Source organism: Euleptes europaea, chromosome 2 (assembly GCF_029931775.1).
Source record: "Euleptes europaea isolate rEulEur1 chromosome 2, rEulEur1.hap1, whole genome shotgun sequence".
NCBI classification, from domain to species: domain Eukaryota; kingdom Metazoa; phylum Chordata; class Lepidosauria; order Squamata; family Sphaerodactylidae; genus Euleptes; species Euleptes europaea.
In genome coordinates this window covers 45424717-45568895 of record NC_079313.1, presented here as the reverse complement: position 1 = coordinate 45568895, position 144179 = coordinate 45424717, and positions in this window count along the sequence as shown.

Genomic DNA, 144179 nt, shown 5'->3' with positions numbered 1-144179 from the left:
GTTTTAATAATGTTGTTAGTTTCTCTGAGCCTGGCTTGGCCAGGAAAGGATAGCCTATAAATCCAATAAATCAAATCAATCAATTCTTGACAATTTTACAGGCTAGGTTCCTGAGGCACTAATGGGATATAGCAATGTGCCAGAAACACCCAATAAGTGTAGGGTTGAGCAGTAATTATAACTTAAGTCCAAGTCCAACATTATGGAGATTACAGCATGCTATCTTTGTGGCCCATGCATTCATAACCCCCCTCCCCACCTCTCCCCCTCTCTCTGTTTTTTCTCTTTCTCCCACTGGCTCTGCTTCTCTACTGATTTACCCGTGTCTACAGGTTGACCTTTGGCTTCACTAGAATCGTTTAATTCACTCAGGAATTTGGGTCCATTTAGCTGGTCTGAGCCCATGCCCTCTCTGCAATAGAGAAAGATGAGATTCAAACGGAAAGAAAAGATTTTGGCTCCTATTCGTATTTAAATGTCATAAATACTTATGTCTTATTATCAAACACCTCACTGCCCAAATACCAACATTTCCCAGACTGCATGTAGGCAAGGTTCAGAGATTCAGCTCCCAAGACAGGCACATGGTACACAGTCAAGAAGGTAATCTTGACAAATAACCTTTAAGGTGAAATCGAAGAACACACCATCTGCCTACATATATAGCGAGAAAAATCATATTGTGACCCTAGACACCTGGAGGGTTTGTGAGCCATACTACTGTCAAGCACCAGTGCATTCTGGGCACCTAGATTTTAATGGCTATGTAGCTGAAATCTTGACTCTGCGAAGATACCTGAAAGCTCATGTCTTGACTCTTTTGTCTCGCCTGCAAAGCAGTGCCGAGTACCGTGAGACTGTTTTGAAATGTGAATTGTGGTACGGTGTCCATTGGGGTATGAAAATGCTGCCTATGAATATCAAGCACAGCAAAGGCTTAGCAGCACTAGGGCCAGATTATGCTGAGTGTGTGGCACACGAAGAAGGTGATACCAGATTGGATTAATCCTTTCCAAACAAAAGAGGAACCTACATATGTTATGTTATAAAGTATGACAAAGTTAACCCTATCAAGTCAATGAAAGGATGCAGTAATGGAAGCCAAGCTGCTCCTCCCTTAAATAGCACTAAAGATGTCAATGTTGTAATTGCTTATAACCATGCAGCAATTTTGTAATAGAGAATTCATGTTACCAGCACTGGAAACCTACTTTGATCAAACCTTTGTGTTTTCTTTGTCTTCATCTTAATTAAAAAAACTATTATTCTTATTCTCATTTGTTTAATTGGCATGCTGTCTTTCAAATCCATAGATCCCTTGAGGTGACTTACCATTGAAACGACTCCTCATATTTTAAAATTTAAAAGACAGCATCAACCATAAAACCAGAAGACAGCAGCAAAAAAGTGAAACAGTAAAACAGCATCCAGGCCACTTACCAATGGCTTTCCAAAACAAACAAACAAAATGTTTTTACCATTATCTTTAAGTCCATGGTAGAGGAAGCTTGGCCAGTAGTTCCACAGTGAGGGCACAACTACTGAAAAGGCCCTGCTTCCTGAAATATTTGAAGATGGGCCTTCTTCAAATACAAAAATGTTTGGGCACATTCAGAATTATCTGCACAGAGAGCAAAAGCCTTAGTGAGCTCATTAGACAGATTCATGGAAGATATACTAATCAATAGATAGTAGCCATGACAAGCCAAATGGAACTTCAAGTGATGAGACACACTAGATCTGTAATTGCTCAGTGTTAGGGGCAAATGACAGGACATGACTGTTAAATCATATCTTGCTTCTTCCTATGCATAACAATATTGGATGAGACGAACTATTGATCTGAACCAACAGTAGGCAGTTCTTGTATTTTATAACATGGGATTTATGAACACATGAAGCTGCTTTATTCGGAGTCAGACAGATCATAGGTCCACTGGGTTAGCATTGTTCATTCTGACTGGCAGATGCTCTCCAGAGACTCAGAAAAAGAAAGGTCTATTCCAACATTTTCTGAGATACCTTAACTGTAAGGGCTGAACCTAGGACCTTCTACATAAAAAACGTGCTCAACCACTGTGCCACAGCTCTCCTAGGAAGGGAATTCCTAGCTCTCCATTCACAATCCTAGCCATTCTGTTACACCACTACTTTTATAATGCAATCCAATGCAGAGTTACTCTAGTTTGAGTACACTGAAATCAGTGGGTGGGGCTGTACTGTTAAAGAATATAGCCCCAAATGTTGCTCAACAACAGGTAGTATACCCTGGAATGCCAGGTATTGGGAACAAACATTAGTGGGTTGGATCCTGCGATCCATCAGCAGAAGGTGCTGATGGTTGTAGATATTCTCTGCTTCTCCCTCCTCCCAGTAGCCATTTCTGACCTGGGAAAAATTATTCCTTGGTAGCAGTACTGACATGAGGCAATAGCACTGTGGGTCAGGAGGCTGCAGTGAGGAAAGGGGAAGAGGATAAAACTGCCTCACCACAGCTCTGGAAAGGGAAGGGAAGAGGGAGCTATTCCGCCCCCTTCTCCCTTCCCACTGTAGCCTCCTGACCTGTGCGGCTATTGCTCCACGTAGGCCCTGCAATCCTGGGAATAAACTGTTCCAGGGTCAGAAAGGATGGCTTCAGGGAGAGGGATAAGGGAAAGATCTGTGGTCCTTACATCTGCAGATCCCTGGATGCAACCCATTGATTGCAAACAGAATGATGGATTAGAAAGAATTTGGTCTGACCTAGCAAGAAAATTCATGAGTTCTTAAAGACAAAAACTTTGCCACTGTAATGCTGACCATCATTAAAATGCTATTTGGCAGCTGAATACCATAAGCTATTGCTAGAGAAAGAGGGAGAGAAAAACAACCCTCCAATCATTTCTCTGTTTTCATTGCCAGATACATTAATACAGGTAGCTAACAGTCACTCACTGTAGACATTAGTGAGAGCAAGAGTGATTTGCACCTGTATGAAGTGCTATGAGCCAAAATAAGATTGAAATGCTTTTTTTCTTCATTCACTGCAGCTGCATCATCTGAAGAAAATAACAAGTTTCCAAAGCCAAATGAGGAACTTTCCTAAAGTATTTGCTATACTATGAACCAGGCTGATGTGCTTCTAGTTGCTTGCCAGGCTTACCTAGCAGGATATTATTCATTGTAAAGTAGTCTGGTTCATATATAAAATAGAGAAACCAGATCTGTGATGAGACTCCAAAGACTCTGTTGTTTTCTCTGAAATACTTCCCCCTTGTTATTGAAGCACAACTAACAAACAGGAATTGCTATTTGATCCCATTTTTTTAAAAAAACAACAACACATCAGTATCTATTAATTGTTCTGACTTGAATGGCCCAGGCTAGCCTGATCGCATCAGACCTTGGAAGCTAAGCACGGCCAGCCCTGGTTAGTACTTGGATGGGAGACCACCAAGGAAATCCAGGGATGCTACATAGAGGCAGGCAATGGCAAACCACCTCTCTTTGTTTCTTACCTTGAATTTTCTTTCCAACTTCAAATAATGTATGAGAATAGTGAGGGGGGGGTACAAATAAAAGTTGGGTAGTTCATGCTGTTCCCAACTGTTCCACACAAAAAACTTAAACTCCAAAATAGTATGATCAATAAATTTTTGTGAATTAATAAGACAAGGCCATCTGGGTGCTGATATATCACACAGTATATGTAATATAGTTCAAATAGAAGACATAAAAGAAATGTGTAACAATTTCCTTATGTTTCAAATAAGCATACTGTAATTCTCTCCTCTTTCTCATTGACCTTTGTTACAGGTTTTAGGGAATGTAACAGGGACATTTTTACCTTAAGAAGCTATTTGCATTGCAGGGCCATCATATGTTATGTGAGCTACATGGGACCTATTTTTGTCCTATGGAAATCCCACATAGATGGAACAAAGTTTAAATGATCCAACCTTATTGGTAAGGACCAATTGTCTGGATCCTTACTGCATCTAGATATAAAGCTACTGACAAAATACACCATATTAAATATTCAAAGATAACAACTAAGACCAGGGATCCTGAAGACTACAATCCAAGCCAGTTAATAATTCCAGACAGTAATGTTACCTTTGTGAAGAAGGTGAGCATCACAAGCCAACTGGATTTTCCTCTGTGGACAAGACAGTCCAAGAGATGACTGACTGCCATAGTGCAACAGTAACATAATATTCAAAATGGGGTGCACCAAATTTATATTCTGAGCTCAGGGAAGATATGTTTTGACAGTATCTATAACTGAAATTACATTCAATACGGAATATTTTTTTGCCATGACAAATGGCGTCTGCAGAAACTACATGGGAGGGAAAGGTCTCTCAGATCACTCTAGATCAGTGATGGCGAACCTTTTAGAGACAGAGTGCCCAAACTGCAACCCAAAACCCACTTATTTATTGCAAAGTGCCAACACAGCAATTTAACCTGAATACTGAGGTTTTAGTTTAGAAAAAACAACACATACATTAACATCTTTTGCCTTAAAAGAAAAACACAATAACAGAGCTTTCAATGATACAAACAACTTTTTATTGAAAGGTAAAAGTTTGCCTTTGGCATGCTTTTGAACAATTAATGTTTGTTCAAAGCTCCTAAACTGGGCAGTGGGGAGTCCAGGGAAGGGGGGGGCTTTGAACTGCTCCGCGCTGCGCTGTGCGGAGCTGGGCGGCGGGGAGTCCAGGGAAGGGGGGGCTTTGAACTGCGTGCTGCCAGCTGGGTTGCGGGGAGTCCAGGGAGGGGGGGCTTTGAACTGCTCTGCGCTGCCTGCAGGCAGCGTGGAGCAGTTCAAAGCCCCCGCCGCCCAGCAGGGAAGCGGGGAGTCCAGGGAAGGCAGACGCGACGGCTGCTCAACTTACCCACGCGTGCCCACAGAGAGGGCTCGGCGTGCCAAGTCCGGCACACGTGCCATAGGTTCGCCAACACGGCTCTAGATCTCTTGCTGAGTCTTTGAAAGTGTGTCCACATCAGGGCACATTTTAAAAAATCAAATGAAGTAGAGAGGATTTGACAATGTGGATGTGCAGCTAAAAAAATGGTATTTTTCAGTTCCAAATATCAAGGAGCCAAAAAATATTAGTATTCCAAGTTTCCTGGGTTCCAAATACTGGTTTGATATTTGGATCTGAGTTTTTTTTTTGGGGGGGGGTGATTCTAACATTTTTCAGCTCCATTAGTGGGGAATCCAGGGGGCTGGAGGAGCTGTTTTTAAAGCTACTGGCCCCAAAATTCCAGCAGAGCTGCTGGTGCCAGTCCTTTAAATAACCCCTAAATTTCAAGTGAATTGGACCAAGAGGTTCAATTCCTATAGCAAAAAATATTTTAAAAAGTAAAACCCGAGAATTCATGTCAATATATAACCCGATAATTGCCCAAGCCAAACTGAATAGAATGCTGTTGCAAGCCCAGCAAATGTAAAATCAGAGATTCCAGCCAATGTACAAACCAAGAATTTACATCAATGTCAAGCCCAAGAATCTACCACAAAAAGTAAACCTTACATGAAACAACTTGCACAAAAAACCCACAACTTTGCAAAGTTAACAAAACAATTTAAAAGGGCATAATCTAAGACAAATCAACCTGCAAGCCAATACCAAGCCCAGGAAGACACAGACACTCCAAAAAGCAAAGCAAGCAAGAAAGCAAGCAAGAAAGAAAGAAAAACAGTCCTGGGAGCCTTCAAATGCTGGGACCCGATACTCATGGTTAATCCTGGAAAATCCTGGATACCATCCAGAAACCCAAATATATCAGAAAAATACCAATAAGATAATGTTTGGATATATATTTGGCTCAGATCTATCTGAACACACATCCCTACTTGACATAGCTGTGGTAGACATACAAAGGTTTCCTGTTCCATGTAATGACCTGGAATGCTACCTATGTGCATACATTCACATCATGGGAGAATGGAGTTCTGTTATGCTCTTTGGAGATACCTCAGGTCAAGGATATTGCATCTGCTGTGATCTGGTATCTGACGAAGGGACCTTTGAGTCTTGAAAGCTTATACCTCCAAAATCTTGTTGCTCTCTAAGGTGCTACTGGACTCATATCTAGCTTTTCTATTGTGGCCCAGCACAGGTACCCTGTGAAACTAAAATAAATAAATAAATCAGTAACTTTTGGATTCCTCTGCAGACATCCATGGCCATTCCTTCTGTCATTCTATTAACTCAGGGGTCTCAAAACTGCGGCTCCAGAGCCGCATGCGGCTCTTTGGCCCGTTGAGTGCGGCTCTCCGAACTTGGTTCGGAGCCCCTACTCTTGCGCCCGCTCGGTCTGGCAGCTGGACTGCGGAGCCGGCGTGCCTGAGAGAGAGAGAGCGGGTGAGCGGGCGCGCAGTCTCTTCCCCCCCCCCCCCGCCGTGGAGAATGGCCAGGTCCCCCTTGCCCTTGCCCTCAATGGTTGGGAGGCAAAAGCCTCCCCTCCCCTCCCCTCTAGCTGCGTGATTGCTGGGCGGCAAGCTCAGCGGTTCCTGCCCCCCCGCCTATCAGCTGTTGGGCAAGGCGGGCTTCCTTTGGTAGACCTGGCCTCCGGCTGAGTCCCATTGGGAGGCCATGTCTACCCACTGGCTTTCTTGGCGGTAGACCTGGACTCCGAGGAGGGGAAAAAGTCCCCCTTCAGAGGCCAGGTCTACCAATTGGCTTCTAAGGGCCTCCGGAGAGGCAATAGGTAGACCTGGCCTCCCAATGGGACTCAGCCGGGTGCCAGGTCTACCAATAGGCTTTTATGGCGGTAGACCAGGCCTCCAGACGAGGACTCCGGACGGGGAGGGGGAAATGGCAGGGACTTACAATTAATTTTTTATCAATAAATAAGATCACTATTAAGTATGATATCAAGTTTTATTCAGTGTACCTATAGTTTAATTAAGACTTAAAACTTTAATTAAAGTTTATTAAGTTAATAAACAGTGTACCTACCTATATAGTTTAAGTTTAAGAAATTTGGCTCTCAAAAGAAATCTCAATCGCTGTACTGTTGATATTTGGCTCTTGTGACTAATGAGTTTGCCGACCCCTGTATTAACTGATGAAATTTTACTTGTTTGTCTTCAACCTTTGTTATCCACTTTGTGCATTATGGTGTGTCGTGCCTCAGATGGTTTTTCTTTTTGTTTATGTTTTTGTTTGTTTATTGTTTTCCACATCTGTAATCCTAGTCCTATAACATTGTTTATTGGGATTTTTATGCTGTATGATAGATTTTTTTGTCTATTTTGTAAGCTGCCTTGAGTCTAAGCAAGAAAAACAGGCAATATATGAAGTAAATAAAATAAATAAAAATAAAATGAAACACCACTGGCTTAATCCAGAGCACAACAGATGGAATACCTTTGACCCAAAGGATCTCCAAAAGGCATAACAGAACTTAATTTTTGTTCCTTTTCCATGACATAAGTGTGCATACATAGGCAACATGCCAGGTCATTGCATGGAACAGGAAACCATTGTATGTCTAGATCAAGTCCCCTCTACTTCACTTGATCTTGAAAACAATAACAACAATAACCATTAAGCAAACCATAGTAATATTCCTATAAAGTTTGTTCAGAAAGAAATACCTTACCCTTGCATAAGGCACATATAGAGAGACATTCAGGCTCACAAATGAGGCAAAATAATTTAAAGTTATATATGCTCCTCTTTAAAGAGTATCTACATTTCTAAATCTCTTCATTCCTGTCTTTTCTCTTTCATTTTTATCAGCTTTCTGAGATTAATACCACTAACAATTGTGCAAACTCCTTTCTTCCATAAAGAGATTGCTGGGACATTTGAAGTAATATTGTTAACACCAGATAAATTACTTAGAATTCCAAGGCCTCCTGAATTCTCCTGAGTCTCCACAAGGTCATGTCTTGTCTGTCTTGAGGAACAACTTGTCTGACTGAATCTGTCGCAATAAGAAAAAGGTGGGGCATTAGGTCAGATATGATCACCAGGTTGATCCTTTTTTTATTATCACAGAGGGCATCCTTAATCTGAAGGAAATGTGGGTTTTGTCAATGCATTCTGCTTTTCATTGCATGCATGATAAGCAGTTAAGCAGACGTGCTGCCAAGAAACAAGGATTCTCTTAAAGAATACATGCACATAAAATTGTCTTTAGCAACTCAAAATAAGGATAAAGTAATATTTGGAACAGCCAGGCTGAAAAAAAGTGAAACTCTTATAGAACAATAAAGTATTTGGAATAACTATGTACAACGCAGCTGCAAACTCTATGAAGTCATCAAAAATTGGGAAACAATAGCATCGAACATTTTATTATGGTTACTAATTAGCCACTGGTCTCTCTGTTTCAAATTCAGTGCTCACATTATTGGGTGGAAAGTCAAATCAATTATACACATATATGGATATTTTAAAATTAGCCTTTCCTGTGGGTTTAATTCCAATTTGAATGGGTGTATACTATAAACAGAAGTCAGTGGGGTGGAAAAAATGGAGCACTACCACCACTAGTCCAGTGGTAGTTGTGGGCAACCACATGATAACAACTGGTAGGCCAGCAAACTATGTATATCAGCCAGTACAGGAGAGCTTCGATGACTACTACCTGTGGATGGCAGATGTATATCCATATATGTTCTTATGTCATTACATTTTTCTTTTTAATACTGTAATATAAAAATAAGATGTATAAAATTAGGTGGCCTATAGACGTAACACCAGGCCACATCTTATAATCAGAAAGTCCCCATATGGACAGCCATTTGTGCGAAGCTGCCCTCTTTATGTTTGGGCTTTTCCTGATTTTATTTTGCTCTTTGCAAGAATATCACACAGTCCACAGAGTGCTCCTCCAGCCTTCAATGTGATGACATCTTCCACATGCAGCAATGTCAAGGGACGTCCTTGTAATTGTCATGAGGAAGGCCTTCCTTCCTTCCTCAGTGCGTGTGCCCACAGTCAAGCCAGCCCCAAAGAACCATGCCCAAGGTAGTTCTTGAGCTAGCAGATGGTACTGCAGAACTCCCCTTCTTTGGGTTAGCTTAGAAACTACTCAGTTCTGGGATATTTCATATTTATGGTGATCCCCACATAAGTCCCTCAAGAATGCATGAGAGCTGGACATGGATTGGTGCCTCTTTGTGCGATCCTATTTGTCAGGCCTGTATCTCAGTTACTTTGTTTTCCTTTCGTTTCTATCGCTGACCTGACTACTGACTAAGCTCAAGGACAAGCCTGCATACCGAAGCCTGTTTGAAGTCCTGGGAACAGCAGCTATGTTTGTGTTCTGTAATCTCTTGCAAATATCATAGCCTTTATACTGCTGAGTGTTAGACAGTGAGCTCATTGCTGTCAGCTTTTCTTCATGCTCTGTACTCCTATTTAGACCAAGTAAAAACCAGCTTCTTTTGGACCTGGCTGTCTCGATGTGGTTTGTTTTGGTTCTGATTTAGGCCAAGGGCTCACATTCTGACAGCAATCATTCATCACCCTTTTTATCAGTCAGGCTGGAGCCCAGGAGGGTTCGCCTGCCATTCGGATGGGAGCTAAGACAGAGCTCTCCGAGTGAGTTTACCGTGGCTGGAGCCCCGTGTGGTTCACCCCCGGTCCCGGTGGATCTGTTCCCCGGGTAACGGGTTCCTCGCCGGAGCCCTGGAAGGGTCTCATCCCTGATACCTTCCTTTTAGGACGCCCTAGACAACGTTCAACGGGCAGAAGTGGAACGTAGCCACCTGACTGGACTTGTATGGGCGCAGCACGGAGGCCAGCACCCGCCACGACCTCCTGGCGTCAAATTGTCCAGTGGAGGATGCTCGACTGGCCCGGGTGTGCGGAGCCGGACCAAAAACACTGGCGTAACGGATGGTTGCACTCTTCCACGGAATGACCTCGACCACCACTTCAATGGCCGGGATTGATAAGCTGTCAACCCCCGCATCTGGTGTCAGTGCAGCAACCTTAGCGGTTCGGATCCAGCCGCGGCTGGATCTTCCGGATCAAACCGGACCTATTCCGGCATGGGAGCAGGAGGCTCTGCCACTAGTTACCATGGCCCTGACCACCAAACTCGAAGCAGACCAAGTTTTGGCGGATCGTAAGGGGGTCAAAGAGGACTTGCACTATGAGGACACTCTCTGGGCTGCAAACCTCCGAATCAGCCAGCCCCGTCGCTTAGGTGATGCGGGCGAGGATATGTTTTTGCTCCAAAAGCACAAGCGGGTACACGTAGACCGAGTGGCCCGCTTGCAAGATCAGATGAACTTTTGGCTTCACGACAACGACTGCTTGCAGCAGATACAAGCCGAACCGGATGACTCGGCCCCAGCTCCACAACCAGGGTCTCCTGATCAGGCTCAACCGCAGCAACCTGCGGCACCTCTGGGCGGAGCACCCATGTTGCCAGTAACTCCAGCAGTGCCTGTGGCGCCAGGAGACTCTGGAGCTCCCGTCCTGCCACCGCCAGGAAGGCCAGGGGCCCCGTTCCTTGGATCTACACCAGCACCCGTAATACTTCAACGCAGAGGCACCGCGGCCACCCGCAGTACAGCACCGGGACGGCCCACACCCTCTGCACTTCCTACTTCTGCAGACCTCTCCGGGTCCTGGATTACAAGTGCCCCAGTGAGGGACAATTCCCAGTGGGGGAACACATCGCCCCGAGCTCGGGGACGACTTCAACGCAGAGGCACCGCGGCCACCCGCAGTACAGCACCGGGACGGCCCACACCCTCTGCACTTCCTACTTCTGCAGACCCCTCCGGGTCCTGGATTACAAGTGCCCCAGTGGGGGACAATTCTTCACCTTCGAACAGGGATCTTCCCGGGGATACCCCAGCGTTAACCCTGGACTCACCTCTTGACCTGTCACAAAACCGAGGAATGCCTCAACGCGAAGGCACTGCGGCCGCCCGCAGTACAACGCCGAGTCGGTTCACACCCCCTGCATTTTATTTCAGAGACTCTCCCGGTCTTCCTACTTCTACAGACCCCTCTGGGTCTTGGATTACAAGTGCCCCAGTGGGGGACAATTCTCCATCTTCGGACGGAGATCACCTCCGGGATACCCCAGCGCTAAACCTGGACTCGCCTCTTGACCTGTCAAATAACCGGTCACAGCCTGCGGTGAATGGAACGTCCCCGCAGACCCCCGCAGTTTCTCCTGTAAAACCTACGAAACCGACGAAGGTGAAAGAAGTAGAAAATACGATGTATGTGGACGCAGTGTTACAACGCTATAAAGGGGGTCCCCAACTGCCTGTCAGGGCACTTATTGACTCCGGCTGCGGTCGCACTTTAATTAGTGAAACCACATTCGCAGCTCTCAAAGTCAAGTCCGAGGCGCTACCAGCTCCCGTCCAATTTGCCCAGATGGATGGAAGCCATTTCAAGGGGGGCCCAGTTGATCATCGCACTAAAGGGGTGGCGATGGGTATTGGCTCTCATTGGGAGCAAATAGACTTTACCATAGCCCCTATCCGATTCGAGGTGGTCCTAGGAATTAATTGGATTAAGGGTCATAATCCCTATATAGATTGGGAGACGGACACTATCTCCTTTACCAGTTCCAAATGTGAACAGCACCGGCAGCACGTCGCGCTGCTGGCTCCACCTGCTCCGGCATTGGCCTCTGATATCCCATCGCCACCGTCCCTGCCCGATGTATACCAAGACCTTGCCGATGTCTTTGACATTAAAGAATGCGATGCTTTACCACCCCACCGTGCCACAGACTGTGCAATTGAAGTAGTAAAGGACTGCACACTGACCAAAAGCAAGATTTACCCTATGAGCGCTGCCGAGCGCACTGTGCTTCGGGACTTTTTGGATAAAAATCTTGCTCGAGGGTTCATCCGACCATCGAACGCTCCTAACTCTGCTCCTGCGTTCTTTGTCCGAAAAAAGGAGGGCGACCTGCGTCTATGCATTGACTTTCGAAAGCTCAATGCAGTCACCCAAGCCAACGCCTACCCCATACCATTGATTTCGGATATTTTGGGACAGTTACAAGAGGGATGTATATTCTCCAAATTGGACCTAGTAGAAGCTTACTACCACGTCCGTATCCGCTAGGGGGACGAACCCCTCACTGCCTTCTCCAGCGGTTTTGGAATGTTTGAATTCCTCGTGATGCCCTTCGGGCTAAAAGGGGCCCCGGTGGTCTTCATGCAGCTCATCAACGAAATACTACATGATTTGCTGTACCGCGGGGTGGTGGTTTATTTGGATGACATCCTTATTTATTAGAAAACCATGGAGGAACATGTTGCTCTGGTCAGAGAAGTTTTACAACGACTCCGTAACCACCAGCTCTATGCAAAACTGTCCAAGTGCGAATTTCACCGAAAGCAGATAACTTTCTTGGGATACATAATCTCTCATCGTGGCCTTAGCATGGACCCCGCTAAAGTCCAATCGGTACTTGACTGGACTCCGCCCTCCACCCGCAAGCAAGTGCAGCAATTTCTGGGCTTTGCTAATTTCTACCGCGGTTTCATTCCCAACTTCGCTCAAGTGGCGTTGCCAATCACTGACCTCCTGAAAACAAAGGGTAAAGGGGTTTCTGCAACGTTGCCCTCTGCCAAAATACTATGGACTGATCAATGCCAATCCGCCTTTGTAGCCCTCAAACGGCTTTTCACTTCTGAACCGGTCCTACAGCACCCAAATCCGAACCAAATGTTTAGTGTACAAGTCGATGCGTCTGACGTAGCCATGGGGGGGGCCCTACTCCAGAGAGGACCGGACGGTCTCCTTCACCCCTGTGCCTACTTCTCGAAGAAGTTTACACCTTCCCAATTAAACTGGCCCATTTGGGAAAAGGAAGCTTCAGCCGTCCACCATGCCCTTATGCTGTGGAGGCAATTCCTGGAGGGGTCCGGGATCCCCTTTGAAGTTTGGACCGATCACAAAAATCTAGCTGCCCTCACGGGGACCCATAAATTGTCCGCAAAACAACAGCGTTGGGCGGACTTCTTTGCTCAATTCCGTTTTGTTCTCAAACATGTACCTGGGAAACAGAACGTGCTTGCAGATGCCCTATCCCGGTTGCCTCAATACCCAGTAAAACGGGATCGGCCGACAGACTCATTGTTTACTCCGGCACAAAGGGAAGCCCTACCCCTACTGGTCGTGCAAACCCGGGCCCAAACCCAGCTCCAGCAGGGGAACCATACCGTAGCTGACAAGGTATCCAGCCCTAACCAGCAGGCTCCCTCGCCTGTCCCCCTTGCGCCAACTGTATCCAGCGCTCCACAGCAACCAGCCTCTTCTCCCCCTCCACCACCATCAACTCCTGCTTCTCCCTCTCCCACAAACGGAGAGGGGGTGATCATCTCCAATACCTTCCTGGACTCCCTTCGGGCTCAGTGCCTAGCCGAACGCACTGCCCAAACCTTGCCCCAAGGTGTACTCGAGCAAGGTGGTTGTTGGTACAAAGACTCAAAATTATACGTGCCTAAAATACTTCGAAGAGAAGTTCTACAGTTAGCCCATGGAGCTAAGACAGCAGGGCACTTTGGGTTCCTGAAAACTCTTCACCTATTGCGTAGACAGTTTTGGTGGGGGGGGATGCGTTCTGATGTGGACTCCTTCGTTCGCAGCTGCCCTATCTGTGCCACAGTCAAACGTTCTCAAGGCAAACCCCCAGGGCTACTGCAGCCGCTGGAAATCCCCAGTAAACCCTGGGAAGTGATTGCCATGGATTTCATGACGGATCTCCCCCTTAGCGGGGGCAAAACTGTACTATGGGTTGTTACTGACTTATTTTCCAAACATTACATTTGGTTCCCTTAGCGGGTATTCCCTCCGCCCCCAAGTTGGCCCGTCTCTTCCTGTCACATGTCTTCCGGCTACATTCGTTTCCGCGCAAGATAATCTGCGACCGCGGAAGTAGTTTTATTGCTAAATTTTGGAAAGCTTTCCTCAAATTAGTGGGGGTGGAGCAAGGGTTGTCTAGTGCTTACCATCCTCAAACGGATGGGCAAACTGAACGTGTCAATGCTGTACTGGAATGCTATTTGCGTTGTTATGTCAATTATCACCAAGATGACTGGGTAGAACTGTTGCCTTTTGCAGAATATGCTTACAATAATGCTGTGCATCAATCTACGGGCTTCAGCCCTTTCTATGCTGTGTATGGTCAGGACTTCGGTCCTATTGCCCCTGTAGAAGGGTCTGAGGGGGAGGGGGATCCTGATGTCGCCTCATGGGCGCATGCCCTCCGTACTACTTGGCCGTGGCTGATTAGCAACCTGGACCGAGCCAAACGCAAGTACAAAGCGCAAGCTGATAAGCATCGCTCCCCCAGTAAGGACTTTCAAGTCGGGGACTTAGTATATCTTTCCACCAGAAATCTGCGCTCCACCCATCCTTGTCACAAACTCAGTGCCAAGTACATTGGCCCATTTCCTATCGCCCGAATCATTAACCCTGTCGCCATGGAATTGACTCTCCCCAAAACCTTAAGGCGTATCCACCCCGTCTTCCATGTCAGTCTCCTGAAACCCCATGTCGCCTCCTCGGACTGGCATCCAGAGCCGCCTCCCGAACAACCAGTGATGGTGGTAGGGGAGGAACATTTCGAGGTGTCCAAGATCCTGGATTCACGTATACACCATGGATCTCTGCAATACCTAATTCGCTGGAAACACTTCCCCCCTGCCTATGACGAATGGGTGCGTGCACAAAATGTCTCCGCCCCCCGCTTAGTAAACGCCTTTCACACCACCTACCCGGACAAGCCATCCCCCTTGCCAGGAGGAAGGGGGCCTTAAGGGGGGCAGGATGTCAGGCCTGTATCTCAGTTACTTTGTTTTCCTTTCGTTTCTATCGCTGACCTGACTACTGACTAAGCTCAAGGACAAGCCTGCATACCGAAGCCTGTTTGAAGTCCTGGGAACAGCAGCTATGTTTGTGTTCTGTAATCTCTTGCAAATATCATAGCCTTTATACTGCTGAGTGTTAGACAGCGAGCTCATTGCTGTCAGCTTTTCTTCATGCTCTGTACTCCTATTTAGACCAAGTAAAAACCAGCTTCTTTTGGACCTGGCTGTCTCGATGTGGTTTGTTTTGGTTCTGATTTAGGCCAAGGGCTCACACTATTGGCCTAACAGTGGGCTAGTGAGGTTGTACAAATAAAATGGTTCTCCTCTGGAGGTGTTGGTTGTCACAAAGAGCACCTCCACAAGAATGCTGCTGCTTTTGAACCCAACTGCAGTTCCTCCATGCCCTTGAAATATGTGTAAGTGTAAAGTGTAAGTGGAGAAGCTGTGGCTCAGTTGTGACGATACCCCTTCATATATGGACTATTGGCACACCTGGCCAAGCTATCTGACCTAATGGGATGCAGAGAGACACACCGCACCACACTCCACTACACAAGAGCGCCTCAGACTGCTGAGTTCTTGACCTTCCACTTATGGAAGGAGTCTTTAATCAGAGGTTTAGGATCGTTTGATTATGGCTTAGCAAAAGTCAATTAATTCACACGCACGCAAGAATAGACAAAGTCCTTTTGTCTTAGTAAAAACAATCTTTACTTGCTAAAATTAGGGAAAAGGTTAAAACAACAAATTCTCTCTACATAGCTAAGTTACCTAAACATGCCAGAAAGCTTCTGGCAGTTACTAAGCTTAAACATAGGGTATTTCTAAAAGATAGAAAAGTCCCATCTTCTCTGGATGAGATTCAAAAGGTAACTGGGGTACTGCTTTCTCTTCTACACAAAGGAAATAGGAAAGCAGTAAAATGCAGATTACTTGTGTACATGACAACAAGCATGTATTCAATGAATCCCAATAGCTAATTAACACATTAGAGATTACATCATCTTCTAGAACTGGTCAGCATTCTATACAATCAATATTAACCCTTGTCTGTCTGACATGTAACGAAGCTCGCTGTCTAATCCCCAACACAGACACCCCACTGGACCTCGCTGTATGGAGCCAGCAGGACCCTGCAGATGGCAAGCAGCACTTGGATTCAGAGAAAGGAAGTGGCTTGAACTCCATCTTGGATGTGGATGCACAGCACAACAATGACCTTTGGACTCTCCTCCTGCATCCAACTCGCCCCTGGAACAGCTGCCTTCCTGGACACTTTTGCATATCCAAGAAGGTGGCCAGCATATCAAGATCTGCCTAACGACTTCAGACTCAGAACAATGGCATTTCCCCTTCCACACCTTGCATTCCTTCTCTGGGATAGTCTGAGTGCAGGCTAATCCCATCTTTTCATTCATTCTCCTTCCCCTCTCTCCTCCCAGTTTCTGCCAGCTGTCAATATCGCAATCAATCGGTACTTGACAGCCATCAATAATCCTCTCATATTCTGATCACCCTAGCTCCCACCTTTTCACTCCCAATCTTTCCCCACTCATGAAGCAATCTTCCCTTTGTGCCCCACTGCGCACATGCCCAGTGAGTCAGCCTGCCCCAGGGCAGAATTCAGCTATAAAACATAGCACCCTGGCACATGCCAGTTGCTCTCGTTTTGGATACATCAGAACACCCCGTGTTCTCTTCACAGCTTCCTGGCTGTAACACGCTGGTTCACGGAGCAGCCCCCCCGCCTCAAAAGCAGCCTCTCTCGCTGAAGACCGCATTGGATAGGTAGCAATTGAGTTCTTTGTACTATCCCTATAGGAATTTCCTGAGTGTGTGTATGTGTGTGTGTGTGTTGCGCTTCATTGCATTTTGTGTGTTTTGTACCCAGTTAATTTCCCCCAAATAAATTCCATTTCGTTTACTTTGAATCTGCTTCTCCTAGTGTTTGTTCTTTGCTGGTTTGCTCATCCTTGTGTATACATGGCGGGGGGGGGGGAACGCCACTAAAGCCTCTCGTTAATGCTCTAAATTTATCTCCAATAAGCTAACTTCCCCATTTAATATTGGAGACCCCAGCATTCCCTGTAACACAGTGGGAAAGCATCTGCTTGGCATGTAGAAGGTCCGTGGTTCAGTCCCCAACATCTCCAGTGAAAGGATCCGGCAGTAGGTGATGTGAAAGACTCTGCCTGAAACACTGGAGAGCAGCTGCCAATATGAGTAGACCCTTCTGACTTTGATGGACCGACAATCTGATTCAGTATAAGACAGCTTCATGTGTGCTCAAGCCAGTTGAGGGATCACCCAAATCCATGATAGTCATGAGAAATATTGGCAAAAGAAAGAAACATGGGAAGTAAAATTATAAACACTATAAGTACAATAAACCTACTAATCTTCTTATAATATTTCAACTTATTAGAGATGTGGTGTTACTAGTAGCAAATTGTAATAGAGTATAATCAAAGATTTCCCATGTCATGCAGGAAAAAATCAGAAACTCCCCTAAGAGAGCTTGATTATTAAACACACAAGTGTGCACTGAACTTGTACACACTATTGCATTCTTAATTTCTGCACTCATTAACTGTGATTGTGTGTGGAAATTGAATAATTGAATAATTACCCATAAAACAGTTAATTACAATTATTTGCATGTGTAATTTCCTGATCTGCACATACAATCATGTTAATTATGCACACAAATTAGTTATCACATAATTGCAAACCTTACCTTATTAAAAAATAAACCCTAATTCATTTATTTCAAATTGCAATGGTTCAGTGCAGCATATGTATATATACAGAGCCCCCCCCCCCACACACACACACACACATGTTGGCATTGGTTTTGGATTTCTTATACAATAATGACAGTATAAACACTGGAATTTCCACCACCAAAAAAGTCAAACTAGAAAGAAATGTGTAATAAAACTGATTAAAAAAAACAATATTTCATGCAGTAACTGTTGTCTGTACTTTAGGATACGTTTTCATGCAAGGTGATGGTGGTGAACTGAGGGTACACCCTACATGCCCCAGAATTCTCTGCAATGTGCATGGCAGCTCCTTAACAGACAATTCTAACTGGAATGGGTTTCTTTGAGGTAGCATATGAAAACCACTGGCTTGTAGGGACCTATGAGTAAACATAGGGGGACTGCATTGCAGTGTACAACTCTTTTGACCTCAGAATCCAGGGTCCTCTTTTCATAGGAAACCCTACGGTTTCTGGTTTCACCATAGTCATTTCTTTTCTTTTTTTAAATAAAATTTATTACAGCATTAAAAAAGAACAATACAATCCAAACATCAACCAAAATATATAGGAATATAAAACACATAAAACATAATATTTCAAACAAGCAATCATTTTATGAACCACCTCCATCTGATTCTAGACTTTTAAATATATTTTCCATTCTGGAAATTGTAGGACTCCATACTTCCTCTATGTTTTTATCATTTTGGTATTAAGTCAATTTAATCAAGACATAGGTCTCTATCAAACCAACTAATTAAATCTGGTGAGTTTTTTTCCTTTCCAACATCTAGCAAAATTTACCCTTGTTATTGTTAACATGTGGATCACCATAGCCATTTCTATACACAGTGTTTCCACTTTCCACCAAAGATTGCAGTGTCTTAGTGGCATGGGGAAGACTTTCCTGTTTCTATATAATTAGCAGTGTATCCACTGTTGATTTGTGATTCACTGCTCTGTTCAAGTTTTACATCTGCTTTTCTGTCAGAGCAAAGGTAGGTGCTGCCAACTGGACAGGGAAGGAAGCAGAGGCTTCATTTTCCCACCCCACAACTGGAAGTGTAATTTACCGGGACAAACGTTTTGTTTGTACCCCTGAAAAGCAGGACTTTTTGATCTGTTTCCAATTTTGCATGAAGGATCTCTTGGGTACAGTTCTTGAGAATTGCATTGTAATGAATTGGGAAAGGATAAAAGGTTACAGCTGGAACCAATGGAAACTAAAACCAAATGTAAAATACCTACAGTTTGAATCATGAAAGATCTGTATTTTTTTAACAGAATGAGCTGAATAAAAAAATGGAAAAAACCCTGTGCACGTTTTATGCCTCATCACTCATTGTGCGTTTCCACAAGAAGTTACGTATGAAATAGGTTTTTTCCTCCTTGCAACTATGGCCCTCTTGATTGCAACCTGCATACACTACAATAGTGTGTACTTTACTAGGATTGTTTCAGGATAAAGGGTGGTTAGATTGCCTGAAAAAAAGAACGAAGAATAGATGAGCTTACTCTGTGTGTATGTATGTGATTGTGTAAAGGAGGTATTCAACAGTCAGCGGCAAACATACTGTTATAATATTGGTTAAGAAGTCAATATAATAGTTAGAGGCAAATCATTTGAAGAGCCAGGTGTCAAAATATGTCAGAAAGCATCACTTTAGTAGTTTATGAGAAGAACAAACCCTACGACATCATCAAAAGGTATTTTTCTATATTCTGATTGACTATAATGCACTTCAAATCATCCAGGAACGCTTACATGGATCTTTGCACCTGTGAAGTAGTTTACATTTCTAGGAGAGCTGTTATTTTTAATGACTATATAGTTAACCAATATTGTCAGAAATGCATGGAGGTAAACCAAAATCAAATTTACCATTTACCTAGATACCTTGCAAAGGAGGCAGTGAAGGATGCCTGGAAAAGCTGGCCTCTTCCCAACAGAAGAAACCAGAAGTCCAAGAACTGTGAGACAATACATCTTCTCCACACTAGTCCTTCCAGCAGGTGCACACCTACAGAGCATTCATTTTGTCCAATCAATGGAAATACTAAGCTAGACAGAGAGAGCATATATGACATTATAAATTATATACCAATCATCCCACTGAAAATGGCTTATCATGATGAATGGTCCTTCTGCTGAGAGCCACTGTGGAGTAGTGGTTAGTGTGTTGTACTAGATCTAGGGAGATCCAGGTTCATATCTCAGCTCACCACAAAGTTCCCCGGATGACCTTGAGCCAGGCATTCTCTCACAACCTATCCTAATTCACAGGGTTGCTGTAAGGATAGAATGGATGAGAGGAGAACCATATATGCCAACTCAAGCTCCTTAGGGGAAGGGTGGGATAAAAATAGATGTTGGCCATAATATATGGACCTTACCTTGTGAAGCTCTGCTGTCACACTATGAGTCTCCATACAGCCACTAGGAATATGGTCTGGGAGTATGGAGATGACACAGTTCTATCTAGTACAGGGGTGAGGAACCTTTTTCCTGCCAAGGGCCATTTGCTCATTTATAACATCATTCGGGTGTAGATCATGTAACATCATAACCAGGTGTAGATCTCCCAGCGTGGGGGCGGAGAGGCTAGGGTTGCCAGGTCTTCAGCCACCACCTGGAGGTTGGCAACCACAGGGGAGGCCACTCAGAGACGGCCTGGAGGGCACCCCCACTCCCGCTCCCTCCCAGGTGGGAGGGCAGCCAGCGGTGGGCCCCGAGCAAACGAGGCACCAGGGGGACGCAGCCCGCAGCCAATCCTCAGGGAAGGAAGGGAGGAAGGAAGGAAAAGAGAGAAATGGAGGGGGAGAAATGGTCGGAAGGAGACAGACAAAGAAAGAGACGAGGGAGAGAGGGGGAGAAAGGAGAAAGAGTGACAGAAACACACACACACCCGCACACGCCGGGCCCACACAACCGGGCCCCAGGCTCCCCGACTCCCCCAACACACACACACACGGCAGCACACGCAGCACTGAGCGACCGGGCCCCAGCCTCCACGCCCTCCCACCCCCCCCACCCCGAGTCCACAAAAGGCCCTCCAAGCCCGATCGGCTCCCTTGGTCATGTTCCGCTGCCGGGAGCCACTGGCCTCCCCCCCCCGACGCTTGTCAGGTGGCGAGAGGGGCTTACAGTGTGTCGTGGCATTCCTGCATGCCGCAACTGTAGGGGGCAGCCTTGGGGGAAGCGTCCCTCCTCCTCCCCCTCCTCTCGCTGACCAGCCGTTGACAAGAGGAGGTCCAAAGAGCACAGCGGCCCCAGGAACACCCTTGGAGAGGGCCGCGCTGTGCTGCGCCTACACGACTGGGCCCTGGAGCTCCCAAGTGCCACTGAAAATGTCCTCGGGGGCCGCATACGGCCCCTGGGCCGGATATTCCCCATCCCTGATCTAGTAGGTTGTTGTACATTGTTATGACCAGGTGTCACTTGTCACAGGGAAGCTATTGCAATAGCATCTTTGGGGCAAATATAATGCATACACCAGTTCACAGACTTCACAGAACTGGTGGCAAATGTGTTCATTGGGTAGTGCAGAATTACCTCTGTACCGCATGCTGTTGCTTCCAAAGCATGATGGGTACCCTGGTGTCAGGCTGTTGGTGCACTAAATACCTGACAAAGTACTAACAACTTGTCAATGAAAGTAATATTTATTTACAAGTTGATTTTAATTTAAGAAATCTTTAGTTGTGCACAGCTTTAGGGATAGTTCCTCCAACCGATTCTGGTATTCAGTATAATGATTTCTGATTATTAAAATGTAGACCACACATGGTAATCAGGACCCCTTTCAATGCAAGGGCTGATGCTGAGTATGCCCCATCAGCTTAATCACAGTGTGCAGTTCATGCACTAATGTAGCATAATTGCCACCTACAAAGTTGGCTGGAGGGTTCGGCTTCCATATAATACAACTGGACATTGTAAACTTTTCAAACCCCACATGCACTCTTAGGGTACAAAACCCTTTGCTGAATTCCACAAATATGATAAGTCAAATAGGGCTGCCTTAAGAAAAGGCCCTCTTCTCTCTCTCCTTTTCTTTAAATTTCTTTGTCTACAAGAGAAGAATAACGTGTGTGTGTGTGTGTGTGTTGTTAATTCCATATCACCAGCCACTTTTCTTTTGCCTTGAGATCAAGTCTGATTGCCATTTCTTCATATAATTAAATCTATTCTTTTGGCAAGGGTAGATTACTGAAAACTGCTGTGGGAAGCCTTCCATTTCTGTGGGTTTCACCCAACAGGGGGTTTATTTTCATTTTGATGCATGGGGAGCTGCACATATATCAGACAATGAGTCTTCTTAAAAAATCACAAAGAAACAAAAACAAAATAAAAACCCACACTCAGAAATATACAAAATGCAGGCAATGGCCCTGCACATTATTTCAGCAGAGTGTGCAGCCTGTGAAGCTATTTAACAGCCACTTGGAGCACAAAATTTACTTGCCATTATGATATATAAAGTTTTCAGCCTCTAACATCATTTCACTAAAAATCATTATAGAATTTACCTCGGCTAGTTGAATTATTCATTCTGAATACATCCTCGGATATGAAGGTACACTGGGGTTTTGGAGAGGGGGGCGGTAGAACTAGGCTAGATAGTTCAGCTTTGTGGCTTTGTTTATCCAAGTACTACCCTCAGAGATTCCTTCCTTCTGGCTAACTCCTTGTCTTCTTCCTTCTCTTTCTAACCACCATGGGGGCAACATGTGATGTCTCTCCATCCTAGTTTAGATAGCCAGCTAGAAGCTTTTATTCTCCCTTTCCTATTCAATACAGAAATTCTTCACAATAAAAGGTTTTTGTTTCTCTTCTAAAGCAACAAACCTCATGTGAATATCACTCTGTAAGCAGAATCCCCTTTCCGCAGTACAAATGAAGCTCTAACAAGGTGGTCTCAGGAAAACAAAATTGATAGAAAAGATTCTAACCTCCTTTTCTACATGTGAAACTAGGTTCATACCTCCCTCTGGAGATTTCCACTAAACCTTAGGTGTCCCACATGTCAACCAACCTCCAGACCCGAATTTCAGGAGATGCAGAATGCTGCAGTGGCAGTAGAGGGAAAGAGGTCAATAAGTTCCCTTCCACGCTGTGCCTGGGTCAAATGGGTATATGTGAAACGAGCTGGAAAGCATCAGTTTCATCCAATTTCCTGCAAATTTGCTATTTCCCATGTATTTGATTCTGTTGTCTCATGATATCTGTTTCACCTGTACGTTGGGTTGGATCCAACCAGCTTTTCCACTGGTGGGAAAAAAGGTAGGGGTCCCCTTTGATCACCAAAAAGGCTATGCTGTAGATTATGGGACCTTCATGGCAATGGCTATGGTGGGATGGGAGCTGTAATAAGGTTGGGGATTAGGTGATATTAGGGGTTACTGCACTTTGTATTCCCAGCGATGTATTAAGAGTTTGAAAATGTTATAAAAAATACTGTTCGCACTTTCTATGTATTCCCACCGATGTATTAAAGAGTTTGAAAACGTTATAAAAAATACTGTTTGCACTTTTTTTTGGCCCCTTTAAGGGATGTTTTTTATAACATTTTCAAACTCTTAATACATCGCTGGGAATACAAAGTGCGGTAACCCCTAAAGAGAGAAAAAGTTGGTTGGCACCAATTCCATGCTTGATAAAAATGAGGGGTATGAATCACACATTCTGGGGACTAGTTGGTCCATTGCAAATGAAACAGTTAAAGACATGGAGGTTGCGGCCAGGTCCAGTGGGCTTGAGCATGATTCCCCTCTCACATGAATGTTCGCGATGAAAACTGTCTTGAAATTCCACCTTTTAGAAAAGGGACCCAAACAACATGCTAACAATAAAGTCAACTCTATTTAAAATGGAAACTCAGTAACTGATTTTCTCAGAGCTCTTAGAACTTTTGTCACGAGGCATTTGTATTTCCCAGAATAATTAATGCTGGAGTTCTTGAGTGTATCTTGGCAAGGTCATCTGAAGATTATTCCCTGTGCTGCATTGTTTGAAACGGGGGGGGGGAGACCCTCTGTTGTGTGAATAGTAATTTCTCTACGCATGGTAGAATAAAAGCTACACTAAATTTGTTCACAGTTGAACTGAAGTGTTTAACACATGAACACTCTAATTGACAATTCCACACCAAAGTGTAAATTTGTCAAGGAAGGAAACACAACAAGTTTTTAACAACTCTTTGCCGAACTGTTGTGATTTGGATCTATTACTTCTGAATATTTCATGAAGCTGACAAGCACTTGTCATTTAAAGACCGCATGGAGACATTTAGTTTTCCATTTAGACATAATAATACATTATGCAAACCAGCTTGCCAAAGAAAGCTGGAGGCTTGCATTAAAGAAATGGTCAAACATCAGTTACTAATAAATGAATAGGGTGTTTTAAAAAACACACAAATAAATGGCCTTAACAGGGGAAGAGACATACAAGTACAGCTTTAGTGGTCTAAGCTCCAAATTGCTACAGACCACCCTGCAGAGAGGTGCAAAGCAAATTTTAACAGAAGATTAACACTTCTTGCTCTTATATAATCAGGGCTTTTTCTAGACTTGAACAGAGCTTTAAATAAATCGGTAATAACCCTTGACTGAAGAGCGGGCACATAGAATGAGGGAGGAACAATTTTGAATCCCAGGAAATTGGAAGAGAATATCAGAGCATTCGTAGGTTAAGTAGTGCATTTACTTACTTTGAACAAAAATAAATGGATGATGAACTAGAAGAAAGGAAGCTCTCCTTTATTAAATAAACATCACCCTCACTGGCATAATCTTGGGAAAGTTAGGAGAAAGTTTCCATTGAAGTGCATTCATCATCTCAACTTTTCACTTTTTGTGAAAAAGTTGGCCTGGCACATATGGTAGAGTGTCAGACTAGGACCTGGGTGAACTGGGTTTAAATCCCTACGCTGCCCTGGAAGCTCACCCAGTAACCTTGGGCCTATCAAAATCTCTCAGTCAGACCAATCTATCTCATGAGGTTGTTGATGTGAGGATAAGGTAGAAGCGGGGAGAATGATGTGACAAATTGCTTTGGGCCCCCATGAGGGAGAAAAGTGGGATAGAAATAAATGCTTAATGTGTGTCAATGGGCAGTGGAAGCTTTTCATGGCATGCAGGTAAATATCACCAACTGGTGTTTGCTGCAGATCAAACTGATATTAGAAGGGGCAGCTAGAGGGACCAGTTTAAAAGCTGGCCATCCTAAATAGTACATTGTAGGTGCACTAGGAAGGAAACAAAACAATGAGTTCAACAGAGAGCTGGGTGAATGAGGTCACAACTTCATTAACTATGTTTCCAGTTAGTTTGGTTTATGACAGCATCAATTTTGGCCTTACCTGTAGGGCTGTCATTCAAGAGCCATCCACCACAGCCCCCCAAAATCCCTTTGGGCCCTTCCAGCATCACCCAGGCTTACACATGATGGAAACAAATCACATGAATTGTCCAACTCTATGGAACCCCTGGGTGACCTGCCAGAATTTGTGTTCCCCCCCCCCCCAGTTCTGCTGTTCGGCAGCTAAGCTTAACAAGCCCAGACTGACTGCTAGAAGCAGGTTTCATACCTACCAGCCTGGCTAGTGAGTAAGCTAGGAAGGAAGAATGGTGCAAAACAGAGACAATTCCACATACACAGCATTATAAATATTTTTTTATATTTGAAACAAACTTGTAGGATAATCATGTACGTAATTGTATCAGAATTAGCTTCCCTTTTGATGAGGTTTATTCCAATGAAATCAACAGTTGTTACCTTTCTGCATTATATTTTGTATTTATTTAAGTTTCGAGCATGAGGGAAAGCAGTGGATGCATTCAGCCTCATTCTTTAATGACCATCAGCATTTCTTTCCATTTGTGAATGTTTGCCCTGCTGCCATGGCAATGTTACACATCTGCCTGTGCAGCCTCAATCTATTGTTAGGTACATTCAACAAATGTGCATTCTATCACTACTGATCTGTGCTAGATTCATGCCAGCTACCCTGCCCTCTCACAAATAAAAGAAGGCAACTTGCCTACTTTCCAGTTATGACTTCTCTTTTAAGCCTGTGATGCTATGGACATTGACTTGGAAATAAGCCCCATTTAATTCAGCGTGGCTGCTTAGGAGACATTGGGACACCAGTGACTATGACAGCAATCCTAAGCAGGTCTACTCAGATGTATTATTCACTGGGGCTTACTCCCAATGTCCTTAAGATTGCAACCTGAAGTATCAGAACATGGAGGAAATCATATTAAGTTTGAAGAAGGTATAGATTTAGATCTCTCTCAGAATAATCATTGGAATAAAATATAACTGTCTGATGCTGTCGTATGAAGTCTCAAGTAAATTTGGCTCAGATCCATCTCCCTTGAAGCAGAAAATCCATTTGATTAAAGCAATTAATATTGAATGTTTGATACAGTTTTAAGTTAGGCCACAGTTTCCTAGAGGATAAAAAAGACAGAAATTTGGAACCTGCTCCATTACATTCACATTACTAAATTTAGCCATAAGGAGAGAGAAACCTTTTGGACGTAGCACCAAATCCATGTTAGATAACATCTGTCTTCATTTCTTACAGGGCTAGGAAGCTATGGAGGGCAAGGAAGGCTAATTCTTCACATTTAAATGTCAGAAAAGCAAAGAATTCCTAAATGATTCCAGTGATGTCTGAGATTCTTCTTTTAAGAATGCTGTTGTTGTCCCTAATATTTTAATGAGAACATGATACATTTCATTTGTGGTGGGTTGTATTTTCCAAATAATCCCGCAAACCCACTCTTACTTGCACTAAGGGTTGCTAACTAGTCAGCTTTCCTTGGGCATGATTAAATTATTTTCCTTTTTGACTAGTTGTGAGATGAGGGTTTATTTCATAAACCAAAGGGAATAGAAAAGAGGCCAGATTTTAACTGTTTAGTGCCTTTGAATTTGCTGCATCTTTAAGCCCTTTGCAACACTGAATTTGCAGCCAATTTTAACTTTCATTTTCAGCCCGGCTTTTTTGTGCCTCACTGATTATCTCCCTATCCAGAGGGAAACACCTCTGCTTTGAATCCACTTAGGAGGCTTGAACCTCCAAGTGGGGGCTGGAAATTCCCCAGAATTACAACTGATATCTATGGTGAAACCATAGAGTTTCTAGCGATTTCTAAAGATGAATTCTGGATTTCTCCCAGCAGTGATATTATGCTGTTGGTGTGGTGGGCCATGTTTTTATAATTTTCTCCCACCACTGCTTGGAGAAGCGGCAGGAAATGGGAGCTGAGGGCGGGATGCCCTGCCCCCACCATGGGGCTGGTAACCCTGCAGATTTACCTAACTGTTATACTATTTGTTTAATAAACTGTTTCTCGTTTACTCTGTCTGGGTCTTCCAAACCTCATATTCAGTCACATATCAGGGCACTTGAAGGAATCAGTTATTCCAGTGTTTCAGTACTCTTAATTCCTTGGATGCAGTTTGTGGTCTTGCAGATATTAAAGCTGACATCAGTACTCTTGAACTTTTGAACACATATTTCCTTAGGGCTACTTAGATGGCTATCAGATAAAAAGGCCATTCATCCTACCTTATGGTTCTGAAAGGGGCAACCTTCAAACTGACTCCGTGGAAATGCATCCATTTGTACAATATACACTCCACTTTCAGTTCAAAGCAAACATAATCTCTTGGGTTTCCATTCAGCTGCTTTAGTGGCTCCTCATTTAGTTTCCACTAACCATCTACTTCAAAGTAATTAATGTTTTGATCAGTAAAAGCAAGAATTCTTTCTCCCTTTTCCAAACCAGTCTTGGCTTTGAAGCTACCTCTTGGGCCACTTTCAAGACAGCCTGGGGTCTTGCCAGTCACATTTGATGACCAGATAAATGAAAAAGACAATTGGTTCTTACTCTTGGTACATGGCATGCTTTTATCTGTGCCCAAACAAAATATGCCTATACAATTTCACAATACCAACATGCTTCTATTCATCATTATCTCAGTCTTGCCTGGTTTCACTTTAATTTGGCTTGGCTAATTCCAGTTTCCATGGGAGGGTCTCAGCCCATCTTGACAACCAAGTAAACTGCAATTGAAAATATTTTGCTGGTCACTGCACAAACCAACTCCTTTGTTTTCCCTATTGCTATCCATTTGTCTGCATGTCTCCTCTTTTGCCATTGTATTCTGCTTTCCTGAGAATGTTTAACTCCTGTCTGCACTCTCCTAAAAAGAACAGTCTTTTCTCCAGGGGAGTGTGGTGTCATTCTTGGTGTTGTGGATGCTTACCCTTTCACCCCCCCCTTTTTTGTGGTCACATGTGCGGCAGTGATGGTGCACTATGATTGGTCGTCACTCCTGGGTTCCTTTTTTGAGTGGTGGTAATGATTTGAAGACGGGGGTTGCCCTGAATGGGGCACCCCTCACTGCAAATGTTGAAAGAGGGGGGTTGTCCTGCTTTGGCCCATGGAAGTGGGGCTGAATGATGGCAGTTTGCCAAAAAAGTGGAACCCCCAGCCCAGCCCGAATTGTCCACAAGGGGATATCGCCAGCAGTTCAGAGATTCTTTGCTTGCAAAACCCTCTTCAGGCTGATGAAGAAAGGCAGCAAAAAGAAAAGCCAAATCAAGCCACTCCTTCCCTCCCCCAAGCATCTGCCAACACTAACACCCGCCACCATTTCCTCCCCCACTGTTCCCTCATCTACAGGTAAGCAAAGAGACAGCTTCCCATCTTCATGGCTCCTTTCCATTCCCCCCACACACACACACAGGAAATACAGTAATCATGACCCTGCACAAATCAATGGGGGAGGATTATTCAACCACTCAAACATTACTCCTTTACTTCATTAGTCCTAATGCATTACATTTTAAAAAAATAAACGCTGGGAAATGGATGGTGGGAGGAGAGGTGAGGGAAGGGGGAACAGGTGGGAGATGGGCTACACAGTTAGGCTTGCCAGGCCCTGTAGCTCCACCGGCGGGAGCTTTGCGGGGCTGCGGCCACAGTGCGCAATGCGTGCACAATGCACCTACATCACTTACGGGTTTACCCGGAAGCGACGCGGATGCTGTAGCAATCTCAGACGAAACTCTATGGTTTCCATAGAGTTTTAGCCGAGGTTGCCAGAGCATCCGCGTCGCTTCCGGGTAAACCTGAAAGTGATGCGTGTGCAGCATGCATGCTCGCATGCACGCATTGCCCACCAGCCTTCAGCTGGTCGGCGGGCAGCCCTGTGGATGGGTGGGATTTTACCCACCACCACCGGGCACTTGGCAACCCTATACACAGTGGATGTAGACAATAGAGGGGTGGAGAAATTAATGGCATCTCAGATATGCCTGCACCTCCGGGGAAGTCATCTTTGAAACAGAGAAAAGGGAAATCTAATTGTGAGGTTTCTGTGGAGCAGGGGAAAGCTAGCTTTCTGCTCCCCACTCTAATATTTAGCCTAATCAAGCCATTAATAAGAACCCCATTTTGCCAAGATATACTGAGGAAGGTCATAAGTCCTTTTGCATAAGTCATTTGGCTCATGTGACATCTGAGGTTTTTTAGACAGCAACCAGCAGTTTCCAGTACCATAATCCTCATCATTGTGTAAATACTGCACAATTGCTACAGGGTTATAAAAAGAGCATGCTGACATTAGCAAGTCTCTAATCAATGAAAAGAAAGAGAGTATGTTCTAATGGAAGGGCTAAAGCTTGCTTTTATGTCTTCTTGATGCAGTGAGACAAAAAAAATATTAAAAAGCTTTAGTTGATAAAATGTGGTAAAAATGGAGCCAAGATTTTCTCCATTTGTGATACGAAGAAGCATCTTTGGTAGCTTCGTATTAGGTTATTATTTTCCTGGCTCTCTTCTTGACATAGGCAATCCTCAAGGCAAAGTTTGCATTAATAAATAATTATCCCTGACACAGAGAGAAAGAGGGATGAAAAAGGGTATACCAACACTCTTTTGTTCTCCTCCTGCATTTTAATAAACAAAGATAAAATTGACAGTTTTGTTAATCCTACCAAAGTCATCTAGAATAACATTGAAATACACAGTTGAAAGGCACAACTGAACAGCACACAGAAAGACGCTGCTGCTTTCTAGATTATGCTGTCTGTAGTATAAGGGCGTATTTTGGCACAGTATGAAATGTGAAGAAGGGTTCTGTTTTCCTGAACGTCATGCTATACAAGATGAGTACAGTTCCACAATCTGGCTTTCTTTACAGTCTACAAATTTTTTATTGATATGCAACCTTCAACAATGTGCTTTTCAGCAATGCAATATTTATAAAAACACATAGGGTGAAATCTTTAAAATATAATTTCTTCTTGCAGTATATATGATAAAATGCCCCAGGATTTTGCAGTCTGAGAAATACCAGCAATACAGTGCAAAATGGGATTGGCAAGATGTCCCCCTGTCAGACAGGAAGGCTTCTCATAGAGGGAAAAGCCCAAATGGAAAGGAAAACATGAGAATTCTTCCACTGAAAACACATCATGGAAGCCTGATCATCCCAGTGGAACACCTTCAACCCAGACCACTTGGACAGTTTTAACAGATTGCCTTTGGACTTGTATTTATTTAATAGGTTGGATCCAACTAACTTTTCTGCTGATGAGAAGGGGAGCAGCAGGTCCCCTTTTGACCACTGAAAAAGCTCTGTTGGGTGTCCTGGACAAAAGTCATGTGAGGTAGGGACTGTAGTGAGGAAGGGAATTAGGTGAGAGTGAGACTAAGTGAAAAAGGTGGCTGGATCTAACCTGGTAGATTAGACTGGGCCTTCCCAAGCAAAATGCAACCCACAGCCATCACTCAGGGAATCAATACATCTCCTATTTTTACTGCTTTCTCAGCATTGCAAAAAAGAGGAGGAATGTCAAGCAACAGCAAATCAATGTATCTAGCTAGTTATCTTGACACTAAGATAGAACTAACTGTACAGGCCTGTTGTTGTTCCAGTTGTTCATATGGTCTTTTTAAAGGTGAAATTCTAGAAGCCAGTAGATAGCTGAACTAACAAAAGCAGAATAAATTATGCAAAGTTATGCTGACTTGCTTAATTGATATTCAGCGCTTCTTGGAATTTTAAGGCTAAAACCTGGCCTGTGGTTTCAAAACTTTTTGGAAATCACCATTAACCTTCAGATTAGGTTATATCATTTAAGCATGATCTGATCACCGATGAAGTTATTGACCTGGCACATGTGACCAAAACCTGGAGGATATGGACACCTCTAATATTGCTTTGTCTCAGTTAGCCCCAGCTGCGTGTTCTGACCTTCATTAACCATGAACTGGGGGAACAGGGTGGTGGTGGCTGTTTTCCTGTGTGTTTCTTCTTCAACAGGTTCATGGTGCATACAAGGACTAATTTTGGTTGTATGTACTTTGTGGTGGATTACAGGAACAGATTAGGAATACTGCTGATGTACCATTCTCCTAGCTTGCCAGTTATAGTCCTAATTGAATTAGCAGTTAGTCTCAGAGGGGGTGTTGCAGACCAAAAATTTTAACATGCCAGGGGGCTTCAGCATCCATACTGAGGGCTAGATGATGCTTGTGTTTAGCTGGGGTTGATCTACCAGCCTTAGATGGAACTAAGCTTTTTTTAGCAGGTCAGGTCCAGAGCCTGGAGGTGCTCCTTGCTGATGGATAAACAGTTGAATGCTGATGCTAGGAGTGCCTTCTTTGAATTATATCTTGCTTATAGGTTAGCCCCTGACTCTGCTGACCTAGCCGCACTGATCTATAGGGCTGTCGAATTAAAAAAAATTCGGTATAGTTCGGATTCGGCTGAATTCAGCCCGTTTAGATTCGGGATATGCCGAAGTCCGAACTCCCCCACTTCGGATCCGTTCAATTCGGCGGGAATTCAAAGTTCGGGAAAAAAATTCGGCCGAATAAAGCCATTAAAAACACAATCGCGCCTTTCCGCGGCTCTGGGGGGGCATTTTTGGGGTTAGAGGTCCCAAACTTTCAGCAGAGCTTCAAAGGACGTTTATTGAAAGACTCCCCAAGTTTTGTAAAGATTGCATCAGGGGGGGCTGAGATATGGGCCCTGAAAGGGGTCCCCCCACCCTTAATGTGCATCTCTCAGCAGAGCTTGCCGCCCACGCACAAAGCTCCCAGCCCCGACAACAGCTGAGACGTTTGCAAAGCAACTGCAAAACAACACAACATTGTAAAACAACACCTTTGCAACAGGGAAAACCAGAAGACACACAACTGAAACCTCCCCCCTCAAACCAGGGAGCGAGAGACTCGAGGGGGAACACACACCCCAGGCAGAACCGACGAAAGCCCCCTTTGGCTTCCCCCCCACCCACAGAAACTGCTCCCCACACACACACAGACTCTGCTTTCCCCCCCCACACACACACACATACACAGGAGAAAAATTATAGATTAAAGCCCACAAAGGGGTCTTACTATGGCTGTCTTCTGTTCCATCAGGACGGGCTGGGGAGGACTTGTAATCCAAGATGATTCCAATTAGGCACGGGACGTTTTGCTCTGGAGAAGATGCACACAGGATCGGCTGATCCATTCATCCCAATAGGGGAAAGGGGAAAGGGGAAAGCCCATATCTCGGGACCCCCTGACCCAATGTTCACAAAACTTGGGTGGTCTCTTAAGAACACTGGTCTGAAACTCCGCTCAAAGTTTGGGATCTGCACCCCCAAAAATGCGCCCCCTGCAGCCACGGAAAGAGAAAAGGGGGGGAGGCAATATTTCTGCCCCCACTGAACCCATCTTTACAAAACTTGGGTAGTATCTTAAGAATAATTGTCTGAAGCTATGCTGAAAGTTTGGGGGCTATATCCCCAAAAAAGCGCCCCCTGCAGCCACATAAATGGAAAAGGGGGGGGAGGGAAAAGGGGGAGAGCCCATATCTCGAGACCCCCTGACTCAATGTTTACAAAACTTGGGGGGTATCTTAAGAAGCTTCATCTGAAGCTCCACTGAAAGTTTGGGGTCTGTTCCCCCAAAAATGCACCCCCTGCAGCCATGGAAAGAAAAAGGGAGGAGCCCATATCTCGGGACCCCCTGACCCAATGTTTACAAAACTTGGGGGGTATCTTAAGAAGCTTCATCTGAAGCTCCACTGAAAGATTTGTGTCTGTACCCCAAAAAATACGCCCCCTGCAGCCACAGAAAGGAGCAAATGTGCACAAGCACACCCCCCACACACACACACACACGAGGATTTCGCTCTCTCTCTCTCTCTCTCCCTGGCCGGGCCGCACATCAGCTGATTCCTCCAGTACTCAATCCTGACTGATTGGCCAGAAGAAGACCCAGCTTGGCCACCGATTGGCCAGGGGAGGAGAATGCTGCTTACTGACGGTTATGCTGCTTACTGACGGCCCCGAATTTGCCAAATTTATTCGCGAACCCCCGAACTCGCTGAATTCGGCCCCCCCGGTTGCCCGCCAGTTTTGAGTTCGGTTCCTCCCAAACTAAAAACCACCGAATCAGGGGAAATTCGGCTGATTTTCAGTTCGGGCCGAACCGAATCAACAGCCCTACTGATCTATGCTACTACTGTAACATGCTTTATGTGAGGCTGCCTTTGAAGATGTCTAAAATGCTTCAGGTGGTGCAGAATGAGGCAATGAAATTCCTGGCTGGGGTCAACTGCTTTGAAAATATAATCCCAGTGTTGTGTTAACTCAATTGGTTGCCTCTTTGCTTCCAATTCATGCTGGTTATCACATTTAAAGCCCTTCATGGTCTGGAAGCTTCATACCTCTCAAAATGCATCACTCTGTATACTTCTGTGCATCAGCTGCATCCCTCAGACATCGTCACCTAGAGTGGTCTATTTGGCAACAGTCCAGTCATGAGCTTACTCTGTCGGTGCAAAAGACACCTTCACTTGCCATATGCAATAAGGTATGCAAGAATGTTCTTTTTCAGAGGGCATTTGGTGGAGGATACATTGTTTTAGCTGTCTTACCTCTGTGTACTGGCTTTTAACTCAGTGTTGTAGCTATGTATTGGTTTTAACTTCTGAAGTCTGTGTCCTGCAGCTTTTGTTGTTTTGTTAGCGGACTTGAATTTGCCCAGATAGGGCAGAGTATACCTGTTTTAAATAAAATAAATAAATCATTCAGTTCGTTTTTAGCATCCTAGTTATCTGTTACAATTCCATTTGTGCTTTAGCCTGCAGATTAGTTTGCCAAAAATGACCAGCCCTTCCATGTCTTCTGCAAGCCTTTTCAGGTTAGCATAAGCCTCCATTCTGTGAACGGGAATACCATGGTACAAAGCTTCTCATTCAAATCTCATGTTGTGGGAGACTGCACATAAAAATTCCATTTCTGCCAAGGCAGAAACTCAGTTGGTAGAGTCAATCGAACCACTTTTTCTCATCCTCTGCCCCCCCCTATAATATGGGGATAATGACCTGTATCCAACCATCTATGGGACTTTGCAGTATGGGACTTTCCTGCTTCTGCTTCCTCATGCAGCCCACTGAGTCCCCCCTGAAATGTTGTTCCTGGGAGTTAGTGGGCACTCAGGAGCAGCACAGGGAACACAGTGAGGGTCTGGAGTGGGAGCAGCATGAATGAAAATCACCACCCCCTGTTCCACACAGTGAAATGCCATCCCACTGGAAAATGACATGGTTAGATACATGCCAAGACTATAGCTGGCAGTTTAGGGCTGTTTTAGGGATAACTATGATAATTTATGTGAAGTACTTTAAACACTCTATGGGCTAAGTAGTGTTATTCTTTAATCTACTTTATGTAGTTGTATCTAGGCCTCTCACTCTTCTCCTTTTCAGTTTCCCTTCACTTATATCTTGGACTAACTCCTCATTTCTCAAAATACACCCTATCATATTTCATCACAATTTGCATATCCTCATCCCTCTCAAGTCCTATTCAATATTTATCAGCTTTCCTTTCCATCAAATTCACACACATTTTTCTCCAACATTTCAAAAGTTCCATTTACCTAGCTTTCATGCTTCACAGTGTTCATATGGTAAAGAAGTGCAGGGTCCACTGTGGGGTGCATGAATTTAAAGAAGCTTCATGCCTAACCCCCATTACTCTTTGACAGAACTGTCACCATTGGAAGTGTTAACATCCTTTGAATAGCAGAGGCTTTGTTGTGGTATGCTAACAGCCCTAGGCTACCCTGGTACACCACCAGCAAGGTGTTCAGGACTGGAGCTAGTGTGCAAGGATGGAACACCGCTGTATAGCCAGAGATAAACAGGGGTCTCCTGGCATCTGTCTTGTTTGCACCATGCTACAGAAGCTGACTGGGCAAAGTTCAGGCTTGTTTACCACGTTTCCCCTTGGGAGAACATCTGGTGTTCCTTGAAGACAAAGAGACAAAGGACAGGCTCCTTTAGCATTTCTTGAGCTCTCCTGCAGCAGATAAGACACACCTTGCTAAATCTCCTCAGGAACAGAACTCCATCCAGAGAATCAGGAGGGACACAAGTAATTTCATCAAGTTGCTAGCCAGACCCTCTGACTCACCCTGGCAGATAGTTTCCTAGACCTTGCCTTCCTCTCCAATTCTGTAGCCAATGCTCAAATACTTAGCTAAGAGTACCTAGGTATTGTTTCTGATCTGCCTCATATCCTGCTCCTTCTCGCTCCTAATCCAATCTAGAGCAATCAAGCCTTTGTCACTGGCAATGGCAAGCCATTGCCAGCCATTGCCAGGCACAGTGAGACCAAACCTCCAACTCTTCTCTTGGATATAAATATCTGCCCTCTCACAATGGCAACGTGTGTGTTCAACCCTGCACACACCCCCACTTGCTTGCTCATGGGTCCTCTTCTTTTTCCCTTCCTGCAGCTGCCATTTTGGACCTTGCTCCCCAGATCAGGTAAATATAATTTTTCCCCTGGGAACCTCTTATCCTTGTGTCCACCCCCTCATACCTTTTATTTCCTAGTTCTTGAGTGTATTGGGTTTTGTGTGTTTTGCTGTGTGCGTGTGCATTTAAAAGTTATTTTTACAATAAAAACCCATTAATCTTAAAACAAACCTCCTTTTTATTAAGCATTTTCCACTGGGATTTGACCTCTGTATACAAAGGGTAAAAGGTCCTCGTTATCCCTGCCTCTTGCAAAATATAGTCTTCCCAGATAACTCCCCCAACAAAAAGGGGAAACTATCTAATTTGGGTAACAGATTCAGTGTCCAGCTCCATCTGTGTGAGACGGTCAAAGTTGCTTCTTTGCCTATTCTGGATGTTAAGTAGTGTAAGCATAGTATCCGACAGGGGTGAAGGCTAGCCAGAAAAGGTCCCTCAGGGATAAAGATCAAGTTTTGAAAAGTTTATTCTAAGCACAGACAGATGGACAAATGAGAGGAATTGGGGAATGGAAACCCAGAAACAAAATAAATTAATGGGTGTGGATCTCATGCTTTCGGTTTGCACAAGGATTCTCTTGCTGTCAGGCCTCCCTTGCAAGGGGGGCGTAGCATTCCAAAGCTGTCAAAGCCTCCCTTCTTGCTAGTCCTTATTTCCAGGGTAAGGAGGAGACTCATGGACAGGGGAGGGGGGCTTATGGAAACATTCTCTCCAAACAGTTTCAGACCAATGTACTGTTTCCCAGGAGCATGTACCCACTTTGGGGGTTCCGGGCAGAGCTAGAAGCAGGATACAGAGGTGTCAGGAGGGAGGAGACTTCACTGCACTGAAATGAGTTTTCCACGGTTCTCCCAGGTGATACTTGATTGACTACTTTGACTGGCGTCTAGTATCAAAACCCTTGGAGCTTGGGAATTGGAGTTGTGGTCAGCTAAAATCCACGCAAAAAAACAGGTCAGCTCATTCATTACATGTAAGGCCGCAATTACAATTACGTAGGGTTGCCAACTCCAGGTTGGGAAATTCCTGGAGTGGAGCCTGAGGAGGGTGGGGTTTGGGGACAGCAGGAATGTCAAAAGGGTATACTGTCATAGAGTTCACCTATCAAAGCAGCCATTTTATCTAGAGGAACTTTTGTCTGGAGATGAATAGTAATTCTGAGAGATCTCCAGGCTTCACCTAGAGGCTGGCAACTGTACCTTTACAGTCGGTTTTATATCTCGTACAACTCCTGTTTCAGATTGGCCTAAAGTTAGATAAGTTCAACCCACCTGGCAAGGAAAAGAATTCAAGTGTAAGGCATGTCTAGGGAAAGCAAACAAGAAATTACCATTGAAACCAAGTGTTGCAGGTTTTAGTTGGACCTATTACAGCATAGATTTTCAAACCTTCTGCTTGCAGGAAGCCCTTTAGTCCCCATTTGCTGCGCCTAAGTACAAATGACTGAATTGAACACTGCCATTTTGTCTCCCATATGACAAATAATAGATTGTAAGCTCTTTGGAGCAGAGACCTGTCTTTTTGTACTCTGCAAAGCTCAACGTACATTGATGGTGCTACATTTGTAAACAGACTCCTTCTACACTGGCTAGTTTGCTGTGGAACTCCTGCAGGGCCTGCTTGAGAACCCCTGTGCATTCCAAAAGATTCTGGGTCATGTTCCTGAGTATACAGTCTCTTGGCCTGTAAGAACATCAGCATTGTTCCACAAGAAGTAAGAGTATGCCCTGGGACACATCCAATACTTACCAGCAGCTCAGCATTGCAAGAAATGATCAATAGCAGTTTCTTCCTGGGAAGCTGATTTTTGTACTGAGGAATGTCTGATCTGCCAAGAAAACACAGGATTTACCAGAACCAGGTTTGAAAATTGCAACATAATCAAAGGTAAATCTCACAGTTTAAACAGAAGCTATTTGCCAGATGACTCACTTGCCTAAATTATTCCTCCATATTGTAGACAAAGTTTATATAGTGTTTATGACAACTCTAGTTTTGATCCAGGCCTGTATTTAGGGTTGCCAGCTCCAGGTTGAGAAATACCGGGAGATTTTGGGGGTGGAAACTGAGGAGGGCAGGGGGTTGGGGAGAGAAGGGAGTTCAATGAGGTATAATGTCATAGAGTCCACCTTTCAAAGCAGTCATTTTCTCCAGGTGAATTAATCTCTGTTGCCTGGAGATAAGTTGTAATAGTGGGAGATCACCAGCCACCATTTGGAGACTGGCAACCATACCCGTATTTCACACTGCCCTGAGTAAACCACATGCTAATCCACTTGAAGACTTATAAGTAAACTAGAAGGATTAAAGGAAATTCTCAAAGCAACATAGTTGTTGCTACACCTGTATCCAGACAAGGAATTTCACTATTAAACCCTGCTTTTGTTTAAAACTGTGCTGCTTCTTGATTCTCATGCTTAAGAGTCAGTAGTCTTTAGGATACATTTATTTATGCAGAGATTTTGGATAAATTTGCTAATCTGCATTTGTCATGTCAGCAATTAAGATACAAATTTCAAAACCTAATCTTCTTAGTATACAAAACATCCTTTTCAAAGGTATTCTCAAATTCATTTGTTTCAAATCATTGTCTAACCATAAACATTTGTTTACATTTTCTAGAGCCCTGCTTTAATAAGAAAGCCAGGTGCATTTTTTATACTGTCCTGAAGCAGAGAAGGATTTCACAAATACACTTTTGTGTAGCAATGTCTCCGACAATGCAATGATGCGTGTCATCTTTCACCTCAACGAAAATGATGCTGTTTGCTTGCGATTATAGACTCCTATTGATTTCCAATTTTCACCAGACATGTTCAAGTCCCTTGGGCTGTAGGCGCTTGTAGATTCTTATCAGTCTTGCAGCCAAGAAACAATGTGGTAATATAATTGGCACAGTGTAGCAATAAGACTCTCAGATTCCACTTTCAATTTGGTCCTTTATTACAATATCTTGACAGCAGATTTCTTTTTTAGTGTTAATGGCGTCATACATGGTTCTCAGGGACGCTGTTAAATGTTGCAAAGAAGGATGCATTAAGAAGAAGAAGAAGTTTTTATACCCTGCTTTTCTCTACCTTTAAGGAGTCTCAAAGCAGCTTACAATCGCCTTCACTTCCACTCCCCATAACAGACACCTTGTGAGGTACGTGGGGCTGAGAGAGTTCTGAGAGAACTGTAACTAGCCCAGGGTCCCCCAGCAGGCTTCATGTTGAGTAGTGTCTTTTGACTGAAGCAGCTTCTCTAGAAATGCATTTAATGTCCAGAGCAGATCACACAATAAAAGAGAATATTTTTACATGGTATGATGGACTCGATGAAGCTGAAAGGGTATTACTTTTAAAGCCTTCTGTGACCTTGGATCTACATACCTAAAGAACCATCTTTGCCCTATGAGCCTACATATAAGCTTCAGGTAAAGGTAGTCCCCTATGCAAACACAGGGTCAATTATTGACCAATGGAATGATGTCACATCCCGATGTTTGCTAGGCAGACTATGTTTATGAAGTGGTTTGCCATTGCCTTCCCCAGTTGTCTACACCTTCCCCCCAGCAAGCTGAGTACTCATTTTATCAACGTGGAAGGATGGAAGGCTGAGTCAACCTTGAGCCAGCTACCTAAAATTGACTTCCGTCAATTTCGAACTCAGGTCATGAGCAGAGCTTTTGACTGCAGTATTGCAGCTTACCACTCTGTGCTACTGGGTTTAGGTCCTCACAAAAAGCCTAAGGGTGAAGCCCTCCATCTACCACCAGTCAGTGAGAGACTGTGTGCCTTTTCTCTGCCATGGCAGGATCCTCTGGAATGAATAGAGTACTGAAGGCAGTCCAAAGGGCATTCACAGAACCATTTTCCCTGAAGGCAGAAAAAATAATTGTTTTTCAGACAGCCTTATTAGGTTTATTGTAATTTGATTTGTATCTCTGGACAGTGGAATGTTTTAGATGTCGCTCTAACTTGTTGACTTTTGATTAATTTTATAAATGGTTTGTACCTATTCCTCACTGCTGATTATAGTAAGCTGCCAAGTGTAGGAAAAAGAAAAAGAGAGAAAAATATTAAAGTACATAAAGAGAATGATTCCTGGGTTTTTATTTCCGTACATCGGTCACAACTCCTCATGTCACAAACCAGCATCCAGACATAGAATAAATGTAAATTGATCATTTGTTTATTATTCAACTTTTATCTGGGAAGCAGGACCATGGGGTCTTGGCCACTATGGGGCCCATCAAGCTGGGCAAGTCATGTGCCTTGCTTTTACATGATGATTGCATTGGAACTGGATGCTATGAGGGGGAACTCAGAAGGGATCTTCATCTAGGGACCCATGGTAGCTCTTGGAAGTCCTGCTGAGATCCAAACTCAAAGTGGCATCCATCTAATCAGAATTAAAATAAAGAGAACCAGCCCCACAATATCTAGCAAAATTAATGGTCAGGCTAATAGATCAATGAAGACATTCATAATCAGACAATGTTAAGGGCCCGCTTATCCCATTCTGCTTTACACAGCGTTCTGAATTGGTAGAAATTAGAAATCTTTCACACTCACACTGGTAAACTATTCCAAAATGCTGGAGCAGCAACAGACAAGGTCCAAGCCCAAGCAGAACTCACTATCCTACAAGGTGGCACCATTAATACAGCTTGTGTTGCTGCATGGGTGTATATGGGAAGACCTGGTCCCTCTACAGAGAGAGACAATGAGTCTGATCCCTCAATCTCACCTAGTCTCTATCATAGGCCCCATCTCACATGGCTTTTGTCTGTGCAGGTCTTATCATTCCCAGCAGAGCCTTTTTGCAGATCAAAGAAGACCCCTTCTTAACCAGTAGAAAAACTGGTTGGATCCAACCCATGTTTCTAACCACAATATGGCATTACACTGGCCAAGCTGTGAAAACATGGTTACAAATAAAACCATGTAAATATGATATCTTTCAAAAGTGTAAAGCATGACAGCAGTGCTGAATTAAAGAGCTAGCATGATGCTGGACTAGGATTTGTGATAACTAGGTTCAAATCCCTGTTTTGCCATGGAAGGTCACTGGATGACCTTGAACCAGGGTGGAGCCTGGAGAGGGCGGGGTTTGGGAAGAGACTTTAGCCAGGTATAATGTCCTAGAATCCCCCTCCAAAGCAGCCATTTTCTCCAGGAGAACTGATCTCGATCATCTGGAGATCAATTGTAATAGCAGGAGATCTCCAGGTGCCACCTGGAGGTTGGCAACCCTAGACACAGGTCTCCCCAGCCCTAGCGTGATGAACTACAATGCCATGCTGAGATGACAATTCAGACCTTGACCTGCTTGCAGCTTGATCTTGTAGATGTGTTGAGTTGTGGCAATGCAGACACTGCCTAGCTATAGTCCTGCCACTACAGAAGCATCTTATGGGCAATATCAGGCCTTGCCATTACAAATGTTGCCTTTCTCCCAGAGCTTATTGGTGCAGAATTCAGTTACAGGATTGTATCAGTTGTCCACCATTCTTTATGAATCTTTTTATGCAGATGCGGGTGCATGATCACTCCTACTTGCCGGAGTACCTCTGCTAGCTGTTCACTGAGTAACTTCTTCATAACCATTTCTTGGTGTGGTCTATAGGATCAGGCTGCTGTTAAGAGTCAGGAATATTGTTGGTGCTATTTTTTCTTAATATGCCTGAGCAGGCTTATACTTTACGTTTGTGACAATCATGTTTGTTAGAGCAACATGTGTATTACATTGGTGTTTCCTGCAGCAAGTATATACAATCTCAAAGGATTGTATTGGTCTTGCATTGGAAGGGCCGATTACTGCATTGAACTTGCATGTATCTACATGGTGTTCAGGAACAGACATCACTTTATTTACATATTTCCTGCATGGAAGACAAACACAGACATAGTGAACACTATTGCAGTACTAGAGGCATAACTGGTTCCGCTTCAGAAATCAAAACACAACACAACAGAGATGGGAACAAAAATGGCCACAGCTTTATTGTTTACAGCAGATGGGAGTGTTGGTGAGGTACAGGGAATGGATCCAGCATCAGGCAACCACCTTGTTGGCTGATGAACATTCCCCAACCCAAATGTTGGGGGGTAAACCAGAGTGATAAAACCACTCGTTCCACTAGGACATAAATCTCTGAGTGGTTCCTTCACCACCTGGGAGCCACACGACAGCAGCTGAGCTGGGCATCTGCAGTAGGACTCCACCCCAAGACCCCTTATGGGGATCCCGAAAAGGGGGAAGGAGGGCATCTTTCCCAAATTGGATCTGGCCCACTGCCAATAAGCAGGGCTGCCGTCCTGCTCCTACCAAAGCCCCTACTGCTGCAACCAACAAAGGCGAGTATCTCGAATTCCTTGGAATTCCATAGGTCTTGTCCCCAACTGGACAAGTGAATGCCATCCTGGCCAATGCTGTTTGCCGGAAAGAAACATTCAGGTGATGGATGACCATATCACCAACCGATTCCACAAAATGACCAGCAGCCCTGCTTACCTTCTTCCTGGTGAAGTTGACCCATGCAAGGGAATCTGTATTCTGCCACACTCATCTTTCCAGTAGTTGGGACCAGAAAAGATGTGTGCCTGGAAGCCTGGAGCACAGCTCCCACAGGTCGCTAACACAGAAAGTGAGAGATCAATCTCCTTATGGCCCAGCAGGTCGTTGTCTCCCAGTTGAATTACGATGGCATCAGAGGGGCCAGAGTGCTTGATATGTGTCATCACTGTCATAGGGAAAGAGCACCATAGCATCCCCCATTGACCCATCCACTTGATGCACAGGTGGCGATCCAGGCCCAAAGATGTGTCCCAGCCAGAGGAAGAAGCATATTGGTGAGCTCAGTGCATTATGCTGTGCCCCAAAATCCACATCATCTTTAGTAACCCTGGAAAGAAAAAACAAAGAAACAGCACGACAGTAGAGAATCTGGGAGCAATCAGTTCTGAATGTAGGTCTTATAAGCAGAGGACTTCCAGTGCCCAGTGGAGCGAATATCACCGGGGACAACCTGCATGCCACTGCTGTGGTTGCAGCCTCAATACAAAAGGAATGAGCCCTGAATTTGCTAGGCTGAAAGCTGCCGGCTGTGAGGGTGGACCTCAAAATGCTCACAACTTGCTACCTACTGAGAAAAGATCCATCACTGTGTACCAGCAATGGACTTGCACCTGGGGGGTCGTATATGTAAGTAGGCTCTAATTGCAGTGATTGGACAAAGATGGCCTGGCGGGGCTGCATGCTGGACAATGGAAGTGCCCCAACCCAACTGATCCATCTTGGATTTCCTTATATTAATGTGGAGGGTGTTATCATGAAGCAACACATTGTGGAATTCCAGGACATGAGCCATTCCATCATGTGCAGAGGCCGAAACCAGCTCTCCATGCCAGAATGCTCCCAAAAGACAAATACAAAGGCCACTTTGAATAAAATGCTTTCATATTTGGAATGACAAATTACTGAGAGCTGCCGAAAGAAAACCTTGAGGATAGAATATGTTATGGGGAGCCAAGAATCAGGGGTGATGGGGGGGGGCCCTCCAGCTCTGGACTGCCGGCTGCATGAGAAACGACTGGCAAGAGTCAGGATTTCCGTATGTTTTGCTGAAGAATGAAATCACCGCCATGTGAAGTGCCATGGTTTTAGCTGAAAAGCCTTGACACATCATGGCCGCTATTGCACTGGAGGACCATGTCTTGTGAAACTGGCAGTGGACCGTTGATGCCTATACTCACAGCAAACACCAAAAGCTTATCCCACACCCAGGAATACGAGTGCAGCGTAGAAGGGGTGATAGAGTTGAGTACTCCCTATAAGATTAGATGTTGCCAATGGCCCACAGCTCAATTAGAAAGGGGTCCGGATGACAGTTTGTCTTGGGTGCCAACATCCCAAACTCCCATCCTGAAAGTGAGATAATGTGCCTGTGATTTCATTATCGATGCCTGGAATACACTTGGTTGAAAACAAGATGATATAGGTCAGGCAGAGCAAAACGAACCTTCGCACAAGAAGCATGACCTGCTCAGAGTGTCTGTTGATAACACATACCACAGCCTGGTTGTCCACACTAAAAATGACCTTTTAGTTAGCAAGAAGAATCCCCCATATGGTCATTGCGACCACAGTTGGGAACAGTTCAAGGAATGTTAGGTCCTTCAAAATCCTGGATTGAACCCAAGACACAGGCCATCGTTGGGAACACCAACGCCCAGAAAAGTATACCCCAAAGCCGATACTACAGGCTGCATCGGAGTGAACCTGTAAGGCAGAGCCCAAATCAAGCAGTGATTGCCACAGCAAGGTACCATTGAAAGCAGTTAAAAAGGTGCGCCAGACATGTAAATCCGTTTTCATCCCATTTGTGACCCATATGTGGTGATGAGGCGCTTTGGCACCAGCTGTAGACAGAGTAATCTGAGCACAAAAAGCCCGGCCCAGCCGCACCACATGGCATGCAAAGTTAAGGTGGCCCATGAGGATCTGTACCTCTTTCAGTGTGCATTTTTTTCTGGCCAAGACCGTAGAAATCAGAGCTCAAGCACAGCTAATTTGTTGTCAGGTAAACTGGAGGTGCCAGCCACGGAATCTAGTAAGATCCCCAAGTAAACCAATTGTGTAGCAGGGCCCTCCATTTTCTCAGAGACAAGAGGAAAGCCCAGCTCATCCGCTAAGGCCTAGATTGCCACCAGGTGGGATGCACAAACCTTCAAAAAGTGGGTCCTTCAAAAAGAATGTCATTTAGATACTGAGTGACTTTGTGGGCATGGGTGTGTGCCTTAAAGGCCCACTCGATAAAGGCGCTGAAGGACTCAAAGGCAGCACATGAAACTAAACAGCCCATAGGCATAGCCTTGTCCACATACCAAAAGCCGTTGAGCTTGAGGCCCAACAAGCAATGGTCAACTGGATTCACCGGCAGTAGCCAGAAATAGGGTTGTACAAAAAAAGAAATTTGGTAAATTTCGGGTTTATTGGGCCTGATTTTTTGGGGGGTAAACCCAGAATAAGCCAAATACCCATACCGGTAAATTTGTATTTCAGCTTTATTTCCTGGTTTACTGAAAAATTCGGGCCCATTATAGTCTATGGGGATTTTTTCGAAGCTCCTGTGTGGGCACTTTTGGGGGTATAGTCCCCATATTTGCAGCATAGCTGCAAAGGACACTGCTTAGATGGACACCCAAAGTTTGGTGAACGTTGGGATGGGAGGGCAATTTTATGGGTCACTCGCAAAGAGGTCACTCCCATCCTACTGACATTTGCAAGCCGAGCTATCCACTGGTTTTCAGGTTCAGACGTTCAGCATTGCTGCGGACTGGCAGAAAGAGCCAATTGGCAGGCTGGCACCTCAAAGTCTGGGGGCTCCCTTTGTATCTGCGGCGCATAGCCTGATGTTCATGCAAATTAGCTTCCAAACTGAGGAAAAAGGCTTAAATGCAAGAAAAATAAGGCACAGAAAACATTTCTTTTGGTGGCAAATGACATCCTGTGAACAGTCTTTTATTGTTATAATCAAAAATCTGATTTCAAGGTCACAGTACAGGGAAACGGAGCCTCTACTTGGGGCAACCTTCAGTTTCAGAGCAGGTTTTCGGGGGGGGGGTGATATCGGAACCAGCCAAAGTCATGACCAAGAGCAAAACAAAAACAAAGGCACCTCCGTGCCTATACCAAATAGGTTTGGAAATTAGCACGGGAAAGTGGCACACAAATGCACATAAACAGGTTGCAAAAAACACATCTATAATGAGTAATGAAGATGGAAAGAACAAAACAAGTGTACGACATGAAAGCTTAGCAACTAAGTGATTGGTTATATACAAATGTACAAGTAAGCATGAAACAGTCTATTGGTGTGTATCTGGAGGCAAAAAGTCCTCTTCTGAGTTTCAAAATTAATCAGTTCAGCAGGATATCCAATAGTAGGTATAAATCCAAAAGCTAGGGGACGGCCGTTTCACATTCGTTTCTTCAGCCCCACATTGCATCCTACATATAAATATATTATTTAAAATGGTATCACACTGATTTAGTCACTAATAAATACATAGAAAAGCATACTTACATTCATTTTGTAGTAAGTCAATTACATATACAAGTCCATTTCAATTCAACATTCTGCAGCAGCACTGTCAACAGGTTCCCAATGGGATACTAGTGTGGTAAAATTCTATAATTCTTACTTGAAGTTAAATACAAAACAGCTGCTGACACGCAGCTCCCAAGTGCATCTCCTTCCTGAGTTACCGTATATACTCTACAAAAAGGAAACCTACTGTTACTGACAACTACCGTATTCTACTCAAATTAAATGAAACAGGAAATTAAATGAAACATTTTCAAGGTTTACCTCTCGGTTTAACTGAATCAAAAAGGTGGATAAAAAAAGCCTCTTTCTGTCTCAAGATTCTTTCTGTGTTTCTTCTGTCATAACGCTTGCCTTTAAGATGCCAAATAACAAGGAAGCGAAGGTCATTTTCAGAATGGCAAGCTGTAATAAAATGATCTACGACCGGGGCGGTACGGAGTGTGGCGCGTATGCGCGCCTGATGCTCCAAGGCAGCTCTTGTGAAGGAGATTGCTCATCCATGTGGGCGAGGAGTCTTCTTCCAAAAGCCAATGAGTAGCTGTGGAAGTGGTGGTTTTTTAGTTGGAGGGTATATCCCTCCGGACAGGACTGGCGAGCTCCATCTTTTAAACAACCCTTATGCTTTATCCAAATTAACCCACTGAATGGTTGTGTGGTGGACAGATGGTTGTGTGGTTGGATGGTTGATCAGATGAAGTTGGCTCCGATTACATAATTCCTACTTCAAGAGGGCCCCAACTATGGGGCCCTGACACAACCAGTCCAAAAAAAGATAGACAAATGGGAGAAAGCACAGAGCTTTGTATCTGAGCAAAGGCAAATAGCCAAAAAAGCCAAATTCGGCTTTTTCGGGAATTGCCTATTTGGCTTTGGGCAGATCCCCAGGTTTTGGCATTTGGTAAACCCAAAAATTACCAAAACAGCTCATTTCAAGTTTATTTTTGGTTTGGGTATATCAATATGCAGAACCCTAGCCAGAAGGCTGACATAATATCACATTTTGCCATGAGCACATCCACCCTGCAGGACCTTATTATGTTTACGGCGTGGTTGAACAAAGCATAATGCATTGTGCAATATTCTGGTGGTATGGAGTCATTGACTGAGGAGCCCCTAGGGTAAGACAGATGGTGTATTAATCTGTATCCCCCTGGTGTCTTTTTTGGGACCACGGCTATCAAAGATACCCTCAAATTAGGGAATGGGGGGGCTGGAAAGGGCCAGCTACCCTACCGGCTTGGCATTCTTTGGCCCCTTTTGATTCAACTATACCTGGCAAGTCACGGGCAGATCATAAATTTGCTGTCTCAAATGGCAACCGAGGACCAGTGAAAGGGATCCTAAAACCCCTCCCACAGGAACTGCGCCCTAGCACGGTCAGGATAATGTTTTAGTAAAGCAAAAAGCAGTTCCATACAAATGGGGATTGGGGCCAGGGTTAGATTAACAGAGCTGAGAAGAGGCTTATTTACCAGTGCCAGTGGCACTGCCTGGGGCAGTGCTCAGTTTGCCTTTTTCCTGTTATTACCTGGAAGGGGGGGGCCGCCCTGAAAGGGCTGCTGACCAGCATGAGCACGGGGGCAGGATGGCCTGGAATGGGGACCAAAAAAGCTTTAACAATTATGCTCATATTTGCATCAAGCACGGTGACATTTTCCCTGATTATACTCTCAGCACACTTTACAATTTGAGTCACCCTTAAAAGCAGCAGCTCTGGTGGGTCTGCCAGCATCAGATTTATCCTTATCCAAGAACCAACATCCAAAAGCCACAGATTATTGTTAAGCAGGTCCCACCAGGTGTGCTCACGAAACGACTCATCATAGTCAATAGCAGCGGATTCACCAGCAAATTCCCTGGCTGCAATACATTGCCCAGGTGATTGGTCAAATGCCAACCCCTCTTGGGGTAGGCCGCCTGGACAACCCTCATAAATTCAGCATAACCCGCCATCCAATTGGCGAAGGTGCACTCCGCTGTGCCGGCCTTACCCCCTTTCTTACTGGGGTGAGGTCCATTCCTCCCATCATCAGAATCCGGTGTTAGGGGGACAAAAACATCCACATAATAACCGTCAAGAATATGCTCCCTGACTTTGCGCACCAGGTGGATGCCAGCTGGGTCCTCGGCATCAGTATATGCTGGGGGCTTAACTCCAGGTCAGGGGACTTACCACCCAGCCATACCCCTTGAGGGCCCATGGCTGCATTTTCCCTCCTCCTAGTAGCCCATGCTGGCAGCCCGGGCACCTGGGCTGCAGCAAGCCAGTTATTCCCCAAAGTGTAGATTCCTCATCTGAGGAGGACTCACTGGTTGATGTTCTGGAGGTAGAAGCATCCCTTGTCTGACACCTTCTGCGGTAGGTTTTCCTACTTTTCCAAGGAGCTTTCCTTCTCTCAGGTGCCTCTGACTTGGAATCTGAGGGGCTCCCAGATGGGCTAGGGGATGGCTCCAGTGCCTCACAGAAGACACTACCTTCCTGCTCCTAACGCCCGCTGAATGGCCCACCTAAAGTGGCAGGGGGCTGGGGCACTCCTGGAGAAGCTTCCAGGTTTTCAACCCTCTCAGTCAGCTATATAAGCACTTGGGAAAAACCTTCTAAGACCTCATCCATGAGAGACAAATGGAGTCCTTAAGGGTTCACAGTGTGAAGTGGCTGTCACACGCTGCCCACCAGAGGGCTTGCTTGCACCTGGCCTCTTTGGTCCACACCCAGCTGCAGGCCTGGTTTTCTTTGCTGGGGGGGGGTGTTTTACCCTTTTTCCCACTGTAGTGGGTGGGATTGCCTTTTTTGGGGGGGCCCTGTTGACTTGTTTTGGAGGCATTGCCGCCAAAGCATAAATACCAACCAATGGTCACAAGGTAAGAAAGGCAGAACAAATTCCTTGAATCCCAATCAGGTATCAACATGCTTCACAGCACCACTATACTTCACAACCTGCAATAAAGTAGCACTGCACTGAATGCTAGTCGATTTTTTAAATTATTTAATTATTTTTAAATATAACCACTAATGCCTAAACAAACAAACAGAATAATGCAATTAAATTTTACCCCTGCAATTTCCCAGCACAATTAATGCCACAATCAGTTTGCCCTGCTAAAGCAAGAAACTGAACCACAATCAATACCCAGTTAATTCTTCAAGCAACTAAGAAACCAGCAGTAAACAGATTCAGCTGCTACAAAAGTGAGGAACAAAGGGGAGGGGGTGAAAGCAAAGCAAGCCCTGGGAAAAAAAACAACGTCCAGCCTTTCTAAGGGGAGAGTTCAAGTTGCTAGAGGGGAAAAGTAAAGAGCCTGAATAAGACCCAGGTCTACATGCGTGCCAGCCGTGTGCTGCCAGTACACAGAATGAAGAGAGTCCAAAGATGCCACTGTCTACCCTGAGCTGAACACTGCCAGTGAAGAGAACGGTGCTAGTGAAGGGGCTCCAATGACCCATTGCCCACCCTAAGGCTGAACGCTACTACAAAGCAAGCCCTACCACTGAAAAAAACTGCTCCACCGTTGAAAGAGCTAGCTCCACTCTCAAGAAGGCAAGACTAAATGGCCGGGCGAGGGGGCTTATTATAGCTGACTACAGACAGGGAGATGCCAGCGCGCACACGTTATCACCCGGTTCCAATCCCCACTCCCGCAGCAGCTCGCCCCAGCCAACGACTGGCTGCTTAGCTGGAGGGGTGGGCAGGAATGTCTGGCCATGCAGCCACAGTCCAGTAGTATGCTGACCTGGCAGCGGCCTGCTCTCCATTTCCTGGGCAGAACCCCAGCCCCCCGGTTGGAACTGTGGCTCGAGGTAAGAGCCTCTGCTGCATGTTTGCCACATAAAGTCTGAGGCAGCTCTGTGCTTGACCATTATTATACTATGTAGCGAAGAGCATTTTTTATCTAACATTTCAGCAGTAAAAGGGGAGTCATTTTGCTTTTTCAATACCTGTTGCTAGGGGAAATCATCAGGTGCTCATGTGTTTTTGTGCTATATGAAAGGGTAAACGGGTGTTTCCTAAGCACATTTTCCAAACCAGTAATGATTTTATATACCTCTAGCATATCTTCCACTCAGCCATCACTTTTCCAAGCTGAATCTCTTCTATGGAAAACTTGGTATTCACAGCAGCTGTTCCAGCACAAAACAAAACCCTTGTCTCTTCTCATTTTGGTCTATAATACCTCTACCCAACCCCTAAATTTTAAACTGACAACACAGGCCATGAAACTCAGCTGAAGAGTAATTCACGATAAAGATCAAAGCAATTATGTAACGTTCTGGAGAAATCAAAGCCAATATGTTCCTATTTACAGCTAGAGAGTGCACAGCATTTACTGTTGATTTAGAGACTTTGTAAGAAGATGAGGCATCATAATTATATAATGCCTATTTTACATAACAGAAGCAAAGCTGGTGCTTTTTGCATCCCTGCCGAACAATGCTATTCGGTATGGTGATGAAGTGTCCCTAACAATAGGAACATGATTTGGCATCAACAAATACTCCATTTGTTTAAGGACAGTTTACTTGTCAATTTCCCCCCTCATCATTGCTATCTCTCCTGTTTTACTTTATCAGCAACTTAAATGCACTGGTTGTTTTTACTGAGAAAAAGAATTTGAATCTGAGTACAATATAAACAGATCAGTTCAAATAGGTTAAGTTTAGAGGTGGGCAAATTCCTCCTCCTACAAGAAGTTTACTAGACTTATGAAGGATTGTTGTGGGCTGCCCCAACAGAAGAAATAAGAAAATAAATATTCCAAATAATTAAATGTCCTTGGACATCCTTTCTCTGTGGTAGGTCCAGTTCTCTGGAACAGCCTTCCAGACTGGGTGTGGGTGCGGAAAGCATGTCTCGAAGTTTTCCTATATGCAGCCAAAACATGCAAAACAGTTCTATTTCAGATAACAATTGGAAGAGGGCAAACCGTTTCATCCTTTCTGAATTTCATTTTATCTGAGAGCCACCTTACATATTCAGTCTAATTGTGGATCTGCTTATTTTCATGTGGTAATAATGTTTGTGTAAATGCTTTTTTGTGTTTATGCTTTTTTTAAAACCATATTTTAAATACCCAGATTCATGTTTAGATTTGATTCGATGTTAATCTTACTTTGCCTATCTTTCAACAGTTGAGAGTGAATTCACTCTGTGTGGATTGATTTCTTTTGACTGGATCTTGTTTTACACTGGCTTCTCTTTGTTACATCCTCCTCCTCCTCCTGCCTTTCAGTTGTTGGTATCTTTAGGTCTAAAGGTACTATCTGCCTATGGGTGAACACTTAATTCATCCAATGAAGTGTGTTCTGGCTCACAAAAACTTATGCTGGCATAAATTGTGTTACTTTTTAAGGTGTTGTTGGACTCTTGTTTAATATCTGTCTCTCAGGATGCCCTGAGGACCAGATTTATTCTTTATATACCACACTTTCTGCTGGTTGTAGGAAATTGGTACCCTAGCAAATAACATTCTAAAGGTAGGATTCCCTCTGTATCTGCCTATACAAGCCCCCCCCCAAAAAAAAAATAAACAAGAGAAAGGAAGAATTACCAGTAGGGTTGTGCATATCGAGAAACCCAAACCGAAAATAAACCCGAAATTAGCCATTTCAGCAATATTCGTTTTGCCGAATACCAAAACCTGGGAATAAAGCCAAAGCTAGATAGCTGATCACCAAATCTGCTGAATGCGTATTTGGCTTTTTTTGGCTTCAGCTTTTCCCTATGGGAATTTTTAAATGAGCTCTGGAAGAGGCATTTTTAGAGGTAGAGTTCCCAAATTTCAGGCTAGCTTCAAGGGACTCTCCTTGCATGAACCCCAAAGTTTGGTGAACATTGTGTAGGACTCCAATTTTATGGGGTCTGGAAGAGGTCCCCCCTCCATAGAGAAGCACTGTAAACTTTACCATACTTCTCTATGGAGGAGGGGGTGACCCCTTCCAGACACCATAAAATCAGATCCCATGTACCAAACTTTGGGGTTCATGCAAGGAGAGTCCCTTGAAGCTAAGCTGCAAATTTGGTGACTCTATCTCCAAAAATGCCCCCCCCTGGAGAATTTTAAAAAGACTTACTTTTCACAGTCTGTAATGGCCACATCTTCAGCCAAGAGTCGTGGGAAAACTCAAGTTTCCCTTGAATGGGCCTGTGCAATTGTGCAAAAAAACACCAAAAAAACTCTCTCTAAAGGCAACAATAAGAGCAATGATGACAACAAGCAGTGCTTCCCAAACAATAAAAAACAACCTCCAGGTACGAGCTGGAGATCTCCTGCTATTACAACTGATCTCCAGCTGATAGAGATCAGTTCACCTGGAGAAAATGGCCACTTTGGCAATTGGAGTCCCTTCCCAAACCCCACCTTCCTCAGGCTCTGCCCTAAAAGCCTCCTGCTCGTGGCAACGAGAGACTTGGCAAGCCTAAATCACCCCCTGCTTTCACATGAAAGCCAGCAAGATCTCAGGCAGAGAAACTTTCCCAAATTCAAACAGTGGAACTGTGAAACAGCAAGCAGTGGAGAAATGGAAGCAGGTCCTCCCACCTAAAACAATCAAATCATCCCCTCAAACTAGCAACACCCCCCACCCCACCAACCAACAGGCCAAGACCTGCTGGCTTCTATCAAAACTTGGAAAATAAGCTCCAAATAGAACAACTTGTTTGAAAGGAAATCGATGATATCTCAAACCCTTCGATGTCTTCTCCTCCAGGCAGCAGGCAGGAAGGAATCCAATCCAAGCAGCAGGTTGTAATCCAGCAGGTCAGGATGAGGCACCAGGATCCAGGAACACAGAAGGAGAATCAGGCAGCAGTTGCTAAAGTCAAGCTTTGCCACCAAAATCTCTCAAACCTCCATGAGGAATGGTCTGGTCTGGGAATCAGACCTGCTTTTGGCCAAGTGTAGAAAAGTTTGAAAATAATTCCAGCCAAAAAACACCTGTGATTGGTGAAAGAACACTGTACTTCCTTACCTGGGTTCCTATTGGCCACTGAGAATTCCTGGCCCTCCTCCCTCCCTTTCTATATGTTGTCCTCTGTTGCAATCCAGGTAGAATGCACCAGCTGGCTTTACATTTCTGCCACTGGCCACATGGGAAGCTCAAGTGAGCCTTCCTATTGGCTACTCCAAGATGGCTGCTACTTCCCTCCTGCTGCCCTAGAAACCGGCCAGGGGGCAGGATTATGAAGAAAGGATATAGCTCTCCTTTAAATGCAACAAAGGCCACAAGAAGGTGAATAGCTGAAACCCGAAAAGCCGAATATCTATTCAACTTTTTCAGGAATTGCCTATTCGACTTGGGGTATTTGTCAACCTAAAACTCGAATATTGCCGAAACAGCTAATTTCAGGTTTATTTTCTATTTGGGTATATTGATATGCACAACCCTAATCCTAATATAACAATGAGAATACAGTTGCCTTCCCTGCTATGTAAACACTTTATATAGTTATGACCTTTCAAGAGACTGCAAATATTCAGTATTTAACAATCTAAAAATAATTAGAAGATTTTAAGGAACTGGAGACCTAGAGTGTGACTCAGAGGCAGAGCCCATGCCTTGCAACTAGAAGCTTCTGGGTTGTAGATCCAGTTAAAGGAGTTTTGGGAAAGACTTTTCTTGGCCTGAAGAGCCATAAAGGCACTAAAAGTCAACATGAGATAGATCAAAGGTCCCCAGAATGGTAGGCCCATGGGTGCTACTGCACCCACTAACACCTTTCCTGGTGCCCACCAAGTGTATTTTTAGAAACTGGGTGGGGCGAGAGTGGGCTTTTGCCCACAAGGTTTCTGATTGGCTGTGCAGATCTTAAAAACATTGCTTTGGCAGCAGCTGCCATCACAGAACAAGGATCTTTACTGTATGATTGAAGGTATGTTGTGTACATGCAAGAAAATATTTTAAAACAATATGTTCATTTAAAAGGATATCCTGATAAACACAGCTTCTGCCTGAAATGTTGAGGAGTTACTATTAGAGTTAGGTATAACCTCACTTCCTGACATTTTTTGGTTGCCTCCACCTCCTGTGTCAGCCATTCAGTGCTTGTGCCCACCTCACTATGTCAGAATTCCAAAGGTGCCAACAGACACAAAAAGGTTGGTCCAATGTGCTTTGTGTAGCAGATAACTACACAGGTGTAAGCCCAGCTTAGTATGCTCAAAGGCAACTGAAAACCCTTTTGTTTAAGAGCTAGGTGTCTAAAGTAATTGCTTGAGCATACTGTTCATATTAAGCAAGGCTGTGGTACAAAAAGGTATATCTAGACCGTGTAATTCAAGAATGATTGTATGATGATAATGTACTGATTAGACACTGCCTTTAATTTAATTATACTTTAATTAAAGCACAGTTTCTAAGCTACAGATTCCCACACTGAGGGCTTTGATGAGTGGATTGGACCCTTGATATTTTGTCATACTGAGATCCAGGAATGTTAATGCATATTTGAAAGCACCTGGGATTCACAAACACATTGACTAGAGTTGTGCATATCAACATATCCGAACCAAAAATAAACCCGAAATTAGTTGTTTTGGCAGTATTAAGGCTTTGGTTTTATGGAATGCCAAAACCTGGGGATTTTTTCAAAGCCAAGTAGGCGATTCCTGAAGAAGCCAAATAATTATTTATTTATTTGGCCAAATAATTATTTGGCTTTTTGTGGGGGGGATTCACCTTTGGTCAGATGCATGGCTGTGTGCTTTCTCCCATTTTTCTTTCTTTTTTGACTGGTTTTGTCAGGGCTCCATAGTAGGGGCCCTCTTGAGGTTGGGGTCGTGTAATTGGAGCCAACTTGGTCTGACCAACTGACAACAAGCTGATCTGCACTTTAAAAGCCGGGGCTCAACTCACCCAGTCCTGTCGGGAGGGATATACCCTCCAACTAAAAAACAGCAGCTTCTTCAGCTGCTCATTGGGCTTTTGAAGAAGACTGCTAACCTGCGTGGATAAGCAATCTCCTTCACAAGAGCTGCCTTGGTCATGACTTCAGCTGGCTCCGATATCACCTCCCCCCCCGAAAACCTGCTGTCAAACTGAAGGTCGCCCCCAGTGGAGGCTTCGTTTCCTTGCACCGTGACCATCGCTTGAAATCAGATTTTTTTTAATAAATTTTATTGATTTTTTTAAAAACTATAAATTCTCCATAATTTTGACAACAATGTAAAAATAATATCACAATCACAATTATATTGATTGTTGTCTTAATTACCATTAAACACAAAAGTATAACAACTTCCCCATCACCTCCATCTACCTCTTAATAAAGTATTATTATCCTTCGTTAGCATGTACTGATCCTAGCATTAATTTCATTCTAAAGTTGCATATTTTATAAAGTTTTACATTCTGGATCAGAATAAAAAATAACCTTCTATTATTCCCAGATCTTGTACATTATCACAATGATTCCTTCAATTCTCCCCTTTTCCCTAGTTTCTCCAACTCCACCAGTTCTAACATAAAAATAATTTAATCCCTTTATTCTGAAACCTTTGTCCCTTTCCATTTGGCTGCATCAAATTGCAGCCATTATAACATAAATTTAATCATACTAAACAACATTCTTTCCAGTATTTTGGGGATATTTCCTGTATAATAAATCTTATTTCAGTGTAAATCATATCCCAGATCCATATCAAAAGTCTACCCATTCCAGTATACCTTTATATCAATTGATAATCTATATTAGGAGGATTTATTTATATAATCCAAAAGTGATGTCTTAATCTTAATTCCACTACTTCATTAATAGCCATGCCACCCATCCACACTGTCAAAACCTTCCAATCCAGCAATCATATTTAAGTCAATCCTTTAACCATGGTCTAATACTTCCTTCTGTAACTGAAATAAGCCAGTCAGGTATGGGAACAGGATTTTTTTGTTCTCTCTCATTTCCTCAGACAAGGTGCGTATCCAAAAATAATTCTTTCTGGGCTTCATCTTCATCGTGGCTTCAATCTGTATTCCTTGACCTGCTCTCTTCTTCCTTATATCCACACGTCCTTCCATGACTTTTTTAGATGAAAAGTCCATTTCATGTATGTCTGATCTCTTTGTCGCCGGCTGGTTACTTTCTTGAACTTCTGTCTTCTTTATATCCTTGTGTTCTTCCGTAACTTTTTGGGCAGAAGGATCCATTGCTTGTATGTCTGTATTTGTAGTCATCATTTGAATTTTCAAGGCTTTTATGTCTTCTGTAACCAGATTCAGCTTCTGATTACATACCTGTGATGATTGGTCAAGAATCATCATCATTGAAATCAATTGAGCCATCTGTGTTGAAATCTGTTGTAATTGTTTAATTGTCGCCTCAGAATGTTTAGCAAGCATATCCTGTACTTTTTTTTCCATGGTTGAATTCTGTAAAATTCCCTTTGATTTCATAAGAGCAGGGCTATATATTTAGCCAGATCAGGGAGAGGTTCCAGAATATATAGCTTAATTAAATTTGATGTTCATCTGGCAGGAGACCACTCCAGGTGATAAGTAATAGTGGGTAGTTCAATGATCAGCTTAATAATTTTTTCGGATTGAAAAGAGCCAAATTTGGCTTTAAAAAAGCTTAATAAAGTTTTGAAATACCAGCGAGTTTTACTGGACGCTCTAGGTCGGATCTACCAGGAAGTATTCCGGAAGTTGAGTTTGCTGTGGACCTTCTACCGCCTCATCTCGATGGTTGTTTCCTTCAGGGATTGTTTCTGTGTTACTCAAGTGCGACGTGTATTCGGTCCTACGACTTGCTTCCTGTTGTTGTGACTCAGATGATAGAGAGGGTGGTATAGAGGGACTTCCGGTCTGATGAATCTCTTGCTGCTAATGTGGCAGGAAATTCTTTTTCACCAGAGAATCAGGAAGAAATTCACCCTCCCCTTCCCTCAAAATTGCTTCTCATTGGTGGAAATTTTAGTCCATCATCTAAGCGTCCTTCCAACTCTTTGTTTTGGTTTAAGCTGATCTATTTGATAAGGCTCCTGCTGCTAATCCTGATGGAATTTACAAATCAAACTTTCCCGATTGAGATAAGGGAGGAGCAGAGGTACTGGGAATATCTTCATCTACCCCCCGGTTATTCGGTAATGCCAGTAAAAGACGAAGGGTTCTTTGTACTCACTTGGGCATCGAGAGGTGAGGTTCTTTTCTTAAAATAGTCCTTATGCTGGTGTTAAGATGGTGGAGGGTAGAGCCTTATGCCAAAGTTGCGTTTTGGCGATTCCTTTCCCTAATTGCCCTCGCAGGACCGGCGTCCAAAGCTCTGGGGGACTTATAAAGCTCCCTCAGAGTCTTTGGGAGGTCAAACTGCGTTTGCGGGCTGCAGGGAATACCTGCTGTCCGACCCACTTGCAAGGGTCGGATTGGGGTGCATATATCACCCCTAAATTAACGCAAACTTGGATTTCCCCCAGGACAGCCTGAGGGAACGTCGTACTCGTCCCAGCACACCACCGGAAGTCCGCTTGAAATCAGATTTTTGATGACCATAATAAAGGACTGTTCACAGGATGTCATTTGCCACCAAAAGAAATGTTTTCTGTGCCTCAATGTGGACAAATCCGTCCAAGCTTAAATCGAGAGACTAATGAACAGAGAAGAGAGTAGGGCTGTTGGAAAAAAAAATTCGGTAAAATTCGGATTCGGCAACATTCGGCCCGTTTTTATTCAGGAAATGCCAAAGTCCGAACTCCCCCGCTTCAGGTCCGTGCAATTCAGCATGAGATCCGGAGTTCGGGGGAAAATTCGGACGAATAAAGCCATTAAAAACACAATCGTGCCTTTCTGCGGCTCCGGGGGGGGGGCATTTTTGGGGGTAGTGGTCCCAAACTTTCAGCGTAGCTTGAGGGGACCCTTCTTGCAAGGGTTGTGGGGGACAAGGAAACACCATGTGGGGGGGAGGTGTGCAGCCTGCATGGGTGAGCCAATGGCAGGGGGTGGAGATGACAACCACGGGAGTCCGGGAGGCTGCACCTGGCTGGAGGAGTAGAGAAACAGCCAGGAACAGTGAAGCAGTCTTCGGCTGAGCGCTGTGGGACTTGAGGCTGCAGGTGCAGAGGAAGCCTTGGGAAGGGCAAAAGGAAGTTGCAATAGCCAGCAGGGGTGGTGGAGCTCACCAAGAGGAGGTGAGGCAGACACTTGCAACAGTTCTGGGAACTGAGGTCTGAGAGGCAGCATGGGTGAGAAGGCCCAGGTAGGAGAGCACCGCCCCATGGGGAAGCCAAGGAGGACTCCCTGGGAAGTGAAGCCCAGGTTTCAAGGAAGAGTAGAAAATGAGATATCAAGTTCTGGTAGGACCCCCACTTGTATTCTATATTTCCAGATGAAAACAATATCCAATATGTTTCTCAACATTATGCAATGGAAAAGCACTTATTAGGGTTTAAGGGCCACTTCTTATAATGTGGTTGCCACATGCAAAAGCTGTTTCCTGTATGAACATTTCCACATTGACTACCTTCTCTTTTATGTAGTTTTGATGTATACCGTCTTCTGGCAGGGTAAGGAAAAATGTGTTGGAAAGCAGGATGTCTGGCAGGGTCCCCGATCCCTGACTTACCCCCATATCAGGTGGCATGGCAGACACTGTCTGGCTCTCTGGGGAGAGTCTAGCTGAGGCCATGGACTCACCAAATGGTTGTAGCATGGGCACACCTGCCATCTGGGCCAATCCAGAGATGTGGAGGCCCTTTACAACTGTGGTAGGGCTGGGCCGCAGCAGGAAGAAAACAAAGGCTGCAGAGACAGTCAACATTGGCCCCGCGCTCTCGTAGAGCTTGGGCCTCTTGCAAGAGGGCAGGGCATGCATTGATCATGCATGGCTCAGGGTGACCATTAAGGGGACAAGTTCTCTCTAGGCTGCGAGGGAGGTGAGCACTAAGAAGGGAAGGAACATAGTGATTGTAATCCTTTCTCATCTCTGTTCTGAGGTCTTGCTAGTACCAGAACCCAACAATAGAACTGGCAGCAGAAGCAGTAAATGGGTGTGGCAATGCCCTGACCCCAGTGGTCAGTGGAGCTACATTTGTGCCTCACACAGTGATGAGCCAGTGTACACAATGTTGACCTATTATACACAAACAACTTTCCACTTGAAGCATCTAGTAAGGATAATTCCACAATTCTCTTTATCCCAGTTTCTCCCCAAGATCTTGGAATTCCTAATTACCTGATCTTGTTTCCAAAATGGAGTCAATGCTCTAGGCTTTGAGAGTTCTGCTGTTCTTGTATTTCTGAATTTTGTACACAGCACAGTTCATTCTGTGTTCCCAAAATAGAAAGTGTGTGTACATGACTAAAACACCACAGGAAAAAAAATTATTCATCAGCTTGAGCCGATGCTTTACAGATGTGGCTAGAAGCTAACTAAAAAATTCAGTGAAAAATGAAATAATAGAGATAAATATTAGATATACTGCAGCATGTTAGGAGAAAGAATGAAATCCCTGTGTAAAGTTCCCAAATAAGAAGCAAGCGATGAACATGATTTTAATTCTCTCAAGTTATTTTTTGCTTTTGAACAATGAGAGCATACCAACAGAAGCCTGTGTCATAGAGTAGAGATCCACAACCTTTTTGAGTCTATGGGCACCTTTGAATTTTTTTTGTGAGTGTGGTGAGTGCCACCCCAAAATGGCTGGCACAGGAGGCAGAACCAAACCTAAAATGGTTGCTGCAGGAGGCAGAGGCAAATGAGTTGCAAACTAATTGCAAAAGGGGAATAAAAAAATGAAGGAAACCCCAAGGTGAGTGGGAGGGAGGGAGAAAGAGGAGGGGGAATGAAAATCCCTGCCTCTCAATCCCAGCTTTCTGGGCCCCTACCTTCAAAAGTGAGGCCAGTGGCAACAAAAGACAGGGTATTTTGTGCGGTGGCCAAAAAGGAAGGGGGTGGGCCTCTTATATAGGCTTCACCCCCTCCCCCAAATCTGTCACAAAGAAAGGAGCATCCTGCTATCTGGCTCACCCTTCTGCTCCTGTGGCAATTTGCACTCCTTCTCCAGCCTCTCTGAGTTGCAGATTCAGGAGCTGCCTTCTAAGGTGATCTCCTCATTGAGAGCTTTATTGTTTCATCAGATGTGCTGTCAGACACAAGACATGGTCCCTACAACAACGATGACAGTCAGTTTTTAATACTTTGGTGCCTTCATTTATATCTTGTATAGAGGCGTGTAATGTTTCCCGTTTAATCTATTTTTCAAAAATCTCATTGGCTTTCATTCCATTTATTATTGAAGCTTTATGTCATTCATTTGGAGTTACCCTTTTTCTACCCTCTTCTCTCTCCAGTCCCCCAAACATGAACTCAACATTCCCCTTGGTGCGCTGATACACCAGTTGTGTGTGTGTGTAAAGTGCCGTCAAGTCGCAGCCAACTTATGGTGACCCCTTTTTTGGGGTTTTCATGGCAAGAGACTAACAGAGGTGGTTTGCCAGTGCCTTCCTCTGCACAGCAACCCTGGTATTCCTTGATGGTCTCCCATCCGAATACTAACCAGGGCTGACCCTGCTCAGCTTCTGAGATCTGACGAGATCAGGCTAGCCTGGGCCATCCAGGTCAGGGCGATACACTGGTTAGGAGAAGGGAAATAGGTGGAGGAGAGATTCTTGCACCCACCACCCATTATCTGGTTATGTGGCTCACCTCCTGCATGCATCCAAGAAGCAGCAAAAATCTCTGGCAAGGGAAGAGGTGGTGAAACAGATGGGGGAGGAGGAGTGATGAGGACAAGGCAACAAATGAATGAATGGCATTAGTTCATCCATTGCTTTTCCTGTTCATTTTTGTTACTTGAATGAATGAAACAAAACCGGGGGAGGCGTTTCATTTTTTAATTCACTTGCCAAGGGATGCTCAAAGTTGCCTAACTGCACAACAAGGTCAGGGGCGATCTTGTCATCAGTTTGCAGCTTTACAGCTGAAACGCTACCATGACTCAGTCATATTGTTCATCACTAGAGACTGAAAGATATGGATGAAAGGATTTGGCACTCTGCCCTAATTAAACGTCAGCAAGGAAATAATGAGCAACATATTGAGCGGATGGAGCGTGGCTAACATGGCCTCTTGGCAACTTTGCACTTTGAAATGACATATTTCATTTGGTCAATCACTTTCTAAAGACATAATCCATCAGTTAATTTATTAAAGCTGAAGCCTGGGGTGCTCTCTCATGTTACCTTAATCTCTGTTTGTATGTGTTGGCATGCTGGAATTGTAACAGGAGAGGGCTTTCATCAGGCACTGTTTTCCTATGTGGCACATGTTGGGAAGGACGCCCAAAACAAGGCAGCTTCTGGTGAGTCAATGTTAGCAGACAATCAACATTAATCTAAATTAGTCCTAAATGGTCTTAATATGTGGAACATTGACACTTACTATGGCATACATTTAGTCTGGGCTAAGAAGACAAGACACCCATAGTTCCAAATGGCAGCATATTTTCCCAAAGTTTGGCTTTCTTTGTAATCATAAGAATTGCATATAAAATGCACCTGTATGCAACAGCTATGACAATGGCTGTTACAGAAAATAATGACACAAAGCACAAGCCAAATAAACACTAGAGGTAATGCCTAATAGTGTATATTCAAATGCAATGAAAAATTAGTAGCATCCAGTAAATGGTCACTATAGTGGTTTTACAATTTGACAACAGACAAAGGAAGATATTGTATTTTTGAAGCAAGGTTTTGTTTTTAATTGCAAAGTACAACTCAAGAGCCATTATCTTTTTAGGGACATAAATATAACTGTTTCTCAAAATTAGTAGTTTAATGAAAAGCTTGTTTATTCAAATAATACCATGTTGTTAGCTTTTGAAGACTTAGGTTTATAGCGGCAGCAGAGGTACATTTGTACATGTGCAAATTATGTGAACTGCAGAAATTTTGAATTCCCTTTCTCAAGCTCAGACATGAAAACATGCAGAGACAGGAACATGTGTCATTGTTCCCATATTCAGAGCAAGCATGAGAAATATTATAGCAGGATTTTTCAGACTGTTGACCTTCAGGGAACCCTTTCCCCTACTGATTTGTTTGCTGTGAGCCTTGCTTTATTGCAGAGGGCAGAAAGAGTGAGAGCAAATGTCGTTTAGTGTCATGGGGCAGCCTGCTGAGGTTTCCTCATATGAGGAGGACCTTGAAGCAGCAGGCAGTGGAAGAGAGGAACAGCAGCAGGCTGAGCAGTCACAGCCTACAACCACCCAGAGCAGGGGACTCATCTGTGTCAGAGAGCAGCCACAGGCAAGGTCACCAAAGAGCCCCCCAAAGCCACTGGGGCAGAGGTGCCAAAGGTTCAGAGCACTCCTACATGAGTGTAGAAGGAGTGCTAAACAACAGGCCCAGCAAAGAGCACTCCCTGCTGACAGTGATGAGGCTAATGTGCTGCACCCAGAAGGGAATGCTGAGTCACAGGAACAAGCAACAACTGGTTCACCCTAGGCCTATTTAAGCAGGCACTCACATCCAGGCCAGTGTGGGGAAAAAGTTGTTACCACTACCATATGGTCTGTTTGAACTGATAGCTCAGGATACTCTTGAGACCTTGCCCTTGGAACCGACTTTGACTTGGCATTTGTATTTTGCTTCTGGTACTGACTTTGGACCCAGACCTGGAACAGCCTGTTATTGACCCTCAAACTGCTATTTGACTATGCTACCTGCTTCTGGCCTCAGTTCTGCTGGCATTCAAGACACCTAGAGATTAGACAGGAATCTGGGATGAAGTTGACTGGGTGACTTTGGTCCAGTCACTTTCTCTCTCAGCTTAACTCATTCCACCAGGTTGTTTCAATGATAAAATTTGGAAGAGAGAATACGGTTGCCAGCTGGCAGCTGACACCCAGTGAAAGACTGAGAGGGCAGTAGGGTTGTGCAAATAACAATAATAATAATCAGTAAATTTTGGGTTTGGGTTTATTGGATCTTTTTTTTTTTTTGGGGTAACCCTAGAATAAGCCGAATACCCATACTGGTAAAGGGGTATTTCCATAGGAGTAAACTATGGGGGGGGGGGGCTCGGGGGCTCATACCCCCCAAACTTGGGAGGGGGGACTGAGTTCCCCCGGGCAACCAGTGCCCATATGGGGGGGACTCAGTTACAATGGCAGCTGAAGTGGAGATGATCAGGTGGCTGAGGAAGAGGAGGCAGAGGAGGGAGGAAAAGCTCATGCTTCCAGCAGGCGCAGGGGGGGGGAGTGCAGGGCATCTTGCAGAGGCAGTGGCTGCACCTTCAGGGCATCCAACTCCGGGTGTCCGCTCCGGCAGGCTGGGGAGGAGGCATGGCTGACCTGCTGGAGGGAGAGCGCGCTCCGAGCGTGCAGCACCGGCCCGGGGATATTTATAACCCGGGTGATCTCACAGCTCGCCCCGTGTGCCTGGAGTTGCCAGGAGGCTCCCTTCACCGTGCCTGGGGAGGCTTGAGGGCGGTGGGTGGGTCCCAGAGCTAAGGCGGGAGGGGGACGTGGGGAAGGGCCGGGGGGGCAGGGTATCCCCTGGCCAGCCCGGAGAGCGCGGTTAGGGAAGGGGTGTCTGGGTGCGCAAGCGGTGCTTTTTACGCACCGACGGGCTGATTTCCTCCCCCCCTCCGGCCTGGATGCGCAAGCTGCAAATAATTCATAAGCCGAGGCAGGCAGCGGGGGCTCCCAGGGGAGCCGGGGGAGGGGGAAAGGGAGCTTTCCCATGGGGGGTGGAAAATCATCCCCCCTCCCCTAGCCGCTGGAAGCGAGTGAGAGCTTGGATTGGGGCTGAAGGGTCTGCCCAGTTGCTTGTTTCCAGGAAGAAACAAACAATTCTGGTTAGACCTCACCTAGAGTATTGCGTTCAGTTTGGGTCACCACAGTTGAAGAAGGATGTAGACAAGCTGGAACGGGCTCAGAGGAGGGCAACCAAGATGGTGCAAGAGTCTGGTTGTGCTTGCTACTTTGTACATGCTCAGAGGCACGCTTCTCCCCGTTACTGATTCTTTCCTAGTGGGGGGGGGGGCTTTGCCAAGAGGTACTCTGGGATGAACTGTAGGAAGCCTCCGTCGTCTTCTTGAATTTTATCGGCCCATTAATTTTGACCCAAGAAGTTTTGTGGATCGGGCCTCATTCAAGGTTGCCAACCTCCAGGTGGGGACTAAGGATCTCCAGGAATCACAACTGATCTCCAAATGGCAGAGATGAATTCCACTGGAAAAAATGACTGCTTTGGAGGGTGGACTCTATGGCATTATACCCCGCTGAGGTCCCTCCCCAAACCCCACCCTCCTTAGGCTCCACCCTCAAACCTCCAGGAATGTCCCAACCCACAGCTGACACCCCTAGTGGATGTCTTATGGGTTTTCCTGGTGGGTGGGTAGGGAAGTCTGAGTAGTTTGATGTTAACTGGGGGCTCAGCGGGGTTGAGGCAGAGACCCTGAGTCCCTTTCCTGGAAAATAATCTCCTCTGAAAAGGTCCAAACAGGCCGTCCCTCCTAGAAAGCCAATAGATAGACCTGGCCTCCGAGGGGGGGGGAACCCCCAAGTCCCCCTCCAGAGGCCAGGTCTACCCATTTGCTTTCTTGGTGGTAGACCTGGCCACCAGAGGCCCATAGAAGCCAATGGGTAGACCTGGCCTCCTGATGGGACTCAGCCGGAGGCCAGGTCTACCGATAGGCTAAATTTCTGGGGATCCCCTCCCTAAATTCCCCATGGCCCTCCCTCCATAGATAGTGGCAACAGAGGCTCCTCCCTGTGATGTCATAGCAACTCCTCTGGCCTAGCCCCAGCCCCCCCCCCCCCTGGGAAATTGGAAAGTCTATGCCCCTGGATATTTCGGTTTTGTTTTCGGGTTTGCCGAAAAAAATTGGGTCCATTATAGTGTATGGGGATTTTTTTTTCAAAACTCCTGTGGGGCCATTTTTGGAGGCAGAATTCCCAAATTTTCAGGGTAGCTTCAAGGGATTCTCCTTGCATGAACCCCCAAAGTTTGGTGAAGATTGTGTAGGACTCCAATTTTATGGGGTTTGGAAGAGGTCCCCCCTCCACAGAGAAGCACTGTAAACTTTACCATACTTCTCTATGGAGGAGGGGGGTGACCCCTTCCAGATCCCATAAAATTGGACTCCTTGTCCCAGACTTTACCAAACTTTGGGGTTCATGCAAGGAGAGTCCCTTGAAGTGACACTGTGAATTTGGTGACTCTACCACAAAAAATGCCCCCCCCCCCGAATTTTAAAAAGACTTTTCACAGTCTGTAATGGCTGCATCCATACCCAAGAGTCATGGGTTTCCCATGAATTCTGTCAATGGGCCTGCCTCCTGCTGCCCTACTGAATGGCACTGGTCCGGGACTGCCAGTGGGAGGTATTCTTCTATACCAGTCCTAAGGGAGAAACATGTGTGTCTGGGCTCCTTGAAATTAATGGTCTTAGAGTGCAGTAATTCTGTTTAGGAATTCACTGTTAATAGGCATATTCTGAGAAGTATAGTCAATCTTACTGAACCTCACGATCACCCCCTAGGACATACCTAGCAGTTCCCTGTGGCTGCACATTACAGTGGACTACAGTAATGCAGAGCAAATTGTCTTTCTGAGCCTGCCAGCCATTACTGATCCTACTGAGGTGTCCCTCATCAGCATCTAAAGAGGCCCTGGAAAAGCTACTGTTTTAGACCATGGGGTGGATGCTTTAGTGAGGTATAAGCAAATGTAACCAGTTGAGAATCAGAATTAAATTTCAGTTTATTGGGTATTTGCTATTACTGTATAATAAGCAAGAAGGCATATCCACAGGGTGCAGCACAAATACATTAAAATCAATGGGACTCCCCCCCCCCCCGCATTATGGACTGTGGATTGCATTCAGTCTGTATTGCTGAAAATTTCAGTAAGTAATAACTATGCCTCTACAAATATAAATTAAATGAAGTTGTAAGCCTGTGGTTGGGAAAATTAGAAATGTTTTGGCGCCTGCAAGCAAAAAGTACTGCTTTCTGCTGCTTCCTGCTAGTCTAACAGTAGAATGAACAGCTCCTGGATAGACTCAAAATTAAATATGTCTAGGTATGTTGTGAACTGTTCAAGAACCAGAACTCTAGCCGCTGGCATTTCATAATGCTTTGGTAATAACCAAACAATCTTATTTCTATCTGGGAGGCAAAAAAGAGACAGGAAAAAAGGGGGGAGAGTAATTGCACAAGTATGGGGAGGGGAGAAAACAGAGTGGGGCAGACAAAAAAAAAAGAGAGTCCACCATTCCAGCCCCTGGCACTCATTAATCTTGCTGATAAATTGTCTCTTTATAAATGGAGCCCCAGCAGTCCTGAGAATCTAAAGAAATGCTACAGGAAACAAGACACAGTGCTTTTACTAGTATCTTCAGTTCTCATGGAGTGGTTATTGTAAGAATGCAGAGATAAAACACTGCCTCTTAAACAGTCACAGAAATTGAAAGAGAGAGAGGAACACAGAGAGAGTGTACATGAGAATTATGGATGGTATTTATAGCCATTTCTCTACAAACCTTTCTCTGGCAAAAGGCTAGATCCAGCATATCACCAAAAATGGAATAATAATGCACTCTTGAGTGGTAAGTTTACAATATCCTACCCCCACACGCCACATTTACTTGGCAAACCCTCCTGTGGCCTTCTGCCTTTCATGGCAAGTAGCTTCTATCAGTACTGACATCTTCCAGATGTTAGTTGCTTTGATTCTGCCCCCCTTCCCCCCTCCTTTTTCCCATGCTGCAAATGAGTTGGCATGGAAACAACTCTTTTCTGGCAACCTGACATACAATTCAAGCAAAATGCATTTAGCACAGATGAATAGTTCAAGAATATGCCTCTAACAAAAGTCAGTTTGAAAGCCCTGCTTTGCATTTGTTGGTGTTCATGACAACTCCCAAACAAAAGTCTAAAATTCAAATATTTTTCAGGGGCAGATGTTTGATCCCTTTAGTTATGTACCTTGGATGATCCCTGATCTATTTATTTAATCAACAAGGGGATACAAAGGAACAGAATACAAAGCCCGAATATGAAAAACACAAAAGCCCCTGTAACAGGGCTCCTGTTAAAAGGAGCACACTCAGTTTTATTCCTTTCCTTTCACATGGGTCTGATTCCTAATAATGTTAAGCAGTGTAATTTAATTTAAGCAGATACAAGGTAAAACCCTGCCTTGGAATCTGTGGGTCCAACTTGCAAAAAAAGTAAAGCTGTATGCCACATACAAATGTCAGCAGAGCAGATAGTTCAAAATACTCAAATATGCCATATGAAACAGGGCAAAACCAAAGATGGATATATGAAGTACCTGCTAGGGTCTGTTACCAATCTGGTAAAAAGAAAACTAAACAATTCAGTTCCAAAGTTGAATATCAGTGACTGAAGTGAATGAACTGAAGCATAAGCAGATCCACGTAACATCGTTGTTGCTGGATTGTGGCACTTGGTGCTTCAAGCAGATACTATAATGTTTTAATACTGCTCCATATTAAAAACACTCTGTAGATGTAGAAAACAAGCTAAACAAGCCTTTAATATGTGTGTGTGTGTGTGTGATATGGAGAATGATATCACAAAAAAAAGCATGAATTTTTCCGAACTTCAAGGATAGATATGTTTCTATACACCACCCCTCTCTCAATGTTAAAAACTGTCCCAAGGGGAAATGCTCCCTTAGGGTTGCCAACGCCAGGTTGGGAAATTCTTGGAGATTTGGGGGTGGAGTATAGGGAGGGCAGGGATTGAGGAGGGACCTCAGTGGGGTATAATGCCATAGAGCTCGTCCTCCAAAGCAGCTATTTTCTCCTGGGGAACTGATCTCTGTAGTCTGGAGATCCATTATAATTATAAAAATGGATTAAAATGAATCCAAATGATCCATCTCATCTAAGAAAACCTGAAGTTTCACAGCCACCACAGAAGTACCTTAACAATGCTGATGTCCCAAGCGTCTTTATACAGGACATATATATGGCAAGGATGCCCAGAATGAAATTAGTTGAATGCGCTGACCTTTCTAGTAAGGATGTGCATTTCGATGACACTGCCAGGGTAAACACAGCCTCTTTCTGCCTTATTAATTCTTCCATGTGAAATTGGCCTATAGTGGCATATAAAAAATAACACTGTTTCCTTGCTCAATATTTATATGAGTTTCCATCTTTACACTGTTCAGTCTTCTCTGCCTAAGATATACAATAAAGATGAATATCAAAAAGGTGACGAGTGAGTCACGAAACATCTCTTATATACTTTGTTTCCATAACGTGGAACACTCCAGTTGCAGGAATCACTAATCTTAAGAGAATCCATTTATTTTAATGATAACTGAGTGCAGTTTTTCCTAATGAATCCCTCTGTTATAGATGATAAATTGCCCATTAGAAGGAAGTTCAAGTGGGGTTGTGTGTGCATATGCACATACTGTTTATTTTGATTATAGTGTTGTTAATGTACTACTGCTGTGTTGACTCCTTGGGTTTCATAGTTGTTTCAGACCAAAAGTATCATATTCAAATGGACATGTGGGTTAAGTTCAGTACAAAGCAGACTCATTGGACTTTGGCCAAATTTAGCACCAAAGTGTTAATTCAGCTCAGTTAGAGATTAAAATGGGGAAAATAGAAATGGTATGCTTTGGCAATGTCACTATTCTTAATGATCAAACAGCAATGTTGGTTACAATCCCATTTGGAGTTGAGCCGAGTTTAAAACCATGAGGATGCTCTGAGTAAGTTCAATGAAGAAATCCAAATTCACATCATCATAAGACCAAACACACAAAACCTCACCTGAGCCTTTTTTTTTCTTGGTGCAATGTGGCCAATATGTATGATGGGGGGGGGGGATTCTTTTTGGATATATGTTTATACAACAGCTCATACATTGAAACTGGCTCCAAATGACTTTGAGAGTCACTTTATTAGTTACCAGCCAGAAAATGGCAAATGTGCTCCCAGAAAGCTGTCTCATACACACTTACTCCTCAAGCATAGCTCATAGCATAGGGGGTTACCGCACTTTGTATTCCCGGCGATGTATTAAGAGTTTGAAAATGTTGTAAAAAAAACATCGCTTTAAGAGGGTTTTTGGATACCACGGCTTATAAATGGTTGGAAGACGTCTTCACAGCTAAAGGGGCCAAACAAAGTGCGAACAGTATTTTTTATAACGTTTTCAGACTCTTAATACATCGCTGGGAATACAAGTGCAGTAACCCCCATAGTGATGAGGCCCTGACTGATACACTCTCATTAAATGGCAAGCTGTCCTGATAGAAAGTGAATCCTTTCCTGCTCCATACAACTTTAGTACTTAAAGAAATTTCTAGAAAGATCACTTTCACAGCTAATATTCTATTGCCTGGTCTCAGATCTGCAAATGTTACCAGGGAGCACCCAACCATTCTTCAAGGAGCCTTCCTGGAATTTAAGTGGCTTCAAACTTTGCTCATTGGAGTGGTAGGATGGAGTAGGCTCAACTCCTCTAAGCTTGGGCCCCTAGACATGGCCAAGAGACAAATGCAGGCTTATAACTACAGGGTGGCTTGTAGGGACCTGGCCCTCTTACAGTCACATTGTGTGTGTGAAGTGCCATCAAGTCACAGCCAACTTATGGCAAACCCAGCAAGAGGCTTTCAAGACAAGTGAAAAGCTGAGGTAGTGTGCCATTGCCTTTCTCTGCAGTGTCTTCCTTGGTGGTTTCCCTTCCGAGTACTGACCCTGCTTAGTTTACAAGATCTGACAAGATCAGCCTATACCATACTGACTTCTCTGCCCTGTCACATTATATACCCTCCTTGAATTTCCAGCTTTCATTTAAAAATGTTTCTAACTTTTCCATTTCATTGTATAGTGGAAAATGTGCAAGCAGCATTCTAAACCTCTGCAACACAGCTAAGGTTGCCAGTCCGGGGGGGTGGGGTAGGATGCTCTGCCCCACCCATCTGAGCAGCAGAAAGGATTTTTAAAAAATGGTTGTTGGGCTGAGGTGTGATGTCACACCTGGATTTCCCCCAGAAATGACATCTTACCATTGACCCAATGGTACCATAGAATGTGGTTTTACCACAGAGTTTCTGGTGATTCCTAGAGAGTCATAATGTCATGTCTGGGGTTTTGCCAGATGTGATGTCATACTGTTAATGATGGCTGCTCCCCATATCCCCCCCCCGGTTTCCTGTTAGTTGCCAGACTGAGCCAAAAACAGCTTCCTCAGTGGAGTAGCAGGAGGTAGGACAAAAAACGAGTCTTGCTCAGCCTGGAATTTGTTTTTAATTTTTCATTTCAAGCCACTGCTCTGCAGCTTGCCTGTATGAAGCAATGTGTGCCAAAATAGCCAAAGGCCCGAGGGAACATAAATTATACCACCATCACTACATAAACAGAAGATCCTGGATGGAATTTAGAATTAAAGATAAGCCCTTTTCTCCATGCTCAGACTATAAACAAATGAAGGGAGTAATCCTGAGCAAATATAATATGCTTTTCAGTCACACACATCTTCTTCCCTACTTGCTTGATATTGGAGACAAGTTTGGGGCAGATGGTATATTACCTGCTTTGCAAACAGAAGGTCCTAAACTCAGTCCTAGGCATCTCCAGTTAAAGGATCTGAAGTAGCAGCTGGTATTAAGACTTCTTAGAGCAGCTACAAGTCAGAGTGGACAGTTCTGAGCTAGATTAACTAATAGTCTGACGTGGTAGGAGACAGGTCCATAAATTCATATGAACTGCTAGGTAGGAAGGAGTGACTCACTGGCAGTTACAACTCTGCTGTCTCTAATTTTGGTAATTAAAACACTTGTTAACACTTTTTCACTTTTCCCAAACAGTTCTGAATAATATTCCAAGTGCTGCTACAGATTTAAACCCTCCAGCATCAGCTCAGATGATGGTGGGTCACTGGGAAAATTCCAGATCATACAGGTTTTATCATTGTTATGACTGTTTTTTTAAAAGCCTACCCTTTTGTAAGCACAAACCCTCTCCCCCAACACTTACTGATTTAGCCTGCTTGCCCTCAAACCAGATTCTGAGACCTATAAAGCCTCCTAAAACAGGTTCTGTCCCACTTACCACTCTGGAGTCACAAACCTTATCTTCACACATTTGCTGGTTTAGCCTGCTTACACACAGGGATGACTTTGAGACAGGATCCCTCCAGTCTCTCTCTCTGAAGGTTCAAATCCAATCTCAGCTGAGCTGACAATATAACAGATTTTTCTACCTTCCTCAGCCATCAAAGGGCCCTGATTAGTTGTTAGTTGTTCTGCACAATCATTAAACAGGCAAATAGGGGCATATAGACAGTCATGCTAGGAAAAGTTGAGAGCAGCAGGAAAAGAGGAAGACCCAACAAGAGATGGATTGACTCAATAAAGGAAGTCACAGCCTTCAATTTGCAAGATCTGAGCAAGGACTTTCATTCATAGGGTTGCCATGAGTCGGAAGCAACTTGACGGCACTTAACACATACACACATAGGGGGTTGGTGACTGATAGAAAGGAGGAGGACCTCTACCCTCTTGTCACAGCAACCCTAGACCAAACAATGCTGTCCCCAACCCCCACCCGAAATCTCCAGGAATTTTCCAACCCAGAGTTGGTAAAGCTAGCTGCTTGTTAAGTTGTGTGTTTATGTTTGTAAAGCACAGCAATTGTTTTGTCAGATATTGCTACAATGGGGGATATATAACCTCTGCTTCAAATGAAGTAGCCATCAATGGCCACCAAGAGTCTAGGGCCTACATTAGCACTTAGCACTTCCAAGTGCAGAGAAACCACAAGAAAAATTTGAACTTTCAAATCAAATCAGAGTTGACATTGTAACAGGTGATCCCACCCACACCCACTTCCCTAAAGGTAGCATTCCTTTTAAAACAGCCACATGGAAACAAAGGATCCCTTTGCTGGTTCCAAGCCAATGCATCACCCACTATATCTCAGGGCTGTACTGAGATGGCTGTTATCTTCAGTACCCAATCTGTATAAGTTAACAGCCCTCTGACTGAAGAGAAGCCAGAAGTGGAAACCATAGAGTTTTTTTTTGTGGGGAGAGTGCTAGAGCTAGGGCTGTCGATTCGGTTCTATCCGACAAGAAAAACAGCTGAATTTTCCCTGATTCGGCGGTTTCTACTTTGGATAAAACCGAAGTAAAAAAAAGCAGGAAAACGATGAATTGAACTCGGCGAGTTCGGGCGGAAGCCGGATAAATTCGTACAAGTTCGGCGCCCCCAAAGCAGCATTCTCGGGTGGCCAATCGGTGGCCAAGCTGGGTCTTCTTCTGGCCAATCAGTCGTGGATGGGTGCTTGACCCCAGCCGCTGCACGGCCTGGGGAGAGAAAGAGAGACTGGAAGTGTTTGTGTGAGAGAAATCCCCGTGTGTGTGTGTGTGTGTGTGTGTGGGCACATTTGCTGCTTTCCACGGCCACGGGGGGCATTTTTGGAGCTAGAGGTCCCAAAATTTCAGTGTAGCTTCAGGGGACCCTTCTTGCAAGAACCCCCAAGTTTTGTAAAGATTGGGTCAGGGGGTCCCGAGATATGGGGCCCGGAAGTGCCCCCACAAAAAATTGCCCATTGGAATAAATCAAATAAGAACACATTTGCAGCTTTCCACGGCTCCGGGGGGCATTTTTGGAGCTAGAGGTCCCAAAATTTCAGTGTAGCTGATTTACATAGGCAGCACAATTCGAGTTGTCAGAACTCGCATTTGAGAGCACCGCTCCAGGATATGCACACCAATTATGGAATTATGGAAGCGCCCCTTACGTCTCATTTTGTTGAAAAAGGGCATCATGAAAATGATATGACATTTTGTGCCATGTGGCAATACCGGGGATGTCCGTACAACCTCCAGAATGTGCAAAAGATTTTATTCCAAATGGAAACTAAATTCATATTCTTATTCAAGTCCCTTATACCTGATGGTTTAAATACTGAAATTGATTACTCTTGCTTTTTTAAATGATTTATATGGCTTTAAGATTCCTTGTGTTCCGTTTCTCTTGCTGATTACAAACATCTGCAATTCTAGTCTTATTCGAACAAAGGCTTGCTTTACCTATCCTTCTTGACTAGATCTCTTGGAAAGGAAACTTCGGGTCTACTGCTATTACCCATTGTGGTCTTTTTTGAATTGTCTTCTATGGTAAGAAATTTATATGATGGCTAAGGGATTTTTATAAAAAAAATTGGAGTCCATTGTATTTTGTATTTTTGTATTTATTATTATTGTAATATACAGGTTATACAGCTGATGAAGCCCATAGCGAAACGTGGTCACACGATCTAGACGACATGTCCTTTGTACTGCTGTTGCAGCTGTGGATTGATCGGGGTTCTGCCTCAGTCCTCCGGTTCTTCCTATGGGAAAACAAATTGTTCATTTTTTTATGACATTGTTTCATATCCAGTACTTACCTGCTTGATGGACATATTTTTTCATGCCTATTTCATCATGAATAGTTAGCTGCTACCTGTGTTTGCTACATTGTATATATTGTTTGTTTTTTGTGTTATTTGTATTGTTACATGTTTTTTTGTCACTAATATATTTCACTTGCACTTATTGTGTATTGTGCTGTTTCTTATATTGATTACTTACCTTACGGCACAGGGCCTTTTTTGTATTTTGGTTTACCGCCTGAAGGTTGGCAACCCTAGCCAGGTATTTTTTTGCCCGGGTCTCACTCGACAGAGAGACAAGTGCAAAACAATTTTTTTCTGTTTGGAGAGGAGAGCAATTTTTGTCAATTTCTCCCCTCCTGTTACAGACTCCCAGTTTGTCCACTGCACTGATCCTTCTGGTCCACTAATTCTAAGGAACATGATTTCAGGGGTCAGGCTGCTGAGAGAGGGGTGAGGCGGGGAGTTTGCCTTTCTTTAGTCCAATCCAAACCAAAGTGTAGACAGAACAATAGAATGTACAACAGATGGTTTGCAGGGTTTTATTAAACTTGTTTCTGAAATAACTGTAGAAGAAAGAACCTGAGCTATGTCTTATGCATGCAGAAAAGTTAGTAGGGATAGAATCAATTTCAATGAGCACAACCAGAAAGAAGGGAATAGTTCTAGTACTTTTGCTTTTGCAAGGACCTGCGCATACAGAAATCTTCTGTGGGATCCAGTCCCCCTCTCTTAGTCCCTTCCTACAATCTCTGTGTGTGTAAAGTGCCTTCAAGTCACAGCAGACTTATGACGACCCCTTTTGGGGTTTTCATGGCAAGAGACTAACAGAGGTGGTTTGCCAGTGCCTTCCTCTGTACAGCAACCCTGGACTTCCTTGGTGGTCTCCCATCCAGTTACTAACCAGGGCTGACCCTGCTTAGCTTCTGAGATCTGACGAGATCAGGCTAGCCTGGGCTATCCAGGTCAGGGCCCTAACTACAATAAAGGGATAAAAATCCTGGCCCATCATACATGGTGGTTGTAAGGTTTATGGTGATAATGTAAATGTTTTGAACACCAAAATCACTATACAAACACTCAATACATTTCTATATGGCATAAAAAAGAAACACTCAAAACCCCTTCCTTTGCTGAAGCTTTCATTCAATTAAGTGCTTGCATTAAAATGTATTTTTATCGTGAAAACTGTGAAACTTCAACAATTTATTGGCTCCAATTAGGTGCGAGCTTCAGCAACTTCTTCACACTGAACAAATGGTGATGGTGCTCACCAAAGTCAAAGAACCTTGTTTTTTCCCACAATGATGCCTTAAGGAATTGCAAGAGAAACTGAATTCTTTGTACTTTTTCAAAACAATGGTCTGTTGCCCCAGATAAGGGCTCTGTTCCATGCAGGTGTGAATACCCAGACATCTCTGTTACTCTGACATTTTAACAGGACAAATAGCTTTTACTCTAAATATTGTCGAAGGCTTTCACGGTCAGAGTTCATTGGTTCTTGTAGGTTATCCGGGCTGTGTAACCGTGGTCTTGGAATTTTCTTTCCTGACGTTTCGCCAGCAACTGTGGCAGGCATCTTCAGAGTAGTAACACTGAAGGACAGTGTCTCTCAGTGTCAAGGGTGTAGAAAGAGTAATATATAGTCAGAAAAGGGGTTGGGTTTGAGCTGAGTATTGTCCTGCAAAAGTATTGTCCTGTAAGTATCAAGATAATGTGCTAATGAGGATATGGTATGTTAATATGGAACCATTGTATCCTGAAGTGATCTGTTAATGTGTGTAATCCAAAACTAATCTGTATGGCTATTGTTGAATGTTGTCTTTGTCTGGAGGTTTTTCAGGGCAGGAAGCCAAGCCTTATTCATTCTTAAACTCTCCTCTTTTCTGTTAAAGTTGTGCTGATGTTTGTGAATTTCAATGGCTTCTCTGTGCAATCTGACAAAATAGTTGGTAGAACTGTCCAGTCTTTCAGTGTCTTGGAATAAGACCCTGTGTCCTGTTTGTGTCAGTCCATGTTCAGCCACTGCTGATTTCTCAGGTTGGCCAAGTCTGCAGTATCTTTCATGTTCTTTTATCCTTGTTTGTATGCTGCGTTTTGTGGTCCCGATGTAAACTTCTCCACAGCTGCAAGGTATACGATATACTCCTGCAGAGGTGAGGGGGTCTCTTTTGTCTTTTGCTGATCGTAGCATTTGTTGTATTTTCTTGGTGGGTTTAAACACTGTTTGTAGGTTATGTTTTTTCAAAAGTTTCTCCATCCTATCAGTGACTCCTTTAATAAATGGCAAGAATACCTTTCCTATGGGAGACTGTTTTTCTTGAGTTTTCTGATTTTTGTTTGGTTCAATGGCCCTTCTGATTTCATTCTTGGAGTAGCCGTTTGCTAGCAGTGCGTGATTTAGATGGTTAGTTTCTTCCTTGAGAAACTGTGGTTCACAGATCCGTCTTGCACGGTCCCTTAATGTTTTGATTATTCCTCTTTTCTGTCGGGGGTGGTGGTTGGAGTTTTTGTGTAAGTAGCGATCTGTGTGAGTTGGTTTCCGGTAGACCTTGTGACCTAACTGAAGGTTTGATTTACGGATGACAAGGGTATCAAGAAATGGGAGTTTACCCTCAATTTCCTTTTCCATGGTAAACTGAATGTTTGGATGGATATTATTAAGATGATTTAGAAAGTCCATTAATTTTTCTTCACCATGGCTCCAAATGGTAAATGTATCATCTACGAACCTGAACCAGACTGTAGGTTTGTAAGGTGCTGATTCTAATGCTGTCTTTTCAAAATATTCCATGTAAAAGTTTGCTATTACTGGACTGAGTGGACTTCCCATAGCTACTCCATCAATCTGTTCATAAAATTCTTGATCCCATAGGAAATAACTTGTTGTCAAACAATGGTGAAATAAGGCTGTTATATCTTCTGGAAAAATCTGGTTAATCAATGAGATTGTGTCTTTAACTGGAACCTTGGTAAAGAGGGATACAACATCAAAACTGATTAATATATCCTTTGGATTGAGTCTTAACGGACTGATTTTGTTGATGAAGTGAGTTGAATCTTTGATGTAAGAAGTGGTTTTTCCAATGTGGTCCTGTAGGAGGGTGGTCAAATATTTAGCTAATTCATATGTTGGGGAACCAATGGCACTCACGATGGGTCGGAGTGGAACGGAATCCTTATGAATTTTAGGTAGTCCATATAATCGTGGTGGTTGTGCTTCAGTCTTGCATAGTTTTCTGTGTGTGTCGGGATGAAGAGTGGAATTCTTGATCAGAATGCTAGTTTTCCTGGTAATTTTGCAAGTTGGATCTCGTTTTAGTTTTTTGTATGTGGCAGGGTCCAGAAGTTCCTCAATCTTCTTTTTGTATTCTTCTGTTTTCATGATCACTGTGGCATTGCCTTTGTCAGCTGGTAGAATAATGATTTCTGGATCTGCATTGAGGGTCTTGATGGCGTTTCTCTCCTTGCGTGTTATATTGCTAGCAGGGGGCTTTGCTTTTCGTAGAATTCTTGCTGTCTCTCCTCTTATTTCCTCAGCATCTTCTTCAGGTAGATTACGAATGGCAGATTCTACATTTGCAATGATGTCTTCCACTGGAATTTGGGTGGGAGTGACTGCAAAGTTTCCTCCCTTAGCTAAGATGGAAGTTTCTTCAGGTGAGAGTTGTCGGTCTGTCAGATTGAAGATAATCTGTTTGTTGTCAAGTTTTGGACTGTTCTGTCTTCTTTCCTGTAATTTGTTAAACTTTTGCTTCTGTCTGGAAGTATGGTTGGTTAACCCCTGTTCCATTTTTCTGTAGGTGAGATTATCAATCTTGTCCCAATCATGGCTTCTCATTTTGTGGCTAGTATTGATATGTAAGGAAAACAACTCCTTGTCTGTGGCAGCAAGTTCTCTGCGGGTAGTGTGAATTCTCTCTCGTAAGAGAGCCCGTTCTAGATGGTCATAAATGCGGTTAGCTTGGGAAGTTTTAAAGATTCTTTTACTTGTGAGAAAAGATGGAATGGTTCCAGTGTCTCTGCATCGCAGTAGAAAAGTTAAAGAACAAAGTAGATGTGCTTTCTTGTTCCGAAGTGTTTCCAATCTCCGGGTCTGTTGAAATATTTCCTCCCCGTAGAGGCGTTCAAAATATTGTCGAAGGCTTTCACGGTCAGAGTTCATTGGTTCTTGTAGGTTATCCGGGCTGTGTAACCGTGGTCTTGGAATTTTCTTTCCTGACGTTTCGCCAGCAACTGTGGCAGGCATCTTCAGAGTAGTAACACTGAAGGACAGTGTCTCTCAGTGTCAAGGGTGTAGAAAGAGTAATATATAGTCAGAAAGGGGTTGGGTTTGAGCTGAGTATTGTCCTGCAAAAGTATTGTCCTGTAAGTATCAAGATAATGTGCTAATGAGGATATGGTATGTTAATATGGAACCATTGTATCCTGAAGTGATCTGTTAATGTGTGTAATCCAAAACTAATCTGTATGGCTATTGTTGAATGTTGTCTTTGTCTGGAGGTTTTTCAGGGCAGGAAGCCAAGCCTTATTCATTCTTAAACTCTCCTCTTTTCTGTTAAAGTTGTGCTGATGTTTGTGAATTTCAATGGCTTCTCTGTGCAATCTGACAAAATAGTTGGTAGAACTGTCCAGTCTTTCAGTGTCTTGGAATAAGACCCTGTGTCCTGTTTGTGTCAGTCCATGTTCAGCCACTGCTGATTTCTCAGGTTGGCCAAGTCTGCAGTATCTTTCATGTTCTTTTATCCTTGTTTGTATGCTGCGTTTTGTGGTCCCGATGTAAACTTCTCCACAGCTGCAAGGTATACGATATACTCCTGCAGAGGTGAGGGGGTCTCTTTTGTCTTTTGCTGATCGTAGCATTTGTTGTATTTTCTTGGTGGGTTTAAACACTGTTTGTAGGTTATGTTTTTTCAAAAGTTTCTCCATCCTATCAGTGACTCCTTTAATAAATGGCAAGAATACCTTTCCTATGGGAGACTGTTTTTCTTGAGTTTTCTGATTTTTGTTTGGTTCAATGGCCCTTCTGATTTCATTCTTGGAGTAGCCGTTTGCTAGCAGTGCGTGATTTAGATGGTTAGTTTCTTCCTTGAGAAACTGTGGTTCACAGATCCGTCTTGCACGGTCCATTAATGTTTTGATTATTCCTCTTTTCTGTCGGGGGTGGTGGTTGGAGTTTTTGTGTAAGTAGCGATCTGTGTGAGTTGGTTTCCGGTAGACCTTGTGACCTAACTGAAGGTTTGATTTACGGATGACAAGGGTATCAAGAAATGGGAGTTTACCCTCAATTTCCTTTTCCATGGTAAACTGAATGTTTGGATGGATATTATTAAGATGATTTAGAAAGTCCATTAATTTTTCTTCACCATGGCTCCAAATGGTAAATGTATCATCTACGAACCTGAACCAGACTGTAGGTTTGTAAGGTGCTGATTCTAATGCTGTCTTTTCAAAATATTCCATGTAAAAGTTTGCTATTACTGGACTGAGTGGACTTCCCATAGCTACTCCATCAATCTGTTCATAAAATTCTTGATCCCATAGGAAATAACTTGTTGTCAAACAATGGTGAAATAAGGCTGTTATATCTTCTGGAAAAATCTGGTTAATCAATGAGATTGTGTCTTTAACTGGAACCTTGGTAAAGAGGGATACAACATCAAAACTGATTAATATATCCTTTGGATTGAGTCTTAACGGACTGATTTTGTTGATGAAGTGAGTTGAATCTTTGATGTAAGAAGTGGTTTTTCCAATGTGGTCCTGTAGGAGGGTGGTCAAATATTTAGCTAATTCATATGTTGGGGAACCAATGGCACTCACGATGGGTCGGAGTGGAACGGAATCCTTATGAATTTTAGGTAGTCCATATAATCGTGGTGGTTGTGCTTCAGTCTTGCATAGTTTTCTGTGTGTGTCGGGATGAAGAGTGGAATTCTTGATCAGAATGCTAGTTTTCCTGGTAATTTTGCAAGTTGGATCTCGTTTTAGTTTTTTGTATGTGGCAGGGTCCAGAAGTTCCTCAATCTTCTTTTTGTATTCTTCTGTTTTCATGATCACTGTGGCATTGCCTTTGTCAGCTGGTAGAATAATGATTTCTGGATCTGCATTGAGGGTCTTGATGGCGTTTCTCTCCTTGCGTGTTATATTGCTAGCAGGGGGCTTTGCTTTTCGTAGAATTCTTGCTGTCTCTCCTCTTATTTCCTCAGCATCTTCTTCAGGTAGATTACGAATGGCAGATTCTACATTTGCAATGATGTCTTCCACTGGAATTTGGGTGGGAGTGACTGCAAAGTTTCCTCCCTTAGCTAAGATGGAAGTTTCTTCAGGTGAGAGTTGTCGGTCTGTCAGATTGAAGATAATCTGTTTGTTGTCAAGTTTTGGACTGTTCTGTCTTCTTTCCTGTAATTTGTTAAACTTTTGCTTCTGTCTGGAAGTATGGTTGGTTAACCCCTGTTCCATTTTTCTGTAGGTGAGATTATCAATCTTGTCCCAATCATGGCTTCTCATTTTGTGGCTAGTATTGATATGTAAGGAAAACAACTCCTTGTCTGTGGCAGCAAGTTCTCTGCGGGTAGTGTGAATTCTCTCTCGTAAGAGAGCCCGTTCTAGATGGTCATAAATGCGGTTAGCTTGGGAAGTTTTAAAGATTCTTTTACTTGTGAGAAAAGATGGAATGGTTCCAGTGTCTCTGCATCGCAGTAGAAAAGTTAAAGAACAAAGTAGATGTGCTTTCTTGTTCCGAAGTGTTTCCAATCTCCGGGTCTGTTGAAATATTTCCTCCCCGTAGAGGCGTTCAAAATATTGTCGAAGGCTTTCACGGTCAGAGTTCATTGGTTCTTGTAGGTTATCCGGGCTGTGTAACCGTGGTCTTGGAATTTTCTTTCCTGACGTTTCGCCAGCAACTGTGGCAGGCATCTTCAGAGTAGTAACACTGAAGGACAGTGTCTCTCAGTGTCAAGGGTGTAGAAAGAGTAATATATAGTCAGAAAGGGGTTGGGTTTGAGCTGAGTATTGTCCTGCAAAAGTATTGTCCTGTAAGTATCAAGATAATGTGCTAATGAGGATATGGTATGTTAATATGGAACCATTGTATCCTGAAGTGATCTGTTAATGTGTGTAATCCAAAACTAATCTGTATGGCTATTGTTGAATGTTGTCTTTGTCTGGAGGTTTTTCAGGGCAGGAAGCCAAGCCTTATTCATTCTTAAACTCTCCTCTTTTCTGTTAAAGTTGTGCTGATGTTTGTGAATTTCAATGGCTTCTCTGTGCAATCTGACAAAATAGTTGGTAGAACTGTCCAGTCTTTCAGTGTCTTGGAACAAGAGCTTTTACTCTCTTGCTCATTTCGAAAAGTTTAACATGCAGGGATTGCTCGCTATAATAATGATGTAAAGAAAGCGCCAATAATAGTATAGTATTTCAGTTTTATAGACTATCATGATACCAGTTGGAAATTAAAGCATACATCTTTATTTTACGACTTTGTGCTCCTGGCTTGTGGGTTTTGAAGTACTGGCAGGAATAGCAAGCAGTATTTCACACCAATGTTTGCTCTGTTTTCAGGGCTAAAATAGTATAGCACAATAAAGCCTTCAAGTAGGGCACTCTTGAAAATAACCACCACTGGCAGGTTAGAGGAAAGGAAACAACTCAGCAAAACATGCATGGTTCTCTGACATGATTTTCTGTGAAACAGGAAAGCCATCAAATGAGTCTGCTCTGCCCCTTTAAATAGCAAGGCATGAATATCTCAGACTTTATTACACTCAGGGTGCTCTTATATTTAAAGAAGCAATTTGGGTCAAACTGACCTGGCCTGCAACTTGATATCACATGTAGGTGGCCTTAAACACATTACTTTATTCAATAGCCTCTCCTTTGCCAGGACAGGTCAGGAGGAAATGCAGCACTGTAATGAGTCTGTTGCCCTCCCCTGCTGTTCCCTCTCTGACCTCATCACCAGCCCTGACTTTGGTCAGCACTGTAGCAGTACTACCCGTTGAACTGAAAGGAATTCTGTGCTCCGGTAATGTGAAAGAATGACACGGGCAAGAGTAACTCGCTGCTGTGCCTCAGTGTCACATCGTACACAGCGATTGAACGTGAAAAGCAAACTCAGTTGCTGAAGAACAGCCTCCCAAAAAGCAGCTTAATTATTTTAGATGAACATAAAGACAGACAGTTTTCTTCATGCTGCATATTCCCATTTATGTTCATTTTTGTTGGCAAAGGTAGTTGTCAACCCAGGGCTAAGCATGGAGAGGATGATGAGGCACATAACCTATTAGTAGTTTAACACACAATTAACTATAACATACAAACAACACAATTATAACTGGAACAAGATTTTATTTGGAGAAAAAATGGCCACATCTTGAATTGGCAACAGCTGAAAGATGCATTGGCGCAGCATGAGGGCTGGAGCAGTGACATCATTTGACCCCAATGCTCCTGATGTCATCCTACTCCCAGCATGCCAGTAGCGTGGGCATGGCAGTACCATGGTTTCACCTGGACGTGAGCCACTTGGTGATACCCCTGCCACTTGAGAAGAGGCTGTTTTGGATAGCCCCCAAGCTGGGCATGTCCTACCTGAAGCCTCTTCCAAAATCCCTTAATAGGATCCCCTGACCAGGGGGAAAGGAGTGTGCAGGCTGCTTTCATCAAAAATGGAACCCAGCCCCGAGCAAAACACCGCCAAAGAGCAGGAAGGGGCCCATGGACCCACCTTGCTCCCTCCAACGCACCTACAGCAGAAGCCAACCCTGATGAAACGTCCCAATACCGGATGACCATGTCATCAAGAGCCACGATAGCCCTTCCAACAACATTAGCAGCCTTTATCCATGCCACATCCCATTTTTTAGGGCAGGAGGTCCCACGCCGTGCACGCCGCTCAATCATGCCCAGCCTTTCTCATGCCACATCCAGTTTTTTAGGGCAGGAGGTAACGCACCATGCGTGCCATGCTCAAGCATGTCTGACCATAACAGCACTCTGCTGGGGAACCTGACTTCAATAGCCCATAAATCAGAGCAAGCTGCTTCTGTTGAGTCCATTCCCTTGCGCTTGCCCAGATCATACTCACCCAGTTGTATCACCAGGACCTCATTCACTCTGCATAGCCAAGCTGACCTTCTCAAACTAGGCCCCCAAGTCATCCAGCGCATGCCCTTCGTACCAAACCAGGAGATGTAAAGCCAGCCTTTGAGGCCCAGGAGTCTGCCACAACCAGATGATGCTGCGTACACCCACCCAGCTTACAATGCTGTTCCCACAGATCCAAATGAGCTTTTTGCACCCTGCAGCAACTAACAAAGAAATTAAACATTGTCAGAGTGAGGCCTGATGTAACTCCTGTAAGCCACAGATCTCAACCTCCAATAGTCTGAAATCTTTTAACTAGCACCCCCAAACAAGTAGCCAACGTGGCAGCCCCAATCCTGCACAAGTGAGCCCTGAATTCCTTAGAAGGAAGCCCATCATATCAAACCCCCTCCTGAGACATGAATGAACTGAAACCTGGTCAAAAGAACTGTTCTTGTAGTTCAGCAAAGGGCCCTGCTGGGGGGCTGGACTGAGCTAAAAGCTTTGACTGCCCAAGTTGGGCAAGGCCCTAATCCCCTGGCAGCATGGAGTCACCACCATGCTCCCCTGCCCTTTTGATTGGTTTTAGATCGCCTTATGACAGCCAAAGTTTTACCAGATATGGTCACATCACCAACCCTCAAAGCCCTACCTGGTTTCTCGCCCACTGAGTTAGAAGCCAACTTGCCACCCTGAATGTCCAGTAAAAGGCCAAAGTATAGGCAGCTTCAACAAAACAGCCTCAAATGGGGACCAACCCCACCTATCCAGGCCGGGTATGAACTGAGACAATATGGCCACAATAACAGGCCTACGGGCATTTGGGGGGGGTAGGTTGCCCATCACCAACATTTCAAGGCTCACCGAGCCACAATGAAACACATGGGTTGCCATAACCATGGCTTTGTCGAAGAACGATATGGCAGCCATGAGCACCCCAATGGCCCTTGCTGACAGACCCCATTCCTTGAACTGAGCCAGGTATTGCAGTACCATCTGTTCCATGACAAGCCACACCCTCAGACCACCTGCTTGAGCTGAAAAGGCTGTTGCTGCAGAGGCGTAGGCTTAGAAGTTTGCTGGAGCTACTGAGTCATATACCCCTCGCATCATGGTGTGCCACCAACGTCCAAAGCTCTTCCAGGAAAAGTTCTTTCAAATGGTGACTTCTACCACAATTGAAAAGAGCTCGAGAAAAGTTAAAACCCCCATAGTGCCTGTCCCTGACCAGAGGCAGGGCTATTTCTGCCAACCAAGTAAAGCCCCAAACTAATACTCCCCAAGGGATCAGATTGGACTTGAAGGCCTCCAACCAGTTCCAGTGGCACCTGCCAAAGTGTGACTCTGATGAACCCTTCCCAGGAAGTAAGCCAAGTTCTAACATCAACCTTTTGTCCTTGGGTCATGCGAACATGGTGGTGCTGTGACTTGGCCCCAGCAGGGCTTCTACCTAAGTGATAGAAGAACCCACCTCGGGGACCCACCCAGCAAGCAAAGGTGAGGTGACCTATGCCAGACTGGAGCCCCTTGATGGTGTTTGTTTGTTTTTTAATAGAGGCCACAAATAAAGCTTCAATGCCCAATTTTCTCCTCTGGATGGTGTTGATTTCTTTCCCTTAAAAACACCAACCTGTTAGAAAGGCCCTTTGTTTTTTCTTGGGCAAGAAAAAACCCCAGTTAAATTGCCAAGTTATTAAACGCTGCCAACATGTTGGTGCTGTCCATGCTACCCACACATCCAACAAAAGGAAATAGTCTAAATAGTGAGTGACAAGAGAGGAACCCACCCTGTCCTTGACTACCCATTTCAAAAAGGTACTAAATGTTTCCAAAGGCTGCATAGGCCACTGAACATCCCATAGGCATGCTTGTATCAAACATCATGAATCCTGAAAATGGAAACCTAATATTTATTGTTGTTGTTACAGCCAATGGCCAGCACAAAATTACAAAACAATACAGTTACATATATAACATTATAACATTAAATGAAAAGAGAGAGAATAAAATAAGATATCCTAAAATGGACAGGTTAAAATACATTTATCAGCATCTTAAAATACCAAATACCCCAAGAAAGAAACATTATACCTTGCCTCACCCATCACTCGTCATCTGATGCATCACTTTTTGTTTTGAGCATTCCTTTTGGTAATGGCCTTTCAACAAAATTTAGCTACATCAAAGGATAAAGCAGGATTTTTATCCTCGAGCAGAAATTGAACAATTAAACTCTTTTTGGTTATAGATTGATGTAAAAGGCCAATTCGTTGTAACCAGGGTTCTATTGTGGATCTTCTAAATTCCAAATAAAATTCACAATGTAATAAAATATGTGACAAGGACTCTTCTGCTCCCGCTGTACATAAGCATTTTCTCAGCTCTCTAGGTTGATTTAAGAATCTACCTAGGAGAACAGCCAAAGGTAGGGCATCAAATCGTGCTCTAGAGAATGCCCATCTCAGTTGGGGTAAAGTAATGTTGAAGAGATTCGGGGCCATGGTTTTGCCACCACAGGATAATAAGTCCTTATGCCCCCCAGAAAGTTGTGCAATCTCCGACTGAAGCTCCATATCATGCAAGCATTGATTATAGCTTTTGCTCTTTCCAGCCCTAGGTCCATCAAACGCGCAGGATCGATGCCAATTGAGGAAAGTTCATGGATTATCCTAGCTGACCACTGTGGATACGGAGTAGCTGATAGAAAATAGCTTAATAAACCATTAAAATCAGCCTCCTTGCTAGAGGCTAAGAAGACAGTCAATGTAACACTAGTTTGGATATGTGGTCTAGGAAATCACAACAAAAAAATGTTTATCTCAGATAAATTAGTACATGAATGAAACTAGAACTAACAAACAAATAGCAAACTGGTTTTCTGTGGAAAAATCAGCTAGCCTTTTGCAATGGGAAGACGTATCCTTTGACCCTTTAGAATTAATTGAGTGGGTCAGTAAGCATAGAGATATTTCATTTATTTAAACCATATTTATCCTCCTTCTCCATTCAAATTTTTTTCAAAGCAGCTCACAAATAATATTAAGAGGAAAATAAAACAATTAAAACATTAAAGAGGCAGTAGAAAAAGCAATAGCAGCAGCATAAAACAGGGCAGACTGTAGAAACTTGCATTCAGATACTAATCAAAACTTGAGCCTAACATGCCCTGTTGACCTCTGTTTTGCAGGGATAAGATGACTCAAAAAGAACAGAAACTGAAAGCATAAACTGATGGTCCCTAGTTACCACTTGTTTTTCAGAAGCAGCAACTGAAACTTGTTCTCATGCCACCACGTTTTACAGATACTACAAATAATAGTGTTCATGCTGACTTTGAGGGGCATTACTGAGGATGCCTGAGGCAGAACAATATTTGTCAGCTTTCTGATCAAAGTTGCACAGTGCCATGGGAGAGACCAAAGCAGAGGTATTTCATCAGGGCTTTCAAGCGGATGTCAAATAGTTAAAGGTTGTGTCATGGCCAGAAAGGCCGGTGATGCTCTCATTTCCCAGACAATCAAAAGCAGAATACAAAAGCAAGAGCCATATGGGCATAACGTCTAGCCTAATGTTTCTGTTCTGGTGGACTTAACTATCTGAGCAGGGTTTCTGCCTGCTGGCATTGTCAGTTGATCAATCACTAATAAGACCTTTACATACATTTATATTAATTGCATTTGAAATCAGGGAATTTCCAGGTTTTCCCTTTGCTTCTGGATTAAGAAAAGGCAGAAGAGGAAAGGCAACTTGACTCCAGGCTATAGGCTAACAAACCACAGTCTGGCAGTAAATGCAATCCTCTGGGAGTGCATTTACTGATACCAACATGAGTTTTGCCAGTTTGATCATTAGATCAAGCAGATGACAAATTTTTGATGGTGTGGCATTACTTTAAAAAATGGAGCTTGGTGATCCATATTCATTTTATTAAAGTGACACCAAATTGCTTGTATGGTGTCAAATGAAAGGTACTGTTGCTAGAAAATGTAATAATGTGTAGGGAACTAGGGGTTTTGTGGTCCAAAAGAATTTTAAAAAATCAGTACTGAGTTCAAAACATAAAGCATATGCATAGTACATTAATGTCTGGAGAGTATATGTGTAGCTTCTTAGCTCCTGAATCAGTCAGGTATACCACATGAAGTTATTATATTTGCAGCTGCTTCTTCCTAAGTGTTTTCCACTCACTGACTAGCTTTGTCCTGCCAACTGACAACATATTTGTCTTCTTCTTGGCCCACTCCACAAACTCCCCAGGAAGAAAAGCTGTCAACTCATCTTTTTTTTATGTGACAAAAATTTAGCCAGAGTGGTGTTGAAGAAAATACGTTCCAATAGTTGCTGGTGAAGCTCTCCAGTTACAATCTTCAATTTTGTAAGCGGTGAATACTAGATAAACTACATAATGAGTCTTGATTTTTTATTTTATTTTTAATCTGCTCATTCACAGAAGTGTGCTCCAAGTTCCTGGAATATTTCAAAGATCTGGCGTTAGCAATATGGTGCAATTCTGCCACTCAATCTATAACTGCTACTTCTGCTCCATTACATCTAATTAAAAAAAAACCCATATCACCTTCTTGCAAGGGAACCTTGTTGGACAGTGCTTCCAAGATTCCTACCAATGTACTCTTGACCAAACAGTGATGTATGTGTCCATCTGCAGTGAAGAGTGAATGTGGTGGTAGTACAGAGAATGCATACTGTCTTAAGCTTTAAGAACTGTATCATACTTAGACAGAAAACAAACCATATGTCTGGAAATATCTGCTTTCATCTCAAGTCTCCTTTATTTTTCAGATTAAGTTAAACTTTTCAACATTCTTAGCTGCAAAGCTTACAGATTCACTTGTTTCATTGGTGAACAGAATTGCAGTGTTTCTTATAATGTGCTTCTTGATGAATACAGGAAGTTGTTCTTTTCCAACTTCTTTCAGTCAACACATAATGGTAAACACTCTGACATACAATGTAATTGGTTCATTGCTCTTGTATCAAAAGGGGTTGATTGCTGATGTGAATATTTCTTTCTAATTGTTCATATTCCCATCCAGGAAACTGGAAAAGATGGTTTGTTTCTTTGGATGATGTGGCTATTCCCACGAAGGCTGTTTATGCATGGCTGTTTCCTTGCGGTCACACCACCGACTTCTTCAGGGCTTTGCTTTGATTATGCATGCATTTCCCGACCATCAGAGGTTGCCTCGCTCTCCCCACACATTTCTGCACATTTTCTGGATTTGTGTTTAACCAGCATCCAGAAATCGCGGGGAAAACTTGCTGAAACACTCAGGGAGAGCGAGGCAACCTCTGACGGTCAGAAAATATATGCATAATCAAAGCAAAGCCCCAAAGTAGTCAGTGGGGTGACCATGAGGAAACAGCCATGCATAAATGGCCTATGTTCTCTATCCCAGTATCTCCCTTTTTAATTCTGGATCTGCGAGGAAGTACTTGCTCTCTCATTGTGTTATTCCTACAAGTACATCTTATACTTCTAGACTGGTATGGATAACTATGGATTTATTCATATTTTCCAAGATGCACATGCTAAAGGAAAAATGGAAATTTTGAGGGTAATTGAAGTATATGCAATACTTTCTTATCAAACCAAAATATTTACTGATTTAACAACATAAAATGCATCATTTATAGTTTAGTTAGCACATAAAATTGTACTATGCGATGTTTATTGAATTTAGAAGTATAAATATCTTTGTTTTCTGTAAGAAAATCTACAGATATGCCTTGAGAATTAAACTGGTGCACCCTTTGCTACCATACTATTTATGCCACATAAAAGACAGTAAATAGTAGAAGTTAAAGGGAGAAAACAAATTCTGTATTCAAAACAAATTCCTAAGCAAAAGAAAGTATATGAGAGTGTTTAAGTCCAAATAGTACTGGCACAAAAGGTAGGCTTCATAACACTGAAAATGCTGAACTCTTTAATAATGTAGTATAATTAAACACAATGTAGCATATTAAATACTGTCAAAATTATTTTTATTTAAACAATAATATTCTTTAAAAAATTTATATGTGTGTGTATGAATTATTGTCTAATCATAAAACTTTTCACACTATACATTTTGGGCGAAAATGCATGGTTGCTTTAGCCTCCTTTATTCCCTGTTTCAGCCAGGATTCAGCCAGGATCGAATGCATGCTTTCCGCCTAATGCGCATTCGATCCTGGCTGAATCCTGGCTGAAACAGGGAATAAAGGAGGCTAAAGCGACCATGCGTTTTCGACCAAATTAGTGTGTAACTATAATTAAAAAGAGTCTTATTGTGGCTGGATATTTTGATGCTCAAATATTTTATAGCGTCTTCAGTCACTTTACATCCTATAATCAATCCAATCATGTCTTCCTCTAGTTTTGACAGGTGCTTTAGAATTATCTTTAATCTTCTCTTTATTTATTTTGTAGCCTGAATAACCTCCAAATTTTTCTTTTGTATCCATTAGGTGCTTCATTGATTCTAGAGGGTTCTTGATGGTTAGCACCCCACATCATCAGAATAACATTTCAATTTGTATTCCTGTCCTTCCACTTGTGATCCCTGAATTGTTGAATCTTGCCTTATTATGTTTGCCAGCACTTCTAAGACAAGGTTGAACAACAGAGGCAATAATGGCCAACCTTGCCTTGTTCGTTTATCAATAAATATCTTTTATTTTAGTTCCCCATTTATCAGAATCCTTGCTTTTTGTTTAAAATGAATACTTAAGATCCAAGTTAAAAATTTCTCATCACAATTAAGTGAATTTAAAGTTTTCAATAAAAAGGCCCATGGAATATTATCAAAAGCTTTCTCTGCATTCAAAAACATAAAAGCTGCTTTTTTTGCCACTCTTCTTAACAAATTCCATTGCATTTAGAACAAAATGAACATTGTCTTTCATTTGTCTTCTTAGGATGAATCCTGTTTGATTGGGTGTATCACCTTGGTAATTAACTTCTTAAGTCTTTCCACCATAATGATCACAAACAGTGTATAGTCCACATTCAAAAGTGAAACTGGTCTGTAACTTTGTGGTAATAGGGGGTCTCCTCCTTCCTTAAATATCAATGAGAAATATGCTTCCTGCCAATATGCTGGAGCCTTTCCATCTCTGGTTATATTATTCATTACTTTCTGAAGATTCAAGGTTATATCTTCAAAACATTTGACATACTTTGCTATGAGTCCATCTGGTCCTGGTACCTTATCTAGTTTCAAGTTTGCAATTGCTTATGCAATTTCTTGTATCAAAATACTTTAAGTGTCTCCATTTCTTCTGTTGAAAATTACTTTTGTTAATAAAATCCTCCCCCTTCCTTGATGTCATGGAGAGTAACAATCCTTTCCTCCAGGCACCGAACCTTGTCCTCTAGGAGGAAACTTACACTTACACTTGTGAAAAGTGAAGTTCATCTTGTCCTCGGGGAGGAAAACAAACATGGTGCACACCCTGCAGGTGACTGGAAATGGTTCCGGAGCATCCATCATCACCCTCGTAGTGAATTCTTTCACTCTAGAAATACCTTCGTGTGTTGATCTAACCTGAAACTAACAGACCTAAACACCATCTACTGAAGGCAAAAGGGGTAACAAGAAGACCTCTTAACTACTTACATTGTCTCTAGGCCTGATCCCCAGGCTAAGTGACCCAGGACAAGAGACCTTTAGCTCTCGCCCTTCGGCTCATGCCTCTGGAGAGAGGAGCCTTGTAAATCAAAGGCTCACAGCCTCACCTCTTAACAGCCAGCAGCAGAGGGCATGGCCAACAATCAACCCCAGTCACACAAGCCCTCTTCACTCAGCAACTAGAACTAGACAAAAGAACAAAACAAAACAATCAGAAACCCCTCTCCAGCAGGCCCCTCATACACTGTCCTCTCACACAGCAACCTCAGCTACTGAGGCAGCTAAGGAAAAACAAAAACTAGCACTCACCTTTCTAGTAGCTCTGCCTCCTGCTCTGCCTCTCAGCACAGCTGCCTCAGCTCTTACCCAGCTAGGCTGGTAAAGGGCTCCCCCCATCTTTTACTGACAGAAACTGAAGCCTGGAATCTATGGTTGCCTAACACCAGCCACTGAGGGAATCTGTTGCTTAATGCTACAGGAGTTCCTTTTATTGTTTTCAAGTTTTTCAAACACCCCACTTTTTAAAAAAATAGATTTCAGATTTTTCTGCAAACTGGGGCCCTCTTCAGGTTTTTAGAAAGATCCATCTTGCCCGTTCACAGTTCTAGTCACTAGGTTTAAGTATCAAAAGATTTGGCCAACTTTGCTATTATAATATAAGATGATGATGATGACGATATACTGATTGCACCTACATATTATTAAATATTTCCTGTACCCCAAAACAGCTCTTGGAAACCTCCCAGGGAATTTCTACCTTTACTCAAGAGCACAAGGCAACACTTAGCACCATTTATTTGCAGTCTCGCACTTCACATTAGCCGTGACGCTGCATTGCTAAAGTCCACTGACATACCAGTGGACAGGTAACATTCTTGAAATTATTATGATTGGCCATTCTGGGTTCATGAAAGAGGTGCAAAACTTGAAATGTGCAATTAAACCTAAAGATATTTTCCATGCAGACACTAGGAAGTACTTGGCTATTACACAGTAAGCATAGAAACCTATGCCCTTGAGTACTACACCTTGCATGCTCCTTTCTGTAGACCAAAATCTAAATGATTCACTCTAAATAGATGGTGCATTAAAACTGAAAGGGGAGAGCTACAGTCATGCTCTTACTAAACATTTGGTCATTGACTCTCTTGCTCTCAATGGCCAACTAGGTGTGATGCCAGAATTCCCATGCATAGATTGTGCCATGTAGTGCTTATATGTTGTCCCACGAGATGAATAGTGGTCCCAAGGGGGTAAATTGCCTTTTGAAAAATGATGTACGGGAAAAGATCCATGGCTTCAAGTTGTGTGAGCCATTTCCCTTGCAAGTGCTTTTTAAAGCAAGAATAGTGCCCTCTGTTCAGATCACGATTTGTTCACAAATTATAATCTATTGAAATACACAATGTCTCATGTACAAAGAAGAAGAGAAGACGACCCTGCAGGAGTCAGCAAGAAGACAGTTAGATAGGATAGTGAGGTCAGCACCTTCTTTTCTTTTAAGTGTCAATCCTTGTGTGTTTCAGATTGCTACTCTTAGGGCAATATCCTGCTTCTTCTTGGAAGTTCCACTCAGACTCTCTCTTTCCCAGCTAATGATGCAGCTAGGTCCCTGTCTCTATCTCTCCTCTTCACTATCAAACATGTTAGTTCCTGAATAAAGCTTTATCTACACTTTAATCAGGTTGTGCACCTTTGCTGTGTTACTTATTCTGCCAATATAATCAGCTAGATTTGAGTCAAGTAGCACCTTAGAGACCAAAAACAATTTTGGGGTATCAGCTTTCAAGAGTCAAAGATAAATTTGTTACTACATGTGCTCCCTTTCATGTGCAATTAAACTCAGTGTCAGGGTGAAACCTCTACCCGCTTCCACAGTCTGGCTTGCGTGGAAAACTGACACACTCACCAATTAAGGGGGAGCAGAAGACATGATTAGGGATCTTTACTTGAATAGTAGGCAAGCAAGCTCAAAGTGCCTCTAAGAGGCTACCAGTAACCATGAAATCTAGCTTTTTCTGAGAAGTTTGCAGCATCCTTACTTTAAGTCTAAAACTAGGCAGGGGACATCCAGTCATTGATCTCCCTGTGACATAGTTTGGTGAAAGTGTTAAAAATTACATTTCTTGCCCTGCTTGATAATATTTGGCTGTTTATAGCCTTTACTGAGATTCAAGGATATGAACAGGTCATAGAATTGACATTCTGAGGATTTCTTTTCACTTGTTGTCACAGCCTCCCATCTTTAATGTCATCACATGCAACTCATCACAATCAGTGTCAAAAGCTATATCAGCATCTGTAGTCTTGGTGAAAGCCACAGCTTATGGCTCTTGCCCTTCAGCTTGTATACATGCCTGCTTACCAGTAAGTAAACATGTTTCCTGTTAAGCAATGTCTGAATAAAAACTCACAAGTCCATGGGCATCTGACATGACTGATAGGGTGGAAGCCATCAGCTTTATCCTCAAGATTTCTTTGGTAAGGAATACATTCTTTCTGCTAATGTCATTACTACTTAAAGTTCTTATGTGAAAAGCTGGAGGTGCTGAGTTCAGGCCTATAGCCAGGGGTGAGCTGGGCATTACCCCACCTGGGATTCACTTAATCTAATCACTTTCTAAAAGATACACTTTTTAATTTTTAAGTGCCTGGAGAGAGACTGTTGCTACCAGGGGCAGAACTTTTACCATCTGCTCTGCTCCCCTTCCCTCCCCTGTTGATAAGTGTGTTGCTGACTGATAGATCTGCTGTATTCCATCATCTGTTATCTGATATCATATGCTCTTTTGAGTCCTCACTCTGTGGAGAAAAGAGAGGCAAAAGTATTCACATAAATAAACATAAAAATTGTGACATGGACACTTCCATTGAAAGAATGTGGATGTTTTAGAATAGAAAAAAAAATCAGGTCAAAAAGTTCATTGGTGGCAGCTGAAATTCTCCATGACATCATGGAAGGGGAGGATTTTATTACCAGAAGCCTGGAGGCCCTGCAGAGGGAAGGGGAGATGATTCAAAGGGATAACACGACCCCTACTGCACGACCCCAAAGGCATCAAGCGAGATGGCACACAGTGCCATTAGAGCTCAGGAATTGATTCCAGCTGTTAGCCGAATTGCTCTTTAATATGGGAATTAGCTTAAGCAATCAGTAACTATGTATTTATAAAGCGGGGTCGCACTCAGCTATACCAGAATCCGTTTAATGAGACCTTGAATAAAGACAGACAATGGTTTCCAAATTAAATAGTGTTTATGTCTTTTTCATTCAATTCAGTGATGCACACAAACATACAGAGAATCTAGGAATATCAAGAGAGGAGTACAAGCACAGATGCCAACGTGGCAGGAGATTGTTGGTGGGGTATATTTACCGTATCTAGATGAGGTGTTGTCTAAATTCACGTAGACTAAGACAGATTGAAAGTTAAAGCTGAGATGGGGGCAGGGGTTCCCGTAGACTTGACCAGCAAGGCGGGAGGGAGCGTGGTAAGGCTGTGCAAAACCAAACCAACAGAGTAATGGCAAAGGTGCCAGGAAAGACCTAAGGTGGTATATTAGGCTGGGGGCACCCCAGATATAGTATTTCTCTGGAGGCGGGGAGAGGGGTTTCACCCCTCCTAAGTTCCCAGGTAGCAAAAGGTGACAAAAGGATTAATCTGTGGCTACCGGGGTGGGCTATAGAGAATTTGGCAATCTATTCTAATTCCAATGACTTTTGCAAACCGGGAAGAACCTGGAAATCTCTGCTGAACTGATTATCTGTCTGGAACAATGGGTGTGTTCTCTGCAAATGTCCGCGGATCGCTGCTGCATAGCTGGAGGAATGACTCATCTTGACATCAGGATTGCTGCCGATTGTCCATTACAGCTGATGTTGCAATGGGAGGGGGGATGTTGGCGCTGACTCCGTGACTACATGCTTTTCATGACATGGCTGCTGCTGGAACAGGCTATGCACAGGAACATGGAGTTGCTCAGGTCCTCTGGAGCCGGTGCTTGCTTCTGTTTCCAGGCGGCTGGCTGCACGGGGCTCGCAAGTGCGACTGTGTCAGTTTCAAATGGCACGCACAGCGGCCGCTCAGTAGCGTTTGGAGCGGGCGTGCAGCTGTAAAGTAGTCGGGCGCTTACATAGCGGGCTGCCAGGTCCAGTCCAGGAGGTTTGGGCAGGCCCATATGCTATCAATTCCCTCAACCCTTGTCGCCGTTGAAGACTCCGTCTGATATGGTGACACTCTTAATCGGTTAAACATATACATTGATTCATAAAACAAGCATGGGATATAAAGAAAAAACCTTAGGCAGAGGCTGCTGGATGTTGGAAGGAAAAACTTTGCACCCTTTAAAAGCTATAGCAAAAGAAGAATAGTTAAGATAGACCGCTGGTTGGCTAGCATATTCAAGAAACTGGAAAGTCTTCACCCCCCTGGTATAAGGGTGAAGGTAAAATGTATGTATATTGGTTTTATGTTCACTTCCCCACTAGGTTTTAAAGGGTAGGGAAGGGTTAACAAAACTTCCTTGCCTCTTCCGTTGGCAATCGGCTGGGCTCGGCTGTTCTTCGTGCCTTTTCGGAAGCACTCTTTGGCTCACTTGCCTTCCACGGGGGCTGGCATGGGAGGGCCAGGCCGAGAGGGCGTGGGGCGATTTGCATACTGATTGCAAAGCATGCGGGTCTGACTTGGAGCCATGCAAATGGCACAATAAAATTATTATATTCTTTTACCAGTTGATCTTTGTCTGTTGCAGATGGGCTAAATGTCTAAGGTCCCTCCTATATACTGATTCTGTGTCCACTATATTCCTAAAAGCTGACCTTCTATATTGGGTGTCTTGGTCTTTCTCCCAGCCACCCATCAATCATGAGGTCCTGTGCTTGCGCGGTCCTCAGTACGGTCCACCGAATAGGTGGCGCCTATCCGGCGGGTCACCGACACATGACTTAGCCGGCTGCACTTGCGCTGTCCTGGTTTCGGACCGGATGATCCCGCGGTGCGGGTTATCCAGGCGAACCAAAGGCCCTTACTAACGGAGTGATTCCATAAGGTCAGGCTGGAATCACTTCCTCGGGAAGGGTCTCACTTTACTTGGTAAAAGATAGATCTAAAAAAAAACAAATACACAACAAGCAAGCAAGCAAAATTTTCTAAACACACTCCTTTTGGAGCCACTCCGCCTTTCTGAGGGTGGGCCCCATATGCAAAAACAAAATGCCTTAGATTTGGATGGGTTGTTGTATGCAAATTGCTGGCACACGAGCATGTTGGGTAGGGGCACCTGTAGTTGCTCCTGGTGCGGCTAAGTGCCAGGTGTGCCGGTTGGATGCATGGAGGGGAGCTTATGGATACTGGGTCTTTCTTTAACTTTCTCAGTGCAGGCTGCCTGGGGGTTTTTGGTTGGTCAACATATTGGAAAAATGGCCTGATGCCGTGGACCCGGTGGACTTTCTAGCCTCTACTCTATAACGAGCTGGCCTAGTGCTGGCCGTGGTCCGTCGGTCCAAAACCAGTGTGGCAGCAGTGCAGAAAGCCCTCACAGGTCTCTGAAAAGTGGCTCACATCCAGTGATCTAGTGCAAATGCAAGATCAGGCACGGTCACCACTTCGAGGACCGTACTGAAAATGCCATCAAGTTCCCATTAAATCCCTGCTAATTTTTCCCAGGGGCAAGCTGAAAAGGTAGCCCCGCCTTTGAAGGTTAAGGAATAGACTTAAAGAGAAGGAGAGGCCAGGGCGCAGCCTTCGGCAAATGCCGCCTGTTCTCGGGCCTTTCCGCAACGAGGAAGTGCTAATTACTTTTAGTCTCGCAGCCTTCCGCGTTGCTGACCTCCAGCGAGAACTAGCATGGGTTAGGCTGTTTCGAGGGAGGGAAGACATTTGCATAAGGTGCTAAGCATTGTGGTTACATATATTCACACATTTATCAATAAATACTTGCAAAATGCATCATAAACCCTGGCACTTGTAAGGCCATTCCTTGCTTCATATCATTCCACACATTAGAAAAATACTTGGGAAAGGACTTAGGTAGAAACCGTTGCCAGAAAGGGAATGGGGCTGCAAGACCAAGTTGGGCCGAGGGTTAATTCATTAGCTCTAAGCTAATCTTCCCCGGTGGCGTTTCCTCATGACCACCGGTAAATGTGGCACCTTTCTCATTAAGCCCATGTGGGCTTTTTGGCTTGCACTGGGGTCGCCCTGGTTTTGGACAGCCAGCCCACAGAGTAAGCTCACTGCCGACCAAGACCTCGAGGTCTCTTCCTAATGGGGCGATTCTAAAAGTGCTGGAATTGCTTCCTCGGGAGGTGACCTCCCCTATACCTGTAAAAGATAGAATTAACTAAAAAAAATATAGAAAGAAACAACATACAAAAATATTCCCTATATCTTAACTTGGTACGTTCCAAGGGGAGGGGGCCGAGGGGACACATGCTAGAAGCTGCGCAGACTTGGTCTGCACCAAAGGGTTGGGCATATGCAAATTTTAAGTCCCAGAGCACGATGGGTGTCTGACTGCTCCTGGTGTTTTGACAGGTGCCCAGCAAAGGTGCTTTCCGTAAAAGAGATAGTAGCAGGTTCTTAGATCTAGAGGAAGTGTTGACTTTCCAAGGGTATGTTCGTTTTTCGGGGAAGGGGGGTCCCTGTGATTACAAAGTAGGTGGCTCGGGAGCCCATGCCACTGCGGTGGAAGCCTCCAGTCATTGGCAGGTGAGCTGTCCAAAACCAGGACGGCTCGAGTGCTTGCGCACCCCGCCATCTCTGGAAGGTTTCCACCTCCTCCCGCTTCGGTGGCCCTCAGTCGGAAATCAGCAATTGCACGGCTCTGAGGTGTCTGCCTTTACAGTGGTCGTGAAGATACGCCACCTGCGGGAACAACCTCGTGGAACCCTCCCCTAATTTTTGCACCCGGGGTTTGCCACAAGCCAATAGGCATCCCCACCTTGGAAAGTCAAAAATAGAATGCTCAGAATGCAAGAGAGAAGGGAAGGAGAGAATTCCGTTCTCCCCCCCTTCTATAACTTTTGGTATGAGAGTTGGGTGGTGCTGTGAATGACCTCCAGCTTGCTTAGCCAGATCTGAACACACAGGAAAAGTGGGTGGATGTGAACAAGATGCAATTCAACAAGGATAAATGCTGAGTTCTACATCTGGGTAACAAAAATGAGGGACATGCATAGTGAATGGGGGATACATTTCTGGGTAGCAGTGTATGTGAACAAGATCTTGGAGTATGGGTGGACTGTATGTTAAATATGATCAGCCAGTGTAATGCAGCAACAAAAAAAGCTAATGGGATATTTGGGTGCATAAACAGAGGTATAACATCCAAATTGCAAGATACCATAGTTCCACTGTACACAGCATTGGTCAGGCCACACCTGTGTGCTGTTTTGGAGGCCTCACTTTAAAATGGATGTGAACAGTATCGAGTGCAGAGGAGAGTGACGAGGATGATCAGGGGCCTGGAGACCAAGCCCTATGACGAACAGCTGAGGGAGTTGGGATGTTTAGTCTGGAGAAGAAGAAGTTGAGGGGGGACATGATTGCTCTCTTTAAGTATTTGAAGGGCTGTCATTTAGAGGAGGGCAGGGAGCTGTTCCTATTGGCAGCAGAGGATAGGACTTATAATAATGGGTTTAGATTGTGGGCAGACAGGTACCAGCTCGATATTAAGAAACAATTTTTTTACAGTAAGAGTTGTTCAACAGTGGAATCAGCTACCTATGGAGGCGGTGAGCTCCCCCTCACTGGAAGTCTTTAAGCAGAGGCTGGAGAAACACTTGTCAGGGATTTTGTAGGCTGTCCTGCATTCAGCAGTGGGTTGGACTAGATGGCCTGTATGGCCCCTTCCAACTCTATAATTCTAACTAGAGGTACTCTTGGTTTGAGGTCTTCTTATTGCTACACACACAAAGTGTTCTATACATTCCTGTGAAAAACAGCCTGTCTCGGGTGTTTTTGGCTTCTTCTATGATCAGTGGCATGTGTCATTAGAAATACATGTCAGTCCCACCACCTTTTCCATTCATTATATGGCAAGGAGCACCACAAAAGAGCAGATGCCCTAGCTCCATTGTTCTTTCTTAGAGAGAGATTTTATAGCATCTTTCATCATTTTTCTTTATCAGCAAAGTGATCCAAAGCATACCAACCACCTATTAAGTCCAGGAGTCAACACTACAGCATCTGCTAAAACTCCAGTTTACACCCTCTTTTTCAAAAGCAACTTCAACAAAACGTGACTTCTTCAGTAGATTTTGCTGCACTGTATAGGTTTTGTGAATACCCCCAAGATACAACTAGAGTGCTCACATTCCTGTTCTACCCAGTTTTCAAAGATATCTCAATGAGGACAGATATGAAAAGAATTCACAGCACCAATACTAGACACCAAAACATATAGAAAGGCTTGATTCCACCAAAGAAGAAAATGTCTCTTTGAACTGGGACTTAAGACAGACTAACCTCTACTGTGCTGGAGAGAAAGGATGTTAGGACAAAACTTCATTTATCCCTTTGAGACATCCCCCCCCCCCGGTTTATGTCTCACTACTCTACTTGGCAATGTGAAATCAGAACTAACAGTGTTTCTGATAGATCTCTTTGCTCTGTTGAATATTCTAAAGTCAGCTAATTTATACCATGAATGAGAAGCCTTCAAGTACAAAGAAAAAGGGACTTGGATAGGGGCTGCTATTTCCTACATAACACTTCCCTCAATTCAACTCTAGATACAGAAAAAGGAAATATACCAAAAAGCATAAACTCTAAGGCATTAGTTATACATTGGGTGCAATGGTATGCCACTGCCTCTTGGTTTAGCGACATATATAACAGAGAAACCAGTCTGTCTGGTTATACATGCAGCCAGTGGACCAAATAAGTACATTTGTGCATGAAGCAGCATCCCTCATGGTTCAATGGATGGATTTTAATCATTATCTCCCACCCCTTGATTATTTGTAGAATTGCAGTCACATGGATGAATCACCCAACTGGGTGAAAAGGTACATCACCAAAAAAAACCTCCTCATATTGGCTGTGTCGATTCCCTTGCACAGCAAACAGCCACCTGTATAAGTTACTGTATATATGAAATAGAGCCAGCGTGGTATAGTGGTTAAGAGTGGTGGAATCTAATCTGGGGAACAGGGTTCGATTCCCCGCTCCTCCACATGAAGCCTGCTGGGTAACCTCAGGCCAGTCACAGTTCTGCCAGAACTCTCTCAGTCCACATAGAGGCAGGCAATGGCAAACCACCTCTGAATGGCTTTTGCCTTGAAAACTCTACAGGGTCACTGAAAGTCAGCTGTGACTTGGCGGCACTTTCCTCCACATGCATGAAATGGGACAAAGAAATCGATTTTGTTCCCAGTTTTTTATTCTTAGGAGAGGTATGAAAATGTGACAGTAAAGCTGGACTTGCATCCCAGGTGTTTTGAAAATTTTGAATACTGCCTGACCCATAACAAGAGCCCCCTGGATTGGAACTTCTTGACATGGTGAGTAGCAGTGGGATAAGAACTGAAGCCTTTGAAGTAAAAACTCCTGTTTTAGTCTGTGCTTGAATATTGAACAGAGCTGTGAGAGTTTTTTTATTTTTGTGAACGAGCTCAGTCAGGCTGTTTGTTTTGAGATGGTGGAGAGGTGTGCTGCTGGAGGAGGAGAGTCTCCACATTATAGATGTTACCGGTTTTGAAGAGTCTTGGACTGAGACTTCTGGGAATCATCCTATACCTGCTTTGAGGACCAGATTTTTGAAGTTTGGACCGAAGAAATGCCTTCCAGGCAGATTTCCAGGACAACAGGAGCCTCTATGAAACCATTATGTCACCGGGTGGCCAGAAATGGAAGAGCTGTTCAGAGAAGAACATGAGTGTCTTGACTGGGGAGAAGCTTCTGAAGATCTTGCCCAGGCTGGTCATTTAGACATGAATTATGGGTATCTGTGGAGATGTGCTAGCACCATGAGTTTACATATTGGAAGCCAGAAGATGAGATATTCCCGGCGAAGCTGAGGGCATGCTGAGGAATTCACACCAAGGCACTATTGAGAGTCTGCTGTGAGAGTACTGGAAAGGTTCTACAGGGACTCCAGACCAGAGTGTGCCCAGACAATGATGATTTTTCTCCTTATCGAACCGGGAGGGTAAGTGACCATTCCCTGTGGATTTGGAACCCTGTTTCCTTAAACCAAGCAGCTGGTTTAGGAGAGCACATGAAAATGCACAGAGAGAAAACCTTGGAGAAGGTGTTTGCCACAACCAGATGTGCACATCGTGCTGCAGACACAAGTAAAGCAATTGAATTGGGTGAAAGCCCTGGGAAAAAGTCTGCCAAAACTTCTCTTACTGTCTCTATTTCAGGCTATGTTTCCCGTGAAAGGGATGGTGTTTTTGCTCAGCAAGGACTAAACCTTTGTAATCAGCCTGTTTCACCAGATAGGCTAAATCCCTTGGCTGTTTGGGAAACTAGCAGGGTTAAAAATTCTTCTGGTGTTGGAACATGCTGTCCAGAGACTTTTGATATCAACATGGGCTATGTCCCTGTCCCCCCAGATGTAAAAGACTGTGTTTCTGTTAGTTCTCAATCTGCAGTTACAGAGGAGAGAGACTTAAGTGAATTCTGTGAAAATGTAATTGAGTGTCTTGTAACTTTTGATGCAGACGAAGAATTGGTTCTTGTAGGTTATCTGGGCTGTGTAACCGTGGTCTTGGTATATTCTTTCCTGATGTTTCACCAGCAGCTGTGGCCGGCATCTTCAGAGGAGTAACACTGAAGGACAGTGTCTCTCAGTGTCAAGTGTGTAGGAAGAGTAATATATAGTCAGAAAGGGGTTGGGTCTGAGCTGAATCATTGTCCTGCAAAAAGTATCAAAGTAATGTGCTAATCATTGTCCAGTAAGTATCACGATAATGTGCTAATGAGGGTGTGGTATGTTAATATGGAACCACTGTATCCTGAAGTGATCTGTTAATGTGTGTAATCCAAAGCTAATCTGCATGGCTATTGTTGAATGTAGTATTTGTTAGTCTGGAGATTTTCAGGACAGGAAGCCAAGCCTTATTCATTCTTAAACTCTCTTCTTTTCTGTTAAAGTTGTGCTGATGTTTATGAATTTCAATGGCTTCTCTGTGCAATCTGACAAAATAGTTGGTAGAATTGTCCAGTCTTTCAGTGTCTTGGAATAAGAGCCTGTGTCCTGTTTGTGTCAGTCCATGTTCAGCCACTGCTGATTTCTCAGGTTGGTCAGTTCTGCAGTATCTTTCATGTTCTTTTATCCTTGTTTGTATGCTGCGTTTTGTGGTCCCAATGTAAACTTGTCCACAGCTGCAAGGTATACAATATACTCCTGCAGAGGTGAGGGGGTCTCTTTTGTCTTTTGCTGATCGTAGCATCTGTTGTATTTTCTTGGTGGGTTTAAACACTGTTTGTAGGTTATGTTTTTTCAAAGGTTTCTCCATCCTATCAGTGACTCCTTTAATAAATGGCAAGAATACCTTTCCTATGGGAGACTGTTTTTCCTGAGTTTTCTGATTTTTGTTTGGTTTAATGGCCCTTCTGATTTCACTTCTGGAATAGCCGTTTGCTAGCAGTGCGTGATTTAGATGATTAGTTTCTTCCTTGAGAAACTGTGGTTCACAGATCCGTCTTGCACGGTCCATTAATGTTTTGATTATTCCTCTTTTCTGTCAGGGGTGGTGGTTGGAGTTTTTGTGTAAGTAGCGATCTGTGTGAGTTGGTTTCTGGTAGACCTTGTGGCCTAACTGAAAGTTTGTTTTACGGATGACAAGGGTATAAAGAAATGGGAGTTTACCCTCAATTTCCTTTTCCATGGTAAACTGAATGTTTGGATGGATATTATTAAGATGGTTTAGAAAGTCCATTAATTTTTCTTCACCATGGCTCCAAATAGTAAATGTATCATCTACGAACCTGAACCAGACTGTAGGTTTGTAAGGTGCCGATTCTAATGCTGTCTTTTCAAAATATTCCATGTAAAAGTTTGCTATTACTGGACTGAGTGGAATTCCCATAGCTACTCCATCAATCTGTTCATAAAATTCTTGATCCCATAGGAAATAACTTGTTGTCAAACAATGGTGAAGTAAGGCTGTTATATCTTCTGGCAAAATCTGGTTAATCAATGAGATTGTGTCTTTTACTGGAACCTTGATAAAGAGGGATACAACATCAAAACTGACTAATATATCCTGTGGATTGACGAAGAATGTTCTGCCTTTAAAGAACTAGAGACTCTATTGGTCTTACATGAAGCTAATTTACCTACGACCTGCCCAGAAAAGTGTCCAGTTACTGAGCCAGAATTAACTACTGAGTCACCATATGTTTTTGAGGCATTAACAGAAAATCAGTCTGATCCAGCCTATAACTGCCTTGTGGGAGAGAAGTTCTCTCCTGGAGCTAAAGTGTTACTTTTGGAAGCTGGTCATGCTGATGAAATGCCTACAGAGTTGGGTGAAATAGTTTTGCAAGTGGATGCTGCTAATTACCTCGTTTCTTGCCCCCAGGAACATTCTAGAGTAAAGTTGTATCATGTGAACTTTTTGAAAAAATATGAATACTTGCCTAAAATGTCTTGTGTGAACTGTGATTTTAACTCCCCTGTTCAGTAAACAGACTTTGCGTCTGAGTGCCAGTTAGAGGGAGGGGTTGAAGAAGTGCTTTTACATCCTGCACTTAGCAGAAGCTATGCAGTCTGTTGTTTTGGAGGACTCTAGGGATAAGTCTTCAAACTGAAAGCATTTTGTCCCACCTAGTATTGATGACAAAGTTAATGTCCCTTCTGTGAATTTTTTATGCCCGACCATTGAACGGCCAGTGGGAAAAGTTGTTTCTGAGAAGCCAGCTAGGCTAAATACTAATAAGGCTCAATGTGATTTTGTGCTTCCAACTCTAGGGGAGAGGGAAGGAAACTGCTTTCATGGCGACTCTAAACTTTTGAATGCTGTGAATGCTTCTGATCAATTTTCTGTGTTGCAAAATTATTGCACTTACCCAAATAACAGTGTTAACTTAAGTGACACTTGCAAAAAATCTCCTAATGCTTTTATGGCCAGATAGCCCTAAGAGTACCATTTTTAGACCCCATGCTAACCTGTAGAAGTGGCAATTGAGATTGGGAAAACGTCCCTTAAATCCTTTTGAAGATAAAAAGTTCCAATATTGAAAAATGGCCTGATCTTATGATCCAAAGTCCATACAGCTAGGGATTTAACACTGTATTCTAGAGAATTTGGTTTTTTATTGCAAAAATCTGGATATGCCTTTTACTGATTTGTGCAAGAATAAGCAGCTTGTTAAGTTGGTTAGGTCTGAGAAGTGTTACAATGACTTTTTTGGAACAGATTATGTTTCAGCCTTCTATTTTAGCTGTTCGAAACCTTGATGAGAGAGAGAGAGAGAGAGAGAGAGAGAGAGAGAGAGAGAGAGAGAGAGAGAGAGAGAGAGAGACTAGGGTTGTCGATTCGGTTCGTCCCGAAACAAAAAAACACCAAATTTCCCCCCCGATTTGGCGGTTTCCGGTTCAGGACGAACCGAATTTAAAAAAAAGGCAGGAAACGGGGGAGGCGAATTCCCCGCCTTCGTGGTGTCCGGCAAATAAATTCATCACATTTGGGGTTCGGCGCAGCAGGATAACCGTCAGTTACTTACCACCCCCACCCCTTCTCCAGGCTCCCCCCCGCGTGCCTTCACGGGGCTTCCCTGAAGGCGTGCGGGGGGCCCTTTAAACAGATCTGTGCCTCCCAGCTGGAAGGCGCAGATCCTTTCCCCCCCCCGCGCGCCTTCACGGGGCTTCCCTGAAGGCGCGCAGGGGGCTCTTTCCTCCCCCCGAATTTTCCCCGAACTCCGGATCTCGCGCCGAATTTCATGGATCCGAAGCGGGGGAGTTCGGACTTCGGCATGTCCCGAATTTAAAAGGGCCAAATTTTGCCGAAGCCGAACTTTACAAAAAAAAAATTCAACAGCCCTAAGTGATACTTGCCTAGATTTTGTTCTTCTTCAGGAAAGCCCAAATAATGAATTACATCTTTCTGAATGGGACACAGTTGGTTGAAATAGATAAGGATTGTTTTGTATTAACTGATCTTTTCCTTTCTGTAACTAAAGGTTCAGATTTTGTTTTGTTTATGAAACCAACATTGTTCATTTTATATCTTGTTTTATATGCTTAATAGAAATGAGTATATTAAAGTATATTTTAGAGTAATACATTTTACACCATAGTTTAGCAAGTAGTTTCAGGAGTTAAAACTGCATTTTATCTTTCTGATTTTTTCAAACATTTGTTCTCTGAATTAGGCTTTTCTGGGCCTACATGGTGAAAAGTTCATGAAGAGGAAAAAAAACTGTACTGCCATTGCTTGAACTTTAGCAAGCTGTAACTATTAGCAACAGAGATAAAAACTCCAGGTGTGGGAGATTGACATTCCATTCAATTAGTAGAGAAATTAAGGTCTGTCACATGGGAGAGGGTGGGAGGTTTTTAGCTGCAGAAAAGACAACCCAGTTCTAACTCATGAGTACTCATTCAATCACCTGGTCAGCAACAAGCTGAAGCAATTGAAATCACCAACCAAAGATCTGATGGGTCAAGAGCTCTGGCCAAGGTCAGGCCAACTCAGCATCTTTTGGCATAAAAGAATTGCTTTTCCAATTCAGTTTGTTCTTGGATCCTATGACATGGTTCCATTATCTACTTTTGGACTTTGTGGTTCTTGCTATGGGTCCTGGACATGCTGTCAGCTCCTGACTCTGGATAGAGTGGACCTTTTGATAGGTAACACCTTGAACTTTGAACTTTGAATTTTATATCTTCAGTTTAGGTAGTGCTACTTGCTTTAGGATTTTGTTATTTTAATGCCTCACTTGCTTTTGTTCTCTTATAAATATTCTTGCACAATTTTTTTAAAATCCTTTCCATTATATTTGTGTGGAGTTTTTATGTCTTCAGGCGGTTTCAATCTAATTTCAGTAGGTGTAGCCAAAGGGCTACACCTACCATATAATGAATCCATGAAACTCACATTGCACCTGGCCAACCTCGCAGGGGTGACCTTCTTTTGTTAAGCCCAGGAAGCTTAGAAGTCTGTCCATTGGCTTCTGGCTGGTTGGCTTAGAGAAAGGGACTGGTGGCAGCTACCCTCCTGAGGTGTAAGGACTTGCACCCCAGGTTTGAGAATTTTGAATACTGCCTGACCCATAACAAGAGCCCCCTGGATTGGAGCTTCTTGACATGCCAAGAAACCAAGAGATAGTGTGGGAAGGGGACCAATTGGGGGGATTTGATTTTTCCCCTATGTAAATCTTTTATCTATCACATATTTATTCCATTTCTTATCCAAGGAGTTCAAGGCAGCATGCATGGCACTTATCTCCTCCTCCATTGAACCTGCAAATGGCTTACGTTCCACTTCTAATCACGATGTCTAGCCAATTCAATTAAATTTATGGCCCAATGTAACATAGATTCCTTTAGACACCTGTGATTTGGAATTCCCATCCTGAGATGGTTTGGATTAACCTAATCTTCAGAAGAAGAAAAAAGCAAATATAGGTCAGGTGTTCGTTTATAAAAGATAGTGATGCTGTTGTTCATTTGACACTTATGTTCTGCAGCTGGTGTGCACATTTTAGAATAGATTAGTCTGCTGGTGTGAAAACACACTGAAAGCAAAAATATCAAATTGGCAAAATTAGTCATTTTTTAGTGAAACCGTTTTCTAGGTCAAGAATTACTTGCTGAAGAGGCAGCATTATAAATGGACTTCTTTAAAACCACTTGTACTACTGGTCTGATAATTCATTTCTTTCTAACGGAACCCATTAAAGTATATTAGCACAAAAAGAAAGATTAATCAAACTTTTTAGATGGGGAGAATCAAGCATCCAGGAATCCCTCCATTACAATTTTTCAGGAGCTGTATATAATCAGTATTTCAAATATATCTGCTTTGTTTCCAACTGTTGAGTTGGGTTTATTCCTTCATCAAACAGACATTTGTTCAAAAAGCAGTTAGGAGCTGCATTTTGTTCTGGTTTGTTTTTAAAATTAACTGGACCATATATGACCATTTATTTTAAACAAAAATAAAGTAGCATAAACCAATATCACACAAATTCACTAAAAACTATTTTCAAATTGTTAGATCCTGTGTATGCCCTATCCTCAGTTGACTTACTTACAGTCCCATTCTAAGCTCTTCCTCTGAACAATTTAGGATGGAGGCCTAGAGCAACATAAATGGAAGATACAGTGGCATAAATAAAGAATATGCAGACATATAGGAAGAGAGCATGGAAGCAAGTCATGCTGATGCTCAGCTGCCATTACACCAGGATAACACTGGTTCTGGCATAAAAATGGGCAGTGTCAAGAGCTTGTGTAGGCATTAGCAAGCATCCTAAACTTCTCCAGCATGAGGTATTCCCACAGCACTAGAAGAACAGTATGCCATGACAATCCTGGTGTAGCTATAAAAGCCCCCATACAAAACATGCAGAGTGAAAATAAAACTGCCCCCGGCCTCTCCCACCATGCTCTACAAATACAGCTGCCCCAGTGCAGCACAAGATGCCAACTACATATGCAGCCAAATCACAGCTCTCTAGAGCACTACATAAACTCCAGCTACAACACCCGTAGCTCAGATGACATGGTGTGTCTCATGAAACTATATCTCTTTGGCCTCATGTTGCGTGCCCTTAGAGCACACTCACAGGAACTTCAGTCATGGACAGGGCACTCTGCACAAAAAAGGAAGGACTTCACAGAAACAGCCAAGGGAGAAAACAAGTACTGCTGTAGCAAATGTAGATCAGTGCTTTGCTCGGCACTGTTTCAGGTACCCCCACCTCAGGACAACACGACCACTCCTTCAACTGGGGATCCAAGGGCAAAGTACTCCAAACAGTTAACCAAGGGAGAGGGCCCCTACTGCAAGCGGTGGCTGCTGCAACTGTTTCCCTGTGCCCCCTGTGTGCCTATTCCCTGTATTACCCCAACAATCCTCTCCTGCCAGTGGTAAGTATGTACTATGTAGATAGGAGACCTACCTTGCAGATATGCTGGCAGCACAGCACTACACTGTCAGCACAGTGGCATGCCAATATAAGCCCACATGGCTCAGCCATTCCCATACTGTTCCTTCCCCAGCCAGGTGAGAGCACTTTGTGGAAAAGCAGCTCCCATGTGACCAGCGGCTGAATGGGAGACACTTTCATAACCTTATCTGCAAATGTAGTATAAGAATGAAGATAAGGTCTTTAAAACACTCCAGGCATCACAAGTGCCACAACTGTGATAAGAATCACTATGAAAAGAATACTCTATCAAGCTTACACCAGCTTACATTTATCTGGACCTTAAGAACCATGGAGCAGAAGCTACTTGTGCCAAAATGTACACACAAATCAAAACCAACCAGTTCAAGGTATTGCTATAAACAGCAGGTGCAGATTTAAAGAAAGGCTCCAAAGATTCACTGAAACAGCCATTTGGGGGAGATGAAATGCATTTTTTTTAGTTATATACTAGCATATCATTATATCAATATTTAATGGGACACAGCTGACTTCATAGAAGAAGGGAAAATGGTGTTCAAATGTGTCAAGGTTTATTTTAGTTTTGCACATTGTTTCCCAAACTAATAGGCTGTGTTCTGTTCATTAATGTGGTATTTTTTCTCTAAAGGACTTACACAAAACCTGATAAGATGTCACTATTATGAAACATGTAGGGAAATTTAATTTCCCTAAATGCACAATTGCACAAGCCCATTGCAAGCATTTAAGGGAAACTGAGTTTTCCCAAGACTGTGGAGAGGAAGCAGCCATTACAGACTGAAAAGTACGTCTTTTTAAAATTCTTCCGGGGGGGGGGGCATTTTTCGAGTTGGAGTCACCAAATTCACAGCATTGCTTCTATGGACTCTCCTTGCATGAACCCCAAAGTTTGGTAAAATTTGGGATGGGGTCCGATTTTATGGGGTCCAGAAGGGGTCATCCCCTCCTCCATAGAGAAGTTTTCCCTCATTCATAAGATCGGTTAGGTCTATTTTGATGCCGTTCAAAACTGGTTTTCAAATTGTGACTTAAAGAATGCATTTGCCTGGTCCCGAGTCCGATGCAAAAGGGGAAATTCCACCCCCTCCTGCTCCTGATGCTTAGCTAGCATGCCTCTGTCCCTTTCCATGGTTTGCAAACTCCCAGGCGTCAGGTGTTGCTTTGCATGGTTGCAAACGTGTTGCTTTGCAAGGTTGTGTTGCTTTGCATGGTTTGCAAACTTCTTCTGTCCCTTTCCATGGTTTGCAAACTCCCAGGCGTCAGGTGTTGCTTTGCATGGTTTGCAAACTTCTTCGCACCTGCCCCGACCATGCTCCCCGCAGCTCAGCTGTTTGTCGGGGCTGGGAGCTTCGAGTGGGTGGCAAGCTCTGCTAATTGCAAATGCACATTAAGGAGGGGGGATCCCTTTCGGGGCCCATATCTCAGCCCTGCTGATCCAATCTTTACAAAACGTGGGGGTCATTGCAAGAAGGGTCCTTTGAAGCTACGCTGAATGTTTGGGACCTCTACCCCCAAAAATGTCCCCCCCGGAGCCGCGGAAAGGTGCGGTTGTGATTTTAATGGCTTTATTCGGCCGAATTTTTCCCTGAACTCCGGACCTCATGCCGAATTGCACAGATCCGAAGCGGGGGAGTTTGGACTTCGGCATTTCCCAAGTAAAAACGGGCCAAATTTTGCCGAATCCAAATTTTACCAAAAATATTTTTTCAACAGCCCTACATGCGAGTCCCTTCACACTAGAAATAAACTTTCCTGGGGTTGGAAAGGGCTCAGGGGGCATGTGTGGAAGACCCCATGATCCTTGCAATCACAGACTGCAAGATCCACCCGTATAGGCTGATTCAGAGGTTGTGAGTGAGCTTCAGGCTCACCTGTTCCCTCCTACCTCTCTCCGGCTCCCACTTTTCCTCCTATGCTGTCTCCTTTCCTCTGTGTTAATTGGCAAACTGTGGTTTGTTCTTGCCCTCCAAATCCAAGTCTGAAATTAGTATGACTGTGTTTTCCAATACTAGTTTCAAAGATGAGCACAAGCTATGTTTTTTGTTTTTTTGAGGAAGTGACAAACTATATTTTGCTGTGAAGAAGTGAGAACTGGAGTGCATGAGAGAAGGGAGGGGGTGGGGTGGGGGATGGAAGCCCAAGGCTTCCTCATATGATTTCATATGAGGATATATCCTATGCATCTCATACTCTCTATCTATGATCTGTGCCATTTCCTTTTCCAATGGTGCAATGGCCAATTCTTGGTAACCATAAAAATCTGAAGAGCAAATGTCATTAATGCATCCTGTTTGGTAACCAGATCCATCCTCCATGCCCACAGGCCAATTAGGGTTGGGCATGTCCTGACTTGATATCATATGCTGGAATCAAGTTACCCCAGACTTGCCAACAGAACTTGCCAACCACAAGTTTCCTAGTCTATTAACACTGAACCTGAGAATCCCAGTTGAGACACTCAGACTAGACAGAATACAGCAACTTATTTCCTAGTAAGGCCTGTTCAAGGAAATAGTGAGACAAGCCATTCACTATGCATGCCAGGCAAAGTTAAACAACGTAAATATGACTTACACAACTGCTTAGAAGGACCATCTGCTTCACAAAATTCAGTGGCTTCCCCAAACAGATACTTTTCATTTGTTTTAAATATAAAAGAGTTGTGTCTAGCAAATCCAAGCTCTTTGCTGAATACATAAAAACATAATAAGAGCCCTGTGGGATCAGACTAGTGGTCCATCTAGTCTACCATCCTGTCTCACATAGTATCCAACCAGTTCCTCCGGAGGTCCAACAAGAGGGCATTGATTCCTTCCCCTGATATTGCCTCCTGGCATTGGTATTCAGAGGTTTGCAGTCTCTGAATATGGAGATTCCCTTTAGTCACCATGGCTAATAGCCACTGATAGACCTATCCTCCATGGATCTGTCTAATCCCCTTTTAAAGCTATCTATGCCTGTAGCCATCTGTGCCTGTGGCAGCAAATTCCACACTTTAATCACTCATTGTGTAAAGAAGTATTTCCTTTTGTCCATCCTGAATCTACTGCCCATCAGCTTCATTGGATGCCCTCGAGTTCTAGTATTTTGGTAAAGAGGGGGAAAGTTCTCTTTGTCAGCTCTCTCTACCACATGCATAATTGTAAATGCTTCTAATATAGATACCATTACTAAAGCTCCATACTGCTATCAGCTACCTGGAAGCATTTGGTGTTATAACATCAGCCCGTTCCATGTATGCAGCTATTACCAAAGTGGAATGGGATGGAACCAAAGGGAAATGTCAACTGCACTGATCCAACAGTTTAAGAACAAGGCTTTAAAGTTGTGAAACAGGCAAAAAGATGGGTGATGGATAGTTCTCACATAGTTGAGCTAACATATAGGTCATTTATGCATGGGTACTTTCACTCACGTTCGCCCCCGGTCTGTCTTGATTGTTCCCTGGAGTTATGCATGATTAGATTATTAGATTAGATCTTTATTACAGTCAATGACCAGCACAGGTAGACATATAAAAGCACCAATTTACACAAGTATACAATAAACTACACATCAGAATAAAACATGCTAGTTCATTTGTTGGCATAGATAAAATCATCTCTAGAAGGATGGGAAACGGGGCACCGACTCACCTACCGAAGAGCCCAAGGTTGCTGGGCTGGGCCGTGGAGGGCGCGGGGCGGGCCAGTTCCCCCCCCCCCCCGCTCCAGGGCGGTCGCTGGCACTGTGTAGCCCGGGGGATTCTGGCCAAGCCGGATTCCTCCGTGGCATCACGGGCCACAGCGGGTCGCGTGCCAGCAGGTGATTGGCTGGGAGCTGGTTCAAAATGAGCCAATCAGGCTCTGGCTCCCAAGGGGGGGCAGCCTCCTCATAGCCGGACCTGATCTTCACTCAGGTTCGGCTTCCCGGCAGTTAAGGAGGCCTCACTCTGGGCAGCTCACAGTCGGCTCTGATTGTCCCTCCCACCCACCACTGTCTCATGAGGTTTTATGTTTATTATATTGTTGTTGTCCCAATTTCGTCACAACTTTGGCGGTTTGGCATGGGGGCCAGATCCAGTTTTGGGGGAAAGCTGGCCTGTGTGCCCTTCCCCAACATGGAGGATCCCAAGAAGAGATTTTGGGAGAGGCCGGAAGTTTACATGCCAAGATGGAGGGCTGCCAGGAACAACCCCAGCATGGAGCTGTCAGGGGGCATGCCTTGCCATGTGCTGTCAGGTTGGCCTCCTTCCAAGTGGCAGGGGACCACACAGCTGGCTGCTGTCCTCGTGTGTCCCAGGAACTGCCATCTCAAGCTGGTCCCAGCATGATTGGGAGCCGGACATCGGCCTGCAATGGTGGCAGGTCAATGGAAGGATAACACCCCCATGCCATGCCAATGCCTTCCTGCTGCAAACAATAAAGTTGTGCCATTCCTCCAAAGCTTGTTGTGTTACGTTTCTTTGCAGTATGCATCTGGGGTAGGCACAGGCTTTCATGCATAAACAAGCCACGGTCCGGCCAAGAGTGCCCTACACAATTAGGCACTAGGCCGGCAACACATATAATTAAAACTGTCGCCCCTCTTTTTCAGGACTGTTGGTTAGCGCAAACCCTCCTCTATCGTAAATCAATTGCAGCAGCACAAAATCTAGCCACTGAATATGTTGTATCGGAGTTTGCATCTTGTAACAGAGACTGAATATGGAGATGTCCCATATGACCAGAGAATTTGTAAATTAATGGCGAGATGAACCTTTCTCGGATAGCTGTATAGTATTGACAGTAGAGCAGAACATGTTCAAAAGTTTCTAGGGATCCAGAACCACGGGGACATTTTCTCTCAGATATCAGATACCTCATATGGTATCTTCCTGAACTGGCCTTCCTGAATGACTGAGGGAAGGGCTTGACATTTGGCCAAGGTAAAGGCTCTTTGGTGTTTGGGAATTTCAAGATTGGTTAGATACTCCATAGGAGTAGTAAGATACCTGCTGAATTCACTGATAATAAAGTTTGGTGCTTTGGCTAGGTGAGTTATGCATGAGTTTTCCATCCATTAGAGATGACCTTGCTGCCAGCCCTCTCAAATCCAAGGACTTCCTGCTCCTCTATTAACCCAATTCTTCCATCTCTCCTGAGCTCAGCCCAGGTGAAATTGCCATGCATAAGGCAAAGAGCCGGACATGGAAACTTGGGGGAGTGATGTTTCTCTCACAGACAACACTACAGCCAATTACAAAGCAGCATATCAAGGGGTGGGCATTAAAATGCTTCCTGCTTCCTCTGAGTTCTTTCTGAGCAGAAGAAAGGATTTTAGAAACAAGGCTTGCCCCCCCACCATTCCTTTTAGAGAGCTCAATTGTTTAAAATGCTTTTTTATGCGGCAATTGGGTTTTGGGGGGGGGATGGTGAACTTTTCTCTCACAGTAAGCACTACACCCAATTACGAAGTACCATTTCAAGGTGCAGGGATTCAAATGCTTCTTGATTAGAGCTTGGAGACTGCTGGTGCATAGATTCCCAACAGGAAAGTATGGGTCCAGTGAGCAACGAACCTCAGGTAAAACTCCCATGCATAAACGACCATAGGCATTAAATCCAAGATAAATGCTTCATGAACAGATGAAACGTTATCAGGACAGCAGCTCTACATTTTGTCCATAAGGTGTACTACATTTGCAAACAATATGTTAAAGTGCAGTGGAAGGGTCATTAAATTTTAAGAAGGCTACTGTGATATCCCCCCACCAAATAATCCCTTTACACTTTAAAATAACCCAACACAATCCTGATGCTGAAATCTCTTTCTTTAACAGAGTGCAGGGAAATCTCTCTCCATAGTACTTAGCTCTGATATTCTTCTCTCCCCATATGTGCCAGGGACTCCTGTTGTTATCAATGGCACGTTGCTCATGTAGAGTGAGTCAGAATGTTAGAGGTGAGCACTGCTGTGTGGATCCAAGTGGAGTTATTGACTTTATCTTTCCCCATCAAAGCCTGATCCCATCATTCTGTATTTCATCTGAGGTTTACAAGGTTTGCTTCCTTACTGCATTTTGCCCTTTCAGTATAGATCTGGCAACTCTACTTCTTCAACTGGTTGAATATCAAGGTTGGAGTTACTTCCCTTTCTCTTTGTGCCTCCATGCCATTTTTTAAAAATATTATCTATGATTTAACCGCACAACCATTGGGAGGGGGAAGTAAGTAATAATATTAGGAAGTAATAATGTGGAAGCACCTTCATGTAAAGTGGACCACTTCAGCATGAAAAAACAGTGATATTCACCATAACATTGCTTTTGCCATTGAATTCTAGAACATGAGAGAATCCTCTCTGGAGTTTCATTGTGTGTCAGGCAATTGCCACAGTGATGTTATTATTGCTACAACATTGTACAGTGCAGGTCTAGGCTGCAAGTAAGGTTGGGGCAAACTGTGGTTTCCTAGGGAACTTGGTCCAAATGTCTCAGGTGCCATTTTGAATCAAAGGGCGAAAACGCATCGTCACTTTATCCTCCTTTAATCCCTGTTTTAGCCAGGATCGAACTCATATTAGGCGAAACGCATGTGTTCGATCCTGGCTGAATCCTGGCTGAAACAGGGATTAAAGAAGGATAAAGCGACCATGCGTTTTCACTCATAGACTCGGTGTTGGGAGATAGATCTTACCTCCTTTCTGGTTCTAAATAGTCAGAAACACTCTGTCCTGTGGTCATCTCCCAGGTGGAAACCACCAACACCCTCATAACTCACAGAACTAAGTAGGCACCTTCATAAATATGGCCATCTACCCTTTGAGATTCAAGAGCATCTCAACTTTCTCTGTGATGCTCACTCAAATATACTGGAATCAGGACCAATTCACAAGGTTGCCAACCTCCAGGTGGGGCCAGCCTGAAGATTTTCAGGAGTTACAACTGATTTCCAAACTACAGAGTTTAGTTCCCCTGGAGAAAATGGCAGCGTTGAAGGGTGGACTCCATAACATTAAATTCTGCTGAGTTCCCTCTTCTCCTCCACTTCTGCTCTCCCAAATCTCCACCAACCAAATTGCCAGGAATTTCCTGACCTGAAGCTGGCAACCCTAACAATTCACATGTTATGAAGTCCTTCTGCCCACCGTGGGGACCTGAGATCTCCTGCATATTGAGAGTTCTGTTTCCCAGCCATGCACAGGCCCAGTTTAGATTAGGACCATGGCATGTTGGACAGCCTTGCCACATGAACCATTTTTCCCACCTGAAATGGCTGTCGGCAGCTGCTATTTGCTGCATTGGAAAACTTACATGTATTGATGGCTACATGTAAGTTTCCCCAGAGGGCCAAACAGTGGGTCCTTGGGCTGTTTTGGGTCAGGAAAACAGCATAAAGGGGAAAGTCCATTGTCCTCATCCAAACATGTGCAAACCTGGGAAGCACAAAATTCCTTGCACATGTGTGATCCAAAATCCTTGTGGCAGGCACAGGTATTTTGCAATACACACATCAACCCTCAATTAGCATGGTCAGGGTAAGATGGAATTGTAAACAGAACTTCATGCTCAACACACAATGGTACCTCTCTATTGAATGGCATTTTTCAAGTAATGCCTCAGCTCCTGGAAAATTAAAGCTTCCTTCTGTACCACAAGGATACTCAGTGGATACTCAGCTTCATGACTATCAAAGGGCACACTGATATGGCAAACAGAATAAGTTTGCCCAAGCATACAATTTTCTTTGCTGCCCAAGTGGTCTACATTTCCTTCAGGGAGGTGCCAATAATAGAGGACAATAGGAATCAAATAAGCTGTGCTGAATAATAGCCATTGAATGCCTGGCCCAGTTTCTGTTAACATCTTAAAGAAATCCTGCACAACATGCAGCAAGCCAGTCATAAGATGTGGCCTTGGAAATGCTTATTATTCAACTCTATATTGATAGCTAAATATACTTATCAGCCACATTAAGATAAGCATTCTCCAGTTTGGCTATTAAGTAGAAATTAGCAATTTTGGGTGGGGCAGAAAGAACCCTGTACATCAAGGGTGGGGAACCTCCGGCCCTTAAATGGCATCACTTGCTGCGGCCCGCGGACTCTCCCGCTGAAGTTGCTGCCATTGCTGCCGTTGGAGGCGAGAAACCTTCAGCCCAGCTGGGCAGTGTGCGTGCATGTGTGGGAGGGAGGGAGGGAGGCGGGAGAGAGGCCTTTAGTATGGCCACGCCGCATGTGGGGGGGAGGGGGGAGGGGGAGGGGGAAGGGAGGCCTTCAGCTCGGCTGTGCTGGGCTTTGTGCGCACCTGGGGGGGAGGAAGGCGAGAGGGAGGCCTTCAGCCTGGCCGCGCTGGGCCTTGTGAGCATGGGGGGGGGAGGAAGGCGGGAGGGAGGCCTTCAGCCCGGCTGCGCCGGGACATGCACGCACGTGTATGTTTGTTTGGGGGGGAGGGAGGTGGGAGGGAGGCCTTCAGCCCAGCCAGTCGCATGTGTGGGAAGGCGGGAAGCCTTCAGCCCAGTAGCGCCGGGCTGCTTGTGTGGCTGTGTGTGTGTGTTTGTGAAGGCTTTTCTCTCTCTTCTTCCTCTTTTCTGTCACTCTCATTTCTTTCTCTTCCTCCCTCTTTTTCTGTTTCCCTCCATCCTTTTCTTTCTTTCTCTGTCTCCCTCCATTTCTTTCTACTTTTCTCTCTCTTTCTCCCTCACTTTCTCTCTCTCTTTCTCACTCTATTTTTCTTTCTTTCTCTTCCTCCCCTTTCTTTCCTCCCTCCCTCCCTCCCTCCCTTCCCTTTCTCTTCCCTTCCCTTCCTTCCTTCCCTGCAGATCGACTGTGGCCTGCAAGCTGCGCCCCCATAGTGCCTCGGTTGCCCAGGCCCGCTGCTGGCTGCCCTCCTGCCTGGGAGGAGGGAGAGGACTGGAGGGAGCAGAGGCACCCTCCAAGCCTTCTCTTCATAGCCTCTCCTAGGGTTACCAACCTCCAGGTGGTGGCTGGAGATCTCCTGCTATTACAACTGATCTCCAGCCAATAGAGATCAGTTTCCCTGGAGAAAATGGCCGCTTTGGCCATTGGGCTCTATGGCTATGCAGTCTTTCTCCCCAAACCCCGCCCTCCTCAGGCTCCACCCCAAAAACCTCCGCCAGTGGTGAAGAGGACCTGGCAACCCTAGCCTCTCCCCCCCCCACGGGAGATCTACGCCCGGTATGGCCCCCAAACAATGTTATAAATATGCATATAGCCCTTGGCAGAACCCCCCCCCTCTGTACATTATGCAAACTATCACAGGGTTGGATCCAGACTAAATGGTCAGTTTTTATTGAATCACCCTTCTTGCTGCAGACTCCCTCCGCCCAATGTCTTTCGTCGGGGTCTGTGTTCCCCTAGGAGAAGCATTTAATGGAGATCAGTGGGTCGATGTGGCTCAGGGAGGCAGGAAAGTTCTGTTCCACTGATGAAAAAATTAGTCTGGATCCAATCCACTTCAAGGAAGGAAACAGAAAATGGTGCAAAAGTAAAGAATCATGGGCTCTGTTTGAATATGGAAGAAGTGAAATTGAAATGGCACTTTGGGATTGAAATCACAGACATGAGAAATTCTAAATTGTTTCTAGAAAATCAACGCTTACATAATCCCAAGAAGGTGCCATTCAGTAATCACTCCACCCTTCACCTTTCCCATCACTCTTTAGAAAGAAAAGAGAAATTAATACATGAAGGTACAGATATATCTCCTCCTAAAACCATGTAACTTTGACACACAAATTTAGACTTGCTGAAAAAAGGATGGGGGGAACTAAACACATTTGGCCAAAAGATTAAATTACTGTCTACAAAGGACCTGTGCATACAGTGAGGTCATGACTGCTTGTGTCTACTAGCCTACAGACATTCAGCATCACTTCTGAAAGACTGCATAGACAAACTGCACAGACAAACTGCACACACATGGGCTCTGTATGAGTGATCTGGGATTCCTGCTTTTTGCAGTTGTTTGCACAGAACAGGTGCGCATATACATTGCATATACTTTTGGAAGTTGTGCTGATCATATTTAGGCAATGGGACCAGTAGGCATGATCCTGTTACCCTATATGTACATGTTATGTATTAAAAGCCATGCAAAATGAGCTGTTGCTGTAGTATCAGTGCAGAATGCCAGCAAGGTTCCCATTTGCTTACTAGTACAAGTAGGGAAGGTGGTAGCTTTCTCTGCAGGCTTTACTTCCCAGGATCTGCCAAACAGGAAGCAGAAAATCATCAGAAATTCCCAGAGGGTTCATTGGTTGGGCACCTTCAATGTCTGAGATTTTCTCTGTCCAAAGACAGACGCATTAAGCTCTTATATCTGGCATTGAGAAACATTTTCTTCTGATTATCAAAGCTTATGGATTCTTCATCTTTTCCTCCCTGTTTGTGGTTAACAACTTAACGAGCAAATGGGGAGGCTGGGGGGGGGGGGTGGGCATGGAAAGAAGTCAGGAAAGAGGAATATATCAATCAATTCTGCTTGTCTAGCTTACTAAACCTCCTCTGAATCACTAGTATGGAAGAAGAGAATCATGCTGTCGTGGTGTTGCAGAGCTGCCCTATCCAGCTGTGCTCCTGCCCCCACCTGGCATACATCTGAACTGCAATGCAACAGCACAAAAACAACACTACTTTAAAATAGCCAGGCTTCCACGAAAATGCTCTAAGAATAGCATTGTACAAAAATGAAAAGGCTTACCAAACACCAATTTACTGAGGAAGCCAGGCTGGCAGGACTGAGCATGAACAAGTCAAGAAATTTTTCTCTCGTTGGCATGCTTCACATCCTAACTTGCTGCCCTGTCTACATTTCAGTTCTCATCTGGGGCAACCAATCCATGGTTTGCTTTCCATGCAGGCTGCTTAGGGTGAGTCTGAAAGACCTGGTAGCCACCACAACACTGTGGTTGAAAGGCAGTAGTGTATTGCCAAAGGGCAAAAGGTTCTTTTCCCTTAGGTATTTCAGAGGCAATGATCACAACACTGTGAGAATTTTAAGTGACTTTATTGCCTACAAGCAATAAACAAACAGAATGACAGACAAAACAATACCCATGTCCCTTGCTCTTTACAGACCCCAAAATACAGCTCTATGATAGGCTCCAACACCCACAGCTCAGTCTGGAAAGTTCGGTCTGAAATGAAAGGAGAAGGGCAGCCTGGGCAAAAGTAGCCCCCCCCTCTCTTATAGGAGAAGCAAAAGTGTGTGTGAGTGTGTGTGTGTGGGTCCTGCTACCTAGCAACTGGGCGGGGGGAGAGACTTTTCAAGGCTGGGAGATAAGGCCGCTTTGGCATACCAATGCCAGGTGCAGAGTTACTCCCTCTTACACACTCCCCAAAAGTGCAAATTGCTGGGGAAGAAGATGGAATGTGTCAGCTCCTTAACCATTTCCACCCCAGTGCTGTCACAGGATGATCTAATATGACAATGAAGAAGCATGTGGTTCACCACTATCTCCTCATATTACAAAGGTTTTCCACTACATTCACCCCTTGGTGAACCACATTTTCTCCACCATATCCTCTTAGATTGTCCAGACCAAAATGAACATTTTAACATACAGTTGCTCAACCTTAAGATCCAGAACACATATTAATACACTCAAAATTACACTTACCACAAAAAGAATCACAACTGGGTGCCATGCTAAGTAAACAAAGTTTGTCATGGTGGGGCTCCATCCGGAGAAAATATCCCACCAATGATGTGCAGTAGTGTCTTCTATGTGCTGTACAACTCTAATTATTCATTGCCCTCTTGTTTAATTTTCAATATTATACCTTTATCATTTTTAGACAGTTTGGTCAGTTGAGCTTGAATGTCCCTGCCATTCCATGAAGCTAGGGCCACAGATGTAACACTGAAACCCATAGGAAATGAGAAGTTCCATTCTGGGGCTTCCCATCCTAACGTTTTGATATCATATTCAATAGGCATGTAGTATTGGGTGTGTGTGTGAAGCTAAGACACATTACACCGATATTCTTGTACTTAATTCTATTAAGTAACCCTGGTTCACAATTTGCCTCACCCAGTGTGAAGCTGTGGCTAGGGGCCGATTGGGCTGAGGCGGCAGCTGTCCTTGGTGCGTGTCTTTTTTGCGCCCTTTTCTCCTGCCAGGGAGGGCCATCTCTTCTTGGAGATGGCAGTCTCCTGCTTGTTCTCCTCCCCTGGCTGGCTGCATCCATGGTTGCCAGGGGGTGAAACATTGTGCCACCTGCTCGTTCTCCTCCCCTGGCTGGCTGCATCCATGGTTGTCAGGAGGTGAAACATTGTGCCACCTGAGAGAGAGGAGCCTGGCCACTTGCTCTTCGTCCCCTGAGAGGAGCTCTTTCTCAGGTTGCTCATGGCAGTCCATCAATTTCTCCATTGGGAGAGGGAGGAGGGAATGTTGAGAGGACAGATAGAGCAGGGAGATCAGGTGGGATAAGTAGGAAAGGTGAAGTATAGATATATAAAGAAGATTAAGTAGACAGATTAAGTAGAATAAGGAAGAAAAAAGGAAATTGTGTCTCTCTCGGCAAAGGATGAATCACAGAGCAATCGCTCAAGCTGCTTCTCCCTCTGAAGCAGGAGGAAAAACTGGAGCATAGAGGGCAGTCCCAGCTCAGGAGACAGGAAGAAGAAATTTAAGTCCTGCCTCCCTGAGCATAGGAAGGGAACCACCCACTGCTGAAGATGTTCTCCGCCTCAGAGGAGAATTTGCGTCTGCAGTTTTTTCTAACTGGGTCATATTGACACAATGACTATTAAAAAGCATTGGCTGAATATCTGTTTTTACAAACCAACACTGCTGAAAAACACTGCAGGGTACATTATCTGAATTGACTTCCACTGGCTATTATAATGTTGTAAGATTTCTATGGTATCATCATGTGATCTGCTGCTTTCACCAATGGGGGTAAACAGAGGTGCTTGTAGACCCTCAACAACAGGATCCACATGAGTCCTTGCATGACCATAGCCTGAATTCAAAGGTTTTGTGATAGTGTTGTATTATACCTAAATAATGAGGGTACTTTCAGCCAGCTCTGGATGCCAACCTAACAAATGTTTTGCCTTAACATTTTCTTTTTAACTTGCCATCACTTGACAGACCCTCTTTGAATCTTGTAAATACTTTTTTTAAAATTTCCCATCTGAGTTTGTCCTTTTGTTTGGCAAACATTGATTTTTGTCATGTTATCTTTCCAGTGAACCTTGAAATTAAAATTCTTTTTTACTATTTCTAGTACAATTCCTGGCACTCCAGACTCATTGTCAGCACACAAATAGTAAGGCTTTTGCGAGGTAGCAGCTACTTCAAAAATATTAAACCTACAAAACACTTTTGTTTTCTGTAGATGATAAAAAGCAGGTGTTTTTAAAGTCTTAAAGCACCAGGACATGATCCAGCCAAACAAAAGTACTTTTAAGAATGTAAGATGTGACCTGCTGGATCAGTCCAGTGGTCCATCAAGTCCAGCATCCTGTCTCACACAGTGGCCAACCAGTTAACTCTCATTGATTTCAATGGGAAAGTGGCACAGCATTCAGTGGAACATGCTTAAATGGGGCTGGATATGTTCAATTTTTAAATAATTTCCAAGTTAGACTATTCCAATGCACTGGGTGTGGAGCTGTAGATAAAAACCATTTGGAAATGTTAACAGGTTCAATTATGGCAGTCAAACACATGGTTGAATGGATCCTGCAGAATAAATCACATCTTGCCAGTGCTGAAAGACTTAACTGGTTACCAGTTTGTTTGCACATTCAATTCAAAGTGCTATTTTAAACCCCTGGACAGTTGGGGACTGCTGGTCTGCTTGCTCATATCACCTGCTGAGGCCCTACTTGATGTGCCCTGTAACCCCTAGGAACTGGTAGGTTTACATAGAATTCTGCAATCAACCCGCTTGTATGTTTCTGCCCACTCTTGTATACTCATGTGTTTAGCTATATGGACCGGAGCTACATTGTTGTACATGATGGAGGATTTTGAATGAAAGAAGTTGTCTCAGTTAATTTGTCTTGCACTTTTTTCCTGATTTACCCCCACAGAAACCACACAGGCACTGGTTATACCTTCACCTTCAGAAATGAGGTAGTTAGCTACCAGAGACAGGTTGTAAATCAGTGAATGCCCTTCTAAGGCACATCTGTCTGGCACCAACTTGATTAACTTTTCATGACCTGTTTAAGACCCTTTTATTTACACAAATCATTGGTAACTTGTGATTCTGTGTAGTTTGTGAACTAAATTGGCCATTGTTTTAGCTGCTTGTATTCTCCTTTTAGTTGGATGTTCTGTTATTTTTTATTCTTATTATGATTTATTGTTTTACATTTACTTGTAGGCTTTCTAGGATGCTCAAAACAGTGGCAAGAAGAAGAATGTGCCATCGAGTCACAACCGACTCATGGCAACCCCAACCATGGAACATTCCAAACAAGAGATGAACAGAGATGATTTACCATTGCCCTCCTCTGCATAGCAGCCCCAGTCTTCCTTGGAGGTCTCCCATCCAAGTACAGGCTGTGGCCACCCTGCTAAGCTTCCAAGTCCTGACAAACCCAAGCTAAGCTGGGCTATTTGGCCAGCTAAAATAGTGGAAAGGCTGCGTAGAAAGGTTTTCAATAAATAAATGTATTTAGACTTCAAAGGTTAACAGGTCAAAGGAGTTAGCAAGGGTGATCAGGATTGCTAGTATAAGTTTTAATTGTGTTACTATTTTATCATCTTTTCAGTCAGAAAAAAACATTTATTTTTGTTTCTAACTAGACAGAGAAGCCCCCTTCTGGATGCACATCTTAACGTGGTGAGGGGGTTTGTGTGTGTCAGGGAAGCTGAGAGCAATACTGTAAGGGGTCTAGACTCTATCAAGAGACTAAACTGCTAGCAGAGTCACTCAAGACAGAATGGTCACAGCTGAGACACCAGACGAAGATGCATCCACCCACTTAAGGGATCAATGGCCACATCCGCAGAAGAGAACAGGCAGTTCCAATGGGGATGGGGGCAGAGGAATCCCTGAAGGTTAGCTACTGGGCAGCAGCAGTAGTGGAAGGTGACACTGGTGAAGGATCTTTCGTAGACAACGGCAGTGCCACTATGGCTAACCCTGGTTAGTAGTGAGCAGAAGAAGGCACTGGTGAACCACTTACCAACCTTTACCTTGAAAACCCTATGATGAGACAACCCAAAATGAAAAAGATATAGTGCTGGAAGATGGGACCCCCAGGTTGAATGGCACTCAATCTGCTACTGGGGTAGAGCAGAGGACAAGTACGAGTAGCGCTGTTCTTAATGATGCGATTGGACTAAAGCCGAAAGGACGTTCAGTGGTTGACATGAATAGATGCAAAAGGAAAGTCTGAAGCTATTCGACGCATATAATAGGAACATGGAATGTGAGAAGCATGAATCAGGGTAAGCTTGAAATTGTTAAACAAGAAATGGAACGTATGGACATTTCAGTCCTGGGAGTAAGTGAATTAAAGTGGACTGGATTAGGACATTTTCAATCAGAAAATTACAAAGTGTTTTATTCAAGGAATGACAAAAAGAGAAGAAATGGAGTTGCTTTAATAGTGAGACAAGATGTACCAAAGGCAGTCAGGAGCTATAATGCAAAGTCTGACCGAATAATATCAATCAGACTTCAGGGAAAGCCTATCAACCTAAGCATCATTCAAGTTTATGCCCCAACTACAGATGCTGATGAGGAAGAAATTGAAAGTTTTTATGCCAGTGTTCAGGAAGAAATTGACCACATACCTAAACAAGATATGCTGATAATCATAGGTGATTGGAACGCAAAAGTAGGAAACAAAGCAGAATCAAATGTTGTTTGCAGATTTGGGCTAGGAGCACGGAATGAAGCAGGAGAACACCTCGTAGAATTCTGTGAAGACAACAATCTGTTCATTGCAAACACATGTTTCAGGCAACCAAATAGACGATTGTATACATGGACATCACCAGACGGCCAGTATAGAAATCAAATAGATTATATAATTGGAAGCAGAAGATGGAGAAGCTCTATTGTCTCGGCCAAAACAAGGCCAGGAGCCGACTGCGGTACAGATCATGAATTGGTAATATCGAAAATCAAGATAAAGCTTAAGAAAAACACCAAAACATTCATAGCACCAAAATACAATCTAAGCAATATTCCGAAAGAGTTCAAAGACCATGTAAGGAACAGATTTGCATTACTGAGTTCAAGTGAATGTAAACCTGAAGAACTATGGGTGGAAACTAGAGATATTATCAAGGAGGAATGTGCAAAGACTATTCCTGTAGCCAAAAGAAAAGAAAAACCTCGATGGATGTCTGAGGAAACTCTTAAAATTGCCAGAGATAGATGAGAAGCAAAAGTAGAAGGTGACAGAAATAGAATCAAAAGTCTAAGTGCAACGTTCCAGCGACTCGGACGTAGAGACAAAGAGACCTATTATAATAACCAGTGTAAAGAAATAGAAGAGAACAACAAAAAAGGAAGAACAAGAGATCTGTTCCACAAGATCCAAGAAACCAAAGGGAAATTTAAAGCACGGTTAGGCATGCTGAAAGATCAGCATAGAAATACATTAACTGAACAGGACAAAATAAAGAAAAGGGAACAATACACTGAAGAACTATACAGAAGAGATGAAAGGATAAAAGATTCTTTCCAAGAAGAATCTTTTGAAGAAGAACCTACAGTTTTAGAAAGTGAAGTGAAAGCTGCATTGAGAGCGATCGGGAGAAACAAATCACCAGGAGCAGAGGGGATATCAATAGAGCTATTCCAAGCCACAGAAACTGAGTCCATCAAAATCTTGACAAGAATATGCCAACAGATATGGAAAACAAAACAATGGCCCACAGACTTGAAATGATCCATTTACATTCTAATTCCCAAGAAAGGAAACATCAAAGATTGCAGCAACTATCAAACCATCGCATTAATTTCTCATGCAAGTAAAGTGATGCTCAAAATCTTACAGCAAAGGCTGTTACCATATATGGAACGAGAAATGCCTGATGTTCAAGCTGGTTTCAGAAAAGGAAGAGGCACTAGAGATCATATTGCAAATATACGCTGGTTACTGGAGCATACGAGAGAATTTCAGAAGAAAATCAGCTTGTGTTTCATAGATTACAGCAAAGCTTTTGACTGTGTGGATCACGAAAAGCTATGGCTGGTTTTAAAGGAAATGGGTGTGCCACTACATCTGATCGTTTTGATGCGCAACCTGTACTCTGGACAAGAGGCCAGTTAGAACAGATTATGGAGAAACGGAATGGTTTCCAATTGGCAAAGGTGTCAGACAAGGATGTATTTTATCTCCCTATCTCTTCAATCTATATGCAGAACATATAATTAGGAAAGCTGGATTAGATTTAGATGAAGGTGGAGTGAAAATTGGAGGGAGGAACATGAATAATTTGAGATATGCTGATGACACTACATTATTGGCAGAAAACAGTGAAGATTTGAAACGACTACTGCTGAAAGTTAAAAGAGAAAGTGCCAAAGCAGGACTACAGCTGAACATCAAGAAAACAAAAGTAATGACTACAGGAGAATTACACAACTTTAAGGTTGACAATGAGGAAATTGAAATAGATTAATTCATGCCATCATATTCCCTATTACTATGTTTGGGTGTGAAAGCTGGACAGTGAAGAAAGCTGATAGGAAGAAAATAGATTCCTTTGAAATGTGGTGTTGGAGGAGAGTGTTACGGATTCCATGGACTGCCAAAAAAATAAATCAGTGGGTTATAGATCAAATCAAGCCTGAACTGTCCCTAGAAGCTAAAATGACTAAACTGAGGCTATCACATTTTGGTCACGTCATGAGACGACAAGAGTCACTGGAAAAGACAGTCATGCTAGGAAAAACTGAGGGCAGCAGGAAAAGAGGAAGACCCAACAAGAGATGGATTGACTCAATAAAGGAAGCCACAGCCTTCAATTTGCAAGATCTGAGCAAGGCTGTCAAAGATAGGACATTTTGGAGGACTTTCATTCATAGGGCGCCATGAGTGGGAAGCGACTTGACGGCACTTAACATACACACAGACAGAGAAGAATGTTCAGTTATGGAATCAGAGTTGTACATGTCAAGATTACAAGTCTGTCAGATAGTTTGGCAGGTGAAGGATAGATCAGTGAGATCTAAGGATGATGTAATCAGCCTGGAAAGTACCTGGGGAGCTAGAGAAAGCTGGCCTGATCCAGCTATAGCCAGGTGGCTGATGCAATGCAGTAGCAATACCAGGATAATTGGATATCTACTGTGATTGGTGGCTGCGTCCACCAGGTGTATATAATGAAGTGAAACCGCAGTTCTATGCGGGATGTTATGAGCGGAGAGTGTGAAAGGAGTATCTGTATATATTTCTGCACTGTACAAATAAACTACACTTTTTCTATGTGGCCGTGGACTTTGTGATGGGTATCCTGGACAAGACTGCTAATCCGCTTGGCTTCCGCGTCAGTACATGATCATAAAATATAACCTATATGACCACAACTCCTTAGATTTCATTATGTTCTTAGCTTGTCTGATGAAGGATTTAGAAAGCAGGGAGTTGGCTGCCAACATAATATTTAGTCAAAAGGAAACACTCCATGAATTAAAAGAATTGCTTCAGCTGTGTGCCTTAAGGTTATGCATTACACGGAGACGTGTAACTGAATATGTTCAAAGGGCAAAGGGAGCAGGTAGTAAATTGTTTAAAGTGGTGAGCATCATGGAAAGTAAGGTCATTACAAATGGATTCTTTGAGGCTATAATAAACTATGAATTGAAAAAAAGGTTAATTGACAAAACGATACCCATCTAATGCCATGTCTGCAGTGGCAATTATGCCCAAATCTATATGGCTGGGGTCCTGCTCTGTTGACAGTTATGTTTCCTTTAAAAGATTCCAGTTTTTTTTCCACTGTTTTAACTATGGTAATGAATTATTGTTACGGATTCCGTGGACTGCCAAAAAAACAAATCAATGGATTATAGATCAAATCAAGCCTGAACTGACCCTAGAAGCTGAAATGACTAAACTGTGGCTATCGTATTTTGGTCACGTCATGAGACGACAAGAGTCACTGGAAAAGACAATCATGATAGGAAAAGTTGAGGGCAGCAGGAAAAGAGGAAGACCCAACAAGAGATGGATTGACTCAATAAAGGAAGCCACAGCCTTCAATTTGCAAGATCTGAGCAAGGCTGTCAAAGATAGGAGATTTTGGAGGACTTTCATTCATAGGATCGCCATGAGTCGCAAGCGACTTGACGGCACTTAACACACACACAATGAATTATTGTTCAGAGCCACATAGGGGCTCCAATGCTAGTCCTGCAACCACCACAAAGGCGGGGTAGGAGGGTGGGGCTACCATCCCTCAGTGGGGGCAAGAGGAAGACACGGGATTGCCTACAGCTCCGGAGCTGGTTGGTGCAGCTATGGATCTAGGCTTTCTTAAAGCAGTGGGTGTGGCTGGTGGCAGTGCTGTGGTTTTAAACTCTGGCAGACCAGAAACTAACCATGGTCATTGGCCAGCCTTCCCTTCATGCTGCTAGCACAAATCCACCTTCTCACAATTATAGATGTCCAGCTAGTCCTGTGCAGAAATATCTATAATCTCTACCAGTGAAATATCTGTTCATGTTTAAAAATGGGGGGACAGCATATATCACGGACTTAGAATGAGGGGATCATCTTGAACTATGTGGTGATGCCAGAAGGAAATGCAAACCCTCCTTCTGAGTACAAAGCACCCCATCTTTTCCAGACTCCCAGATTATCTTGAATTCTTAACCATTCCTACTTTTTGCAGACTTTTCTTCTTGGCCAGGCAAAATGCTTTACCCCTCGATGAATTAATTGGCAGATTTTCAAAAACCCCAATCGAACAGAGAGTCTGCCCGTATGGAAAGGCAAAGGCAGACACACCCATTTTCTATTAAGTTGTGATTTATATTCTTCTATAAGATCTTCTTTGATTACTCCATTGATTTTACACTTTCCTGTATGTTATCATGACTATCACTTAATCTACCTGCTGCCTGGTAATAATGCTGTTGCTTTTTCAGTAGTTTACTACTTAACAGCCGCATTGAAGATACGCCAAAAGTTATAATCGAGTTACGCTTAAAAGCTCATTTGCATACAGGTGCTCTTTTTGCACTGGAACTGGATATATCAGTCACAAACAAGTGTGGACCTGCAAACAATTGTGTTGCATCCCCTGGACTCTAATAGTTGGCTCCAGCCAAACTAGAACAAGAATTTTGCAATGTAAGGGTCAGAAGGGGTTAAAGTTAAAAATATATATACTTTTTTCCCTTTAAAAAGCTTTACAACATATAATAATAACAATAAAACAGTCAATAAAACCAAGCCTTAAAACAATAATCAAAGATGGCATATAAATCCCACTCTACTGCAAGAGCCCACACAGGCGGCTGCCCCTCAACCAAACCATTTCAAGGGGGGAGGGGTGCGGGAGGCCAGTACAGATGGTATTCATGGCTACCCTCAATTGTAGGCCTAGTGGGAAAGCTCTATCTTGCAGGCCCTGCAGAACTCCCTTAGGTCTCGCAGGGCCCTGATGTTCATTGGCAGAGCATTCCACCAGGCCGGAGCCAGGGTCGAAAAGGCCCTGGCTCTTGCCGAGGACAAATGCACACTCTTAGGGCCAAGGACCACCAGCATGTTCTCATTGGATTATCCTAATGTCCTATGGGGGGTATACCAGGAGAGGCAGTCCTGCAGATACAAGGGTCCCAGACCATGCTCTCCAAAGTGTGTGGTGGGAACGGCACTTAGAATGGAACTTGCACAGTGTTCTTTTGATTCTAGGGCCTGGATTGCTGTCTTCAAATTAAGGCTGAAGGTTTTCTACTCAACTCCTAACATCCAAGGGGGCCTGTTACATAGATTAAAGGAAGATAATTACAGAGGGACATGGGGAAGACATATAGATAGTAAACTGGTACTGCTTGACTTTCCACCATTAGTTCTTAACAACTTAAACTTCTCTGAAGCACTTAAATTAGTAAGGTCAAGGGTGAGAAATCTTGAGTGTGTTAGCACTACAGTCCATGCTAGGTGCGTATGTTCTACCCTTGCCCTGGGGATTCCCTCGCCTGAGACTGTGCCCTCTTATGTGAGCTTGCTGACAATCCCAGGCCATAGACGTGCCTTTATGCTCGCTAGACTAAATCCTTATCCAACTGCAGAGATGTTAGGTCGTTTTGCAAAAATTCCCTACTCAGATCGAGTTTGTGAATGTAAATCTGGAGATATTGGGACTCTACACCATCTCTTATTGTTTTGTCAGCACTGGTCAGCTCCTTCGTTGCGTTGGATCACCCAATATTGTCTAAATACAAACTTCCCTTGGAGTCCTGGGTGATATCCCACATAATGGGAGATATTCACCCTGATATCACTAGTTCTGTTGCAAGATTTTTTGGCGGAGGTGATGTCGCTCAAACGTCAAAACAAAACAAGCATGTAAGCTGCGAGTTGAATGTTGAAACAAATTTTGTGATTTCAATGAGGCTGGTTCAGGGGGAATATATTGTTATGGTATTAGTGATGCTATGTTTAGTAATTGTTTTCTACTGTGTTTTAACCTTAAGTATACGTTGGGTGTTGTAAATTGATTATTTGGTGTTGTATTATGTATTATTGTTATGGTTAAGCTCAAGACCTTTGGTCAAAGGAGCTAGTAAATAAATGAAATGGTCCCAGATCATGTAAGGCTTTAAAGGTCAAAACCAGCACCTTGAATCTGATCCGATACTCCAGCTGGAGCACTGGACATATATGCTCCTGGTATGAGACCCCATTAAGGAGCCTCGCTGCTGCATTCTGCACCAGCGGGAGCCGTTGGATCAGTCTCAAGGGCAGCCCTACATAAAGCGAGTTATAGTAGTCTAGCCTAGAGGTGACAGTCACATGCATCACCACGGCTAGATCAAGGCGGGAGAGGTAAGGCACCAGCTGCCGGGCCCAGTGGAGATGGAAAAAAGCCTTCTTGACCACGGCTTTGACCTGGGCCTCCATAGATAAGGAGGTATCCAGGATCACACCCAGACTATTGATGGCAGGTGCAGATGTTAATTGCACCCCATCAAGAGCTAGGAGCTGGCACCCCAACCACCCCGACCGAACCACAGGACCTCCAACTTCATTAGATTCAGCTTCAGCTGGCTTTGCCTCAACCATCCAGTCACAGGAAGCAACCAGCCCGGTCTCCTACAGGGTCACCACTCTGGATGGGCGAGTCTTGCGGCGGCACATCGATCAGCTGCGCCACCGCCCAGCAGATTTGCCCGACCACGCTGCCGCTCCAGAACTCCTACTGGGCCCCAGCACCTCAGAATGAGCGCTAGCCGAATCAATGGAGTCCGCACCACCCGACTGTCCGCCACTGGCCAGCGAGTCCGCACCGCCTGGAGACGGAGGACGACCCTGCCGCCACACGAAGTGACAGCCCAGCAGCCGCCGAGCAACCGACAACCCCTGTTCCAGCACCACGCCACTCCCAGCGCACGCGGTCACGGCCCAATCACCTCAAGGACTATATGTGCTCATGTATTGTCAAGACTTAGGGGGGAGGGGTGTTATGTATGTACATAGTTGGCGGATATGCAGGGGGAAACTTAGGAGCTTGAGTCCCTGACGAAGGATCCTAAACCCTGCACATGCTATTGGCCCAAGCGAGCATGCGCCATTGGCCCTAAGCCGGCACGCGCCATTGGTGACCCGGGGTTGTTCCCCCCTATCATGGATCGGGGGGGAGTGGCCACAGGCGGCCAGGGGGGCATATAAGCAGGGCCATTTTCACTGTTTTCTTTTGTTCTGTTCTGTTCATCAATAAAGCATTGTTGTTTGAACTCCGTCTCGACCTCGTGTGTCCTCCCCACGTGGACTTAACAGTCTCTACTAAGCTAGCATGGTGTAGTGGTTAAGAGCGATGGACTCTAATCTGGAGAACCAGGTTTGCTTCCCCACTCCTCCACATGAATCCTGCTGGGTGACCTTGGGCTAGTCACTGTTCTTTCGGAACTCTCTCAGAGCCACCCACCTCACAAGGTGTCTGTTGTGGGGAGAGGAAGGGAAGGTGATTGTAGGCCACTTTGAGACTCCTTAAGGTAGAAAAAGTGGGGTATAAAAACCAACTTCTTTTTCTCCAGGTTGATTGCCACCTCACAATGAGGCCAAAGTGGAACAGTTTTAAAATGAACACAAAAGTAATGTTTAAAGTTTAACATGTGCATCATTGCTTTTTTCCTCCTAAATAAAATAGCACATCTGCTCTCTTTCTGCTTCCATAGTAACTAAGCAACTTTGTCCCAAGTTTTCAGTTTAGGAAAACTTTCATAAAGCTGAAGTTTGGCCAACTGAGGCTTGACATAAACTGTGTCTCCATAATACATCCAAGGAGCTTCATTTGTCACTGACTCTTTGGCAGGGGGATTTTGCCAAAGGCCTGCTGTGCCATCTACTTAGAAGACTAAAGGGAACTGAACCTTGCCAATCAGCACATTTTGGAGCTTTAACAGAAAAATGGCACTCTTTCTCTTTGCCTCAGCAAATACTTTAACAGCAGGATGTTGTTGTAAAAAGCTTGCAAGTGAGAATACATTGTCTTTACATCAATGCAAACTATGAATTATCTTTGTAAAAAAAAATCCCATCAAAATGAAGAAAACAAAGTCCATTTATGCATGGGAGGTTTTGCCTTGGATTTGCCACTCTCTAGATCAGTGGTTCCCAACCATTTTTTGACCAGGGACCACTAGGACTTTTTGGTTCGGTGCAGGGACCCCAAGGTTCAAAATAAAAATTCAGAGAATTTGAAAATAAACTTTAATCATAACTGTTAGTTAAACATTAAACTTAGAATAATATCTGAATATGTTTTTTTATAATAGAGAACTTTTAATTGAAAATATTAATTTATTATGGGTTTATAACTTTGTTTCGTGGACCTTAATTTAGTTCTCGCGGACCCCTGGTGGTCCATGGACCCCCTGTTGGGAACCAGTGCTCTAGATGCACATTTTCCCCATTCGAATTCTCAAAATTCTGCATGGGGGCTTATTGTTATGCATCTAGAGAGCGGCAAATCCAAGGCAAAACCTCCCATGCATAAATGGCCGACGTTTCACGTATCTGTAACTGTTGTTCATCGAGTGTCTTCAGTGCAGGCACATATGGGAACTGCACTTGTGCAAGCCAGCCACAGAGAACTGACTAGAAAGCTTTCAGAAGCTTCAGAGTGCCGAGTGCTTCCCCTCCCCTCCATCATAGGCCGAGAGTGAGCCAGATTTCCGCTCAACAGTCATGTGATGGTGCTCCTCCTTCAGTTCTGCCTTTGCTGCCATGGAAGGGCACAATAGCCACACCAGGGAAAGGAAAGAGGGATGTGTGCCTGCACTGAAGACACTCGATGAACAACAGTTACAGGTAAGTGCAACTTTGTTTTCATCATCGTGTCTTCAGTGCCGTCCCTCATGAGAGAGTAGCAAGTTCACTTACCATGGAGGTGGGTGTGGGCTTGTCACCAAATTAAAAGACAACTCTCCCAACAGCTGCTTCCTCCCTGGAATCCATGTCTACAGAACAATTCCACTGGAATATGGATGGAAGGACCAGGTTGCCACATTACAGGTCTTGGAGATCTTTCGTGGCAAGGAATGCAGCTAAAGAGGCATGAGTCCTGGTGCAAGAATCCTCAACATGGAGTGGACAGATTAGTTCAGCACTGCTATAAGCAGACATAAGGAGACATAGTCTCGCAGCATCCACCCACCCAGAAACAGTTTGCGAAGAAGCTACTGCTTCAGCCTTCTGTGCACCATTAAGCAGACCAATGGGTTGTTTATCTGCTGTACTGAACCTGAATGACATGGACTTCTGCCACTGAGGGCATGAAGAGATTGCTCACTTAGTGACTGAGGATTTTGGGGGGGGGGGGGAAACCCAGGTTAGGCAATGTCCTGAGACATATGGAAATGGGACACTACCTTAGGATGAATTCCAAGCTAGGCAGTACTACCTTAACCAGATGGAAAGGGATAATAGAGACTCAAAATTGTAAGACCAATAAGTCCCCCATCATTTTGGTCAAAATGATAACAACCATAAATGCCACCTTACAAGATAAAAGAAAACCAAGTTAGACGTTGCCATTGGACAAAAGGATGTATGCATAATTGGCAACATTACTATATAAACTCCAAACAAGAATAGGGGGCATTTGCATAGGAAAATAGGCCAGTCAAGCCCCTCAAAACCTTTAGCAAGCTGGTGCTGGAAATATTGAGTAGGAATTAATCAGGGTGTGGGGTGGCCCCTTTTTCTACCCATTCTGGTAAGGGTCCGTGTTGTGCCCAAGGGGCTGTCATGTAGCCCTCAGGTGTCACTGGGACACCTTCTTCCCCACCCAGGCAGCCCAGTCAGCTTGCTGAGCCTCAGAATGGGTGGATAGAGTTGACTCCACTCTGTCCCGCCCTTGCAGAGTTCTCCTGCAGTTGTCCCTCCGGGGAGCTGGTTATTGGCTCTTGGGCAACTCCAGCTCTGCACTCCTCCCTGGCTCCTGTCTCCCAGCTCCCTTTTATGGGGGAAGACTACCCCTTCCCCCTCTGGCTCTACCCCTCTCCCTAGGCTATAAAAACCCTCCTAGGTTGGGCCTCCTGCCACCATCCTGTCTCTTCCTTAGCGCGTGGAGAATGCAGCCGCTATTGCTGGGCATCAGGCTTTGTGCCCTGGCTCCTTCCCCTGTCCCCCTTGGCTTGTCTTTGTCAATTGGGGACGACTTCGGGGTGGGTCTTCCGGCCATGGCATTCCTCATCCTCCCTCCTGGCTGCGTCTTCAGGCTTGCCTGCTACTGCCGGCTGCAAAGGCTCTCTGGTCCCTGTTGTTGTGGCGTGGGCAGGCCTGAGCTGGTGTGGGGTGACAGAGACTGACTGGGAGGTCCTGATTCAACAGAGGCCACCCAGAATTCAGGACACATCTCAGGCATGGAAGACTGAGATGAATGTCAGATGTGCTCTGACGGAAGGAATGGCCAGGCCAGGTTCATTTAATGAGTATGAGTAACGACACACCTCACATAAAGGTGACGTATCAATCAATCAAAGTATTTATTATGATCCACGACCAGTAAATACAGCAAAAGAACAGAATGGGAACATTATAAAAATAATCATAGAACACACCAGCCATGAATACAGATAAATGTAGTGTGTTTAACATATTAACATCCTTAACGAAAACTAAAAATAAAGTCACCTCAAGGACTTAAAATCTATGTGTGTGTGTTAAGTGCCGTCAAGTCGCTTCTGACTCATGGCGACCCTATGAATGAAAATCCTCCAAAATGTCCTATCTTTGACAGCCTTGCTCAGGTCTTGCAAATTGAAGGCTGTGGCTTCCTTTATTGAGTCAATCCATCTGTTGTTGGGCCTTCCTCTTTTCCTGCTGCCCTCAACTTTTCCTAGCATGGCTGTCTTTTCCAGTGACTCTTGTCGTCTCATGACGTGACCAAAATACGACAGCCTTAGTTTAATCATTTTAGCTTCTAGGGTCAGTTCAGGCTTGATTTGATCTATAACCCACTGATTTGTTTTTTGGCAGTCCATGGAATCTGCACTGAACTGTGCTCCTCCTTCAGTTCTTCCTTTGCTGCCATGGAAGGGCACAATAGCCACACCAGGGAAAGGAGAGAGGGATGTGTGCCTGCACTGAAGACACTCGAGAAACAACAGTTACAGGTAAGTTTATTTGTGGGGGATGCTTGAAGTCTTCATTCCCTCTTGGTCTGGCTAAGGGTCTGGACAGCTCACGTTGCCTGACTGTCTAACTGAGATGGTGTAGACCTGATCTGAGATGACTTCAAAATAGAGGTCAAAATAGCAGGACTTCTTAAAATATCAGATTGCACTGGATGACGAAAGTCCTTGTTTATCTTCATATGTTTACACTGCAAATGTTCTAACTTGTTGGTAATCTCAGTTTGTTCCTCCAGTGGTAGATCTGAAAATGATCTCAGTAAAGCCACCTCTATTGAGTTCTCTAGAGAAAATTGCTATAAGGCTGGGCCAGATTGAAGAGGCTGATTATCCCAATATATTAAATCTTGTCTGTGTACTTCTGACAAGCATTCATGTAGTAGGGGAGGCCAATCCTCCCAATTTATTAGATTTGGTTGATGGTCCTCTGTTATACCTTCTTTTGGGGGGTTCTTCTCTTTTTTCTTTTTCTTCGCCCCATGTTTTTTAGTGATCAGGTGAGTAACCACTATATTCTCAAAAACCCACACAGGAAAAATACCTTTAGATTGTAAAATACTTTTTGGCGCATCTGAGCTGATGGAAGCCTGAACCTACTAAATGGGAGAAAGATTCTCTGAGATTGGTTCATACTATACAGAACTTCAACCTTTCCAGATCTATTTGAGACAAATTTATGCTCCAAAGAGTGCATAAGTGTTGTTTAACCTTATGTTTAGAATACCAAAACATGGTCTGTCCTCTGTACCTACATACTGTGAGACAGACCTTTGTGGGTTGTAGTTTTAGCTGAAAAGACTCCTTCTCACTAAGGCTTTCAGTCTCAGTCTATTCCCTTCCAATAGTTTACCTCTGTTTAAAAGTCGTAAGTGCACTTGAACTGCCTATGGTTTTTTTTTACCTTCAGAAATGTTATTAATATCTGTGTTTATGGTGCTTATTTTATCTAGTCCTTGAGAAATTAGAACTATCTTAGTTAAAATGTCATTAATTCCCTCAAAAATGTTTTTGACTGTTTTTACATAGTGAAGCATGAGGGTGCAGGTCATCTGCCCCCATTCATTTGAAAACCGAGTCCACTTGGCAGCATAAGAAGGTCACATGGAAGGTATGCATAATGCTATCAACAACTTTTGCAACTCTAGCTAGGTCCTGTCCAATGGTTGGGATAACCATGCAGCCAGATATAGTGAAGGGACGTCATGGCCAAGTAGGGGCCATACTATGATCAGACCTCTTGAGGAAGAACCCAAATCCCCATCAGAAGTAATCCACAGAATGGGAAACTGAAAACACTGAGGCCAACAGAGAGCTATGAGCATTTCTGCTGTCCTGGTTCTGTAGACCCAGGAAACAAAAGGGCAGCATCAATAGAGCGTGGACAGTGGAACTGGAAATCATCCCCAATGGCCTCATGCCAGCTAATGTCTCAGAGCAAAACAGGGACATTTTGCATCAGCACTTGTGACAATAGGAATCTATGAGGGAAAACTCTATTCTCTAAAAAGGAAAGCAGGAAACGTACAGTAAGGAACTACTTGTGGGTTGACAAGACCTGTCTGCTTGGGAAATCCATAACAGAGTAGACTTCTCCCACAACCTGGACAGCCAGGAAGGAAACGTTACATTGTGTGTCCCTTTGCCACAACCAGAAGAACCTGGCACACCAAGACAGGGACTGCCCCCCCTGGCATGCTATGGAAATTTATGCTGCTGTACTATGTGCACTCATGACAGTGGCTGAAAAATGATGATCCACAATACATATAGAGGGATATTTCCCCAACTCTCAAAACCAAGAGCTGAAACCTATTAGTTTTTTAAAAAAATTTCAAGCCACTAGGTAAAATCCCTAGAATCATATCCAGTAGCAATGGTGACCCAAAATATTCCTCTTAAGAACTGTTCTACACTTGCAGATAAATTGTGCAACTACCAGAGACCAAAAGGCCATGGAATGTCAAGCTGCTAATGGCTTGAACAAAAAAGCTTTCAAAGTAGTTGCCAATAATGCTTTCCTTTGAGTAGATAGCAATTGGGATTACGCAACATGGCCTTGCAACCCCAAGGTGCATAGGGACCAGGAGGCTACAGACAAAAAACCTCCAGGATTGGTAAAATGAATTCCCCAATAGCCAATAATCTAATTACAGATTTACAGCATCCCCTGCTGACAGCAAGAAAGCAAGTGCAACAGGTCTACACCTGTAAACATACTAGGGCCAATTAAAATAGTACCACATTACACCCAAAGTAGTGAATCACACATCCAAATCTTAAAACAAGTTCCATATGACTTGAGGATAGAATATTAACATAATTGTCCTTAGATCCTGGACTACAAATGAAAAAGGCCCCCAGACATTAGAGGAAGGACATCCATAAAGGGAAGTATCCTGTAGATCCTTATTAAGGAGTCTGAAGTCCACTCAGGGTTCCTTACCAGCATTCTCCATATCTAAGAGAAAAGTACATAGAGTAAAATTGTCTGCCCCCAAATAAAGGGAGGCTAGGATAAGAAGGGGGTTCATTTACACTGCAGCATAGAGACCGCAGCTACAACTAACTCAGTATGTAAGGAACCAGGTGCCTTGGATGGTTAAGACCACCAGTCAGCACGCAGCACTAACCTAGCCAGGAAATGGCATTCAGTATTCTAAGACAAGAATCTCGCAAATATCCCAATTTACAAAGGAGACCTGTTTCTCTGAGCAATAAAAACTCTTGAGAAAATTCTCCAGCTTTTTGAGCATCTACTTATTAAAAGAGAGAAGCACACAAGGCCTGGGGCTCAAATAGGAAATAAACCTTGGTTTGATAGAGATTGCCGGTAGATGCTCAGACAAGTCCGTAAAATAATCAGGGCTTATAGGCATACCAACTCTGAGAGATTACTGACTGCCCTGATTGATCGTAAGAGACAACTCAAAAATGTAATTCAGTCAAATAAACAAAGGTTATTAAAATAAAACTGGAAAAGAGTGATTGTAGCTATAAACAATCATGATATTCCAAATTTTTGGTCCCTAATAAACAAGGGCCTGGGGCAACCCCTAGAGTATGTTGCCACATTTCCCCAAATGTTTGGGAAAGCTATTTTGCAAATGTCTTAGATTCTGACACCATGCCCATGGATGTAAGCAAAAATATTCCATTAGTAAACATTCCTCCTTGGCCATAAATAACAGAAAATGAAATAACTATCCTCATTAGAAAACTTAAAATGAGTAAGGCTCCTGGACCAGATGTTATTGTAAATGACATTTTAAAGAGTAACATTAAGGGCTGGAGTAAGATTCTAGCCCCTTTTTTCTCAAATATCTGTGATTGTGGCCTTTTACCACAATCATGGCTTTGTTTGATAATTGTTCCAATTTATAAAAAAGGAGATTATTCTTTACCTGAAAATTATAGGCCAATCAGCCTGCTTTCCTGTTTAGGCAAATTATTTACATCTTACTTGCTTATTAAACTACGAACTTGGCTGACAGAAAATCAAGTACTTACGCCTTCCCAGATTGGTTTTAGAAAGGGGCCTCCACTATTGATCACTGCATAGTACTTGCTCACCTGATTGAAAAATATGCTAAACCATATAATGGAAAGCTGTATGTGGCTCTTATCGACTTAAAAAGGGCCTTTGGTAATATTCCTTGAGCCAGACTGTGGGAAAATTAGCTAGGATGTCCATGGACCACTGGCTTCTCTGGTTAATTTATAAACTATATCAAAATAATACTGCACAGATTAGATGCAGGAAATATGGCCAGTTGACCAAGGCAATTAAAATAAAGAGAGGTGTGTGCCAGGGCTGCCTATTGGCTTCCTATCTCTTTAACCTCTACCTAAATGATATGGATGGCGCTTTTTCTAGTGAATCTTTCAATCCTTTGCTCCAATCTGGCAGACACGTTTCATATTTACTTTATGCAGATGATACTGTGTTGCTATCCCGATGCAAAATCGGGCTGAGGCGATTGCTGAATGCTTTCACACATTATTGCATGAATGAGTCATTGGAAATTAATTATCAAAAGACCAAAGTTATGGTTTTCTGTAAAGGTGCTCCTTCACGCCATTTATCCTGGTCTATAAATGATCAACAAACTGAGCAAGTGAATACTTTTTGTTACCTTGGTGTTACCTTTAATTATAATTTAAATTGGACACGACATATTACTGCTACTAAAAAGTTAGCATCAGTACATTCTTCAACTCTTTTGAGATTTTTTCAAACTTCGCATGGTAATTATTTACCTGCTGTTATTCATGCTTTCCACATAAAGGTAGCAGTCATTTTATTATATGATGCTCCACTGGCCATAGCCAAGATAAAAGAAAGGTACAACTCATGTTTAAATTCTTTCCTACGCTCATTGTCAAATATCCCGAAATGTGTCTCTGGCCCACCTATTCACCTTTGGCCCACCTTTCCCCTTAGATTAAAAATCCACCATTCTCCAGAGGGCTGCTAACTGTACTATCTGAACAAGGATGGTCTTCAAAGTTTGTGGTTGAAACTGGCAGATGACAGATTACAAAAATTGGGTCTTTTCCTTGAAACTTTTAACCAAATGGATTTACACTGTGCATTCAAGCAAATTAAATTTAGAATCCTTAAATTCGATAAATGGAGCACATGCTCTAGAGCACGAAGAGTATGCTATTTATATTATTTGTGTCTTCCAATTTTGAAGACCCTGCCAGTATACTGTAAGTCTCTAACAGTACCCAAATAAAGAATTTTATTTTCAAAAGCCAGAATGAATGTCTTGTCTTTAGGGGAACTAACAGGCAGATTCAAAGGGAACCTCTTTTCTGAATGGATTTGCAACTGCAAATCAGGGGAGCTAGATAACATCTGGCATTTCTTTATCAATTGTAAAAAGCATAATCCAGCCTGAGAAAAATGGATTACTAAATATATTCAGAAATGGAGACTTATTGAAAAACAGGAACTTGTAGTTAAGCTATTAGTAGACACCGATCCAAACGTAACTCTGGCAGTTGCAAAATTTATGTCAATGGCATTACATGATATTACTAAATTTTAAACTGTACCTATTTTGTATATCTAAAATTTTAACGTTTTATGAAAGCTGTAAATGCAATTCCTATATTTGAACCTGTATATTTAATTATTATATTGTCAAATAGTGTATCTTTCCCCTAGGCTCATGACTGATTGGTCTATGAGCATTCAATAAATGAAAATCAAAGCAAAATCGAATATTTTGTGCCATACTTATTCTACATTCGACACATTTGTTAAATAAAGCCATATTGGCAAAAAAGAAATCAAATCCTGAAGAGAAAACTTTTCTGAGGTAAAAGAAAAGATGCTCTGAAACAAAGCTAGTCCTCTCTCCACAGTGGCGAAGAGAGAACTGAGGGAGGCGTGCTCTTCCCCCCTCCATCACATGACCATTGGGCAGGAAGCTGACTCACTCTTGGCCTAAGATGGAGGGGAGGGGAATCACTCCAGGTGCTCTGAAGCTTGTGAGAGCTTTCTAGTCAGTTCTCTGTGGCTGGCCTGTGCAAGCACAGTTCCCATGCAAGACTGCACTGAAGACACAATTTCTGAATGCCCTTATCAAAATTATGTAAAAAAAATATTCAAATTTTTTATTGTAGTTATCCTTGCAGTGAATCGTTATTGCCTTTTAAAGCTTCTCCACGCTTCTTGGCCAACTGAGATTTTGTTTGGTAACTGACAAACTTGAATTCCTTCAGATATTCAAATTCAGGCTCTTCCCATGCAGTAAACAACTTGTAGTTTTAAAACTCAAGTTATGTTAGAAAGTCTGAATCAAATGTGTTTGAATAAACAAAAAAAAAACCTGAAAAGCAATTCTCCACATTTCCAGCCATTTCCGTTTATTTTGGTAACAGTGGAAATACAGATGGAAAGTTGGTTATCTAATGATGTACTTTAAAGGAGGAGGAGAAGAAGAAGAGTTGGTTTTTGTATGCCAACTTTCTCTACCACTTAAGGGAGACTCAAACCGGCTTACAATCACCTTCCCTTCCCCTCCCCACAACAGACACCCTGTGAGGTAGGTGGGGCTGAGAGAGCTCTAACAGAGATATGACTTACCCAACGTCACCCAGCTGGCTTCGTGTGTAGGAGTGGAGAAACAAATCCAGTTCGCCAGATTAGCCTCTGCCACTCATGTGAAGGAGTGGGGAATCAAACCCGGTTCTCCAGATTAGAGTCCACTGCTCCAAACCACTGCTCTTAACCACTACACCACGCTGGCTCAATGAAAATGGAAAAAAGATCACCTATGTACCATGTATAACTGAGAATTTTATGTGTAAAAGGATTGTTAGAAAAAATATAATTGTGTTCAAACTGAATCATGAAAATACTAGCTATGGATAGGGCGCATGCTGACCCCATCGACACCCTCTTGACCTGTAAAAAAAATTAATCCTTGAATCTAAAGAAATTGTGTTTTGAAAAGAATGTCAAGTAAATCCATCAAAAACGGTGTGGGAGGAACTAGAGATGTGCGTATGTTGAGCAGATCCATAATGTAAGTACGTACTTTACTGCCTAAAGAAATGGTGAAAATGGCTTAATTTGAAAGACAGGCATTTCTTGACAACAGTTTGCAGCAGTGGACATTCTCAATGGCAGAGGCGATAGTGGCTATCGGCCTAGATAACCCCTGACACTCAGCTTTATAATTCTATACTTGCTTCAGGCAAAATGTTAAGCCTATGCCAAACCAACAGTGAATCATTTTCTATCAGTTTCATTTTCAGGTTTGAAAACACTGTTACCTGCCTCACTTTTCTATTCAGGGTGTCTAAGAAGGCTATGGCAACAAGCTAGATATTTTGGTCTCTGGATTTGTTTTTAAAAAGCATCTTTTACATGACTTTACATTCATAAATATTCTTACAGTGTCAAGGGATGGGATTTTTTTTCATCAATTCATTAGATCTGCTCCCATGAATTATTTATATGTGGAGCTAAAAATGGTTCTGAAACATTACAAGAATTCAATATCAGTTTTCACAGTGGGGATTTCATCATTTTAGCATTGAAGCATAATCACCTAATTCAATACTAATATGATATGGTGCTAATAGGGTACAATGAGAGTTTCCACTAATATGCAAACATTTTCCATGTTGCATTATTATTTCTTTTAAGTTAATGTGATACGGTGATATGATGAAATGAATTAGCTTCATATCATTGTCTGCATGACTTGTGCATATTAAAAGAAATATTCTGCTGTTACCATGACCCTTCCATGAATTCACTTGGAGTGAGCTTGAAAATTTACCCTGTAGCTATGCTTATGTTAATGAGGCTGTTTAGTTAGGAAACAGCCTTGCTGTTACTTAGCCAGCTGGAGAATAGAGTTGACACTTGTGACTTCCGTCTGGAATGATTTTTTCCCCTTCTTCCTGCCTTTAAAGATTCTTTGGTAAACATATTTCTTCTAATGTTTCTTACTAGTTTCATTGCACATTTACATAATATTTCTCATCACAATCAATATTTATAAGGATCCAATTGTAAGCAATCACTTATCACTTACTAGTAGGGATGAAGCACACCGAAACAGAAAAAGAAGGTGATAGAGATATTGACACTGAATTAGGTTAGGTGTCCTGGGTTATTGGTGATAGACATCAGTGGTCTTCAAATGATGTTCCAGAGATCTCTGGGACACTTATAAGGGGTTCCTTAAGGAAAAGGTGGCAGATGTGCTTTCCTGAAAGATAGATTGCTCACCACTGCTAAGCTTCTCCTACAAACTACAGCAAAGTGTTGGGTGCATTCTAAGGCATATTTTTGGTATATCCAGGGGAATAGTGAGCCTCAGCAGTCTTGGCAAATACTCCACAAGTACCCTGTGTGTGCTCTAGCAGTATTCCAGGATAATCTGCAACACACAGGGGTTCCAAAGCATACAGGTTTCTCAGCAGATGAGTTTCCAAAGGTAGAACTTCTAAGGTTGAAATTCTGAAATGTACTGATTCTAACTAAATGTAAGGGAAACTGGCATGGTTACTTGCTCCGCAAGGGATTTGTGCTAAATGCCTGGATCTAAATACTACCTTAATTTATTTGCATTTTTAAAAACAAAATACTTATAAACTGCCATTCCTCTTGGCTCAAGGCAGCTTACAAGTAATATTTAAAACTTCACAAATGAAAACCAAATAAAAATTTAAAAAAACAAAAATCTCTCAGCCACAAAAGATGCCTGCTGTTCATCCTCAGAAGTAAGCTAACTTGACTACCAAATGCTACATAAACAAACAAGAGAGCATGGATTCCCCTACACTCTCCCACCTAGCATGTCAGCTACCAGAGTGCTGCGTAATTTATCAGATGATCACAATAACCACTCACATAGCTAGCAAGAACAGCACATTAGCAGACTCCATCAGCAGGTAGGGAGAAATAGCACACAAATAGTCCCTGGCAACAACCTTCCTGAAACCAATATTTACCTGGGCGCGGCTGGCCTCAGGTAGAGACTGTTGCTTCTGCAATCAATTGCAAGTACTCTAGGTATTACAACAGCACAGGGAATGACACCACTTCCTGGGACTTCTATACATGTTTCCCTCCCATGTCTCTCATGCCTTGAGGGCTCCACAAAATAGTTGAGGGCAATGCAAATTGTATATCCCTCACCCTATACTGGTCATATTAACCAAGGTTCAGGCAAGTATTACACTGAGCCAAGGATGCCTTCATTCACTTCATCCAGGCCTATGATCTCAGGATCAGGGCAAAATACTGCATTTGGAAATGTACTTAATGGTCTGGCCTCCTCCAGGATCAATCAGCCAAAATCCAAGAGGCTCTTTTAAATGCCAAGAAGTTATCCATACAGCATTAATTTTGCCTTGGTGAAAACAGATAAAATGTTTCTCTGCCCAGATATAGCCATCATAAGATTATCTCAAGGCTTCACCAGAACCAAGAATGTGTCCTGTATACTTCTAAAGCCCTTCATCTGAAGCAGAAAGGGTATTCTATCATTTGATGTCTACCCTCTATATGGACAGGACATCTGCTTTTGCAAAAGATTCCATCTTGTTGCTCTGTTACAGAGATACATGCAGTGACCTAAGTCACTGGATTGCACTATGACACAAACTGGTTACAGGGACTATGAGAATATACTTGACAAGGGCAGCTTTTAGCAAAGGTATATTCTTTTAGCTTTTAGCAAAGGTATACTCTTATCAGAATTCTGCAGAGCAGCCACATCCACCTTTGTGAAATACTATGCCCAAGATGACAGAGCCAGGAAAGAGGCGAACTTCAAACAAGTAGTGTTCAATGCCATGTTTTTGTCAAGACACCTATTCCCACCTCCAGATAAGTCATCTTGCTAAATTGCTTCATGGGTGTTCCTACACAGACAACCAAGAACAGATATTGTCGAAGGCTTTATCTGTACTGGTTTATCTGTACTGATATTCTTCAAGTGATTATCTGTGGAGTCATAAAACCCATTCTCTTTCATAACAGGTCCACATTACCTAGCTGCATTGTCTACAGAAGCACAGTGCAGGAAGGTGTGGCTCCATACACTAAAGGCATGCACATTGGGAATCATTCTCCTCAAATGTGGATGTGTCGTGGAAATTAAATCAGCTGTCTCTTAAGTACTAGTGGTTGGATCCAGCCAGCTTTCTTCAAGTACTCTCACCTAATCCTCTTCCTTACTAAAGGTCCCGTTCCATTTGACTTTTGTCCATGAAGATTTCATGATCCCTAGGATAAGCTTTCTAGAGGTAAATGGGGACTCCTTCCCTGAGGAAAAGCTGGTTGGATCCAACCCTAGGTGTGTAAAGCACTATAAAATGCTGCTTATGATTGTTACTAATCTTTGTTTATCCTCTAACAAGGAGAGGCTAGTAAGGCTTAAAATCCACATAATGTCAACTCACTGAGCAATACTGCTCTCAAATAACTGATTGATTGAATTTAAATTGGTGTTTAAAAACCTGTAATTCAAATAAGGTTACCTAGTATAGCTCTCAAAGTGAGGTCCTGAAATGCTGAAAACCTTTCCTTAGCATTATTAGGTTTTTAAATGTCAGAACTAAAAGGATCTTGTGCTTCCTTTTTAATTATCAGATTTCCAACACTATTGTACATAAATCCTCTCCTAATCAGAGCTTAAATTCATGAGATGCTCATATGGATGACATTTCTTCTCTGTTTTCAATTGGAGATTATGTTTAAGAGGATCCAGGACCTAGAAAATATGTCAGGCGAGCCTGATATTTAGAGCATATTTACTGGCATTTATGTTTTAATCTTCTTATTGACTGGAATTTATGGGCAATTCAGGTTACTTAAGTAGTGATTAAGATAAATTAAATCCTTTAATAATCACAAATTGAAGAAAGGTGAGCATTTGATTCCAGAACTGCATTATGGAAATCAGTCATTATGGGAAAGCATTTGCTTTCTCCATCTAATGTTTTTGCAGGCCATGTTGTTGCTGAGCTAATCTTTTCCTAAAATATATTTGGCTTAGTTTTGCTGGGATCCCATGCTCTACTAATGATTCCAACCAATCAGGGAAAAATGAGCAAGATTAACAAAATTTGGAGAAATAGCTGACAAGAGCGAATTCATATCCTCCGAGGCTGTAGGTGAGAAAGTCTCACAATAATTGCTACAGCAGTGCATTGCAAA